Raw genomic sequence first — 144,179 nt, forward strand, 5'->3', positions numbered from 1 at the left:
TAATATTTTATATGAAAAAATTAAAAAAAACTATCTATGTGGATATAGGTTAAAAGATTATTTTAAAAGGTTTTTTTATCTCATATTGAAAAGATACTATCTTATCCTTTTAAGCAGTATTTAAACAAAAAAGTTTTTTATCCCACATTAAAAAAACACAACTTTTTTCTTGTGAACATAGAGTATATATATTAATGAACTTCAAATTCCACATTGAAAAAATAAAATATTTTTCTAGTATTTATATTGTGAACTTTGATATGAGTTAGTAATCAACTGAAAAAGATAAAAAAAAAAAAGAGATCTCTGACTACGAGGAAAAACACATTTAAAAAAAATGATCTCTATCCGGTTCTGCCGGGTCACCCGAGTTCCGGGTTGACCCGACAAGTCAAACGGTTTTCTCCAAGCCAATTGCTGGTCCAAGTTTTGAATGAAATAGACCCGGTCAAGACCCCGAGTTCCAGGTAGACCCGTCAGGCCGGGTCTAATAACTATAGTTCTGATATCATGTTAAAAAACTAATTCAATTCAATAACTTAAATTATTATATGAACCTCAAAATATAATTTATATTAATCTCTAAAATTTCATAATGTAAAATCTGCATCTTTGTCTCTCTTTTTTTCGATGTTCCATTCCACTCCTCATCTCCGGTTTTGTTACAATGGGAACATTGTAAGAATGAGGTAAATGGAAATAGGGAGGCATTAGTAAGATTTGGGTTTTTTGCATGATAATGGATCGATGTGGGCTTTCTTCAGGACTGTTCGGCTTGGGATGTAGGTTGCGTTTGATAGGCTATGGGTTGTGCTTAGAGTAGTGGGTTGTGGGTTAGTATTCTTGAGACTTCGATGTACACTAGGCTGGGCTTAAGTTTTCTTTGATGGTTTGATAATTTAGGCTAGTTTTCATAGGGTTGATGGGTTTGGGTTAGTATAAATACGTGTTAAATCTATATGCTTGATTTGAATCTAAATGTAATTAAGCAATTTATTTAATTTTGCATGTATTAATCCATGTTATTCTTTTTGTTTTTTTATGGACCGAAGCTTCACTCTAGATGTACAAATGATAGACTTGGACTAGCATACGGCTCAAGTCATGCAAGGATGGACATTTAGATTGCTTTTAAAGCTCATAACATCACATAAACCTCCTCACAACTTGACTTTTCATTTTCTTAAATTCCTAGAATACTTAACGAACATCTAATATTTCTATTATTGATTGATTATAGATTTGGAATCAAATAACTTTCCTACTCTTATGCAACTCTTCTTGCACATTGGATGCACCAATCCAAAATTCATAAAATCTCTAGTATTTTAATACTAATAACACCATCAATTATCAATTCTTATTCTAATAAGCACCATCATTAATATTTCTAAACAAATGAATCTACATAACAAACTTAGGCGGATCAATTGCAAACTACTTGTACTTCATTTTCATTATATACTCCATTTTCATTATATGTATACATTCAAAAAATCTTGAAAAATTATACTATATACTAAAAACAAATGGGGGTATGACTCGCATCCTTCGTTGTTCATGGATAGTGAATGAGGTGGCTTTTTTTTTTTTGTTTTTTTTTTCTAATTTCATCATTGAACATTGAGTTTGTACTCGATATTTTATTGACTTTTTTTCTAATTCATTATTCAATATTTGATTAATTTAAAATTGATCTTCATAATTTATTTTGGCTTACTTTCTATTAGGTTATTATAATCTTAAACAAACATTATAATATTTAGTTTGTATTAGATCTTACAAACACCTATTTTTTTATCGTATAACTAAGTAAAAATATTTTTTGAAAAATAAAGCTATTAAACCCAGTGGAATCTATGACTTGAGTAGCGAGTTTGATGGGTTAAGACGTAAAACACTAGTCAATCCAATATATTATCGTCTTAATATTAAAAAAATATCATCTTGAATTTTCTTAAAGCCAAACCATGCTTTTTATTTATTTTATGGGTTGTTTTTTAATCTATCAAGTTGACTAGGTCACATCGAGACAACTCTTACACAATTTAATTTTAAATTTAGGTTAGGTACGGAGGTGGGTTGGAAGGTTTCAAGGTTGACTTATTGGGCCGGGTTGAATAACAATGCCAAATAACTCTACTACATAAACATTTTTTTTACATTCATTTTTTTTTATCTAATCTATAGAGTAACACAACCTAATAAACTAATTACCTCTATTTGATTTCAACTCTATTGAACTAATAGAATTTGAACTCTAGAGCTAATTACCTAAAACATCTAAAAGAAATGAGAAATATAATGGTGCTTCACTATTCATATGAGTAGTGAAGCACTTAACTTTTTTTTTTTTAATTTTTAAATTTTTCCTTTTAATTACATCTTTCTATAGCTTAATTAGATGAATTAGGTTTGGAATTTTGGTAAATGTACCAATTTAAAAGATAAAAGACTAAAAAGTAAAACACACAGAGAATATATGGTTAACTCCAAATTCACAATAATTTTTATTTTAATACATAATTTCATTTTTTAGTCCTTGAGTTAGATAAAAAGGAGAGAAACTTGCTGGAAAATAGCAGAAGAGAGAGAAAGTTACCACTTGTCATCTAGAAACCAAAAAGACAAAGTTTGGAGTCAAAGGGTTCCATTCGACGAGAGGAGTTCAATATTGGTGGATTTTGGCCTTTACCTTGCTTGAAAAAGTAAAATGAGCTTGAGAGAGAATTTTTTTTTTTCTAGTTTGATTTTGTGTTTTTAGAGTAAGTTGTAGGTGTTTTAAGTTGAGAAATTAGTTTATTAATGTTTCTAGGGTGTTTATTAGGTTTTTTGTGTCAAAATAGGTTAAAAATGAAATCTTTAATAAAAAACACCCCAACTTGATTTTCTAGCCACCCTTGGTGACTGGAATCTTGGATGACAGACGATGCATTATATGCATATTTTTTTTTCAAAAAAGAAGCGGACGACAAATCGTTTATGTATTAAAAAAAAAAACAAGGCAAGACACGTGGGCTTGACCTTTTCTTGTTTAGGTTAGGTGGTGGGCCCGACCTCCTATTTTTTCACAATCTAAAAAAAGCTTTAAACATGTTAATTCACCTACCCTTCAATTTTGTTATTGCTCTGAAATAATATCGTAGGTTTTGATTAGGATGTTAACAATTGTTTTTTCAATTATTATGTATATAATATGCAAAATATTAATAGTAATAATAAACTTCTCATGAATATTTTTTTAAAATCAAACTTTTATTTTAAAAATTTTAAAATATATTTTGACATGATTTTATCATATTATTTTTTTTATCCTTCAATCACTTACAAAATATAAACACATTATTTTGATATATATTTTTTAACTTGCTTTAACAATCATGAAATATTTTTTTTAATAGTGATTCCAGTTAAAAAAATGCTTTCACTAAAATATTCAATAGATATGTGAATAAGAGAAATGAATTTAAATTTGAGAAATATATATTTATGTTTATTTTAAACAAACCTTTATGTTAATGATAGCTTCTTTTTATTAGAAAAGTATGATATAATAAAAACCAACGCCATTGTTTATTTTGACATGGAACCCATAAAGTGTGTTGGTCGACTAAGATAGCAGGACAATGGTCATGAAAGTTGGAATCCGCTAAACAGTCTGTAACAACTCACCTGCCAAATCAACTAGCCCCGAAAATAGATGGTGCTAAAGACCGCGACCTATACCCGACCATCAAGGCAAGCACCAGGCCCCAATGAGTAGGAGGGCGTGACGGTCGCTGCAAAACCCGGGGTGCGAGTCCGGACGAAGAGTCTGTCGGTGCAGATCTTGGTAGTGGTAATAAATATTCAAATGAGAACTTTGAATGCCAAAGAGGAAAAATGGTTCATGTGAACGACACTTCCACATGAGTTAGTCAATCCTAAGAGACAGGGGAAGCCCGTCCGACAACGCGTTTGTTTGCGAGTTTCAAAAGGGACTCAGGTTAAAATTCCTGAGTGGGGACGTGGCGGCTGATGATAACGTTAAGGAGTTCGGAGACATCAACGGGTGCCTTAGGAAGATTTATATTTTCTATTTAACAACTCGCTCATCCTGGAATTGACTTAATCGAAGATACGGTCCAACGGCTAGAAGAGCACCGCGCATCGCGTGGTGTTCGGTGCGCCCCTAACAGCCCTAAAAATCCAGAGGCTTGTTTAATGATTGGTTTGTTTAAAAGTGGATTTAGTATATATATATAAAAAAAAATGGTTCCTTGTGAGATTTGTTTTAGGTACAGGTTGCTTGTTTAATTAATTGGTCACTAACATGAAGAAGTTGTTCTAATGGTTAATTGGATGTGCCTTTTTCTTAACCACCGAGGTTTAGATATCAAACTGGATTGTGAAAGAAATTTATCATTCTGTTTTGACTATGGATTACAATGTGTTTGAGAGTATGATAGCAGTTGTTTTTTTAAGTATTTTTTTGTTTAGAAATGCATTAAAATAATATATTTTTTATTTTTTAAAAATTATTTTTGACATTAGTACATTAAAATGATATGAGAACACCAAAAAATATTATTTTAAAATAAAAAAATAAAATAATATTAATTTTTTAAAAAAATATTTTTGAAATGTAAAAATAAAAATACCTCAATATTATAGGTGAAACTATACCATCCTGGGGGGGGGGGGGGGCATTAGGTATACGCTATCAGAAAAAAGTCTGTTAAACATAAGCTCTGTATGCTCGTTCTGTGCTGGTGAAACAAATTGAGGCTCCAATATACGAGTAATGTCATTGATTGGAGATGATCATATTTGATCAAATACTCCAATCATGGTGGCTGGATAGCACTAAGATATCGATGAACTCCAATCATGGTGTAATTTGCATGAAAGTGACAAGGCGCAGCTCATTTCAATAATGCAAGCACGCCGCCACACTCTTCAATTCCCAGCTTCCCTTTCTTGTATTTATTTTAGGTCGTTTTCTTAATTTGCCTTTTGTCTTGTATGATCCATGCGCTGGTTCCAAGCTCATTTCATGGTTGTTGAAAACTCTCAATTAAACTTGATTTTCTTTCAAACTCTTAATGTGAATGGGCCATGCACAGAGAGAGATCGAGGGAGATCGATCCAACACCTCATCTTCTTTATCATTTCAAATTCGACTGATATTTTGATGTATTAATTAAAAAATAATTGTTATCACATTTTCTTCTAAAAAGTTTCTAAAAGGCTACGCGGTGAAGAAGTATTCTTGAATTATATGCAAGCAACTGACTTGCCCCAATTGTCTAGAGCAATGTTTTTAATGTCCCAGGCAATTCAGAAGGCTAGTCTTTATAACGTTTCAACCACACAGATAATATTTTTGGTCAAGCTAATAAACAACTGAAGTTCTAACAATTTACTTATAGATTGGTGCTCAACTGCTCATGATCTTGCTTAATCAGTCCAGCTTTGTGGATTAGTCCCTAAACGTTGATATCAATTTCAATTTCATACTTTGATTATAACTATCAATTTACCCTCCAACTTTGGTATAATACCCTTAATATTTTACCCTAATACGTGATTAATTAGTAGATAAAAATGAGAATGATCCATGAATTATATGTTTTGACCGGATTATATTCAATAAATTATAAAATCTTACAAGGGTTTCGTTTCATTTCATTTCAATCTTGTGGTAGATCACATTGAGGACACACGACTTTGATCCATGAATTTCTTGTGATTCCAATAAATTACAACTACAATATCTATGGCGATGGGGATTGAGACGTCATTTCATTGAATAACTTGATTGTTACCGTGTCACGCTTATTTAAGGGATTTCAAGCCAGAATTAAGCTGTTGGAATTTTGATAGTTACAATTGTTGCTTTTATTGGACAAATTTTAGGATGGGATTACTTGAAAATTAATGGAGACTAGCCCGCCATTGGATAATTCTAGGAACTTGCAATAATTTTTAGGACCTCCACGCTACGTGGAAAAATAATAGCTCGGCTGCAGTGATGATTATAGAGACGGCAAAGGATTTTTATCAGCAAAACTCACTGTCAGCAAGCCCATTATTGCTTGGACTTCTCGTTTTGTGTGGCCTTTGGTCGTTCTAATTGAGCCCCACAACAAAGACGTGGTTTTGAGTTGATAATCATTTTGTTTTTGTGCCTCGACAGTTCCTCTACCTTTGTCTGAATTATGAAATTAAAGTTGGTGCTGAGTTGTCACAGGTGACTTCGGGAAATTTCACGATTGTTTACGGCAAAAAATAATAATTTCAATGATGATTATCAAATTTCAAATCAAGTCAGTTTTAGCTAATTAGAAAATAATTATAATTATAAAATACATTAGATGACAACGGGTTTCATTGTATCCCAAGACTCAGCGACACTATTCATGTTACTATAGTGCTTCAATAGCGTGGAAAAGTTAACTCCATTCCTTTATTTTTTCATTTTCTCACTTTTTGGTCCCTACAATTCTCTATTTCTATGCTTTTGTTCTCAAACTTCTTTTATATATATATATATTTTAATCTCTAGATTTAGAATTATGAGAAAACAACGAGGAGTGAGAAAAAATTTGGTTGGCTATAAAAAAGTCACTCTTAAATGTTAATAGACTCGTCCTAGAAAGGGGAGTTCAATAATAATGGTTTTGTCCATCAACCATGCTCATAAAAATGGTATTTGGCTCATACCTAAAATCCTTTTATCATATTTGTTCTAAGACAAAATAAGATATAAAGAGGATTAATCAAATGAAGTTTCCATGTAATCAACACTTTTCTGGTGATAAAAATCCTTAACAATTAAGCGAGCTTTGTACTAACCAATAGTGCCATCAAATTACCTTTTAATATGTAAGTCTATAGATAACCAACCAAATTCATAATGGAACGAGAAGGGATAAAGTATCATGTATAATTGTTATGCAAATCTGAAATTTCATTTTCATCTTGTATGACCTAATGTTAAACCTAAATTTCATTTTCATCTTGTATAACCTAATGTCAAACCTGAAACAATTTAGCTTCCTTAAAGAAAATTGGTTATGTATCAAGAGTAATTTTTCACGAGTTGGAGAAGAAGAAGCTAATTGAGTGGTAACTGTAGATAAATGAGATTACTTTAGATGAGGTCGAAGAGTCATATAAAGTCAGGACACAATTAAAGCAACTATACTCGATTTGAGAGAAGTAAATGGCACATCATTAAGATTATAATGACGTGGGACACTTTATTAATTTTTCTTGGCATAATTATATTTATTGTATTAGTTTCTCATTAAGATTTTATAGGTTTTGATAAATTCTATAAGAGTATAACATGTAGTCTAACAAAAACAAGAATAACTTTTGATTTAACTATTAAACAAAGTTGAAAATTTATCAAATCATTCTAAAAGCATAATTATATATGGCAATTGTTAAATTTTTTTTACGCTCAAATTAGACTTAGTTTTCTTATGAGAGAATTTATGAAATAAAAACTTTTCTGAATATATCAAAGTTTTCACTATAATCTTCTTTATAGTTAAGGATTGTAACCTTAAGTTTAAGAACCCTGATTTCCCCCCCTTACAGTTTAGGGCTATAAAACTTTAGGTATTGAGGAACTTTATTCATACTATACATGCATCAATTGATATTAGAGTAAATTGACCTTTATGATCGATGAAGATGGTAGAAACAGCCCCCCTCATGATACAGAAGCTAGGACATTATAAATGCTCAAGAGGAAACACAAATAACCTAATTGCATAAATTAGAATGAGTGAAGCCTTCATCAGCAAAAATTGCAAAACTCTTAAACCATATTACACTACAAAGGGAAGACATAAACATGAATCTTAATGAGGAGAGTGATATGCTTAGAGACTTACCTAAAGGCAAGACAAACCCTAGATCTATTCTTGTAAACTCATGTATATATGGAGAGTGATGTATACAACAAGCGATGTACTGAAAACTTGGTTAGCATTCAATCTTTTCATAGACACGTTTCAAGATTCAAAGAATATTTGTATAAGTATGATAATGATGATGATGAGGAATAGACCCATATGATTAGAAAGATGACACTAACATAGAAGGTTATTAAAGATTTATAATGAAACAGTAACTAACACCAATTAAGTAAGTATTTTAAAAGTATATAGTCCAGTATATATTGAGTATTTTACTTTCTAACATTTTTATAATTTTTTTAATGTTAGAAAAACAAAAATTAGCTCTTAACAAGGATAAAAAAAAACTAGTAAAACCTAAAATGCCTAGCAATGTAAATTTCGTTAATAGATAAATCTTAACAACATAACAAATAATACAGTAAACGGAGAGTTAAGAAAGCTACTTGGAGAATGAATATACACATGAAGAAAGGCTACACATTATGCAAAGCACAAACAAGCAAGAAAAGGGGAAGGAAAGAAAAGAGGGACAAAAGCTCATCCCACATATACAATCAGCAAATTAGGCTGCATCTTTCATGACTTCTCTTTGTAATCAACAGAGAATTCATGGCATTGATCACCCTAACACCTGAAATAAGCCCGAAACTAGACATCACTGACAAGTGGCCCTACATGTGCCATGTCATCCATACTAAACTGCTGCTCGATCATGAGCAGCCATCCGCTTCTGCAACCTCAACTCCTTGTAAAACATCTCGATGAACTTCTCGGCTTCTGTGTCCACGTGACAATCCTCGTCAGCATCCCTCATGGTGAACGGCGAGTCGGTTATTCTCACTTGTCTAACCAATGGGCTCCACGTCCCGAACCACCTTGCTGAACCCACCGAAGGTGATGCCTCAACTGCCACATCGCCGCCGCCGTTACTTGATACCACATCATCAACATCGTGTGAAGGCGCCTGAAATCGCGTGTGCTTGTAATGAGCGTGGAGACTTCGCCTCCTGGCTTGGTAATAAGGCTGCTTGTAGCTGTAGAATTTATAAGCAGGGCTGCCGCTGCAGCTGAACTCATACTCTCTGGGAGATATGAACGACATGTGAACATCATGTGAAATACAACTTAGAGTGTTGTGTTGTTGGACCATGATGTCGTTCAAGGCCTTGCCTAGGATCTTGCCTCGTCTCATCAAGAAATGGAGATCAAGCATGACCTTGCTCTTTAACATACCCTTTTGTATCATCAAGAAAATTAAACGTAACATGTTGCATGCTTTCTTGGCTATCAATGGTGGACTTTGTTCCATTTTTGTGCCCAGAGAGGGAGAGAGAGAGAGAGGGGGAGGGAGGGAGGGAGAGAGAGAGGGAGAGAAGGAGAGGCTTGTGTGGTGGGGGAGAGGGAAGAAAGAGGTATTTATAGGCGGTAGAGTGGAGCCATGAAAATAAGATTTTTATTGCTTACTGTTTTAAGAATTAACAGACTCTCTTTAATCATTTCTTTTGTTTCTGTGTTGTCTGCACTCTTGTCATAGAAGATGTCATACAAATTTCTTTTAATCTGTTAATTATGTTTCTTGTCAAGAACAATATATATTTTCAGCTATAAGTTGTTCAAGTTTATTTTTTCTTGAAAGGGCAATGATTTTGATTGAAATGACAAATTTCTCATTAGTTTTAATTGCTATTGTCATTGTCGCAAGTGATAGTGAACTTGATAATGCAATTTCGGCCCATTTCCATCATGAGAGGTGTTATTATTTGATATTTTTGTAATGGTTATTTTTTATAATATTTTTTTTATTTTAAAATAATATTTTTTTATTTTTTAAATTATTTTTAATATCAATACATTAAAATAATCTAAAACACTAAAAATAAATTAATTTAAAACAAATTTATTTTTTAATTTTTGACAAAACAACAAGTTAAAACTCAATTTCAAACATTCTATTAAAAATTAGTACAAGTTAGATTGTTTCTACAACAAATTAATGAATCCACATGAAATCTTAAAACTTATTAGAACCTAATTTTAATGAGGAGGTTTGTAGACTAATTATATAAAGAGATATTTATTTTATTTATTTTTTTCAATTATAGTTTGAGAAATGTTTTTCCTGTTCTATATTTTTTTGTGTTGTACTAGAATTATGACATAATTATAGATATACACTTAGAAACATATAAATCTAATACAAAAATTCATGACAAATAAAAAAAAATTTCTATAAAATACTCCAATACTCCAATCCTCCTCCTCCTCCTCCTTCGAAAAAGTGAAAGGGTGATTTCTTTTCGTATCTTTCTAATTGTGTTTTCAGAAGTGTTTTTGAAAAAATTTAAATTTTTAATTTTTTTTTAAATTAATATTTTTTTATGTTTTTAAATAATTTTAATGCGTTAATGTTAAAAATAATTTAAAAAAAAATAAAAAATATATTATTTTAATATATTTTTAAATAAAAAAACTTTAAAAAAACACTATTGTACGGTGATAAAAGTTAGTTCCCTCTGGTGAGAGAATTGAAATGGATGCAAATTGAAAGTGATTTGCCATTAGGCCAGCTTGATAAGGTTGGCAGGGATGAATTAAACCACCTACCTTGCCACGTGGCTGCCTCTCCAACATTAGGCTTTATGGTAGATCCATGACCGTGCATTTCTAGACCAATCCTTTGTCTTGTCATCATAGCCATCCACTTAGTTTCATTGATGTTGTACTTTATTTATCTTAAGGTACCGTGCATTTTATTTTTTATTTTAAAAATTATGTCTTATATTATTTCGGTGCACTAATATTAAAAATAATTTTAAAAAATAAAAAATAATACATTATTTTAATTTATTTATAAATAAAAAACATTTTAAAAAATGATATTCATTGCAATTCCAATCCCGTCCGTATTCAAAGGGAATGAGAGGATATGCATGAACTCAAAAGAGAGCACGCTAAAGCTACAATTATTAATTCATAATGCAGGCACCAAGAAAAGAAATGAAAAGAAATACCACTTAATTTTCTGGAGCTCACTTTAGGTATGATCCTTCCTTTAACCCTACAAAACCCTAAACTTTCTCGCAAAAAAGAAATTGTATTTTATACGTCTAATGGGCTTCTCATCATTATGCAAACAGGAATCCCATGTTGTTTAGAGCAATTAATCAGTAATTTAATGGCGGATAAGTGAAGAAAATGGCTGCAAAAGCACTTTACGAGGGGCATTTCAAAGGTATAGAGGTGACTACGGACTTGCTCATTGTATTCTTTGCAATAACATTTCAACCACTTGTTTACCCGATTTAGCTGTGGTTTTTAATATTGTAGGGAGCTTGAATAATTTCTAACCTAATAATGCGTTTTAACGGTGTCGTTCCATCTCGTGTCAAGGCAAGACCACTGCTATTTTGATCATTGAAGGGTTGATTGTGAAGGTGGGACCATCACAATGAATGAGCCATTATTGAATCATGTTGTCAATGATAGTGGTTCTCGCTGCCCTTTCATCATTTACAAAGCTTTGTTTTTACGTTTGAAAAATTATTTAAAAAAAAATTAATTTATTTTTACTTTAATTTATTTTTTTAGTATTTTCAGATCGATGTGTTAATGTTAAAAATAATTTTTTAAAATTAAAAAATAAATATTATTTTGATATATTTATAAGTAAAAAATACTTTGAAAAACAACCACTACTACACTTTCAATCACCCCGAAACAGCATATCTGCATCTGGTTTTGGTAGAATGGATTCAACCTCCAACCAAAAATACATGTAGTATTTACTTTAAATGCAGAATGATTTACATTATGGCGGTAGAACTCCGCCTTTTTTCTTCCCATTCTAGTTATCATCTATCCATACATCAGATTCTGAGCTCTCGGAAGAGAGAGGAGGGGTGCCCGAATCACCGGATACTATTTTTAAAGCTAAACAACACTCTACTCCTCCAACTTTAAATGTTGCTAATTTAGTCCTTATAATTTGATAGTTGCGATTTTGGCTTTTAATTAAGTTTAATCGAACTACATTGATTCTGAATTGTCGTGGGAGAATGGACATCAAGGTTCCCCTCGTGTCAATGTCCATGTTAACTAGATTTTAGTACTCTGTAAATACATTAGCTCGTTGGATTTCGACAATAAAATTTACAAAACACTTTTATGCACCACCTACAAAGCATTATTTATTTTAATAGTATTTCGTATTCTTTCTTTAATTTTTTTAATCAATATAAATTTTTTTAAAAAAATTGATTTCATCCTTAATATTTGATTAATTTATTTTTTATAATATTATCTCAGTCTCATTACTCGAGTCATAAATTTAACGAGTTAAATTGATTGATTTATTTTTTCTATTTTTTATTGACTTTTTTAAAAGAAAAAATTTCATCTTTTAACATTTTATTAATTAAAAATTAGGCTTTATGATTTATTTTGATTTCTTTCCTATGATGTTATCCTAGTCTCATGACCCAAGTTACAAGTTTGACGCGTTAACTTGGGTTCACTTAGATAATTGTTTTTAATCATTTTTTTTAATATATATTTTTTTATTTTATCCTTTAACATTGGGCTGATTTGTAATTGCACTTTATAATCTTTTTTTATTTGATTTATATGAGGTTATTCTGGTCTCATAGCTCGAGTCTTTTTTATGTTCTTTTTTAATTGATTTTTTTTTAAATCTCATCCTTCAACATAGAGTTAAATGAGAATTGTGTCATAATTTTTTTTTTTTGCTTTTTATAAGGTTATCCCGATCTTATGACCTGAGTTGCAGGTTAACCCAAGTTGACTTGGGTTATTTTTTTAATTTTTATTATTTCATTATTCAATACTTGATTAATTAGGAATTAGACTTCATAATTTGAATCAATTTGATTTTTGAGAGGTTATCATGATCTTATGATCATGGTTACAAATTTAGCAGAGTAACTCGAATTAATCCGAGTCAATTCAATATGTCATCATCTAAATATTAAAAAAAAATCATCTTGAATTTTTTTAATCAGACTATATTTTTACTAGTTATTGAGGTCGTCTTTGTATTTGCTAAGTTGACCAGGTCAATCGCTAAACAGTTTGATTTTTTCTCAACTAGAATAAATGTTAGTTGATAAACATACTACATTCTAGTATATTATCTCGAAATATAGTCATTTTAGTATTTCTAATTTCATAATTGCCATTATACTTTATAATTAAGTTCCATCAAACCATATTAATTTTTGAGTCGTCGTGGTAAAAGGAGCATCAAATTGCAACATTTCAATGTTAATACGAAGCTAGCTATGTTGACACAACCAAATCTAAGTTGATAGAAAGAAAAACACAAAGAAGACAAAAGTCTTTTAAAAATATCTCAATAACAAGAACTCTAATTGTATTTTAGTACTGAATTTTTTTCTCTATAATAGTCTCCTTTTTAAAAAAATTACAACATTTTATATTGGTTTGAGATCGACCTTTACAATGAAGAAAAAATATAATTCCTAAAAAAATAGGATAAATAAAAATAAATTCCAAAATTAAGGCTGAAAATCCAAAATCAAACAGGAAAATATTAAAAGTGATAAAAATAACATCATTTAGCCTAATTTAAAGGTCTTTCCAACCTCAACTGATTATAGCGAGTTGACTTATTATAGAATTAGGCTTGTAGAATCACTTAGAAAAATCTGAGCCTGGTCCAACTATCATATCAGAAGCTATATCCATTTTAATCAAATAGGTCGTTTGGCATGACCGAACCTATTCTTAGACTTTAACCTATTCATCTAGTCTAAAATGTATTCGCCAAGCTTTCCATGCATTCCAAATATAATAGATATGCATCCAATTAATCATGATGTTATGCATTAGTCTTCTCGTGTTTGAGAGAACTCGTCCTTGAGTTGTGGTCATCCAATAGGCAAGAAGATATATGATGAATTGAACATTAAAACATCACAAGTCTTTAAATGGCTAGGAATATGAAGTCAATAGGCATTATCGTTTATAGCACCTTACAAAAACCAATCTTCCTCTCTCAATGCTTATTATACTCTCCCATGTGATACCCATCATAAGTAAGCCTTGCCCATACCAAGTCACTAAACTTAATAGTGATTCTTTTTTGTTGGCTATCTTTTCAGGTTTTATATTTGACATTATTATAAAAAATTATTTCTTGATTTGATCATGCACCCCATTAAGTTATTTTTCTATATCTTCGTCTTGAACACTCTTAAGTCCAACATTAGGAACATGTGTCAACTCAAGCATATATGATGGATTATATAAATAAACAATTTTGAAAGGACTCGACTACGTATTCTGGTTCCTTAACCCATTAAAGGCAAACACATTTTAGTGCAAGGCCAAATTCCATTTATTCGACTTATTTCTTGTTAAGCTTCATAATAAATTCGATAACCTATGATTCATTGTTTTTATTTGTCCATTGATTTGAGAATGACAAGCACACTATTAAAGTTTAACTGAGTTCCTAACTTACCCCACAGGCTCTTCCAAATGTTATTCATGAACTTGGTATCATGGTAAGAGGTAACAAATCTAGGGATCTTATATAAATGAACCACTTTCTTGAAGTAAAGATGAACAATCTAAGAATCATTCATGGTCTTCCTATAAGCAATAAAGTGGGCCATCTTAGAGAACATTTCAACCACCACAAGAATTGTGTTCATAGCCCGTTAGGTGTAAGGTAAGTCTAAACCAAAATCCATATTAACATCTAACCAAGAACCATATGGTATAAGAAAAGAAGCGTATAAACCAGTATTGGTTAAAGATCCCTTTGCACACTGGTAGGTGACATACATTTTCATAAATCCTAATATTAAACTGATAGTTTAGGCTAATAAATATCTAGTGAAACCATCAAACCAACACTAGTGTCTTTTCAAGCTTGAAATAACCCTCAAAATGCAGCTAATGAATAATATTTTCTTGTAGGGAACAATCAGGAATACACAACTATATACCATGAAATAAATACCTATTAACAAATATATAATCACCTCTCTTACCACTATTAGCTAGCTTATAATAAATATGTCTAAAGGATGGGTCTCTTGTGTAAAACTCCTAAAAGTGTCTACATAACTTACCACCTTAGTGCATATAGTTTTGAGAAGAACAATATGTTTACTGAATATATTAGTTATCTTATTGAGAATACCAATTAGTGCCTTAAAGAGAAGGTGATCTCCTAGAGGAAGGAAAATCATTTGGCATACCAATGACTCAACTTCTATTGTCTATTGATGTACTTTAATGCATTATGATTAGTGATGAGTATAAAATTTTACTGTTTGAATGATGACATAGGTCATATATGGAATAGTTCTTCCTAGATCTTATTAGCTTCTCACTAAAAATACAATGAGGTACCCATCTTGACTAAGAAGCCTTTGGTCCCTTAACATGAGGCATCACAATTCACCTCAAATAGCTTGTTAAAGTCAAGTGAGCGAGACATAAACTTTTGTCATCTTTTGCTTCACCAATAAGAAGTTGGCTTATGCTTTTTCTATCCACTAAAAAATAAGTCTTTCAAAGCACTCTATAATGAGTGTAACCAGTGTAGTGAAAATTACGGATAAATCACCTATAAAAAAATGCTAGCCCATGGAAGCTCCTAACATTATGAATGCTTTTAGGAGTGGACCACTCCATAATTGATGCTATCTTGGACTACACACCATTAATATATATAAAAAATCCTAGAAAAGTAATAATATTAGTAGAGCATGCACTTTTTATGATTTACAAATAAATGCACATACCTTGATGTATCAAGATAACCCGTAATCACTCCAAGTACGACTCTATAAATGGGTTATAAATCAGGATATTATTATAGTAGACCACTACAAACATGCTCATTAATGGCTTGAAAACCTGGTGTATGAACCTCATGAAGGTACTAGATATATTAGAAAGTCCAAGTGACATCATCATCCACTCATATAATCTATGTTGTGTCTTAAATTTCATCTTAATTTAATGGTAGATCTTTTAAGATTGATTTTGGAGAAAACCTTATAATTGATTATTTAATTCAATATATCATCCAACCATGATATAGGGTACCTATAGTTTATAATAATCTAGTTGATGGCTTTGTTATCCATTTAAATGCACCATGTGCCATCCTTTTTCAGGATCATAGGGCATTGAGTTATACATGGACTCATATTCTCTAAAATATACCCCTTCTTTAATAACTCTATTACTTATCATTGCAACAAATTCTTACCTTTTTATGGTTCAGTTTTAGCCACTACTTTCTCTCTTTTGGACGTTAATACCACACGTTTCCTTTTTATACCAAGGGTGTACGTGTTGCATTACTTGTCATGCATTATATTCATATCATATTTCCAAGATATGTCTAATAATATATAACACATGTCTATATATACTATATTGTATAAAACACCATCATAATATTTATTTTCCCTATAAAAACTGAATAAGACAGTTTATCCACGATTACCTTATTGTCTTACTTTAACCAAGTCAATTTATAAGGCTTAAGGTGGTTGTTGATTTTAAGCTATAACTTCTTTACCACCTATATCAATACTACTTTCTCAAAACTACCATCATCGATGATTAGGATGCACACTTTATCTTTAATGGAGTACGTCAAATAGAAAAGGCTAGTACATGGCTAATTTTCATATAAACCACCATTTGAAGTCAACAAACTATTTTGGATGACTAAGATAACACCATCATTCCATCTTCACACAAAATCTCTTTATTATTATTTGAATAATCATAAGTAAGATCTTTTATAACTTCATTCTTCTTCATAAACCTTTTTATCAATATATTCTTGCCTAGATAACTTTTTAGCTTATGACACTAAAATAATCAATATCCCTTCTAACCACACCTGTAACATCAAATTTTATAACTATAACTAGAACCTCGACCTATGGTTTATTGACGAGCGAGTTTAAGCTGAGTGGTCATTCTTTGATTACTGGTAAATACCTCCTAGTATATTGGTAAGTTTAAATGCCTCTTTTAGCTCTCCTAACCTGCTATTTCTCCATAGTTAGATCCATCTAATAGGTTTATAAGACCATCCACAAAGATTGTAAGCAAAGTAAGTCTTGAATGGGTTGTCTTAATCCACTCGGGTACTTGGCCACTAGCTATTCCTCTATTTTTTCCAGATAATTCCTAACCGCTAGTTGACAAAAGTCATCAGTATATTCATCAACAGACCTTGACTTTGTCTTAATGACTAGAGTTGCTGGCACAATGTTTGAGTATATCTAAAAAGTATGAAGTGATCCTTCATCTTTTTCTTATCACAATTTAAACCATTTAATTAGTGCATTTTGTTTTATAGTACGTTTAATTTTGCTCATTCCAATCTGTAATTATTAGAGCTTCATAATTAGTGATTTAGTTGCCATATGATAGTTTTAACACAAAGACGAGTCGAGCTTTTTCATTTTTAGGTTTATATCACACTTTATTTCTTGACCTTTAGATACCGGTGATATGGCGCGAGTTAGTGGTTTGTTAATTGGGGTAATGTACAAGTGGAATTATTGAAAAAGATATGTTCCACATTTTCTTACACCTATTATACATTAATCTTAATTAAATTCTAGATGTTCTCTTATACTTTTCAATCAAAACATGCATACAAGTATTTAAACTGAAAAGTAGGATATCCAATGATTATCTATAATGTTATCTAATAAACACAGTTCAATTCTTTTAAGTGAATGTTTTTTACTATAATGTCATTAAAATAATATGTTTGATTGGAGATTGAACTTTATGATTTGTTGTAGTTTGTTTTCTATGTGGTTATCTCGGTCTCATAACCCATATAGCGGGTTTACATGGTTGACTCAAATTTTTTCTTTTAATTTTTAATTTTTAATTTTTTTCTTAATTTCATCATTCAACATTGGATTGATTAAGAATTAAACTTTCTGATTTGTTTTGGTTTGTTTTCTATAAGGTTATTTGATTCTCATGACAATGGTCATGAGTTTTATGGGTTAACCCGAGTAAGATCAAGTTATTTTATTGTGTCTGTTTTTAGATTGATTTGTTTTCCAATTTCATTATTCAATAATGGATTTACTAGGACTTGTGCTTCATAATTTGTTTTGATTTTCATTCTATGGAGTTATTCCAATCTCATGACCTGGGTCACAGGTTTGACAGGTTAACCCAGGTTTATTCGGGGACCTTTTTTTGTTATTTTTTTTAATTTCATCCTTCAACATTAGGTTGATTGAGAATTAGGCTTCATAATTTATTTACATTTGCCTTATATGGGGTTGTCATAGTCTCATGACCCGAGTCGTGGATTTGATATAATTGTTTTGGGTTTTTTTTGTAAACGAAACACAGAATCAAACACCATTTAACCCTTTCTAGACAACTAAAAGCAACACACACTAACACAATCAAATAATAAACAAAGTAAAAAGGTAAGAGAAGAGAGATGCACAATAAATTTTATAATGGCTCGGCACTAACCATCTACTCCACTCTTTAAACAGTAAACTTGGGCTTTTACTATCATTCACAATCTTCTTCACGTGTGAGGCCTCACCTTTTACAACCAAATCTTTTTCTAAAACTTAAGATTTAAACCTTCACTCTAAAGCTTTTTATAAATCTCTCACCAAATTCCAAGTTGTTTCAAATTCCACTTACACTAACAATTGATTTCAAGTTCTACTATTTAAGTTTCATTTACACTTTTTTCTCCCCCCCCCCTCTCTCTCTCTATATATATATATAGACACACACACACACTACGAACGAGAGGGAGCTAAGAATTGTCCTTGGAAAATTACTATAGCTCCAGACCCAGTGGCATTGTTCACTAGAACAATCTCTACTCAAATAACTTTGCATTAGCTTCCAAAAGTATTAAAGTTTTTCACATGGCCCATTTGTCATTCCCAAATTGACCAAGGGATAAATAATTATTTTTTTTCATTTTGATTGCATAGTGAAATGACTAGAATATCATTGGAAGAAAAAAAGTCAAGGGGTGTTTTTGTATTTTTACAATGGTTTTTTTGTTATTATGATTTATATTGAGGGACAATTTGAACAGTGCGTGTGGTGCCTCCCGACATCCAAAATTGCCCTTATATCGTGTTATTAGAAATGTTGTCGTATCCTCTTTCTGTTGGTGCAACTCTCCAGTGGTTTTCTAGTTTGTCGTTAATGGGCTGTTTTTTCTTTTTTCCTTCTTCTCTCTCTCCTCCCTCGAAAATTATAGCATGACCCTCTTGGTTATTGGTATTTCAAATTTAGTCCCTATTCTTTTGATTTCTCATTTTTAGTCTTAGTCTTTTTTTAGATGTTTTATTTGTTTTTAATGTTATCCTTAAATCCCATTTTACCAAATATTATATTTTTCAATTTGGTCCTCATTCTTTGGATTTCTAATTTTTTGCCTTAGCTTTTTGTAAAAGATTTATTGGTTTTTAATGTCATCCTTCAATTCAAATTAATGGTATTATGTTTTACAATTTGGTCCTTATTGTTTTGATTTCTATTTTTTTTTGTTCTTTTGCTATTTTTTTTTCAATTTACCATTTAATTAAATATAGAATTTATCTTGTATTTTAATTTTGATTCTTATTTTTTTAATTACTATTTTTAAAACTCTTTTGTATAATTGAAAGTCTTTTTTCAATTTTATCCTTCAATATATGATTAAGAATTGAATTTCATGGTTTTTCTAGATTGAAAGCTTTGGATCTGATGACTTGGGTCACGGATATGAAAAGTTAACACGATTGTTTTTAGAAAAAGGCTTTATAATTCTCTTTATTTTTTTTATTGCGTTATCCCAATCACATGATCTAAGCTACAATTTTGACTTGATATCTCGGGTTGGCTAATTTGCGTGGTTACAAGTTTGTCATAACCAGTTAATTTTGTATGTCTTTTTTTTTTATCTCATTTCAGAACCTGAACATTATTTTTGCACAAAAAATAATCCATCCTCGCAGCAAAGTGCGAGTACCGAGGCTATTAGAAAATAAATTCTGCTTTGATTAATAGAAAATTGATGCATATTATTAATATATAAGAAAATAAATTATTTTCTTTCAGTGATCACAATCAATTTGAAATAAGCTATTGCATTAATTTGTTGAATATTTGGGTGATTGCCAACAATGTTATATACTTTATATACTATTAGTCCACGTCTTAAATTCAAGTTTCCCCTTTGAGCATGCCAAGAATTTCTAGGTGTTTTTTGTTCAAGGGGAAAAAAAGAAAAAGATAGTGCAAGGCTCCTTAAATAGTAGTAATAGTAGATTTTTTTGTATGAGCTACGCCGCGGGGCGAGTCAATTTTTTTCTAACAAAAAAAAGATATGCAAATGGTGATAACTTGGGTGAACTTGGAAATGGTGATAACCCACGATCCGAGATAACCCCAGAGAAAAGAAATGGAAAAAGAAAATAAAAAGTTTAAGGTCCAATAGTCTAAAGTCAAATGACGAAATAAAAAAACAAAAAAAAAACTGAAGTTAAATTGGGTTAACCTTCCAAACCAACAACTTTGGTCATGAAACCAAGATGACCATACAGAAAATCAAAAACAAATCTTGAACAAAATTCTTAACAATCAAAAAATAAAACAGATAGCAATCAAAATAATGAGGACCAAATCTGGTATAAAAACTAATGAAAAAAAATAATGAGGGACTTAATCGAAAAATAAAATTATTAAAAAAAGGATAAAAAAGTAATTAAAAGAATGATAACCAAAATTAGATAAACAATGAAATAAAATGTCGAGGGACAAAATTGAAAGAAAAAACAAATTAAGAAAATGATAAAAAATAAGAACTAAATCTGGACAAAAAAGAAATGAAACAAAAAAAAACCAAGAAAAGGATAAAAAAATCAAGAGAATGAGTTTTTTTTCTCTATTATTTTTTTATCAAAATAATACCATTTTTATTTTTAACTGAATAAAAAATCAAATGATTAGCTAGGAGAAAATCATGTCAACACCCATTGAATTGTTTTTGCCATTGTTTTTTTTTTATCAAAATAATGTTATTTTTACTTCCTGCACAATAAAAAATTTGATTAACCTCGATAACCCTAGTTATTCAACCCAACTTGTGACCCAGAACATGACAATTGTCGACTCTCGGTCCGAGTTTTAAAAATATGATAAAAAAAGTAAGCACCAAGTATGATATGAAAAATCAATGAAATTAAACAGTGATAGATAAAATTGCCACAAAACAATTAATAAAGAAGAGAACTCAAAATAAAAGGAATTGCAGTCATAAGAATGATAATCAAATTCAACAAATGAAAGAATTAAAATCAAATGATTAGGGATTAAATCGAAAAATAAAATCCAATTAGAAAAAGATTAAAAGCAAAATAAATAGGAATTAAAAGAATGAGGATCCAATTTGATTAAAAAAACATAAAAAATAAAACACTGAAGGATGAAATTGAAAAACAAATAAATCAAATGCGATACAATTAAAAGATTGAGGATCACTTTGCAATGTTACAAGTCTAACTCACCTTTTGAGGTGGAAGAGAGAGAAAAGAGATGGGAGGAGAAAAATTATTATCAGAGCTCCTTCATGCCATACATGTCAACACGCACCGCCCCACCGTGTAGAGGGTGGCATGCTGCTTCAGACACCACCTTGAAAAGCTACTAACAGCCACTAGGAGGCATTGCACGTGTCGCCTAAAAGGCACGGACGCCTCTCACTTGCTGGCTAATTTAATATGATTTGGTTTGAATATGTGGTGTAAAGGCATAATTAGGAGATAAAAAAAAAAACCAAATTGAAAAATAGAAAAAAACTGCGTAGCCAATCCCAAATATGCATGAAAAAGTACTTATTGATTCACCTATTTTAATTTTTCCTTTTACAATCCCTTAGTTTTAGGAATTTTAATTTTAGTCCAAAACTTTATTTGTTCATTTTTCGATCTATTGATTTAAGAGACGATTGAGAAAGTCATCGAAAAATTGTGAATGAGAGAGAAAGTTATTAGTTAACCACATTTCAGAGATAAAACAAATATCAATTTTGGTATCAACAAGTTTTATTTGAGAATAAAAGTTTCGTTGAGGTTTTTTTTAGCCTTTATCTTGCTGAAAAAAAGTAAATCAGGGTTGAGAGAAAAAAAATTCTGGTTTAATTTTGTGTTTTGGACCGATATAGGTTTTTTTATTTTCAGTAGATAGATTGGTTTATTAATATTCTAAGGGTGCTTATAAAGTATTTTTAGTGAAAATATGTTAAAAAATGACTTTTTCTATCCATAAAGCCAACCTAATTTTCTAACCACCTCTTTAGTGGTTGGAATTCGTACAGTAAATGATGCTTTATATGTTTTTTTTAAAATAAATAATTATATTGATCTTTTTATAATTTAATTATTTTTTAATTTACCTATGTGTTTTAAAAAATTACACTTTCCATTCTTAATAGATAAAATAATAAATTTACTCCCATATATAATAAAACAACACAAATACCCAAACTATATGTCAATCCAACGTACACAGATTTGGATTCTCCCTTTGTACGATTTCTTCTCTCCTTCTCCACAAACACAAAATTGAATTTTTTTGGCTCCTCGACATTTGGTTGCTCTATATTTGATTTTCTTTGTCTTGATTTTGATCCCGGACACTTCAAGGTGTTCATTAATATCTCTTTCACAATCATTGTGTAATTCCTCTAGAACTTTGAAATTTTCAATTGGAACTTGGTTTTTCAAAGAAGGGTGGAGCTGAAATCTTGATTGGAACCTCGAAATTTTCAAACTTATTTTTTTTTGTATTAATTATGCAAGGTGGATTTTGGTAGGCATTGATTCAATTGCCGATTTTGCGTATTTTGATCGTGCATCTCTTGTGCTTGATTTTCAAGGCATGGCTAGGAGATGCGAACTTTCCTAGCAAGCATTCTTGCCTTCTCTTCACAAACTTCTCGTCACTTGAATTCCAAAGAACTATTGGATGATGCTTGTTCTTAGGGACAAAGCTTTTTGTGCAATTGAAAAGAAAAGGGAAGAAAAAAAAATTAAAACAATAATGGCGTCACTTCTTTCTTGTGAGCTTGCTGAAGATTGAAATTGAAAAACAAAAAGAAAAGAAATAAGTTAGCCATGGTGAGTAGGGTTTTTTTAGTTTAATAGTAAAATTGTAATATTAATATTGTAAGGGTTTTTTAGTTATTAAATGAAATATAATAACAATATTATAAATAATCTAGCATTTTTTGTTGATTTTTTTTAGAAAGTAAAGCATTATAAAGTTATTAAAATATAGGATGTAAAATGTAATTTTTCAAAACACGAAGGTAATGTAAAAAACAAAAAACAATCAAACTATAAAAGGTTTGATGTAATTTTCCACACAAAAAAACAAAAGAGGACCACATGTAAACTGTAATTTTTTTTTTGAAAAAATCTCAATAATTAAAATTAAATATCATAATATGTATATATTTCATAATTTTTAACTTAGTCATTAGTTAATATTAATATTTTTTAATATTTATGGGTAAATCTCATTGTTAATTTATTTAATTAAATATATATATATATAAACCTTTTAATTCATAAATAAAACAAAATATACTTCAAAATATTGACAACACATTTTTTTTGTGTTACAAATATTTTGGATCCAGCTGTCCTGGCAGAGTGCGGGCAAACTGACGGAAAGGTTGGAACTAGAAACCTAATGCCATATAATAAACCTAAGTGGACAGTTTCATCATTGGATCATAATGAGAAGGCCCAAGTTATGATGGGCTCAACTTGGCATTCAAAGGGCTTCCGCCATGAACTCAAGACAAGTTTGAAAATATCATTTTTTTTATTTAGGTTTCGTTTGTTTGTTGGAAAGTAATTTTTTTTTTTAAAATAATTTTCGGGAAAGTAAATTATTTTCCGTAGTGTCATGATGAAAAATAAATTGGAAAACACTTTCCAGTGTTTGGTTATGTCATCAAAATAAACTGGAAAATAACTTATTAATATTTTATTTTATTTTCAATTTTATTAAAATAACGAGGAACAAATCTTAGAAATTAAAAATTTGAATAAGAATGAAATTGAAAAAAAATATAATTTCATAAATTATCTCAAATAAAATAAATAATAATCAAAATAATAGAGATCAAATCTAACAAATAAAAAAATTAAAATATGATGAAATTAAAATAATAATAATTACAATTTCATAAATTATTTCAAATAAAATAAGTAACAATCAAAAGAATGAGGACCAAATTTGATAGATAAAAAATTTTAATTAAAAAACGATAAGAGAAAAGCAAATAACAATTATAAAAATAAAAACTAAAGTTAATATAAAAATCAAATTCTAAAGGATAAAATTGAAAAAAAATATTCAAAAAAATATATATATAGCAATCAAAAGTTTGATGACCAAATTTGATATAATCAGCAAATAATATAACATCTCTAAACACTTTTCTGAAAACCAAGCTAAATTTTTCTTTGATTGGAAAATGTTTTCTGTTGACCAACATTTCTAAAGGCAAATAAACATAGAAAAGTATGGAAAGTGGTTTCCGTCAAACAAACGAGGTCTTACCTTCTTTGATTTGACCACTTTTAGAAAAAAAAAAAAGGAAAACAAGAAATGTTCTCAGAGATGATAATGACAACTGAGAAATACAATTATTACAGATAAAAAAAATATTAGATAATTGGAATTACGAGCTAATTAATATTAATTATTTTTATTAAAATAATATTATTTTTTAAAATATTATTTATAATATTTAGATAGGTTAATCGAGTTATTAAACACACCGAATCAAGCTTATTTTAGTAACTATAAATTTAACTCATGTTTTAGATACCTAGTAACCCAAATATCAACACACATTTGGGTTGCCAAGCAACTAATATATATATATATATAAACTCGTTTTTATTTATATATAAAAAAATAATTAAAAAAAAAGAGTCCTACGGTTCAACAAACATAGGTATTCTCACGACAAATGTGGTAATATGATTTAGATATTATATACTTATTTATTTATTTATTGTGTAGACTAATTTGTGCTTTTGACCTCTTCGGTCAATTGAGCTTGTGGGAAATTCAAGATTTATTAATAGTCTAAAATGAAAGGAGGGATCTTACATGGATGAAAGTCAATTTCAAATAAGTAATGGCAACCTCTTGTTGAATTGACAATAGTAACATACACATTGTGCATTATATTAATTTTCAGTGATTATAACTTTTTTTATTTGATTTCAACGTAAATATAATTATTTTTTGTCTTTCGAGATAAGATTTAATATTTTATATACCTATGTCTTTGTTAAAAAAAAAATATATTCAAGTTTGACTTGAAAAATAATACTACTTTTTTATTGTAGTCTATAGAGAACAACGCCATAGAAACTGGTGCTTGACTCACCAATGCCAACAAAAAGCCTCTGTTCAAGTCGAATGTTTTGTTTTTATATATATATATATATATATATATATAAAATAGTATTTTACTTTTTTTTTAATTAACTAACTATAAATTAAAAGAAGACAGTAAAATATTATTCATTGGAATATCTTTTTTTTCGGATCGTTGTTTTTTTTAAAAAAATTATTTTTTAATATTAAATTTGTTTTTTAATGAGTTATCATACTTTCATAACACGGATCGTTAGTTTAGCAACTTGACTTGGGTTTTTGTTTTAATTAATTTTTTTTCAATTTCATCATTTAATATTAAGTTGATTGAGAATTAGATTTCATGATTTATTTTGTTTATTTACTATTATGTTATTTTGGTCTCATGACTCGAGAATAATGCTTAAAGGGTTAATTCAAGTGGACTCGGTTATTTTTGTGTTTTATTTTTAATTGATCTTTTCTTCAATTTAATTATTAAACATTGGGTCAGTTGAAAATTGAGTTTCATAATTTATTTTGATTTGCTTTCTATAGAGATATCTTGGTCTCATGATGAATATCGTCGGTTTTGGTATTTTAACCATCGTTAAATTAGGTTGTTTTATTATTTATTTTTAAGAGGTTTTCTCTAGTTCATAAGTCCTTCAACATTGGATTTTATTTTTATTGGGTCATCCCCATCAACATTGTAAGCCCATGAATAATGGTTAACAAGTTAACCCGAATTCACTTGGCTTATTTTTTATGTCATTTTTTCAATTAAAATTTTTACAAATTTCATCATTCAACATTGGATCCAACATGAGCAATTGAAAATTGAGCATCATAACGTGTTTTGATTTTCTCTTTGTAGGGTTATCTTAATTTCATGACCAAAATCCCGGATTTAGTAGATTAACCCGGGTTAAATCAGGTCATTTTTTTATATTTTTTTCTATGAGGTTATCTTGGTTTGATGACTCGAGTCATGAGTTTTATGAATTGATTCTGATAATTTTTTATGTTCTTTTTTTAATTGATTTATTTTTAATTGATTTGTTTTCCATGAAGTTATCTCGGTCTTATGACCTAAGTCACGAGTTTGACTGATTAACTCGGGTCACTTTTTTTAGTTCTTTTTTAATTAATTTTTTTTTTCAATTTCATCCTTTAACATTGGTTTGATTGAGAATTACGCTTCATAATTTATTTTGATTTGCTTTCTAGGAGGTTATCATAATCTCATAACCCGGATCGCAAATTTAACATGTTAACCTAGATAAACCCAAGTCAATTCAATATGCTGTTATTTTAATATTAAAAACAATATGTCATCTTAAATATTCTTGGTCAAAATATACGCTTACAAGTAATATGAAATTACTTTTGGATCCGTATCGAGTCAACTCTCACACAATTTAAATTTTTTTTTCTGTTAGAAAAAAAAATATTAGCAATATCTAAACATTTCATTTATATTAAAAAAAATTAACCCGACTCACAACATAGCACAAATCAATAATCTAATAAAAACTATAGTGGATTCATATTGAATTCAAAGAGGTTCGGCCTCGCCAAGTCATGTAATCGCTCGAACACAATTTTTATCTTTTTCTTGAAGGACCCTCAAGAAAAATTTGAAAATCTGGTTTTTCATTGACCTACTCAGGCATTAAAGATTGAAAACCAGTAGGTACCTTTTTCAATAATAATAAGTAGGAAACTAGAAAATGAATTCAAGCCTCAAGGGCATGACAATGACATTAGAATTCCCAAAATGACTTTTTATCTATTAATTTTATAAGTGCATCTTGGAGGAAGATCTATATGGAAAGCAAAAAAAAAAAAGACTACCAAAATGACTTTTTATCTATTAATTTTAAGTTTTTAAGGGAACTATAAGTGCATCTGCATTTTTGTGTGAATAATATGTCTTTTACCGTATGAAAAAGATAGCTTGCTCTTAGCCTATGAAAATCGGAAAATCGGGTTGAGAATACCACTAGAGTATAGAATTAGTACAAAAACTAGATTATGCTGTCAACTAGGTTAATTTTTCTCAATTGTAAAAAAAAATATTCATATAATATCAATGTTTTAAAAAAAATAATAAAAATTTAAAAATTTAAAAACTAAAAGAAGTTATACATACTGTCAGAGCACTAACCCAAGAAGCAAAAAAAGATCATTAAACAAATATCTCATGCAATTAATTTAATTAAAAAATAAAATTCTTTTTAAAAAAGTTAAATTTGATAAAGGTTGAAAAAAATCTAAGTTGATCCTTGTTACTTTCAAAACGAAAGCAATTAAAAAAAAAGAAAAAAGTCAAGCAATCCCAAGTGAACCTCGTAAATTTGGGTATATCTCTCAAATCTATAACCTGTTTAATTATAGATCTAAGCTAAACTAAGAAAATCAACATCCGACTAATTAAACGTTGAATGATGAAATTAAAAAAATTAACTTAATTAAAAAAACAAGATTACTTTTAAAAAAACTAAATTTAACAAAGACAGAAAAAAAAACTCAAGGCAACCCTTGTTATTTTATAAAGAAAGATAAATCTCATAGAAAACGAATAAAAACAATGTTAGATTATGAAATTGCAAAAAAAAAAAAAAGCTTAAAAAAGGAAAAAAAAACTAAACAAACCCGAGTGAACCTTGTAAATTCAGGTTAAACTCTCAAACCCGCAATTCGTTGAATTATCAACTCTGGCTCAACCTAGAAACTCAACACCTGAAGAATTAAATGTTGAATGATGAAATCAATTAATTTAGTTTAATTTTAAAACAAAGTTTTTTTTTTTAAAAAAAACTAAATTTAAAAAAGACAAAAAAAAAACCCGAGACAATCCATGTTATTTTCAAAAAAAAAAAAATCTCATAGAGAGTGTATGAAAAAATAACCACATTATGGAGGATGTAAACAAAAGGCTTGAAAAAAGGAAAAAGTCCTAGTTAAATTCATAAATCGAGATTAATCTTTTAAACTTGTAATTTGTTAAATTATAAATTCGGACATAACTAAAAAGCTAAACACCCGGTCAGTTAAATATTGTAGGATGAGATAATAATAAAAAATCAATCTAAAACAATCTTGGATGATAAAAAAAATAGAAATAAAAAAAAAAAGGATTAGATTTGATAGAAACAAACTCAAGAAGGATGAGATTGTAAAAATCATTAATAAAAAACCATCTTAAATAAAAACAAATGGTAATAAAAAAAATAAAAACTAAATTTGACAGATGAAAAAAATCTACTAGGGATGAAATTGATAAAAAAAAAAAACCCCTCAATTTTATAAATTATTCTAAATAAAAAATTTGTGATAAAAAGAATAAGGATGAAATATTAAGATAACAAATCTTTGGAGTTGATTTGATTTTTTTAAAGGCTAGCACGAAAATCAAGTAAGAGAAATGAAAAAACAAAAAGCCGCACGCACTAAATCAGTAACAATTATGCCACACACTCCGCTTATATATGGAAGAGACACCAAGATACTTCGAATGCTGTTATGGAAGCAAGGTTTTGGCTACTGGACATCGCTGCATGCGTCATCCAAACCCCGTGGACACTGTTCACGCGCTTACAGCTCTTTTTTTATTTTGCTTATTTATATAATTATCTTGTTGCCTTCTAATGACACCCAATAACTATCAAATAACCAAATGTAAAAGATAAAAAAACCCTTAAATCAAAGGCAAAGCTTTTTAAATTCCAAAGGCAATAAGATAACTTAAACGTTTTAAAAATAAATCAAAGACTAAAAAGCCCCTTAACTAAAGCTTAATGTTTTTTTTTTTCTTTTAAGAATAACAAAGTAATTATACTGTGTAATAAAAAAAACTACTTGGCCCGTTTACTACTTTTGTAATAACTAATAGGTCTACTAAAAAAGACCTATTTGTCCGCTAAATGATTTTGCCATCAAAACGCAAAATAGTAATACGAAAATCTAAAGTTATATGTGAGTGGGCGAAATAGTAATCTCCTTTATAGTAAAATGAGTTGGCGTGTAATAACCTCATGACACAGCACAAAAGCAAATATACATTGAATGTTATCGATCCATAGGTTAGAGCCCACCGCAATTTACACCTGCTTTTCGGGAGTGGTTGGTTTGGAGGTGATTTTAGATTTCTTTTAGTGGGTTTATATAAAAAGCATGAATTTTTAATTTTTAAAGGAATAGTTTGTGATTTAAAAAAAGTTATATTTAAAAAAAAAACCGCTACACCCCGGGGCGAAGCAAGAAAAAATAGTTAGGGGGGGCCAAATTATAAATTAGAAGGGGTAAAGAAAAAAATTCGATTATTTTTATTAAAATTATAAATATTTATAAGGGAGGGGTATTTTCTTGCAAGAGCCCCAGCCCCTCTCCCTCCGCCACTGGCTACACCTTCAAGCTAAACACACACTTTATTGGTATTACAAAGAAAGAATTGTAACGAAGAAAAGTAGTAAATTGCAAATAAAAAGTTTTATTATTAAGTGTTGGGTGATGTTTATATAAAAGTGTGTTAGGATTAAAAATAATATCAAAATCATTCTTAGCTTAAAGGAATTGTATAAACCACTTTTAAATGTAATCCAAACGTCACCAAAAACAGCACCCAGCTTTTTATTAAAGAAAAACCATCCAACTTAGATTCTTTCACCAAACATAATAATAATAATAATAATAATAATAGCGTTCTCTTTGTTTGATTCAGCAATAGTCCAATACCATGCTTTCTTTCAAAAACTTGAAACTTTGATCATACTAGAGTTTTATGCTGAATTGAGAGCATGGATTATGAAATACTGTTTGGTTTGGCACATAGAATGGAAGGGATATATACATAGTTTTCAGACCCGGTTCAGTCCAAGGCCCGGGTTCCGGGTTTTGACCGGGTCGCTCAGGTCAATTCTTTTTTTTTAAAATTATAACGACGTCGTTTTAGTAAAAAAAAAAACATAAGTCAACGGGTTGCAACTGAGTTTTTGACCGGGTCACACCGGGTTTTTCCTTCCTCTATTTTTTCTTCAATCCGGTCCGGTTCCAACCCTAAGTCCCGGGTCGACCTGTCGGGTCGAGTCGGGTTTCAAAACTATGGACAGACACAGATAAAATCAAAATACAAAATTATCCTTTGTTTTAGGAAGATTGATTGAAGTTTTTATATATATTTAAAAAAAAAAAAAAACAAATATGATAGAGGACAAGATGAAAAATTTAATAATATTTTTCCCCCAACTTTGCCCTTGTAATAAACTATTTAAAATTTCAAAGATATCATTCATTTAATAATCTTGGCGATTCATTTTGTATGAATATTTTTCACCATTAAATTTATTTAAGAAAAATCAAGATTAAAAATATAAATTTAAAAATCATAAACAATAAATGACAATCAAATTTATCTCTAGCATCTGGTTTCTTAACCAAAGTCACGTTACCGCGTAATCATTACCCAAGAAGACACACACACACACACACACTCTCTCTCTCTCTCTACCATAAAAACGCGGCCACCATAGAGTTTCTGTCCCTGTCACTGTCTATCTGTTCGTTTCACGTTCCTACAATATGATTTCAGCACTGAAGGACACGCTTTTCTGGTACACCATGCAATATTATAAGAATATTGTTTCTCCAAAACCATTACCACTACAGTTTTTTTTTTTTTTTTGTTAATTTTTTTGTTAATTTAATTTCTATATAATGTATTTATAAAGGTTTAGAGTAAATAATTTATTTTAATTTAGATTACTAAGTATAAAAAACATTCTAATATTGAGTTGATATTAAAAAATTATTTTAGTACTGTGATACGATCTATTTTTTTAAAAAAATTAGTTAAATAAAAAATAATTAAAAAAAAACTAGGTTATTAAACTTGGTGAAGTTAATAACCTAGTTTACGAGTTTGACAAGATAACCCTAATTGTTCATGTTTGCGGGTTTAGCAGAGTACTTTTTTTTAATTAAACTCGATTATGTGATCGTTTATTTTTATTTTTATCTTATAGTTAAAAAAAATAGTTTCAGAAAAAAACATGTTATTAAATTTTAGAAAGTCCATAGGCCTGTTGACATGTATGAATTTTTTCTTCTTTTTTTATAAATTTATTTTTGTTCAATTTCATCTATTGATATTAGACTGATTGAGAATTGAGTTTCATAATTTGTTTTGTTTTGTTTTCTATGAGGTCGTAGTTTTTTTTAAAAGTTTTAGTATTGATTTGACGCTTGGTTTTGCGATCGTCTATTTTTGTTATCATATAGTTAAATAAACAATAGTCTTTTTTTTTTAAAAAAAAAACAAGTTATTAATCTCAATGGAATCCATTACCCAATTTGAGGGTTTAACGTGTTGGCCTGAGTTACCCAATTCACGAGTTTCATGGGTTTACCCATCAAACCTGATATTGTTTTTTAGTTTCTGGTCCTTTAATTTTTTTAATTGTTTTTTTTTATTTCATTTTTATTCAATATTGGATTGGTTGAGAAATAGATTTCATGATTTATTTTTTTCTACTTTCTATAGGATTATCACGATCTCCAAAAAAAAAATATCTTTTTTAGAGTTGATACTCGATTTTGAAAACATCTAATGTTATCATAAAATTAAATAAAAATAATTTACAACAATACATAGTTATTAAATCCATTAAAATTCATAACTCAGGTTGCAGGGTGACCGGGGTTAATTTAATTTGACATCGTCTCAATATAAAAAACTGGTTGCCTTAGAGTTTTTTAAAAGTTATGCCATGTTTTTATCGGTTATTTTCAAGTTTTTTTTTAACCCATTAAATTAAATAATTTATTTTAGATTAGCTCCCATGTGGTTTAATTTGAAACTCGAGTTAGGTAAAAAACTGAAGTGATAAGTTTTAAAATTGAACTATTTGATAATACTATTAAAAAAATTATATTTACTATTTTTTTAAGGTTTTTTTTAAATATTCTGATTTGCGGTGGAGCTTGAACGAATTTACTAGTATATAGTAATTAGTATTAGGCAAAGAATCCCACAAACCCACCACGACAGTCAACGACCATAGCCACTGCTCATTATGTTCACATTTTCTATGACTTTTCAACTAAGACTGCTCTGATAAAACATTAAATCATACAGATTTCTTTTGATCGAATTATCCACGTGTCTAGTCCACGCTCTTCTTTTTGACATTGAAACTAACCTTGGTTATTTTCAACTTTCCATTTTCTTAAAACAATTTTGGAAAGCGTAGAAATCTATGGGCTTTATGCCTATAAAAGTGGCCTTTGTTTCTTGCTATACAAAATAAGAAAGGGTTGTGTTTTTGTAGTGGGATTTTCTTCTTGTTATTTGCAGAGAGTGGTTCTTGGTAGAGGAGGAGGAGGAAGAAAGGTTTGGACTTTACTAGAGAGAAGAACAATGATGAACGGAGTGGAGAAAACGAATGGTGAAGATATTGCCATGGAGGAACAGCTTATAACTCCATGGACTTCCTCTGTTTCTAGGTGAGCGGAACGATCATTTCAGTTTTTGATTGTTTGTTTTATTCTTGTCTCGTTCTATTTATAACTGCCCCACGTTATTTTTAGATACTACATTATGGAGTTTTCGTTCTGAAGTTATGATTTTCTAAGTCCTCATTGTTTCTAATTTTGCTCAAGTTGGTTTTCCAATGTTGCTCAGGTTGTGGTCTACTTTACTAAATCATGTATCAAGCAAAATTTGGTTCTGTGTTTTTCCAAGGATTTATAGCTTTTGGTCGAAGACAAGAAAATTATCCTTTTCTGAAGCACCTGAAATAGTTTGACTTGAGAAACCATTTGCTGCTGGCTTTGCTGATCAGTTCATGCTTCTAAGATTTGCAGAAATTGAGTTTTTGTTTTGTCACGTTGAGTATTGTTTTTTTGTTATGTTACAGTGGATATACTTTGTTGAGGGATCCACGCCACAACAAAGGGCTTGCCTTCACTGAGGATGAAAGGGATGCACATTACTTGCGTGGCCTTTTGCCCCCAGCACTCCTGACTCAGAAACTCCAGGTTATCTTGACTTGAGTGACATTCCTCGTAGTGGTAATTCCAAATGTTTAAATTTCTGTCTCCCAAGCTTAATTAGTCTATGCAACCTTGATTATTAGGAGAAAAAGCTGATGCACAACCTGCGTCAGTATGAAGTTCCTCTGCAACGATACATGGCCATGATGGATCTTCAGGAAAGGAATGAAAGGTTGTTTTACAAGCTTTTGATCGATAATGTGGAGGAACTATTGCCAGTTGTATACACTCCCACTGTTGGCGAGGCTTGTCAGAAATACGGGAGCATTTTCAGACGCCCTCAGGGTCTTTACATCAGTTTGAAAGAGAAGTAGGACCATCCGATTACCTTTATTTTCATGTCTAGCTTGCAAGTATTTACTGAAAACTGAATTCTTCAGGGGAAAGATTCTTGAAGTATTGAAGAATTGGCCGGAGAGAAATATCCAAGTAATTGTTGTTACTGATGGTGAGCGTATCTTGGGGCTCGGGGATCTTGGCTGCCAGGTATTGATGCTCACAAATTCATTTGAAAATTGGACGTGCAGGCCACTCCTCATCTCTCAACGAGTGGATCGTTGTTAATTTTGTTCATGCAATTGTTTAACATTTGTTAGGGAATGGGGATTCCGGTGGGAAAACTCTCTCTGTATACTGCACTAGGAGGATTACGTCCCTCTGCGGTAAGCTTTGACATAATCTAACCACCTGTGTAATTGATTTTGAAGCTATAAATTGTCCCTCGCTATTTTAGTTACTAAACCCTTCCACCGGTATTCAATACACGCAGTGCTTGCCAGTAACAATTGATGTTGGCACAAACAATGGCAAGTTGTTGAATGATGAGTTCTACATTGGGCTTAGACAGAGGAGGGCAACTGGACAGGTGGAGTAAATTTACTTTCTTCCATTTCCATTCGACTGATCTTTCCTCTTTGCTTTCCTTTTTCTTTTCTAGATTTTTAAATCATTCCGAGTCTGAAGATCCGTGTTTTGCTATCTGCTGTGGTTTAGGAATATGCAGAGCTTCTTGATGAGTTCATGACTGCAGTTAAGAAGAACTATGGGGAAAAGGTCATTGTACAGGTAAAAACCACAAACAGTTGCTTAATGTCAGATTTTTCAGCACTTAACTCTGTCCTTCGAATGATACGAACTTCCTTTTTCAGTTTGAAGATTTTGCAAATCACAACGCGTTCGAGCTATTGGCAAAATACAGCCCAACTCATCTTGTCTTCAACGATGACATACAGGTAACATGTCAAAGAAGTTTGCTTGCTAGCAATCTGTTTTCTCCTCAATGGAATTTCTCTAATTGCAAATGGTTTCATTTATTGCAGGGCACTGCATCTGTGGTGTTAGCAGGGCTTCTTGCAGCTTTGAAATTGGTTGGTGGAACCTTGGCGGATCATACATTCTTATTCCTGGGTGCTGGAGAGGTCAGGCTCTGAAACCATGTGTTCAAAGCTTTCTTTTTGTTTGTACTTATCAGTCTATTGCATAATGGCTGTGCTTGTTTATTAAGCCATTTCTTCATCTACGCTCTCTCTTTTTTTTTCCTCTTTTTTTTCACTGGATTCTTACTTCTTTTCTCTTGGGTGTTGCAGGCTGGAACTGGTATAGCTGAGCTTATCGCTCTTGAGATATCGAAACAGGTATCGATATACTGTTTATCTGGTTCAACGTTTTTGTTATCTGCTTCCATTTGCTAACCTTTATGGTTAATCCCATGCTGTTTCCTTCAGACTAATGCTCCACTTGAAGAGACCCGCAAAAAGATTTGGCTTGTAGACTCAAAGGTAGTGAGAAAGTGCTCAAAGTCCTCAGCTGCTGCTGACATTTCGCCTTGGATCCTTTTCCTTGTACTAACATTTGGTCTTGCTATGTTACAGGGACTGATAGTTAGCTCCCGTAAAGGGTCACTTCAACACTTCAAGAAACCATGGGCTCATGACCATGAGCCTATCAAAGGGCTCTTAGATGCTGTTAAGGTGTTAAAACTTTAATGTTGTGGATTCAAATTAAGTGCGCCACGCCATTCAAATCATTTTCCTGAAATCTTACCTTACTTTCTGATCTTCTTAGGCAATCAAGCCAACAGTTTTGATAGGATCATCAGGAGTTGGGAAAACATTTACGAAGGAGGTGGTTGAGGCCATGGCATCAATTAACGAGGTTCTCTCTCTCACGCCCACACACACAGACACGCTCACATGCACGCTCACGCATGCACGTCCATCAACATTGTTATCTGACCCTAGTTTCAATTATTGGTATGCAGAAACCGCTAATTCTTGCTCTCTCCAATCCTACCTCGCAATCTGAATGCACAGCTGAAGAAGCTTATACATGGAGCGAGGTAGAATACCATTTCTGCTTTCCCCCCATATTGTTTCATCTGTTTTGCTTCATTTCTTGATTGTTATATGTTTTCCAACTTGCAGGGTCGTGCAATCTTTGCCAGCGGAAGCCCATTTGATCCTGTTGAATATAACAGCAGAGTTTTTGTGCCTGGCCAGGTTTTAACCTTTTTACCTGTTGTTACTAGAAATCGTTCTCTTTACTAGCAATTTACTACAACTGGTGGCTTACTTCTTCAAATTATCCAGGCAAACAATGCTTATATATTCCCTGGATTTGGATTGGGTTTGGTCATCTCCGGTGCAATTCGTGTGCATGATGACATGCTTCTGGCAGCTTGTAAGTATCATGGACTGGAGTTAAATCTAATGTGCACAAAGTACAAGTTCTGTGTAGGATCAGTGCATATCATTTGGGCACTAAAGTCTAAAACTCTGCACAAAAAAATCTGTAAGAACTAAGAAACAAGGCTAGGTCCATCATGGTTTAACACTTACTAATTCTTTTTGCAACAGCTGAAGCTTTGGCTGAACAAGTTAAACAAGAAAATCTTGACAAGGTGCTAATTTACCCACCATTTTCCAACATTCGGAAGATATCAGCCAACATCGCTGCTAAGGTTGCTGCTAAAGCATATGAACTCGGTAAGCTTCTTTCTGGTCGTGAAGCTCTTTCATACTTGCAATGTCCTGCATTACTAATTAGGCTTACATAACTGCTTTACAGGTCTGGCATCTCGTCTCCCTCGTCCCAAAGATCTTGTCAAATATGCAGAGAGCTGCATGTACAGCCCGCTCTACCGAAGCTATCGTTAAACCTATAAAGGAGTTATGCATCTTGCAACCAGCAATTTGCTCGGAGCCGTCTTCTACTTTCTATCTGATCTTTCATGTTTCTATTATATAAAATCTCAAGCACAGAGAGTTCCAATTCTCCCGTATTTTTATTTTTTTTTGAGATAGGCCTAATTTTCTAGGCTAGTTTGAGCTATTTATTGCAATGGTGCTGAATAAAAACATCATTATTATTTTTTGGATTTTAATATCATTACTTTCCATTTTTTAAGCATTTTTGGAGTTCAGGAGAGGCGAAGGTCGTTTATTACTTCTGGTTCTATTTTCTTTAAAGATTTCAATTTCATCCTCTGATCTTCACCCACAACCACCCAGCCAATTGCCTCCATCATTTTTTTCACTCTCTTTAAACCCAACCACCACCACCATTGCTGTCATTTCTCCTTATGAACCTCTCAATTTCTTCTATGCTCACACCCTTCTCTCTCTAAACCCTAAAATCTTGAGCCCCACATGCTTCCATCTACAACTTCAAGAGGAAATCCATCTTGGTTTGCTGTCATTGCAGCTTATCTTAAGTTGGGTTTTGTTGTTTTTGCTTGACAAATTCTAAAACTTCAAGAGAATACCCACCTAATTTATTTTATTTAATTTTAATATCAACATATTAAAATAATAAAAATAAAATATAATTAATTTAAAATTAATTATTTTTATTTTTAAAAAAATACAATTAAACTGCAATGACGAACACTTTATTAATATCATCCACATATAGACTGATAAGTCTTTTGTATTCTTATAAAATGTAAAATGTTAACGTGTTTAAATTAATTTTTCCCTGTGTTAATGTTGAGGGGGGACCTTCAAATAGACTTGAAGGGAAATAAAATAAATATATAAAGGATTCTTGACGATATGAAATAATAAATATACAAAAATATTTATCTGAAATAAAATAAATATTTATTTTTCATTAGTAAAAAGTTATCAAGATTATAAAAGTATATTTTAATAAAAAATAGTGTTTTGATTATCATGTTGCTAATATATTAAAAAAAAATACACCAAAACTTCTTAAGGTTTTTTTTTATTTAACCATTCGACAATAAAAGAGATAATAAATAAAACTTAAAAAAAAAAAAAACAAAGACAGACCATGAAGGGTTAAAAAAAAAACTCGGTAACTTTATAGGAAAAAATCTAAAATGATATTCAAAATCCAAATAAAACTGGAATATTATTTAAAAAATGAGAATTTTTAATATATTTTGAAGTTATTTATTTTAATGAAGTTTAATAAGAAAAAAAAAGGTGCTAAAAAACACAAGCTAGGGTGCTGGGCCTAGGTGGCTAATATGTGCTTGGTCCATAGAATAAAAAAGCCCATATGCATGGAACTGTAAGGCCAGCCTCGCACATCTTAGTTTTGTTTTTAGGCCGAATTGCTTGCTTTTTTTATATATATAAAAAATAATAATAAACGATACATCATCTGCTATGATTGCTAGACGAAGAAATAGCTTGTGGAAGCTCAAGCAAACGACGGAGATCAATCCCCAGGAACGCCAAAAACTGAAATTGGTCTGATTTTCATATTTTTTTCCGCCTTGATTTCTAGGCGACATTTTTTCATTATATTTTTTAATTGCAGATGGCATTGAAATGGCGTTGGATTGTGAAGGGGATGGTGGAGTCACTCCAAGCAAACCAGATAAGGCAACCCAAAAATGGCTGAGCGGAAATCATCCCTGCAGTCACAAGAACGTTTCTTTTGTTCACAAAAGCATTCTACGTGAGATCCTGTGCTGTGATTCAGCTATCAATGTTTTTTTACAAGTCTATTTATTTTATGTTTTAAAAATATTTTAAAAAAAATTAATTTTTTTTTAAATTAATATTTTTTTGTTGTTTTCAGATTATTTTAACATGGTTATATCAAAAATAATTTTAAAAAATATATTATTTTAAAATCAACAATTATCGTATTCCCACCCCTAAAATGAATTAGTAAGAAGTCTTAGAAAGAAAATGGTGTGTTCCATCAACCCAGCAGCTACAAAACAATACTCCTGAATTCACATTCATGCTAGTTGAATTCAGATTGGTAATGTCTAGGATTAACATAAATAAACTTTATGAAAGAATAACATAACATCTCAGAGTCCAAACAGACCCTTGCGATTGTAAATTCCAATCCATCAAACAAGTTTTCAGTCAGGATTTTCCAACGAGTCCTGGCATCAATATGTGGAGTATAAAGCCTGCTACATCTACAAACACTGAAATCCAGCTTGATTGAAGAACAAAGCCGGTTATCGCTTGGCACGCGCTAGCCAGGCTATATGGCTACTCTGTTATCAATGGAAAGAATGGTGAAATACACTTTGAAGAAAGGGACTCATCCTACTTACAGGTAAAGCTCATTACATGCCTATGAACAGATACAAAAGACAACAGTTGAAAATCTTGTCCTAGCATGTATCACCAGCAACCTGGGAACTCCGTATCCCCCAAAAAGATTGAGGCTTCAACTTCTTCTTCGTGGCAGTAAAAAGCCAACCCATTTGGATCTCACAGGAGGCACATTCCGCAACTGTCCAGGCATACCTGCAATATTTGGCATATCAACCAATCAGTCCTTAGATGATCACAATCAGTTCCTTTTATCATTCTATTAGCACCAAGTTGCATCGTAATTAGCAGAAACAGCAGCCTGACACACGAGATTTAGGAAACCATGTAACTGTGCGCCAGATGCAGCAAACTAACTCAGGGTTGTCTTTGCTCATCTATTCTTACCAATGCACTACTCTTCTCACCACCAATGGTTTACTCTCAGAAACAACATAAACCGTTGAAACTAAAATAAGTTATTACGATGCTGTTATGAAGGAGCTTTGTAATAAAGGCATGGAATGTTTATCACCTCCATTCAAAATTAAAAGCCAGGACCTTTTTTTTTTGTACAGGCCCCATTTAGTGCCCCTACTGCCTCAGACACCACTATCTACTCCTAGCGATATATAAAAGAAAGCAAACAAAGAACCCTTAAATAGTGGAGTAAATCAGCTCAGGACCTAGCTCATCAGCCCATAACAAAGAAACTGGTTTAAATGACTCCTGGCCAAATTATTATCCATACATGCAGATATTAAGTATCATCAAAGTGTAATGGAGTTTTTTGAAATATATGAAGAACATGATCCATAAAATAAACTTCACCGAGTTGATTTCTTACACTAACTAAAAACTGGAGGCTTCCTAGGACACAAGTGTGTTATTCATAGGATAAAAGGTCACCAGATCAATGAGAAAAAAATCGTGCAATAGATTATTTAAGAAAATTAAAAGGTCATGGATAGAAGCTGAGTCCATACCCAGGAAACCAGCTGTACTCTGCAGTGGCTCGCCCTATAAGTGCTAGCCCATTTGCTTTCTGGAGTGTCATTATCTCATGTACATAACCAAGTGGATTCACGTAAGCACCAAGAGGACCTTCACTCGACATCACCAACATATCACTCCGCCGAGAAATGACAATCTGGATGGAAAAAAAGAAAGAAGAAAAGGTGTATTTGAGCAAGAAAAGAACAGCATGCTTTAGCTTATGTTCGCAGGACAAAGCTGGGTTTTGTCTTAGATTCATAGCTAACCAATAATTTTCAAGGAAAAAAAAAAAAAACCCATGCTGGTGTCATCATGTGCTCATAAGCAGCAGGCGAGACAAGATGCATGTGAACATAGCACATGTATGCCCACAGCAAGAACTTTGAAGATTCAATACCATTTATTACCTTACAGGTTTTACATCGAACAAGGTCAAAAGTTTCAAGTAAATCAATTTCCCGACGCAGTCTATATGAAATGCCATCAATCTCCAGAAGCTCCTGCCTGGTCTCTTCAGACACGGGAATTTTACTTGCAATGTAAAATGATAAGAGATCAGGCTTTCTCACAAGACCATCCATGCTTGGCGCCCCAACAATCTGTTTCCACATATCTGCAAAATGTTTAACACATGGCTATTAATGATTTTTGAGGTGGAATGACAAACATCAAGGTAGTCCACAAATTTGTAAATTCACCATTCCAAAAATGGTAGAGATGGAAACAACATCCACCATCCATTCTTCATTTCCTTTCTACCCTTTTCAATTGACACATAACTACAATTCTAAAAAATGTGGATGTGCTTCAAAAGTAAATTTTCATTCTTTTCTCAGTATAAAATCTCCATATCTAAACTTTTTTTTCTGGATTCTCTTTAAATGATCTCAATTGTGTCTCCATTCAAAATTCATGCGACATAAGTCAAAGCATTTCTCACGAGGCCTTGCAACTTACATTCATTAATTGGACCAAATTCCAGATAAATGTAGAATTTGAGAACACAATTAGTTATGAATTGACAGCTTTCACATTTATTTCTAACTTTTGGTTGGTAAAGCTAAATGATGAAGATGATAACCACTAAAATAGTGGAACCACAGACTAAGCTGTATGTGCGTGTAAGCTTGTGCAGATCTTAGAATGCAAGCTCACAGCCAAATTACCTGCCGCTTTTTCAGCAAGACAATAGGAGTCATACATACTGTATACCCAGTAGGGCCAGAAAGTTCTTGGAACCCTTCGAAACTGGTTTAAATCAGTATTTTTCCAACATCTCTTTGATCCTTCCCCTTTCTTTACTAAACCAGAACTATTCCCAATCTCCAAGGTAGTATTGCCCAGATTTTTCCCAGTGTCCAAATACAATGACCCTTCTGTCTCACTTAGGTGAGATCTTCTCGATCTCATTTCTTCTGACCGACTCATGAACTTGTCATCATCACTGCTCATTGATTCATCCATCATGTCATAGCCATAACAGGAATTCAATGCAGATTGATGAATTCTCCTTTCTGCCAGGGAGAGCTCAGTCTCAAAGCTTTCCTCTGAATTTGCCTCTGAATCATTGTCGCTATGCCCATATCCAACTGATGAAAAAGTTGAAGGAAGCACAGATGAGAATTTATGACTACGCAGATTACTTAATGGTGCCAATTTTCCAAAAGCATCCTTGGGTGTCCTTAATGGCATGTCTTCCTGAATGATTTGAACCTCTCCACAGGGCTAAACAGGAGAAAATTACAAATCAAATCAACATTCAATTATAGAGGTACTTAAAGAAGAGGGATTAATGCTGTAACATAAATTTGTTCTCACCACTCCTTCCACATCAATCCAACGTCGTTTTAGACGAAACCGCTGCTGGCCACGAGTGACAACATTCAGTGAGCCATCCTCTAACCGCCGATATTGCCGAATCTGTAAGGTTATATGTACCAAGTTACATAATCCAATCAATTCATAATAGCAAACAACAGATCAAATATGTGTTTGTATATCCCTTCTCACATCAAACCATCATCCCTAATTTGCAGTGTTACTTGAAAATGTATAACAAGGTACAATTACACTGATGCCTCTAACTATAGATATGCTATGAAAGACAGTAAACTTTCACATGGATTCAAGGAACGCTACATAATAGGCACAAACATATACAACTACACACAGATGAACTTTACATCCTCCTCCAGTTAGAAAGAAAAAGAAAACGTGACTGATATCATACAGTAATCATACCTCTGCAGTTGTTCCAACAGTTGCAAACCTTAATCGTCTGTTGTCAGAATCCCTGTATGCACGAACCTGAGCATAGTTTTGAATGTTTTCTAAGAAAAGATTTAGAGAAAGACGTCCCACAAACAGAGCAAGCAAATGAAAAGTTTCCAGATAATGTTCACTTACCACACCTACAGTATAAGGAGCATCAACTTGAACCAATGCCCTCTCAACAGCAGAAATAAAATTGGGTTGAATAACTCTCAAAGGAAGTGTAGCCTCTGGGAAAAGAACAACTCCTGACAAAAATTGAAGCAGCAAGATTTGTAAACACGCACAAAACATCAATTTTCCAAGTCTTTTGATAATGTCATTAGGCCTCAAAACTTGCAAATCTGTAGGCTACTCAGTTGGAATGATTTTGAAGCTTATTTTTGTCTCTTTGGAAAATTTTAAACCTAGTATTAAATAAATGTTAACTATTTGTTCAAGCATACAGCATGATGAATATGAAAAGAACTGTAACCCAGGAACTTTCAGTATAACCGATCACCAATTTTTTCTTCAAACACATACTCGCAAACAAGCAGTGACGAGGATATAGGATGTAACATGTACCTTCAAGATAGAACAATGGAAGGTTTAAAATGGCACCTCCATCCAAGAAAGCAAGTCTATGGTGAGTGTCTTCAACCTCTGCCACACACAAAGCAATATAGTAACTCCCAAGTTTGAATAAAATCAAAATAGTAACAACAAAATGCCTCGAGATGCCAGTGCCTACCGCCAAGATAAGTATGCAATGAAGCCAAACAAGTGTTGAAGGTGAAATCATCAGATGAACCAGCACCACTATATTCAAAACAAAAACAACATTCAATCTCATTATTACAAAAACCAAACCCTAATTTGCCATCCAAATTAACCATCAAATTCATATTTCTTTCCTTCTCTACCTAGATTTTTTTTATCAGTAATAGCATAATACATGATTATCATTAACTAGGTCACAAAAAACAATTATTTTAATTATAAAAAAAATCCATATTTAACCATCCAGAAACCCTAATCCCCAAATTACAACAGAAAGCGAAATGATTTACATAAACGGTTCTGCTAATAAAATATATGGTCGCTACTGATTACAAGAAATTAACCAGCAAAATAAAGATGGGTGGTGATGGAGATGATTACGAGGCATCACGATCATCGAGGGAGGAGTCGGAGTCGTCATCGTCGACTTCTTCGACTTGTAATTCTTCGAAATCAAGCTGTCGAATCTGCTCGATCTGGTGCCTCTCAGCCTCTAAAATTCTATCATCCCCCTCCATTTGTATTTTTGTTAGTGATTTCTGTTTCTCTTTTAGAGTGAGAAAAGCGAGCGAGTGTATTTTGTTTTAATTTTTATGTACCCGCCATTACAAATTGCAATCGCCAAGTCCAAAAATAAAAAGACGAGTGCAGTGCAGTGCTGCTGCTGCTCTCTCTCTCTCCCAGCACACGCAATTTGCCATGTCGTTAGCTTGTTTAACTTCTGGGCCAGGAGCATCAATTTGGGCCCATTTATTGTTAAAGAGTGTTTGGCAGTGTGGTAGTGGTTGCTTTTCAAATAATTTTTTATGCAGAAATACATGTCAATGATGTTTTTTCATTTTTAAAAAATTATTTTTGACATCAGCACATCAAAACGATCCAAAATATATAAATCATATTAAATTTTAGCAAAAAAAATTAATTTTTTTAGAACGCGATTTGCAGCGCGTATCCAAACACTTTCCCTAGCATATATATATATATATATATATATATATATATATATATATATATATATATATATATATATATATATATAAAACAAGTAATTGAGGTTGTCGATTAATGTGGTTAACTTACATATGTTTTTTAATGAGGAAATTTGATATATGTTTTTTAATATAATAAATAGATTAAGACTAATTTTTTTCATGTGATGAATATTAATTAAATTAATTAATTAAGAATATTTATAAAGACTCTGGATAGAAATGGGATAATAATTTTAATAATTGTTTAATAACTTTTATATTGACTAAATAAACGACTTAGAATATCTGTATAATTTAAAAAGAAAATAATGGTTTTATAACTCTTTTAATAAATGCTGGATTGTTCCAATGAAGTCAACTTATTTTTAATTTGGTTGCTCAATTTTCAACTAAATTAATATTTAAAAAAAATCATTAAAAAAAATTAATTAAAAAAAACAGTAAAAATAAATAATTTTAGTTAATCTGTTAAACCCGTAACCTAACTCATGAGATCAGAATAAATTCATAAAAATAAATAAATAAATAAAACAAAACTTCAATTCCTATAAATCTAATATTAAAGGTTGAAGTTGAGAATAAAAATCTAAATTTATGATACTGGTATATAATCCAACAAAATAAATTTTAAAAAATTATAAAATATAATTTTTAAAATAATTTAATATTAAAAAATAAAATTAAGTCGGTGTAGAATGAAGTTAAAAGGAAAAAAATAATTACTATTTCAAGTAATATGTTTTGCGGGTACAAAGTCCTCCAAAAGTTAGAGTCCTTTGCATCTAATGTTTGCTTTTTTTTTTGTTCTTGTGATCAGAATTGAACACACAAGGAAACTCATAATATCTTAGCTATAATGGGGGGGTTATATGAGATATATCACTAATTTCAGCCAGAACAGAACAATACAAAATTGATAACTTGAGTAGCATTTTGAGTTGCTTAATGACAAATATGTTATTTTCATCTTTCATATATATATATATATATATATATAAAAGGAGAGGAGACAAAAATATCACGATCAGGCAAGTAAAGGTTTTTTTTTTATTAATTTGGTTTGATTTTCATGTTTGAGTAATTAAAAGGGGGTTGGGTTAAAATGGGGTTTTTGAGATTCCCATTTTGTTTTTAGGATATTTTCAAGAGAAATCAAGAAAGTTGAGTATTAAGGGTTTAAAAACTAGGTTGTCAACCTATCAGCAATTAAAAATAATCAAAATTGCACTAGAAAATGACACGTTGCTTTTCTAGAACAACGACACATCAGACATATTCAAACATGTCTAGTACGAACAACTTGTTGTTCACCCATTAAAATTTTTTTTGAGAGTGTGATAGCGGTTGTTTTTCAAAATGTTTTTCATTTCAAAACACATTAAAATAATGTTTTTTTATTTTAAAAAAGTTATTTTTGACATCAGCACATCAAAATGATCTGAAAATATTTAAACTATAGTAATTTAAAGCAAAAAATTGTTATTTTTAGTGTAATTTTTCTATATAATTTTCTTAAATTTATAATACTAAAGCGTAAAAATAATTGATTCATGATTTTTTTATTTTTATTATCTTTCATTCAATAACCCATGTTGCTAATAGAAAAAAAAAACATCTTATTGTAAAAAAAATAAATGAAAAAAAAAAGACAATTTTCACTACAAAAACATATCTTTCTTGTAATTTTTAACCATTAATTTTTTAAAACAAATATCTATTTTGATTGTCATAATTAAACAATAATAGATTTTGAAAAGTGAGCGACGACTAAAGTTTTTATATCTGATGAAGTAAAAAAATAATAATTCAAATCAGACATGGATCTTTCTATAAGTGGTTGATGGGTTGACAGAATGACTAGATGTAAACCCCTAAACAAAAAATATTTAAAAAAATTATGTTGAAAATACTAAACTAAATATAAATAAATTTTAAATCAGATAAAATGATTGCAGACTCATTGATCTAAATTTAGTAAATTAGTGTAATTGGGTGGAAATTCTTAATAAAAGAAAAATAAAATACTAGAAATAAACAAATATGCTATAAAAATTGAGGTGAAGTGTTTCAGAAAGTGTAATTATGAAATATGGATAAATTTAGTTATTAAGTAGTGTAAAATAATACCAGTGGATGAGTAACTACTTAAATATTACATTAAAGCTTAGAGGAGTGGTATATTTATAAGTTTTGACAAAAAAAAATACCCCCTCTCCTTTTTACTAGGGCTAATTGGTGGAATGAAGAAAAAGATAGAGAAGTTAATCTTTTTCTTTAATTTATTCTTCTTTTCTTTAAAACTAGGGGTGAGATTTGATTTAAGAGTGATTGAGTGTAGATTAGTGAGGGAAAACTATATATATATATAAACCTTGCTTAGGGTTATGGGAAATTAAGAGATCAATTTTTTAGAGAGAGAGAAACAATCATTTTGAAGACAAAGGATGAAAGAAGAAGAAAGTTGTAAGAAATTCCTTATTTTTATTCCAAATCAATTGTTAAAGTGTTTTTATAACCCAATTTCTTGTTAATTTGTGCTACCAAGCTTAAAGGAGGAAATCCTCAATTTATCAATGTTAAAGTTTTTGAGTAATTTTGGGAAAATAAGTATTTTGGTGATAAATGCTTAAATAAAAAATTATTAAATTACTAGATAGAGTAAGATAGTGAAGAAAAATTGAAGGAAAGTCATGGATTATCCTAAATCTAGGGTTGACCATGAGAGGGGGTTTGCAGAAAGGAAGAATTAAGATAAAGTTAAATGAAATTGTTTGTTATTATAATGTATATGTTAGTGTACATACCTTGTAGCATAATTATGAGATTCTTGTTGCATCAAAGTATTGTTCCGAAATATTCCTATTCAATGTTCTATTAAGACTGTATATTAATTAGAGTTGTTGATACTGATACATATTATGCTTTTTTATATGAAATAAAGCAATTGTTCTTATAAGCTAAGGTATGAAGGATACTTAAAATTAATATGTAGGTGCTTGTCAGATGACATGCACACTAAACTTACCCGCATAAAAATTCTATATGGAGAGATCACTTGTGTTTATGGAAAAGCTCACATGATAGTTGTGTAAGTGATCCTTAGACTTAAGATCACTAAGTTAACTTATATAGAGAATGATATGTTTTGATCCTGCTACACATTATCCTAATAAAAAATAACAAACGAGCATATATTAGTTATAATAAGAACTATATTAAGGTAAGTAGTAATCAATAGAGGATTCATCAACCTAGATGAATTAGAGAAAATGTTCCATAAATCAGAATATTTTTGAGATAATAATTACACTAAAAAACTAGTCGCTAAAAGGTTAAGTCAAACCATTTATGACTTTTTTAATATTTGAGGGATCATGATACATTGCTAGACATTATACTCATTATACTTGATCTTCAAGTATAAATTAATTAGTTGTTAAATTAATAATAAATTAATTTATTTAATATATTTAATTCTATTTTATTTAGGATTGTGGTTTATTTTTGAGCCACCTTGTTAGAGAACCTAGTGGGTCATACACATAAGAACCATTGGTCAGAAACTAAAATGGAATGACTAATCAGAAATTAAAATGGAATAATTAATCAAGTGTAATTTAATTGTAAATAAGTTTTAGAAATTGAGAACTAAAATATATTTTATATAAGAAATTGCAATTTTAGACCTTGAAAAATCAAATAGGTACTTGATTGAATAAATTTATAAAATTATCTTAAAATAATAAATGTGATATTATTCATAGGACAAATTGATATTTTTCTATTGATAGGGTTTTCAGGTTCCCTTTAAATGGAATGTATTACCTCTTATTTTCTATAGAGAAACTACATAAGTTACAAAAAAAAACCTTAAAAATAAGAGAAAAAAGAGAGTTAGCACTAAAAAATATAGCAACCCCTCTCTCTTAAAAGAGTTGAAGAGATTTCTAACTAGTGGCTTGTGTGGACTACTTTTAGAGTCTAGATACTTAAACGACTTATAGTTTGTGACAACTTAGCATCAAAGTAATTATCTAAAGTAAAAAAGAACATGTGATATTGAGGTAATCTTTGTATAAACCCTAAAAAAATATTATATCTATCTAATGAGATCCTTGAGACTCTTGAAAAATTTTAAATTTACCATTTTCGCTGTGTATATGTGTTTTGAGAAACCTTGCAATGATAGTGGAGCCATCATTAAACAATTAAGGTTGTTGATTGCATGTTTTAATTATTATTTTTCTACAAAGTTATTTTCCAAATAATTTAAAAAAAAGGATTTTAGTTGTTGTTTTAGTCAGATCTAGGTGAAACCCACCATTGAAAAAAAAATTTCATTTTTTAATTTTTTTTTCAGATTTGGCTGGATCTTTCAACACTGTCGGCGTGCCTGACCATGACAAGTAGCAGTAGCATGCCATGGTTGTGCCATTAGCCATGACGTTGTAAAAGCAGCAACACTGCATGTGGTGGTGTAGTGTAAGGGTTGCTACCCCATGCTGCATTTGGAACAACAACAACAATAACAACAACATCTATCAACCCGATGCTGGTAGAAGAAAGAGCATATAAGAGATAGAATTATGATTCTTCCTTTTCATGTATAAAATGTTGATTTTATATTTTAAAATTAAAACCTAAATTAAATTAATTATAGAATTAATTCTCCTAATTGGATTAGGATTGAATTAAAATATTTAATTCATGATTTTGACTTTTGTGTTATTCTAATTGGATTAGGATTTAATTAGGTTTTTTTTAATTAAAATATTTTTTAAGAAGAAAAATTTTATTTAGTTATTCCAAATATAGTTTAGGATGTTAATAAGAATTTTAATATGATAAACTTTCTTATTAAATTTTGAAAAATAGTTTTTCAATAAATTTGTATTAAATAGAATTTATTGTGCTTGAGAAATTATCAAATTGGATTTGATTTTATATTTCTAAGTGTTATAAATATTATCTTAAAATTACATATAGAGCCAATAATTAAATTGAAGCATGCAATATATTTATTTATACATATTAATATAAATCATTTGGATCTATTTCAGGGTTGTTATAAGCAAGATTTTCTTTTTGAGGTTTGTTGAGGGTGAAAAATATAATCTTAAAATTCAAAAAGAAGAGATAAGTTGAACTCTACATTTTAAGGTTTATCTGGATAAGAGGTTCAAAAAAATATTGTACAAGTTTTCTTCAACCAGTAATGACATATGAGCCCACACGCCAACAACAATGATGGCACGTGGGACCCACGTGCCATCACTATTTCCACATCTTCAAAAGCTTTAGTAGCTCTTCCATCATATTTCAACTATATAGGTTTTTATCCAGCCTTTTCTGAAAGGTCTACATCAAAATTTAGATGATTTGATGTGTTTAATAATATTGTGTAAATATTTATAATTTTTATGGATGTGTGGGTTAATTTGTATAGAAGAGCTACTACCAGCGAGTGTTGCTAGTCCTGTACCATCGCTTGGAAGTGAGGAGCAGGTGGAGAGGAGATAACGGTTGTCTTAGAGGTCCTCCTAGGTTTTACTAGAAGAGAAGAGGTTGGACAGTGGGGTTGAAGATGGGTTGTTCATGGGTGAAGGTTGAAATGCTAGGTTGATTAGTTAGTCGTGGGTGATGGGGATTCTTGCATAGTAAAGGGTGTGTTTTTTTTTTCTTTGGTTATAAGGGGAGAGTCTGCTGGTGAGTAGGAAAATATTGGGACAATTGTTTTAGTAAAAAAAGGATAGTCTTTTTTTGTTTTGTTTTTTTCTTCTTCTTTCAAGTCCTTTTATCTATGGCTCAGGATAATATTTATAATACAAGAGTCTCAAAGTCCTAAACAAACACAAACTCATCCTTTTTCAAATTTAAATTTTATTCAGATTTAAAAATCAAATTTGAAAAATAGATTTTTCTATAGTTTGTTTTAAAAAAAACATATTATAGTTCTTAGTTTTCTCACAATTGAAAAATCACACCCCTGAATAAATATTGGCACATGATATTTTAATTCTTAAATTTACCCTCCTTAAAAAATAAATTAAAGCAAATAAGGTCAATTTAGCTTATGACAATAATCATAACATCTCAAAAGCTTGTAATGACTCGACTTCTTATAAAGTTGTTTTTGCTTAATTTTTGTAGGAGTTTATCAACTTTGACAATAGGATGCAACTACTTTGGATTAGGTAGTCGTCATTAAAATCTTTTATTCCATCGATTCCTTTCTATTTTTTTGGACTCTTGTTAGAACTGCTCTCGAGTATATATTATTTTATCTTGATGGTCTTGAAATATCATGCACATCATGCTTGTCTAATGGCATTACAATGACAAATCTTAGGGGAAGGTTCTAGCCATTATATATAAAGGCAGGTTGGCTAACCTATTGGTCATAAAAGGATCTCTTGTCGCCTAGGTAATTAAACCTTAAAATGTCGACCTAAGGCCTATAAGGTATAAGGAGTATATAACGAGGAAGATTTCATTGGCTACTAATTGTGACCATGTAGACTTTCAATAAAAGTCTGTGGTTTCATAAGTTCTAATATGAGACGTAACCCATCGAGGCACCACTAATTCTTCACACTAACTTAAAAAAAAAAGTATGTGTAGAATACCATGTCGTGTAATGTGTGTGGTAATTACTCTATATACAAGGATTAGAATGCACCTAAATGAATCATCAGAGTCGGCTGGAATGGGAAGAAAATTACTAGAAAAGACAATAAAATAGTCTTTGCATATGGACTACATGCGTAGATTGATAGGTCTGACTGTCAGGTTTCTTTGCACGCGCTGCTAGGGTAAGGTGGTGCATGGACCACTCTGTATTGTGAATAAATCTCTATCTTTTTTGTTGGTGTGGATGGTGTCGACCACATCCTTTTGTGGTGGGAGATCAATAAGCGAGAAGTTACTATTGTGTTGTATCTTTCTAGGTTGTCTCTTTACAACTTTAAGGAGGTGAAGTTTTTTTTGTTGTTCTTTTGTCTTATTTTGTTGATTTTTTTAGGTTTTTCTTTGCGAGAGTCTTTTATTTAATCTCAATGTGTATGTCCTTCTCTTTGTGTCTCTTCCTTTATTTATATTATCTAGGACTCCTTGCAAAACAAGAAAAACTAAACTAGAAAAATAATGTTAGGCAATATTTTTTTTCTTGACCAAGAATTTCTAATTAATTAAATTTCATCTTTTTAAACAGTAGAATCTCTTTCAATAATTTTCCAATTCTACATGATCCTCCCATTTATATTTCTTTTCCTTTTATGTATAATCTTCCCCAATTATTTTTTAGTTCATACTCTTTTTAGTCCTTTGTTATCTCTTTCTCTTTATTTCACTCTTTAAACTTTGTTTTCTTTTTTTCTTCTTCTTGTTTTTAAATGCCAAAAAAAGAATTGGACTAAAAATATAATTTTTTAAAAACACTCTTGACATGTCTCTTTATTAATATATATATTTTTATTTTCTTGAAACACACTTAAATTATTGTTTATTCATGCATGATACATATTTATGTTGTATCATTAAACTTTTTTTTTCATTATTCCAAAAGTAATTAGAAGACATATCCAAAGAAATATGAATGATTTAAAATAAGGATAAAAATATATATCTTAATTAAAATCTCTTTGTCTCATTAATGTGCTAAATGTTTTTTGAAAACTTTTTACCATAATATTTGTTTCTTAGACAATATTCTGTTATTATTTCAAAAGCAAGTTTTAATTAAAAAAAAACAATATCCTAATAATTTTGATGCAATTATATTTGAAAAATATAAGAATAATACAACACTTGCACATTGTTGTAGTGAACTTTTTGGCGATATCATTAAACTTGGCCCTGCAGGTCAAATTTATAACCTCCCAACTTGATTTCTTACCTAACTTGAATTTTAAATTAAATTGTACGGGGGTTGACTTGATGTGACATGATCAACTTAATAGATTTAAAGGTAGTCCGAACGATTGGTAAAAATCCAATTTGACTTATAAAAGTTTCAAGATGAAATAGTTTTTTTTTTTTTAATATTAAGACGAAGACATCTTGAATCAATCCAACGACTCGAGTCATGTATTCAGCTAGGCTTAATAACTTTATTTTTTGAACTATTTTTTATTTAACAATGTAATAAAAAAATACACTTGCAGAAAAAGCAACATAATAAAATGTTTTAAAAAATAATTATGACGGGTTGTAAAAAAAAAAAGAATGCTTGATAACATTATTAAAAGACTTATATAATCTTATTAAAAAAAAAGCAAAAATCAAATGGTATTTAATAAAATAATATCTAAAATCTACTCTTGATTAATTTAAGAATATATATAAAAAATATATGTAATATATTTTAAATTTATTCATTTTAAAGAAATTAAATTTTAAATTATGGGAAAAAAAACCTTAAAACAAACTAGGTGTGTGGGTCTGAGTGACCTAACTAATCTAGCCTATTAAAACTATGGTCAGGCGAATGGGCTTCAAAGCCCATGTTTGCACACCAATGTATTTCTTTTTAAAAAATAGGTGGACTAGACATCATCAGCCCAATATTTAAAAATAATACAGATGATATAATCTAGTTACATAGTTTTTGGTTATTAAAGATGTGGTCAAAAAATAAAGCTCGGTTTTTTTTGCCTAAAAAACTAAAATTTAATCCATTTTTATGGAAAAACATCTAAAAACACCCTTATAACCTTATTAAACTAATATCTCAACTCAAGAAACCTACAAAATAATTTAAAACACATAAAATTAAATTGAAAAAACTCTCTCAATCTTCATCTACCTTTTCCAGCAACATAAAAAGCCATCTTAAAGCAATTTTAGATTAAAACACATAATTATCAAACTAAAACGACAAAAAAAAAACTTTTTATCTTTTCATCACTCAAACTTTAATTTTTATCTTTCTAAATCAAACATGAATTTAACACCATAACATCTTTTTGACACCCTGAGAATCTTATAGATTCAAATCTAAATTCTGTCTATATACATTCAGAATAAAGATCTTTTAAAAAAGATGAAAAAACAAAACTATTGAAATATTGAAAATTGAGCTGTAATTATGGTAAATCGAGATGTATACGGGCTCCCGAGCTCGGGTTCAGGTATTGTTCAACAAGGTGAGGGAATTGTTTTGGACTGGTCCATAAGTTACGTTTGGGCTGCTCTCGTTGAGGTTTCAGGCTAGCAAGTTTAGCGTAGACATCAACCAAAATTTCTCCTCTGCCTTTTCGAAATAACCCTTTCCCAACAAATTTCTGAAAAGTATCTCAATATCAAAATAATTTAAAAAAGTAAGAACAGTTTAATGGTTCAAATTATTCTTTTAAATTTATAATTGTTGAAGTTGCACTACTATCAACAATGCAATTTTTTTTAAAAAAGAAAAGAAATTCAAAGCTACTTGAAAAAATTATTAAACCGATCTTGTAGTTGAGATGTTTGTGATCAAGGGAATTTATTTTTATGTTTTAACTCGTTTGTAAAATTAATATTATTTGTTTGAAAAGTATTAAATTGATATTTTTCAGGTGTTTTTAAATGATTTTGATGTGTCGATATAAAAAATAAAATAAAACTTGATAAAACATAATTTTAACATATTTTTAATTAAAAAAATATATTTTTTTAAAATCATATACTATAATATCAAACACCCAGTTGCAATATACTTTGATATGCTTTAAACATTTTTTAACCTCGACAGGCTTTGCCAATGCCTTTTGTTTTTATGTTGTGTGTTTTAAATTCAGAATCCTTGATAAAATTAATTTATACCAGCAATAAAAAAATATTAATTATTCTATTTTTAATAATGCAATTTATATATTTTTTAGATAAAATAAATTGCTTTGTTTTAAGATATATCAACCCATCGAACTGTATTATTTTTTAAAATATTTTTGAAATTAATTTATTTTTTAAAATATTTTTGAGAAAATAGCTATTTTTCAAAAGCACTCCATGACGTTGAGAAAAAGGAGACAAGGAAATTCAAATGATTGGGCAAGTCATTAATCCAGGTTAATTAGTAGAAAATGTTCACAATTTTTTCTCGGTAGTAGATCAGTGTTACAGATTCCAGTAAATCATGGCCTTAATTTCTCTCTCCAATTAAATTTCATAATTGCTTATCAATATTTGTTTTCTTCGTTAGATAGGTTAGAATTTAGAGGATATTTATTGCTGTGATATTTATTGTTTTTTAAAATGTTTTTTTATTAAAAAATATATTAAAATAATATATTTTTTAAAAAATTATTTTTAATATCAGCATATTAAAATAATTTAAATATATATAAAAAATTAATATAAAATAAAAACAAATAAAAACAAATATTTTTTTTTAAAATACTTTTAAAACACAAAATCAAACAAATCAAGATCTTATAAGAGATGAGGAACATGAATATCAGAAAATATATATGTGTGTGTTCCAATTGCTTTAGGCATCCAACAATAATATATCCAATATGCGTGAACAACACTGGCTAATTTGTTTTTTATTATTTTGAGCTGGTTTGAAAACGCGGTTGGTTGTGTGTTTTTAAAATTTTTTATTTATATTTTTGAATTGTTTTGATATTTTAATATCAAAAATAAATTTTAATAAATAAAAAAATTATCTAAATGTATTTTCGAGTAAAAAATATTTTAAAAAACAACCAGTACCACGGTATAAAAGACGCTAAATATAAGCCACTACTTACGATAAGCTCAATATAGTAAAAGGTGCATCTCCATCACCAATTCCGTTTTCAAGGTTTATTTTCTTATGATATTCAGCTCAATGATAGAGTTTCTGGGGGAAGCTTGCTATTACTAAAAGTAGCACAGGCAGGTTGCATAATCCCATACAAATGATATTCTAGCAGAGACCGGCAGAATCGATGCTTCGACAAGAATTTATGTGGAAATATATATCTGTAAGACAGCAACCTTTGAGTTAACTTTGGAGAATTCAACTTTCCCACAATTATTGATCGTTGGAAAAGAGAATATATTTTCGGTTTTATATTCCAATATGTTGAAATATGTCCACATGCATGTTGCAAGAAAAAATAATAATAATATGATGGCTCAGTGGTAAGAGTTTGGGACCAAGATATTTGTTCTCTCTGTGGTCTCAGGTTCGAGCCCTGTGGTTGCTCATATGATGGCCACTGGAGGCTTATATGGTCGTTAATTTCATCAGGACCCGTGGGATTAGTTGAGGTGCGCGCAAGCTGGCTCGGACACTCACGTTAAACTAAAAAAAAAAATTTAATAATAATATCATATTTTTTGATAGCAATGAACTTTGTATACAAAGAATGAATATATAATTCGAAATACATTTTACACAATGAAAATTAAATCTTATCCTTGAGTCATGATTTAAAAATTATTCTTGATAAAACTTAAAATAATACATGTATCTTTTTATAATTAAAGGTGATATATACGAGTTAGAATTTAAAAGTAAAAAAATTAATCTTTATGATTTTTGTTGAATAAAACCTTAATATTCTAAGCTTTTAAACTAAAACACAATGTTCCCATTTGACCCAAATGGCTTATCGTAAAGAATCAATTTAACCTAATAGCTTAAACTGTCAGGTGATGTTCAATATATGATTTATATTATTTTTTAACACACATCCTCAAGTAAAAGCCTTTTGGGTTTGAAACTTGTACAATCTCACATTACTTTATGTTTAATTTTTATCAAATAAATAAGGATGGTGAGATTCGAATTCATGACCGTTTAATTATCAAGGCTCTGATATCATGTCAAAAAACTAATATAATCTAATAACTTAATTAGACTATTAGATGAGTCTCACATTACTTTGTGTTTATTTTTTATCAAATAAATAGGGATGATGCGATTCGAACTCGTGACCGCTTGGTCATTAAAACTGTGATACCATATCATAGAACTATCACAACCCAAAAACTTAAACTCTTAAATAAAATCTCAGGATATAATTTATATTATTCTGTATCATCTACGATATCCAGGCAGGAACATTTTTCATACTTGGTGATAACCTTAAATTCATCATGTAAACATGCCACTATTTCTTCTCATTGGCTATTAGGGCAACAAGAATGATGGGGAACAGGGCCACGAGACTAAACTCCAATGGTTCAAAATTTACTCACAAGAGAACGAACCTTTTGGAGTATTCTTTCTTGAAAGATGATGCATCTTTAGTAGACGGCAAGCCTGATATTTGATGCAGGATGGGTTCATTATCACCATGGGAATCCTTATCACCATGGGAAGAGAGTGAGAGAATATTATTTGCAGCTTCCCAATCAAAACTCGAAACGCGTCTGCTCGAATTCTCATTCCATTGTGTCCCTCTTACAAAAAGGAGGAGACGTGACAACCAGCCGAGAGAGACACTGACAGTTGACGGCGTTGCCAATCCTCCTTTAAGGGGCAAAGGAATAAAGGGTATGCTCTCTCTCTCTCTCTCTCTCTCTCTCTCTCTCTTTTCTTGATCTTTAAAGGAAATAACGTTCTTGATACAAGGTACTTGGATTGCTTTTGTTTCTCTATATACAGAAAACTAATTCCTGTGTGCGGTTCGTTTTCTGCAGAGGAGCCCGATCAGCTCAGAAAATATTCATCAATTGCGTGTAACTTAATTATGGCTCTCTATGTATTACAAGAAGTAAATCAATAATTCAGCACTTGTTCCAAAGAACTAAAGATTTCACTGTACTTGTAACTTTAGTGTTAGAAGAAAAGGAAATTATGTTAGTGTATGTTTGGAATTGTGTTGTATGTTTTTTTTTTAAAAGTGTTTTTTATTTGAAAATATATTATAATAAATATTTTTTAGATTATTTTTTTGTTTTTGACATCAACGTATTAAAAACATTAGAAACACTAAAAAAAATATCATATTGAATTTTTTTAAGTCAAATATAGTTTTAAAATGTAGCCAAATACAGTTTTAAATGCAAAAAACAAACAACCTCGGGTAAATTCTTTTTTATAGATTGCTATTTTTTTAGTTTTTACAAATAAAATCAAGTGATCCTACTATTGTAAATAATTTCACTCGACATTTATATCTTGTTAGTGCAATGATGTCAATAATTAAATGGGAGATAATAAGAGAGAAAAGGGAGCCACGTCGAGAATATGGAAGATATCTATAGTTATTCGTGAGCGAGTGACTGAGATTTCTACACGATTTTTGTAAGAGTTTCTTGTTTGAAGTGGAAGTGGCTGTTTTTATTTAAATATCTAAAAGATCTTTGGTAATTTCATGATATATTCAGCTTGTGATATTGAGAAATTAAAAGAAAGATAAAGAAAATTTACATATTTTCCCCGTAGAGAAGGGGTTAAAAGCCCACAAATACATAATTACATGAGAATGACAACCTACAATCCATCGAGCAGTAAAGCAATAACACAGTCTAGAGGTGAATCCAACAGCTTGTTTAGCAGTGATCTGCTTTTGTAATTTTGTTTAGGTGTGTTTTAAAAATATACTTGTTTTGAAAATATATTGAATTAATTTTTTTTAGTAATTTTCAATGAGTTTATTGTGTTGATATAAAAGAATAAAAAAATTCAAAAAACATTACTTTGATATATTTTTAAGTAAATATTACTTTTTTTATTAAAAAAAAAACAAAAGTTACCGCACTCCCAAACAAGTCTTAAAATCCGTCAAACTATCAAGTACTCCTAGATTAATAAGATGTTTAACTTATTTTTTTACTCCAAGTTACTTTAAATATTATATTGAGTTTATTTCTTATATTTGTTCCTTATGAAGATTAGAGATCTATATATTTTCTAGACAAAATAACATTAAAAAAAATATGATAAAAAAATACACCTATCATTGGATTATGATCTTAAAGTTACACTTGTAGACCTCACTCATCCAATAATTTATATGTATTTTCTGGGAAAAAATTTTCTTATCATATTGCCATTTTTTTTTAGTTTTTACAAATAAAATCAAGTGATCCTACTATTTGTAAATAATTTCACTCGACATTTATATCTTGTTAGTGCAATGATCTCGATAATTAAATGGGAGATAATAAGGGAGAAAAGGTAGCCATGTAGAGAATATGGAAGATATCCACCATAGTTATTCGTGAGTGAGTGACTTAGATTTCTAGATGATTTTTTTTAAGAGTTCTTTTTTTTTTTTAACGTGGTTATCTGAGCTAGCTTGCGCGCACCTCGACTAATCTCATGGGCTCTAAAGTTAACGACCATGTAAGTCTCCAGTGGCTCTAAGGAGATTCGAACTCGTGACTATTGGGAAGCAAACCCAAGACCTAACCAGTTGAGCTACCTCTCAGTTGAAGTGCAAGTGGCTGTTTTTATTTAAATACCTAAAAGATCTTTGGTAATTTCATGATATATTCACCTTGTGCTGTGGAGAAATTAAAAGAAAGACAAAGAAATTTTACTTATTTTCCCCGTAAAGAAAGGGGTTAAAAGCCCACAAAATACATAATTACATAAGAATGACAACCTCCAATCCATCGAGCAGTAAAACAATAACAGAGCCTAGAGGTGAATCCAACAGCCTATTTAACAGTGCTTTTGTAACTGTGTTTAGGTGTATTTTAGAAATGTATTTGCCCTAGAAATATATTGAATTATTTTTTTTAGTATTTTCAATGAGTTTAATATGTTGATATAAAAAATAAAAAAATTTATTTTAATATATTTTTAAAAAACATAAAAAAACAGAAGCTGCCGTATAGAAAATAAACTAAAAAGATGAAAAGAATATATTTCTGAATAAATATATCATTCAATGTTACAACAATTATTTATACATGTATATGCCTGAGAAGTCGTACATTAAAGGGTTAATATTTTGCGCCAATAAAGGTGGGATTACAAGAGATTGAGATCAACTCAAAATATCTTATCAAAATTGATTCCATAAATTATGGCAAATCAAATCTCAAGACTCCCCTTCAAGTTAGAATATGAATATCGAGAATGTTCAACTTGTATATTAATTTCTTAAAAATGTTTCTTCCTAAGGCCTTAGTGAAGATATCAGCCAGTTGAAGATAGAAGGGAACAAATTTTGTAACAATTTGACCTGCTTGGATATTTTCTCTCACAACATGGCAATCAATTTTGATATGCTTTGTATGTTCATGATATACAGGATTTGCAGCAATATGAAGTGTTACTTGATTATCGCAGAATAATGTAATTGATTTCAAACAAACCTGTAGATCTTTAAACAAGTATCTAAGCCAGGTAAGTTCACATGTTGCAGCAGCCATAGACCCTGTACTCAGCTTCAGCAGATGACCTGGATATTGTTTTTCATTTTCTTATCTTTCATGAAATTAGAGAGTCTCCAAGAAATACACAGTAACCTGATGTAGTTCTTCTTGTCATAGGACAATTTGCCCAATTTGCATCACAATAAGCCATAGTTGCAGAGAGTTGTTGGAAGAAAATAATAAACCGAGCCCTAGATTGTTCTTTAAATATCTCACAACATGAAAAGCAACATCCCAATGAGGTTTCCTTGGTGCAAGCATAAAATGACTTAAGATGTTCACATAATACATGATATCTGGTCTAGTAATTGTAAGATAGATTAATCGTCACATTAATCTTCTGTAGTGTGAAGCATCATTCAATAATTTACCTTAAACATTTGTAAGCCTTAGATTTTGTTTTATGGGAAAGTCAATAGGTTTAGCTCCAAGAAATCCAACATCATCAAGAATTTTCGGTGAGTTTTTTCGCTGAGATATGACAATCCCATCTTTTGATCTTGCCACTACTAAACTGAGAAAATACTTAAGATTACCAAGGTATGTTATGTGAAATTTTTTTTGAAGAAAAAACTTGATATCTTGAATAACTTTATCATTGTTTCCAATAATGATCATATCATCCATGTAAATAAGAACCATGGTTAGAGTATAGCCTTTTTCTTACACAAAAAGAGAGTGGTCTGAGTGTGATTAAGAGAAACCAACCATTTTAATGGCTTTTGAGAACTTAGAGAACCAGTTTCTATACGCTTGTTGAGTCCATAAAGAGGCTTATTAAGTCGACATACAAACTTCTCCCCCTATTGACAAAGTCTTGGTGGTGGAATCATGTACAATTCTTCATGCAAGTCACCATGAAGGAAAGCATTATTAACATCCATTTGAAAAAAAGACCAATTTCAAATAGCTGCCAAGGCAAGAAGAGAACGAATTGTGGTTAACTTACCAACTAAAGCAAAAGTCTCATAATAGTCCAAACCTTCTTTTTGAGTGAATCCCTTAGCTACCAAACATGCTTTATACCGTTTCACTGAGCCATCTGATTTATACTTGATTTGAAAAACCCATTTGCTGCCTATGGGATGATAGTTGGGTGAAAACAAAACCAGAGACCATGTCTTTTGATTTTCAAGAGTGGTGAGCTCAATTTTCATTGCTTCACACCATTTTGGATCACATAGTGCCTATTTATATGTTGTAGGTTTAAGAGTTCTAGAAATGGTGTCAACAAATAACTGATGGAAAGGAGATAATGAATGATAGGAGATAAAGTTGGATAACTGATATTTGGTACCTGATCGAGAAAAGGATGACTTGCATGGTTGTAGAGGAAGATGACGTATCAACCTGGCCACAATGAAAGTCACAGAGAAGAATAGAGGGTTGTCGAGGTCGATCGTTGTGAAGAAGAATAGGAGCAGATGTGTTTGGTTTTAAAGAAGAAGAAGATAATGAAAAGAGTGTGTGTGTTAGGTTTGATAATGATGGTGATAAATCATGAGAAGAGGGAGATAAAGGAGAGATAGATGTCTCAGGTGATGAGTGAGAGGTAGAGGATGGAATTGGAATTGGAATATCATTAAAGCCAGGAGATACAGTTGGTAGAGAGGTTGAAGTTGAAGAATTGGATGGAGTGGGAGTTGAAAAAGGAAATGTATTTTCATGAAAAACAACATCACGACTAGTGAAGAATTGTCGAGTGGTAAGATTATAAACTCGATATGCTTTTTAGCTAAAAGGATATCCAACAAAAATACATTAACGAGCTCTTGGTGAAAATTTAGTCAAAGGTTGCAAGTTGGTGGCAGAATAGAGATGACCAAACACGTGTAGAAGTGTATATGTGGGTGCTTTGCCATATAAAATTTTATATTGCGATTTGTGGTTCAAAACGAGGGTAAGAAGTCGATTTATGAGATAAGTGGTAGTGAGTAAGCTTTCACCCTAGAATTTCAATGGTAAATTGGCTCGAAATCTCAAGGCACGACCAACATTGAGAATGTGTCTATGTTTTCGTTCAACAACACCATTTTGTTGAGGTATGTGTGGACATGAACTTTGGAACAGAATGCCAAAAGTAGATAGAAATGGCTTTAAAGAGGTGAATTCCAAGCCATTATCACTCTGTATACTTTTAACTTGAACATTAAATTAAATGTGAACAAAAGTGATGAACAATTTTAACAAGCCTTGTGTTCCAGATTTGAATTTCATTAGAGAAATCCTAGTAAAACGGGTGTAGTCATCCACAATACTTAAAAAATAATATGCACCAGAATGTGTTTCAATTTTTTGTGGATCCTAAATATCGTAGTGTATAAGATAAAAAAAAATAAGTACTTTGAATAGATCTTATAGGAAAAGATAATCTTGTTTGTTTTGCCAAAGGACAAACATCACATGAATGTTGAGAATCACAAACAAAAGATGGAAGGCAATTTGGATGGATGTCCTAGTCTTTTATGCCAAATAGCTCCTGAAGCGAAAGAGACTTGATAGGAGGTTGGTAAGGTGGATGTAACTCTGATTGTGGCATAAGATACTATAGTCCCTTACTCTGCTTTCCCAGGCCAATCATCCTCTTTGTAGCCAGGTCCTGCAATATACAGAAAGTGGGGAAGAAGTGAATGGAACAATTAAGGCCAGATGTGAGTTGACTGACAGAAAGAAAATTCACATGAAATAAGGGTGCTCAAAGAACACCATGGACATGCAGTTTTTGAGTAATATGTACAAAACCAACACTTGTGATTTTTGCACAAGAGCCATTTGGTAAGATGACTTGAGAAAACATAGGAATAATGGCTTTATCAATGACTGAATTATCTATATGATTTGTAGCACTACTATCAATGATCCATTAAAGAGACTCAGAATTTTGAGATGTGAATGATGAACAAAATGGAGTAGAGTTACCTGTATAATTGGCCGAGACAACAGATTTTTCATTTTAAAAAAAAGGCTTTGATTTGTAAGAACTCTTTATGAGTGAATTGAAGAAGTTGATCAGAATGTTGGGCAGCCTTGGTGTTTGTATGAGATGATTCAACTCTTGTTCGATTTTGAGGTTAAACATCCTTATCATAAAGGTTGTGGCCAATAGGGAATCTATTCAAATAGAAGCATCTCTCTACTATATTTGTAGTTCCATCACAGTAGGTATAATGATGTCGTTTCTTAGATCCTTGTATCTTTGATGAGCCAGACATCCAAGTTCGAGAGAAATCCTGTCGTTATGAAGCAGAGTCTGATAGTTTGACATTCATGGCATAAACTCGTTTAGTAATCTTGTGCTCAACTAGTCCTCTTTGTTTTTCTTCCTCACGTAAAAGCGAATATGCTTTCTTAATAGTTGGTAAAGGGTGCATAAACATGATTTGCCCTCTAACAACTGAATAGGTCTCATTCAAACATATAAGAAATTGCCCAAGTCTCACCCTTTCTTCGTTGTTCGACACTTGCTTGAGTCCATTATAAGTGCACTGAATAGCTGGACTGCACATTTTCAACTCATCCCATAGTGTTTTTATCTTGGTGTAATATGTGAAGATGAATCCTGATTTTGCTTTAACTCCACAATGGAACGTTGAATTTGATAGTGATGAGAAAAATCACCCTTTAAGAATCGTTCTTATAGATCCAACCAGATTTCAGAGGGAGTTTCCATATAAAAGACATTATTGGCAAGCTCTTGATTTAAAGAGTTAAGAATCCAAGAGAGAACCATGCAATGCCATATCATTGCATCGTTGCCATAATGAATATTTAGGATTAGATTCACCTAGTTTAGGTATAGTCCCATTAATGAATCCTAGTTTGTTTTTGGCACTAAGACTTATCAACATGGAACGTCTCCACATAGCATAGTTGGTTCCATTAAGGACTTTTGGCACAAGAATCATACATGGATGATTTGAGGCATGGATAAAAAAAAGAATCAGATTGATCAATGATAAAAAAAAAAAAAAGACATGTTCTGATGAGTAGTGTTTTGGGTAACACTTGTTGAATCAGTACTATCCTTCATGGAAAAAAAAAATTACGGATGCTTGGTAGAGATGTTAGGATTAACTCTTTGATACCAAGAAAATAAACTAAAAAGATGAAAAGAATATATTTCTAAATAAATATATTATTCAATGTTACAATGATTATATATACATGTATATGCCTGTGAAACTGTACATTAAAGGGTTAATATTTTGTGCCTGTAAAAGTGGGATTACAAGAGATTGAGATCAACTCAAAATATCTTATCAAAACTGGCTCCACAAATTATAGTAAATCAAATCTCAATATGCACTCTCAAACATGTCTTAAAACCTGTCAAACTATCAAGTACTCCCAGATTAGCAAGATGTTTAACCTGTTTTTTTATTTGGAGTTTTGTTTGGATTGAGTTTTCAAAATCATTATGGTACTTTATGAATACTAGAGATCTATACACGAATATTTTCTAGACAAAGTAACATTAAAAAAATACACCTACCGCTGGATTATGATCTTAAAGTTGCACTTGTAGACCTCGCTCATCCAATAATTTCTATGTATTTTTGGAATCTATTTCTTATATTTGTTCTTGAAGAAACTAATTTTAATATATAAAATATAAATAATCTTTCAAAAAGACTAAATATACCTCCCCCTTTTTTTTTTTTTCTGTTAACAAAAAGTTAGTTTGCGGAGGATTATGTCATCTTTTTTTTTTTTCTTTTCATTTCCCTTATTTTGAGAGTCCCCTAGATTATTTTTCTTGGTTATCATTGTATTTTTCTATTCTTTTTCTTATTTTAATATTTACTTTCAGAAATATCATATCTAAGCTTTATAAATTTAGATATGATTTTTTTATTTGAGATATTTAATTTATCTGGGTGTTTTTTTTACCTTTATATTTTTATAGATGTTATTGTTATTTTTTATCTCTCTCTCTTACAAGAGCTCTTTATGGAAGTTTATTCAGTGGATCTTAATAGATTGAATTTTATTTAAGCGGTGTTTGGAAACGTGGTTGAAACTGTGTTGCTAAAAATTTGATTTTTTTTGTTTAAAATTATTTTTTTTTGTTTTCAAATTGTTTTGATGTGCTAATGTCAAAATATTTTTTTTAAAAAAATAAAAATATTATTTTGATACATTTTCGAGCGAAAAACATTTTGAACTATAATTATACTCCCAAACACCCCCTTAGTGGATGACAACACTTAGCAATGAGGGAAAAAAAAAACAAAATAACAGAGCTACTGATTGCTATTTAGATTTAAAGATTAAATTAATGACTAATTTTTATCATATTATTTAGTAGTTAAGATTTTGTTTGCTTCAATCCCCCCCCCCATTAATAAATTATTAACTAACCATTGGTGATTCCATCACCACTATAATTTCACCGATAGAATCACTAATGGATGATAAAATCATTATAGAATTAAAGAGAGTTTGGGGAAGAATTTAGAAATGTCAACCAACAGATGGATTATCCAACCAAAATTAGGTCGTTGGTGATATAGTGCTCCCTGGCAAACTCACTGACAAACAATAATATCGTCGAATAATTACAGAGAGTTTGGGGATGAATTCAAGAATTTTAATTTATCAACAAATTTACCATGAAATCTAAAATCATATAAGAATTATAAAGAAGAATTTAGGAACTTAATTCTCTGATGGATTTACCAATTGAATCTAAAAATATCAAATAATTATAGAGAGTTTGGCCAAGAATTTAGGGGGTTGGATTCACCGACGAATATACCGATATATGAAATTTTTTTGGTGAATTTGATGGTGTTTAAAAGAGTTTTGAATTTTTTGAAATGACCGACGAATTCACCGAAGGGTTTAAAATCTTCTGTCAGTGAGACCATCATTGATGTGCTGACGTGGTTGATGTTTGATGGACTCATCGATGAAAGATTCCATTGGTAATGTTAAAACCTAGATATGTCAAGACAATCCATATCTTTTCAATATTTCCTTTTCAATCTCATCTTTCTCCCTCTCTATCCTCTTTTTCCTTTCTCTTCTACCTTAAACATCATTGGTGATCTCTCTCTTTACTACACTGATGCTCTCTCTGTCCTCTAGGCGGAGCTCTTTCTCTCCTCTAGGTTTGATTTCTTTTCACCTATTGGCCTCTACTATGTATATGTTTCATTTTTGTCCTTTTGTTTTTCATTTTTTTTCCCCTTTTATGTGTTGGTTATCATTTTTTTCTTCTTTGTTCTTTAATTATATCATCATTAAAAAAAACTAAAGACATGAAGTTGGCTCAATTGAAAAAAAAAGAGTGAAATTTTTGGAAAGGAACTCAAAAGGTTTGGTAAGATGGATTGAAACACATTAGTAAGGTGTTTTTATATTATCTAATTGTGTTTTCTCTCTTATTTGTGTTAGAAATTAGAAAATCTGTAATTATGTTTGGAGATTTAGGTTATTTTATGAAATTGGTGGTGAATTGTGATGTTAAAGCATGATATAAAGTTAACTTATGACTATGTAGAAGTTAATTTAAATTAATTTCATAGAAATTAAAAAGTTTCAATTCTTGAAACTTCGAGGATTTATTTTCATTGCACATAATGTGGGAATTTGGATCTTTTGGGGTGAAATTAGGTTATGAAAGTGATATAGAAAGGATTAAATTGGTGGCTAACACTTAAAATGTTGACGAATTATGTTTAATACCTATGAATAATTGGGACCTATCGAACCCTAGGATGCTTTATGCATGACCCTAAACTTCTTTTACTACTGTGAGAACTCACAAGCATACCACATGGATCTAGAATTTTTCTTTGCTTTTAGAGGCAAAACATTGGTATAAATGATTAACAAGATAACATATTTCCATATAACAATACATTTGACTGCTAAACTTTACATCCAGGATAAGAGCATTTGCATTATGGTAACATGGTAGGCTGTTTGTAAAAAATAACATGAAATTGGATAGTGGAACCGTTTTAAGAAATTTTCTTGAGTAAAAAGAATAAACGAAGAGTAGATGAACTACATTGACAAAATATCAAGACTAAAGGTATTAAATATTCCATTAATATTTTTACATATTCTTGCTGTTAACATAACATAAGCTCTTTAAATATAATGTATAAAAGATCATTTTTGTAAAAAAAAAATTTGTGCTTGAAAACAATATACTCTCCTAGTCACTTATGGTTAATGATGTAGTTATTTTCTTATGCCTTTCGGTACATTATTTTGTATCTCATGACTTATGTTCATAATGTATAAAAAGCTGCTCTTAAACCTTGTCCTTGAAAAGATTACATAGTAAATGTGTGTTTCGTTTGTGGGTGATGATTTGGTTAGTTGTACTTGGTTGTTTATATTTTTTTTTAATTTTAGGTGGGGTCGAATATATGGGAGGTGCTGCCAAATTTTACTTTAAATGGATAGATGCACTAAAATAAAAAACCATAAACCATAGATTGAGAATTTAATTGAACATGCTTAACTATTAAGTTATATTGTTTAGATACGGAGGAACAATTCAGGGTCAAAACAGAGTGGTTGTGCATCTTCAAGCAATAATGTTCCTGAGCCTGCGGTGTATTTAGGTGCTGATCATAAAGAGGCACATGATCATAAAGAGGCTTGTCGACTACGGGTCATAGATTTTGCGTCCTATCTGCCAGAGATCCTTTTTTTGGCAAGTTAATAGCAAAATAGAAGTCATATTTAAGCATGTAAGAAAATTTTTTATATTCAAACATTACATTAAATTAATCTTTAATTAATTGATTTTCATGTTCACAAATATAGAAGTTGCATGAATGATAACATTGACGATGAAATCGTCGATGGAAGTGGCCTTGTTTCAATGGAGCTAGCTTAATGAGAATCCTAAATGGATGCATGTGGTTGAGGCTTGGTGAAGAAAGTTTAAGGCTAATACATATAAAAAATGCACTTATAGTTATAAAAAAATATTTTTTTGATTTAGAAACTAATTATTTTAGATAAACGAATATAAAGCAAAATTTAGGTGGGATGAGGCAAACTCTAAAGTGGTAAGACAAGTCTGGTAACATCATAATGTGACTAAGTAAATTTTAACATGTGAAGTATATATTTTTTTGTCAAATTATAATCTTTTTTTGTTATATTATTTTGTTTAATGAATTTATGAACTGGGTTGCGTGATTTCTTGGATGACACACACTTATACTAAGAGATATGCCGAGTCAGATGAATTTGAGAAGTGGAAGATTTGTAGACCTCATTTAAATCACTGTAGATCTCACCATATCATTGAGAGCAACTGGAAGATATATCTAGAGTTCTTCACGTTAGAAGGTTTTAAGAGGCGTTCACGGAGTGGGTCCTCGAACAGAAACAAAGAGACTCACGATTCTATTAGAAAGCATATCGACGGGTCGCTTCCTTTTACTAACCATGCAAGGCACTAGTAAGAGAGCCTGCTTTATTTTTAAATATTTTTCTTAAAATGGTAGTTATTATTTGTGATAACATTTAACTAATCATTTTTTTTTAGGCTACATAGCTTAGACGCGAGCCAACTCGAATGGAGTTATACATGGAAACACATATATGGATGGAGGATAGACAAAAAGAGGTGTAATAGTTTGTGGACAACTGAGCTGAGACATTTATTGTAAGTAAACTTTTAAACATTTTCTATATTATTTGGACTAATGTTTTTGTATCCATATCGTTGACTTGTTTATTTTGTTGTGTAGGAACAATATAACGTTGGTATGCATGCCAAACATAAGAAGGACCCTTCAACCCGTCTGGAATATGATTTGGAATTGTGGTTGCAGGTTGAAGCAACCAGGGGACTCAATAGGATCAATTTTATGGTATCTCTATGACTACAACCCGAGACATAAGGTCAGGCTGTAGCATCTCGACCATAGGCACCCCATAATCTGGTACAAGTCAGCCATCACCTGCCATTGAGGAGTTGGTTGAATAATAAATTGGTGCTATGAGGGTCAAAATGGAGGCAAAGTATGAACAACAAAAAAACTAGCAATGGGAGGAGATGATTGCATACATGTCCAATCATTATCCCCCCCCCTTACGGACCTCCACAAGATTTTACTTCCCCTTCCCCTCCATCTGCAACCTCTTCTTAATGTTTATAAACATTTATAATTGATTTTTACAGTTAAACTAATTACATTAAATGAATTCTTCAAGTTAAATATTTTTTAATGTTGTTTAATGTTAAAATGTTTTGATAGCATTAAAATAAATAAATTAGTACACCATCGATGGAATCACCAACGGACATAAAAACTTTGTCGATACAACATGTCAATTTTCCTCGGAGAACTACAAAAAGTTGTTAACTGTTTTGAAATATACAGACAAAATCACTAATAGAACATGATTGCAAGTGATTCTGTCGGTTATCCGTCACAAAGACGTGATATATTACCGACGATTTATCTGTCGGTGATTCTGTTGGTAATGTTTATTGACCAATAGATTGATAAAAATTAATCGTTGCATATTTTTATAACTAATAATAATATTATGTTAGCCTCTCCGTCGATATTTAAACGAATAACAAAATTATCAATGGATATGAAATCACAAACACGACACTAGTAACAACATGATTTTTTTAGTAAATTCATGGGTAATATTTTTATAGACAGAAACATAGATTTGACATGGACAAAATATTTCATCAGTGTAATTCAATTTTGTGTTGGTGTATTAATTGTAGTTTTGAGGCTCTTCTTGTGAGACCCTCGTAAGCAGACAGGATGAGCATACAAGTAACAAAACTTGTGCGAATGATGCTCTTTTATGGACATTCGAACACCTTCATATGACCGAATTAAAATTTGCTAATGTTGGACTCCGCACCAGGACCTGGTTGCTTTGTCTGATGATGATATATATATATATATATAAAGAAAATGAAAAAAAAATATGAATTAATTGGATTAACCCGTCAAACCAGGTTAACCTGTCAATCTGAGATTCGTGCCATAAAAGTTTGATAACTAAATAGAAAAAAAATTAATATTAACAAACTAAATTAAACAAAAAAATAATTAAAAGCATCAGTTTTTTTATTGTGAATTATATTGTGCAATCTAAGTAAAATACTGATGTCTTTTAATTTTATATATATTCTCATGACTAATTATGTCATTTCTTCACGAATAAATAATAACTTATTATTTTTTTTACATTTTTACTCTCTCAACATTTAAATATTGGTTTCTATTTTTAGTCTTCTTTGCTTTTTTGACCTACTCTAAACTTATTAGCCATTTTCTAGTTTAAAAACATAATGTAATAGTATTATCATGATTGTATATATTAGACCCTATATAGTAAAATGAAAAAGAGATATATAATTTGTCCATGTATAAGAAATTTGTAATTAGCCTAACTTTACTCTGTATGGACATAGAGTGTAAAAAGGATGGCACTTTAATTCAGGAGTATTTAAAAGTAGCGAATATTTTTTACTTGAAAATTCATCATAATAATTTAGTTTTAAAAATTATTTTTAACATTAGCACATCAAAACAATATGAAAATAAAAAAAATTAATTTAAAATAAAATAAAAACTTTTAATTTTTTTTTTACTTTTAATTAAAACTAAAAACAATCGGGTTGTTCTTGGCATAAAATATCTAATTTTTTCTTGAAAGCCCTAAAAAAAACTTATTAACAAGTGGTATCTTTAGATACATTTAATTTGTGTAACTGTGTTAATTAACTCTTACATTTTTTTTAAAAAAAATTGAAGTGAAAGACCTATCGCATCTGCAATTTCCATTTTCCCTTTACGAGATAGTTCGGAATCCAAGCAAATGGATATAGGGGGAACGATAATACAAGTTCCAAAGTACAAAATAACAAAAGGAAAAGGAAAAGGGAAGACAAAAGCACAAGTGGACCAATCATCTTGAGAGATTTGTGACCATTTTGGATCCACTCTTTCCAGCATGACACGTGGATCTGACATTATTCTACCCATTCACCATCATGTGATCTCTCTTTCCTCCATGAACTATATAAATAGCTCCTCTTCCCTTGCCATGGCATTGAGTAGCAGACACAGTCCCTCTCCGCTACTGTTTTGTCATCAAGCCTTCACATTTCTCCACTTGCTGCTTCAAAGATGGACAGGAAACAATTGCAACACCAGGTCGCCTCCATGAGGAAGTCCCTGTTTGATCAGGTTCTGTCGACTTCTTCGTAATACAAACTGTTGTCATTCTTACATGGAGTATTTTGTTTGTATTTTTTTTTTTCTCTCTAAACTATGTATAGCTTGATGTGGAAATCTCGTCTTCCCTTAACTTTTGTTTCAAGGTAGGTTTGCTTTGAAAAAACAAATTTTCTATAGAAAATAGTTTTATAAAAAATAAATTATTCTTCATTAATGATAATAAAATATATAAAATACAATATTTGTAATAAAAATAGTGGTGATGATGATAGCTCTGATGATAATATTTTTAGTAATAATAAAAATCTTACGATAATAGTTATTATGGTAGTGATGATTTTGATGATAACAATAACGAGTAGTGTTGATGTTATGATAGTAGTAAGATGTTAATGACGATGCATGTTAATTAAAGTAGTTATTTGATGATGTTGGTGAAAATTGTAAATTAATAGTGTTTAGAAAAATATTTTTCTCTTCGGTTAACATATTTTTCTCTAATTTATTAAAAAATATATTTGTTCTTGAAATATAATTTTTTGGCAAAATAAATAAAACTCTAGCTACAAATATCATTCTAGGGAAACTATAAACGCCTTATAAAGATCAAAATATACGAAAAATGCACAAACTGACTTTTAAATAGATTTACCGATCATGAATCACGAATGCTTACTTCGTGCTTTGCTATCTTTTAAATACATCTCTCTTTCCTCTATGAACTATTATAATCAATTTTTGGGCTTGTTCTTGTTCGAGCTATGCTTGGTCCAAACCTAGATTGGGCCCCCAGTTTGCAACTACATCAATAAGTAGAGGATTTATAGTTTAAACTTCTGAATTAGGACTAGAAAAGAAAGATAAAGAGAGAAAAGCCATGTTGTTTAAGTAGTAGAACAGACAGGTCTGTGGCGTAAGGTGATTTTAATAATCGATGATTGCAGGGATACCTTGATGATCAATTCAATCAACTCGAGGATTTGCAAGATGAAGCAAACCCAAATTTTGTAGAGGAAGTTGTGACACTGTTCTACAGTGACTCCGCTAGATTCATTCAGAACATTGAGCAGGCAATGTAAGTATACAGTAATCAACGTTACTACAGCATAACGGCGGTGATAAAAGCTGTAAGAGCAACTCTTTTGCTTTTTTATTGCTTGCAGGATCAAGAAGCCTAATATTGATTTTGGCAAGCTGGATGATTATATGCATCAGTTCAAGGGTAGTAGCTCAAGGTAATTAGCTGTTGTAAACTATACAGAAATATCTTGATTTACAAATAAGGGAATTAAAATGAAGATGGTCGTTTAGCACTTTGCTTGATTTATGTTTATCTGTTGAAAATTCTTAATAACTTGCAGCTTTGGAGCCAAGAAGGTGAAAAAGGAATGCTCACAGTTCAGGGAATGCTGCTCTGCTGGAAACATCGAAGGGTAACATATTATATATATATCCTATGAATTGCTTCGAATTCTCGGCCCTTTTTAATGGTTTGTCAATTTTGCAGATGCATCAAGACATTTCAACAACTCAAGCAAGAGCATGCCACTTTGAGGAGGAAGCTAGAAACTTACTTTCAGGTCTGAGCGGCAGTGTAAAATGCAAGCAGAAACTAATTCTAATGTCTGTTTTAATCAACCCACCTCGTAACATATGACCCAAACTGTTTCTTCTATGTGTTGTTTGTAAATATTTTCAGTTGGTAAAACAAGCTGGAATAGCTGGGAGAACATGAAGTTCCAATCCATATATAATATACGAGCCCAGTAATCCTAACCAGCATTTGGTGGGTTATTTCTAGACGCAGGAAACAGAGTTATTATCCATGGCTGCCCTGGGAGTAATGTTATAGATATGTAGATCTTACTCCAACACTTTCCCATGGTTTTGATTGCAAGTTGCAGAGACAGAGCGTCCCAAGGCCAGGCTCATATGCTTACCAGAGACTAATGTAATGTCAACTTAAGAGTCAAAATGTATTTTATGCACTTCAATTACAAGTTAATCACAACTTTGAAACAAGAATTCGAATCTTTGGTAGTGTTTTAGGTGAGGAATCTCCCGTGTTGTTCTGGGCAATCCAAGCCCTTACACCTGGATTTGTGGTTATTGCCCTGCACCCACTTCGTCATTCAGAGTGAAGTATTTACCACCTCGACCAGTCATTCAAATGGATGGCCGGATTATCTTTTCGGTTATGTATTTAAATGAACAAAAAATAAACTAATTTAAAAGAAAACGGATCATCTAATCTTTTACGATGTGTGTGGTTAAAAAACAAAAAAAGGAAAATCACGAAAGCAATTTGAAAGAACAAAAACTCTGCTCAGGGCGTGGCACTCTATACATATGCGTGTAGATCATATTAGTTGCTTAATATATTTTAAGCAATAAAAAAGAGGCTCGATCACTGTTTCCTTCTTAACTTTTGACTTGCTGCGTGTTGGTGCACAAAGATTTTGATTCCCAGATATTTGTGGAGCAATCAGTCAGTACTGCTGTTAAACAGGGGTGGCCTCGAGAGTGTGTTAAGCATTGAACCATACAAGGGTGACATGGATTTTCGTTCATTCTTTAATTCTCATAGCAATCAAACTCAATTCTATATTTTTGTACATAACTAGAACAACAAAGCCAATTTCCCATTATCCAAAAATCAAATCTTTACAAGCAAAACAAATAATAAACATTGCCCACTAGTGAGCAATTAGTACTATAATGACTTAGATTGACCGGGATTTATCAATATTTTTAAAACAAATTTTTATTGGTCCAAGCCTATTTTAAGAATAATCCATGCCCCGGAGGATCAAAAAATAGGTTTGGTCTAGGCATCATGTCTGAGTCAAGACTCTAGGTGCACAGCCTGACACCCTTGGGCCCAGGAAGAGTGTTTGGGTCCAATGGCTCTAGGCGCATGTCGTGGTGCCACTTGGGCCCTGTCGCCCAGCCTGAACCTAATGTTTTGAGTCCAGACTTGTGGTCTGGAACTAATGTATGCCCCCCCTGGGATTTTTGATTGACCTAGGCTTTTTAGCCTAGATCCCATTTCATTTACACTTGTAGGTGTACAAGTATTATATAACCTACCATATTTTCATCTCATTAATATAAGTGTTAGATATATTTTTCCCTCATCAATGTTAGTGTCAGAGATATTTGCCTTCTTAATGTTTGTGTAAGGGATATTTATTCCTTATTAATGCACGTGTAAGGGATATTTATCCCTCATTAATATTACCAAGGTGAAATAACTTTTTAGTCACCTCATTCAAGCAAGGGGACAAGGTTTAGGATGTATAAATATCCCCTGAACCACTAAGATAAAAGGGTTCATAATTGGTTCATTCTTAACATATTCATATAGCACCATTTTCTTAGAGAGCATTTATTTCTTACTAAAACAAGAACAAAAAACCTTGAACTCAACCCAGGATTAGATGACCCATTCTCAGCTCCTATCATTAGATATTTACTATTGGGTATTTTTATATGTCTAAGAAGATAGTCGAGCACATGACATCATTCATATGATTCGGTGGATGGCGTCATGGTGCATCCTTCCGATGGTGAAGCTTGAAAGTAGTTTGCAAAATATGCATCCTCAATTTTCGATGGAACCATATAACGTGCACCTTGGTTTATGTATCGATGGGTTTCATCTGTTTAGGTCATATTAGCAATTTACAACTTGCTTCTAACGATGTTTATGAGGTTAGAATTCATGTTTTTATCCATAGTCATACTCGTTCCTTACAGTCCAAGTATGCATATTGATGTTTGTCTTTAATCATTAATTGATGAGTTGAATCAGTTATGTTCATCCAGGGCTTTGGCATATGATGTATTAAGGAAACAAAATTTTTAAATGAAGAAAGCTTTGATGTGGACTATAAATGATTTTCTTGAATGGGATGTCTTTCAAATGGAGCACACATGAAAAATTAGTATGTCCATACTATATGGAAAACAATAAGGCCTTCACCTTAACGAGTGGGGGTAAAGATTTTTTATTTTTTTTTATTGTCATTGAAGGTTCTTACCAAGTCATCATTGATATAGAAATAACATAAAGGAGTTCTTACTTATTAGAAGACTAATTTCATTCATCATGATTTGAATGTCATGCATATCGAAAAGAATGTGTTTGAAATATTTTTAACACAATCATGGATGTCAAAGGAAAAAAAAAGTGACAATATAAAAGCTAGAATGGATATAGCTTTGTTTTGTGACTAATAGAATATGAAGCTACTTAATGATGGGGTATGTGTTGCAAAGCCCAAAGGCACATTCATCTTAGAAAAAAAAACATAATTTCTTGTGTATAAATGATTTAAGAGCCCACGATTTTCTGATGGATATACTTTGAACATAACTAGATTGATGAATTTAGAGGAATGCAAATTATATGGAATGAAGAGTTATGATTTCCATATGTTTATACAAACATTCATTTCAATTGCTTATCATGATTTATCGTCAAAAGAGATATGGGATGCACTCATGAAGATTAGTTATTTTTTAGAGATGTTTGCTTGAACAAGTTGCATTCCCAACATATTAAAGAGCTTGAAATGAACATCATTGAGAAAATTTGCAAGCTTGAAATGATCTTCTTGGTCGGTCGTCGGAACCACCAAAATATAATTATCACAAACAAATTAAATTTATAGTATGATCATGAAAACCACGTCGAACCCAAGGAAAATTTCATTTAATCTTCTTACAGTATACTGAAATGAGAAAGAACGGGGGTTTTGAATGAAAAATTCAAGAAATTGATTAGAGTCCTTCATTAAAGTTGTAGTCTTGTATGTGTAGATGAATTTGGGTTTTTGAATCGCCTGATTTCGATATCAGAAGATTAAGATATTCTCGTTTGAATATCTAGTGTGAAAGTAGAGAATCCTGTTGTGAGAAGGATTCTGACCCGAGTTTGCAGGTTTGATTCGAGGTCCAAATGAGATCAGATTTTTGCCCATAATACCTTCCTAGAAAGCTTGACATGTGTAATTCAACTTAGATTAAGCCCACATTCTCATTCTGGAACTCTAACTTGGCAAAAAAACTGTCACAAGAAGCTAGATCCAAAATATAAAATGCAGAATTTTATCTTTTAGCAATTAATTCACGAAATCTTTTCTGCATGCCAAACTCATAAAAATAACTTCCAATCAACTCAAATAAGTTCAAAATAACTTAAAAGGCATAGTATAAAAGGAATAAAAATATATGCATATTTTTCACTTATCACTTCCCTTCCTCATTCTTTGACTCAATAGAGTCAGACTAGAGGTTATCCAGAATGGATGCCTATGGTTGAGGCTTGGTGGGGAAAGTTTAAGATTAATGTGTGTGTGTGTGTGTGTGTGTGTGTGTGTGTGTGTGTGTGTGTGTGTTTGTGTAATAATAACTTTTAGTTAATGTACATGTTTTTTAAATTTAAAAACTAATTATTTTATTCAAATGATTATAAGAAAAATATGTGGTTAGATGCTGCAAACTATAAGGTTGCTATACAAGTCTAGAAAAATCACAATGCAACTAGGTAAGTTTTAATGTGAAAAGTTTTTTTTATAAAATTGTAATATTTCTTATAATTATTTTTTTTAGTTTAATGAACTTCTGAATTAGGTTGTGTGATTCTTGGTATGACACACACACTTATGCTAAAAAAAGAGCTGAGTTAGATAACTTTGAGGTGTGGAAGAATTTTAGACCTCCCCACATCATTGAGAGTAATTGGGAGAGATATCTAAGTTCTAGATGTTGGAGGGTTTTAGAAGGCGTTCAAAGAGTGGGTCCTCGAATAGAAACAAGAAGACTCAAAGTTCTATTAGCAAGCATATAGGCCGGTCACTTCCTTTTATTAACCATGCAAAATGCATGGTAAGACCATGTTTTATTAAGTATTTTTCTTAAAATGGTAGTGATTATGATTATTTGTGATAATGTTTAACTAATAATTTATTTTGCAAGCTACACAGTTTGAGCACGAGCTAACTTTGATGGAGTTATATTTGGAAACACATAAAGGGAGGGAGGATAGACAGAAAAAGGTGTAACAGTTCATGGACAACCGAGTTGAGGTATTTTTTGAAATAAACTTTAAAACCTTTTGTATAATTTTTGGACTAATGTTTTTTTTCAACATCTTTGACTTGTTTTATTTTTTTGTGTAAGAACAATATAATGCTGACATGCATACCAAACCTGGAGAGGATCCTTCAACCTATCCAAAATATGATTCAGAGTTATGGTTGGAGGTTGGAGCAACCGGTGGACCCAATAAGAATCGGATTTATGATATCTCTATAACTATGACCCAAGATTTAATGTCAGGTTGTAGTGTCTCGACTGTAGGCACTCCACAATCTTGCTCGAGACATCCATCATCAGCTGTCAAGGAGTTGGTTGACGAACAAGTTGGTGCTTTGAAGGTCGAAATAGAGGCAAAGTATGAAGAAGAAAGTAGGAAGCAATGGGAGAAGATGATGGCATACTTGTCCAGTCATTATCGTTCCCCTTATTAACCTCTACGAGATTTTTTTCCTCATTCCCCTCCACCTCCACCTGCAACTCCAGCTACTTTTTAACGTATATAGATATTTGTAATTGATTTGTACAGTTAAATTAATAATATAAAACATGTTCTTCAATTTAATTTAGTTGTTTAATGATATTTATTGTGAAATTGTTTAATAGTGTTTTAAAAAAACAAACTACTAAAATATTGACGGACATAAAAATCATTTTGGTGATTCTGTCAATATAATAGGCTAAATTTCCTCAGATAATTAAAAAAGAACTGTGAATCGTTTTGATATAGACTGATGAATTCACTGATATAGCTTGTTTGTCAGTGACTTTGTAGGTGAATCCGTTTGTGATGCATGATATATTACCGACAATTAGTCCGTTGGTGAGCCATTAATAATATTTATTGATGGATAGGCTTGCAAGTTTCCATCGGGAAATTCATCGATTAGTTTTATACCAATAAAAATACAACTTTTACACGAATATTTATGATTTCTACAATACTAGGAAATCCCAATCCTATATTGAGTAGAACTCAATTAAAGACCCTACAAAAAAAATGTATCCTTGAAGCAAAGATGGCACATTGCTTGTTAACATAGTCCCAACAACAATAAATCAGTTCGACAACAAATATTTTTCCAACCTTGAAGCAAGGCAAGCCTACTCCGAAGCGATGGAGGCTCTACAAGCAAAAAGATCTTTCCCATGTTGGCTGTACGATCTCATCAGTATTCTATCCATTAAAATATCGCAATTGATGCATCAGTTCCAGGAACTCCTGCACCGTTCTGCGCCTTTTTGAATGAAGCGCCTAGTTTCACTGCTTTAGATTGGTATTCAGTCTGCCAAAACGAAACTAAAAAAGGGGTCTTTCTAATTTCGTATATAAATGTAGATGTGGGTTGTCGGGTTTGGATCGAAATAGAATCCCCAAAAACTGGTGCATCCATTTTCTACTTGTTCTGCTTCGATGGAGGGGCTGTAAGTAGAATAAAAATTGTTATTCTTTCCCCCACGCAGACTCTCATTAGCTTCTCTACCTTCCCTCCCTAAACTTTTATTTCCTTCCATCAGCTACAGTAAATGGAAGTGATGGGAAATAGAATCTTCCAGTTTTCAAAGCCCATCGTTGTATAAAAGAAAGTGCTATCGTTGTATAAAAGAAAGTGTCATTGAAAATGACAGGCAGAGAGATCAGCACCATTAATGAGAGTGGTTTGAATTTTGAAATCGAACCAATCAGCTTGCTCTACAAGCAAAAAGATCTTTCCCTTGTTGGCTGTACGATCTCATCAGTATTCTATCCATTAAAATATCGCAATTGATGCATCAGTTCCAGGAACTCCTGCACCGTTCTGCGCCTTTTTGAATGAAGCGCCTAGTTTCACTGCTTTAGATTGGTATTCAGTCTGCCAAAACGAAACTAAAAAAGGGGTCTTTCTAATTTCGTATATAAATGTAGATGTGGGTTGTCGGGTTTGGATCGAAATAGAATCCCCAAAAACTGGTGCATCCGTTTTCTACTTGTTCTGCTTCATCCGTTTTCTACTTTTTTTTTTGTTATGATTCTTTCAAGCCGATATTATAGAGAATTCATATTCATCCATTACTCATATGTTACTTTCTATGCATGTTCATTTCCTTATAATAACATACATACATATATCATGTATATTTTCAGAGTTAATATCTCAATATACAAGTGTTCGTATGACTCAATTCTTTTATATTCTTATTTATAGTATTCACATGAAAGTCTACTGTTACTGTCTAACTTTGAACTGTTACTATCCAATTTCCAACTGTTACTGTCCAATTTTCAACTGTTACTGTCTGACTTTGAACTGTTACTGTTTGACTTTTCCAATTGTTACTGTTTGACTTTTCCAATCATTACTGTCTGACTTTGAACCGTTACTGTTTGACTTTTCCAACCGTTACTGTATGACTTTTCCAACTGTTACTGTTTGACTTTTCCAATTTTTACTGTTTGACTTTGAATTGTTACTGTCCAATTTTCAACTGTTACTGTCTGAACACTCATCAGATTTTTAACTATATCTAAAGTTCTAAAACTCTATTTTAACTGAGATTGATCTCGTTAGAAAGCTAAGACACGAGGCTATTAGTTCTCTGAGGGAGGAGAACCCAGTTTTGCCTCCAAGATAGTCAAAATTGTTCATTTACTAATTAGTCCTACTGCCCTACATAATCAGTCACGACTCAGTCTCAGTTGGTAACCCATAACTGAAGTTCTACATTTCCAAATTGAGCAAGACCAGTTTCCTTGGTTAGCTAACATTCAAATCTACAATTTCTATGGAGAACCCGATCCTAATCCCCTCATCCTCCTACCCGAAATCTCATCGAAAGTTAGGAGACAAGTCTGTCCAGATTCATCTCCCCCTCCCCTTCACACAATACTTTCATAAACTACATACCACACACATGAATTAACTTAATCTCAACAATAAGTACTTTTTCCCCAATTTAAGTCTAAGAACCCTAACCTATGATTCAATATCAAGGCATCAATTCTTCATCGAATTTAAAAATGAATTTTTTTAAGATCTTGTTTAGAATACCTTACCCGGTATAGATTAAGATTTTGATCTTCAACCAGTTGAAGATTTTCAACTCCCTCCTTTCTTTTCTTCTTGTTCAATTTCCCTCATGTCTTTTATTCTTGTGGATTGAAACAGTATAATAATATAATTATTCTTACCAAAAAAACTTGCTAAGCATGCAGCTAAAGTGAAATTATATTTTCTATTGGATATATTTGACATTGAAAGAATAATTAGGGACATAATGTTTTGCCCTAGGTACCAAAAAATGACATGGCTGCCAGATACCAGGTGCCCGGGTTTGGTAATGCAGCCATATCCCAGGCACTCGGATTAGGCATGATTATCAGACTCAAGGCTATTGGGTCTGGCTCGGTAGTCAAACCCAATAGCTTGGCCGCTAGAGGCAGACAGACACAATGTTATTGGGTTGTTTTCAACTCTTACGATGAAGAGGATTTGATGCAGGCGAAAGCTAAAGACAACAACAAACAAAGATCATGGAATTTTTTATGAGCGAAAGGAGCTGCAGATGTGAACCTCAAACTCATAGTTTATTCTCTCTAAAATAATAATAATGAAGTTTGCTTCCTTAAATAGGCTAGGAACCCTACTTCAACCAGGAAAAAAAATCCAAAAATAACATGGAAACAACCATAAAATCCGAAACAATGCATGGAATCCAAAAATACTAAGGAAAATCATAAAACTACCAAAATTGAGGCCTCGAGATGAGATTTTTTATATCTAAATCTCCTAGCGATTCCATATAGTTTGAACGCAATTCAACGGTCGAATAAAAAATTATGCTTTTTTTGAGCCATCATTTTGGTCTGGCGCGACCAGATCTTCCCTTGAGCCTAGACATGTCCTACTGGTCCATGAATATATCTGTTAGGCTATCTATGTAATTTATTTGGGATAGATACTCATCTAATTATGGTAGACCCACATATGACTACGCAATCATCCGTTATTGCAAGCCTGACTACATTAATATTTGGTTAGCCTTTTTAGAGCCAACTAGATAAATTTCTTTGAAAGCTTCCCAACTTAGAATCATATATGTTGTAACAGAGAATGAGGGACAAGTGAGGATTCATTGTGGGAAAAAGAATAATGTTTAAGTTCGAAGTTGATTATACAATGTAATATACTTGGGCTTGTTTCTTATTGTATAATTTGTATTCATTTTCATGACTATTTTGTGCAAGTAAGAAACAACACATTATATTCTTTTAGAACACGCTAACTGTTAGTTTTAAAAAATCCATCTTCATCTTCTATCTTTCGCTCTACACCTCTCGTTAGCATCTGATTCTAAGTTTATAAGCTAAAAATAAAATAAAAAAGCAAAGAAAATCCTTATTTATTGCAACAAGACATTACAGTAAAATTGAGATCTATCATTTTTTCTTTACTTACTAATTATTGTTTTGAGGCCCTTCCTTGGGAGACCCTCATAAGAAGGATGGGAACACAAGTAATTACAAAACTTGTGCTAATTATGCCCTTCTAAGGACATTCGAACACCTTTACAAGATCTAGTTGTTTTGTCTGATGATTAAGTGTTTATCCAATGCTGAGGCAAGGCAGGCCTACTCCAAAGCAACAAGGAATTGTTTTCTACTCCTAGAACGGAGACAGCGGATTTGATCAGCCTGTTTAATGCCAACCAGCCAACTTTCTTTGAAAGCTTCACAGCTTCGATGATCAAGGTGAACCTCATAGGTTTTGTAACAAGACTGGATAATTGATATTCAATATTGCAACAAGTTGTTGACAATGATATTCTAACATAAACATTCCTTAGATTGGTAGAAACAAGACTAGTTTTTCCAAGTAAATGTTTCTGTGAAGGATGGATTACTTTTTAGTTTCTGCCTTTTCCAGATCAACTGTAGCAAACTTGTCAATGAGTGCATCTTCATCTTCAAATGGAGCAGGAAGTTGAAGATTTGCTTCAGTCTTCAAATATATATATATATAGGCATAGAAGGCCAAACTAGCTTTGATATTTCTCTTTGAAACTGAGTGGAGTACTGTCAATATATATTAATTCTTGAAGCAAACCAATATGGCCATTCCATTCTTCTTCTTCTTCTTCTTCTTCTTCCACAAGAGTAGTATTGTCGAGTAGCTTATTACTAGCTTATACAAGAAAACAAGTTCGAACCTTAACCAAATTCTACGATCAGAGCTTGAGAAAATGGTGATAGACGATCATGGAGTTGCGACATCCTTTCTTTGTCTTTACTTTCTGGGCTGTTCTGTACAAGTAAGAAACAACATATTATATTCTTATAGAATAAGTTAAATGATAGTTACTTCTAAAAAAAACCCATCTTCATGATCTTCTCTATCATTTACTCTACCTATCTCGTAAACCTCTGATTCTAAGTTTAGAAGCTATAAAAGAGAGAGAAAAATAATGAAGATCCTAATTCATCATCATAAACATAAAATTTATATCCATCCTTTTTTATTTATTTTTTAATTATAGTCAGGAGACCCTTCTCAGGAGATCCTCATAATATTTGGTTTTTTTTTTCTCAACTTCATACTTTATCTGAATGCATATTCAACATCTTTAATGTCAAGGCATCATCAGAGATTTAATTTTCTTTGTCATCCCAAATCATAAAACCCTTCAGGTAAAAGTCAAAAATTTATTTTTATATTTTTTTTCGAGATAATAGAATTGTCATGATGAATAACGAATCCATCATTTTTTCTTTTCATGGTGAACAATAAATTGTTACATAAAGCTCAAGCAAAAATGAACCAGGATTAACTTGAGAGGATATAATTTAACCGGTCAGGTTCTAGATTTATTTTCTAGAAATTATCAGTTCAAGTCTCACAAAATTCAAGGTAATTGAAGGCTTACATGGTCGTTAACTTCAGAACTCCTGAGATTAGTCGAGATGCACACAACCTGACCCGGACACCCATATTAATAAAAAATAAAAATAAATAAACAAGGGTTACACAAGGGTTACACAAAGGTTATACAAAGGTTAAACATAGATTAAACAAGTTTTAAATAAGATTTAATAATTAGAATTCAATGAACAATAATCCGCAAGCTTTAATTGGGGTTTTTTTTTTTGGTATTGAAAAAAAAAAACAAGAATAATTCATTTACCACTCGCAAAAAGTATTGGGGATTCTGAATGTTTTTGATTAAGCAAAAAATAATAATTTGTTTTTATTTTTTTTATGAAATCAAGGACGACAAGCATTGTATACTATAATAAATCAACAATATTTAACAAAAACAAAACGAACTTGCTGTGAATTTCAAAATCTCAATTTGAAAAAACAATTGTTACATGTTTGTCTTTTGCTCGGTTTGAGATGAGAAGAGGAAGAGAATTCTAGTAGCACAACCTAAGCAAAAATCACTTTTGAGAAGGGCAGATTTGGGTTCAGCTAATTAAACAAATCAATTAAAAAAAAAAGTAGATTAGGTTTTGATTTTGCTTTTAGAATTTGTGTTCGTGGAGAAGAGGGAAAAGTCAATGTATAGATCAAATTGTTGAATTAATATGTTTTTTTGTGTTATATTATATTTGAGGATAAATTTATTTTTTCATCTAAACTTAAATATTGCATTGACCCAATTTAATTTTGCATTGACCCAGTCAGTATATAGACTGTAATTTATAAAATTATAGAAGAAAAGTGTAATTGCGAGTAACCCTTGAATGCCTAAGAGTACTTTTTCATAGATTAAATAAATTATATTGGACACTTCATGCTTAGAAATGAAAATAATAAATCTCCTTCTTGATTTAATATACCAGCCTATAGCTAGGGATTATCAAAATAGAATGTTACAAAATCATTTAGTAGTTGGCTTAATGGTAAGAATTTGGAATTAAGGGGTTTACTTTTCATGTGGTTTCAAGTTCGAACCCTGAGGTTGTTAATATTGATGGCCACTAGAAACTTATCTGATCGTTAATTTTAGGGTACGTGGGGATTAGTCGAAGTGCATGTAAGCTGGAGTTTGGGATTAAAAGGTTTGCTTCTCCTCTAGTTTTAGGTTCGAGCCCTGAGGTTGTTAATATTAATAGTCACTTGAGACTTATCTGATCGTTAATTTTAGAGCCTGTAAAAATTAGTCGAGATGCACACAAACTGATCCAAAAACCCTATATAAATAAATAGAATGTTACAATCTAGAATTCTTATCTGTCTTTTTGTTAGAAGAACGGAAATACTTCATTAAAACATATTAATGTAAAATGCAACTACAAGAGAACGTAATATTTGAAAGGCGTACGTAGACCGTAAAGTACATATATACAACTCAAAAAAAAAATATTACAAAATTTGTCCTGCTGCTACTCACACTAATTAATTATTTTCATGAGTTGCCGCTTATTATTGGCTATCACGATTATAGTTTGTTTGGAAGGAAGATAAAAGTTACTTTTTAAATATATTAAAATATATTTTTTATTTTTTAAGATTTATTTTTAATATTAGTATGTTAAACGATTTAAAGATATTGAGAAGATAATTTAAAATTAAAAAAGTTATATATATATATATAAAGAGGAAGTGGCGGCTGAAAAGAGCGCAGCGACAATGAATTGATCACGTAATCAAATCATCCCCGAAGAGGTAGAGAATTCTCTCAACGGCCCAACTAGGCTCAGTCCTGGTCCAAGCCAGACTTCGTGAGGTTGTCGGCAACGGTGCCCTGCACAGTGGGCAGGTATTGTGATTCTCGTCATGATCGTGATCGTGATCGTGATCATGATCATGATCTACCCATCTATCTATGCACTCCTTATGGAACACGTGGCCGCAGTTCCTCAACTCTCTGACCTCATCTTGATCCCTCAACTGGCTCAAGCAGACAGCACATGTGTCACAAACCCCTGGCACCCTCTCTATGACGTCATTGAAAGTGGTCGAAATCAGACCGTCCATAACTTGATGTGGAGAAGGAACAGGATGATATTGCTGTAGAGAATCATTGCTAGAGGAGGATAAATGGGCTCTGTTCTTAAATCTCAGAGCCCAGTCCCAGGCCCATATCAAGACTGCTAAAGCAAGAGCTGCCTTGTAGATAAGATGGGCTACTATTAACCCTGACTCTTCTGCAAAGAAGCCCATTATATATAAATCAATGCAAACAACACAGTAGTTAAGTAAGGAAAAAAAAAAAAAAAAAAAGGAAGAAGAAGGAAACCCTAGAGGAGGGAGGGAGAGGGAAAAAAAAAAAAAAACTACTAAGCAAGAGGGGTAAGAAGAAGAAGAAGGGAGGAAGGGAGAAGTTCCAGTGAGCATCTTGGGTGGTTTATAAAGGCAAAGGTGAGGGGTGATAACGGTGGGAGCCTTTTGCTTTACCTTTTTTTTTTTTTTTTTTCTTGTAATTATTTATTTATTGTTAGGTGTCCATGTCTGCTAGGAATATAGGGTCACTGCCGACTGGTCACTGTCATGTGCATTCGTGTAGGTCACACCACACAAAGACGATGGCTTCTTATCTCTAGTTACTTTTATTTTAATAACTACTATATTTTTCTTATCTCATGATATAATTATTAAATAAAAATAATTTTTTTAAACCATGTAGATTTTATGATTCAGGTTGCGGAATTGACAAGTTAAGTTGTAAACCCGAGTCAATTTAATATATCATCATCTCTATATTTTTTAAAAAATATCAACTTGAAATTTTTTTAAAGTCAAACTATGCTTTTAGTGGGTGGTTTGTTTTATCTTTAGATCTGTCAAATTGATTAGGTCACATTGAGAAAACTCTCATGTGAGTTAGTTTTAAACTTGTGCTAGATAAAAAGTTGGATCAGGAGGTTTCAAGGTTGATCCATTAGGATGAGTTTAATAACAATGTCAAATAATTTCTTTTTAAAATCCCATCTTCCAATTTTGTTTCTTTTGATTGAATTGTTTTGAATTTTTTATTTGACTTCATCATTCAATATTTGATTGATTTTGAATTGATTTTCATAAATTGTTTCAATTTGTTTTATTTGTGGTTATCACAATCTCAAACAAACATCTTGATTTTTTGTTAGAGCTCAATTTTACAAGCGTCTATTTTTATTATCATATCATTAAGTAAAAATAGTTTTTAAAAACAAAATTGTTAAACTTATTAGAGTCCATGATCCTGAGCACGGGTTTGGTGGGTTTAGTCATGAATCTTAGGTCGATCTAATATGTCGTTTTCTCAATATAAAAAAAATATCATCTTTTAAATTCAAACTATGTTTTTTACTGATTATCCGGGTTATTTTTGGCCCTGCTAAGTTGGGTGGTCATATCGAAGCAACTTCCACGTACGTTAATTTTAAACCTAGTTTAGATAATGATTCAGGTTAAGAGAATTCAAAATTGACCCGATATGTGCATTTGATAATATATATATATATATATATATGTTGGCAATAAATATTAGAAAGATTTGTCAACACTAACTAAAAATTAATCTAAAAAATTGAGAAATAAATTTATATTATGATATTTGGTCTCGTGGCATAGGAGCCATTAAAAAAATTATTTAATAATATAGCAATGAATTTAAATTTTTTTTTTGTTAAGAAGAGTAATAATTTAAATTTTATTAAAACAAAATAATTTGCTAATATGACTCCTTCTTTTCTTATTAATATTTTTTCACAAAAACATTTTTTATGTTCTATATTTAAAAAAAATTAAAAGCAATAAGAACAAATATATAAAACAATTTGGACGATTTGAAATAATGATAAAAATATCTCTCAAATTAAAATTTTTTTTATCTTATTAACTCTTTCCTTTTTTCTTTTTTGAGATTTTGTTACCAATTTGCTTTCAATAATCTTTTATCATAATCAAAGTTCTAATTAAAATAACATAAGTAACTTTAACTTGAATGTATTAAATAATATAAAATAATACACTACTCTTGCATTCTCCGAGAAACTTTTTAATTGTGTTATTAAACTTAACCTGGTAGGTCAACTTGACCCTAACTTAACCCTTTGTTTGGCATAGATTTAAAATCAAATTGAGTTGGAGTTGCCTTAATATGACTCAATCGACCTGACAAACCCAAATGCAACTTATTCAAAACTTGATTTTAACTTTAAAAAATCTTATTATGACATCATTTTAACTTTTTAAAAAATATTAAGATAAAAAAATTTTGAATTGGTCTGAGTAAATCTAAGTTAACCTGCGAAATTCATTATTCAGGTTATTGATCCGGGTTAAATAACTTTGTTTTTGTTTTCATGAAAAAGTTTTCATTGAATTATATGAAAACAAAGAAAAATATTCTTTAAAAAAAAACTTACTAATGTTATAAAAAAAATGCCATAATTTTTTAATATATTTTTTTATTAATTAATTTTGATGAAATTTAATTGAAATAGAAGGAATCTTTACTAGGTACGGGTTCGACCATTTTTTTCAAAGAGGACAAATGTGGGCCATTGCACGGGCGACGTAAAATAGGAGGTGATGCCATGGTGTTTGACCATTTTTTTCTTGTTTTAAATGGTAAAATCATGTCGTTCATCCTAGGAAAAAAAAAAAAAACAAGAGACGCAACTTGTTGTCGGCATGTTTACCGGCCGTCTCATACTAAAAGAACTCTTTTTTTTTTTTTTCCTTTAAAAATGCATAGAAAACCCCCCTCCCGTTAAAAAAAAACCTTCAATAGTCTCAAATCAACCTTTCATTGCTCAAAAATTCAAAAATCACTCCAATTTTTTTTTTTTTAATCTAAACATTAATCTACTTTTTTTCATGAAGAATCAAAAACATTATAATAAAACTTATCAAGATCGATTTTATTATTATTAAATATTAATTAACCAATTATTTTCTCTCTCCTCCATTATTTTTAAATGAGTTTCTTTTTTTTTTTATGAACAGAAACATGAACAAAATAAAATTTTAAATAAAAATTAAAATACTAAAACTAAAAGGTTCAAAATAGGAAATGCTTAAAAAAAAAACACTGCTTCAATCAGCAATATTTTTTTTCATAGTGTAGTGTGAAAGCCAGAGTAGTGTTCGTGTTTTTTTTTTCTTGATCTTAATATGAGCAGCGTAGGGCTTCAAGTACGGATAGGGGGCAGAGTCAGCATGTCTTTCAATTTCAACATTGATGTTCCAATCAGAATATTATGTTTTTTGCTAGACAAAGTTCAAACACAGAAAGACAACTTCTTATTACCTTGCAAGAGGAGCTGTATCGGGCAGTCCATGAGTTGATGACTGGTAGCTCATCTGCTAGAATGCACAACATACATTGTATACAGACCAAATACAAAACTTAATCAATACAATTTCTTCGGGAAACAGACAACTTGCACATGCAGATTTAAGGATATAAACAATGTGCAAGCTCTCAAACACTGGCATGTGGCCCCTGTTGTCCACATTCCTCCATTTTCTGTTTCATCTTGTACTGCAAAGTTGCAGGAGCGCAGTCCAATGGCGTTTCCCCTAGAAAAGAAGCAATGCGTTAGCATGAAGTAGAATACTGGGGACCAACATCACTCACAACCAATGACAAGTAAGTTTATCTTGGATGATTTTTAAGAAATTAGAGTCCTTGGTCATCCATGCAACATCATCATTCCCTACAACCACATTTAACCTAACTTGCAAAGTGCAGTTTAACTTTCTTTGTTGCTCAAGATAACTAAAAACATGTACTAGAATATAACTCTTCAATAACAAAATGATTACTCCGTAATTCCCCTTATGACCACTTTGTATGCAACCTGAAAGAGCTATTAAGCACATTTCAAAATTTCAGAACCTTAAAAGTATGTCTGGTTGCTTTCTGCATTCAAATTCATTGAGAATTTCAGTCATTTTAAAACCGTTTCACCATAATGTCTACACATGCCTTGCAAATCTTATGTGATTCCCTTATCTAATCAAACAGTTTAATGAAACTGGGCACCATAGCAAGACATGATGCTGGATATAAGACTAATTACCTTGCGCATTCTTATAGTTCATGCTTGCCCCGGAGTCCATAAGGATGAACGCTATGTCAGTTCGATTAAATAGTGCAGCCTAAGCACAATCATCCTTTCATTAGTGTCATACTTTTTACGGAGATACAAAATATGCAATGCAGATAAAGTAAGAGATTGTTACCAGATGTAGCAAAGACATTCCTTGCTTATCACGATAATTTGCATCCACACCCTGCCAAGACATCAGAGTTTAGTTTCATTTCTCATATCTGTTTTGCATTAAAGATGGTGAATACCTCACTCAAAAGCTTCTTGACTGCAACAGTATCACCATTCTTTATGGCTTCCCTTAAACCCTAAGCAGAACACATAAATGGGCACAGATAACTGATCCATGAAACTCTTATGAAAAAGTAACACCCCTTATGACTATCATAAGTCGATTATACCTCTCCATTGACTTCATAATCCATCTGAGGTTTATCTACACCACCATTTGTAATTTGGCCATGATTGAAAACCGAACTGCAAGGTTTTCACAAGTTAATGAAGGACCTTAGTAGAACACAATTTCCCACTAACTTTAGAAGGCAGAGGCTGAGTATCTAAATGAAACGAGAAAAATGATGCAAAAATTAGATTCTAAACAAAGTAGTCATCCCCTTTCTGTCTGTCTAGTAACTTAACTCTGGTCCTAAAATGTAATTTACATTCCCTGCAACACACAACATGCATCTATTTTAGCTCCCGGTGCCCATGCAGAGGATCATATTTCATCAGATTTATGAGTCTGGAGTTGGAGTGGATGCAGCAGGTTTAGTATATGCAAGTACGAAACCCAATAGTCATTTATGAACTTATATTTCAATGTGGGACACTGTTAGATGACCAAAGGTCAAGGGTTGTAAGAAGATGACAGATGGGAGGGGGAGAGGCTAGAATCTTATTTGAATTCATTTAACAAAAGATAATGCCCAAAAAGAAAGCAAACCTTAACATAGTTAACTTCCATGATCTTGCAACTCCACCTGCCAACTTGAATCTCGCAAACCACATGTCTGCAAGACCAACAGTGGCTGACCAGTAGGCAACTAGTTTCTTTCACCACGAAGTAGTGGTATGGTGACGTATTTTCATCCAAAGTAATTTAATTCTTACTGAGTTCTAGGAAAGTTTCATTACAATTTACAAGATATCTAATACTTGGCTCCTAATTTAACTATATATTGATTCCGCAGTATCATATTATGTGAATCTTGATATTTGAGTTAGATCTTTAAAAATGGCATCATTTGTTGCACTACTAGCATGTTACCAAGATATAAGCTCAATGCTCAATGAAGAGAACAAATCTTTGCCAGGTAATTGCACCTCATTTGGATTTGCATACTAAGTCATTTTTGCTTACAACAAATCATACGTAATGTTCATTCACGTTTGGACTTCAACAGTGAACATACCTAGGCTTGCTGCTTGAAGTGGAGCCTCTGTTCTTCGGAACAGCATCTGTTTTCTTTGGTTTTGAATTCGACTGGGATGTGAAGGTGGAAGAAAGTTTTACCTGTTACGTGATGGATTAAATAAATTACCTCCATTTATGACAGAAGGATCTAAAATAATTATAGAAAAATCATACCTGCTTGGGAACCGGATCTGTTTTTGCTGCTGGTGCTTCGCAGATGCATAAAGGCATCCCACACTTACACTCTATAACACCTGCAGCAGATTGATTCTGTGTTGTTGGTTCTGGTTTTGGATGTTTTTCTGTATCAATGTCTAATCTAGAAACTTTATCTGTTATGGAATCAACTCCATCAACTTTCTCTGATCTGTGTCCAAACAAAATTTATGATAACTGAATAAATATTCCACGTAAAGAAGCAAGATTTTCATAAAGGTGAGAAAGGAAGGACAAGAGAACGAAAAAAACCTTCAGTGGCCCTAATCTACATGGAAGATAATCAATGTCTACAAACCACTGACAACTAAAGAAAAGAAAAAATGAAGTAAAAGAATATTTTAGTGTTTTCTTCTCATTTTAAGCTTTGGTATTCCTTTCAAATCTAGAGTTTAGGTTTATCTTGTTGTAAAATATTTGAATTTCATATTCTTTGGTTCAAATACTTTGTTTAGAAGTGCATATAAACTAAATTGATGGTGTAGGAATCCTGGGAGGCATATTGCAAAAATCCTAGTTGTATAATTGAGAAGCAATAAAACCTTAAAGACAAATGATTCATCATTGACAACAACAAAAATTTCATTACTTTAAAGTGTTTCAACAAGTGAGTATCCTTTTTTGTTTTAATTTAAACATAGATATTTTTTTATTACCAGTATACATGCTAAAATTTTAAATTAATATCAATTACAAGTTTGATCATATGTTTAGTATGCATGCTAGAATTCTATTATTATTTTTGTGTAGAAAGCATGTTTACTATTAACTATGCTTTTACATGCTTATAGTTTTTGTTGGACATTTTTTGTTTAACATGCTTAGTAGTCTAATATATATTTACGAACTTCAACTACATTTTCGCATAAATGGGCATACTCTTCGATAGTTTCTAATGCAATTTATGAATGGCATGACATGCTAGAACAGTTAAATTTAAGAATAAAAATAAGATCAAGTTGAGTGAATTACCGGGTAGAATTGTTAAAACAATCAGCACAAACTCTAGCATTCGAGAGTATCCCAAACTGCGGCAAAGCCTGAATTAATTAATGAACACACAATTCATACATTAAGGAATCCGCAAAAATCGACTGTCAGAAACACACACACGAGAAAAAAAAAAAAGGCAGACCATTTGATTTGACGAGTGTTCATGGCATAATGTCCTTCCGCAACAACGGCAATGATGCTACCAAAAAACATGAAAAATAAGTTAAAACAGAAGATGATAAAAATCGTGAGCAATTCTATATCAATCCATGATCGCAGCAGCAAACTAGCTTTGATCAAATCAATCCGTTCTTTTATTATCATTAGTTTTAGTTGATTCAAAAAATTATGTTATGATGATTCAATTGATGATTATATATATAAAAAAAAAGGAACAAGGAGAGGAGTTTACACGGCGACGGAAAGTGTTGAAGCTGCATTTGCAGACGTCACAGCGAGATGCTTCTTGAAAAGCTGGAGGCTCCGTTGACATCATCTACTCCGTCTCCGATCTCTTTTCTTTTTCTTTTTTTATCGGTCTCCGATTCCGATTTGGTTTCAGTTTCCAATTTCAACTTTCAATTTTCAATCTTCTGTTTGATTTTCTTCTCCTCGGATATTTTCTGTTATCGGGTTGCCCGATGGGATATGACCCGAATGCCCTGTTTCCTCATACGATGTCGTGTAAGGACTCGGAACCGTTTTGTGGTGAGTGGACAATTTTTTTTTTCTAAGCGCTCCAAACCGTCTTTAGTTCAACTTTTTTTTTATCACAAATTATAGTATACTTTCAAACGCGTGGAAAAATTATTATGCTGTTACTGTGTATATAAATTATTTATATTATAAACTATGTTGTAGACATTAAGAGCATCATGGAGAGTCTTGTCTGTTCTATTTTTTATTTTAAAAGTAGTTAGCATATAGAAGACTCAAAGATATTAAATCTAGCTCGACAATCAAACCTAATGTTATTGAATTTAACTCAATAACTAGAGATCCAAGTATATTAGATCTGATATTGCCACTAAATCTAAAAGCCACCTAAAGCTATTTGAGTCTGGCATAATCGCTAGACCCAAGACTATTTGGGTTTGGCATGACCGCCAAACCCATTGCTTTTGGGTCTGGCTGATCTAGCTTGGCCGCCAGATTTAAAACACTTAAAATATTTTCTATATTTTTTATATTTAAAAAAAATTATTATTGATCCGATACAGAGCGCGGACCAATATACTAGTTAAAATATCATTTCTTGTGGGCGACTATAATTGGCTGATCATTGTTGTTTTTTTTTTTTTTTTTTACCATTTTTAATCCCTGTATTTTTCTTAGGACCCTCTACTTTTTTTATATACTAATTGAGTCCCCGTGGTTTATGCAATATCACGAAAATGTCCATAACCTTGTCAATAGTTTGTTTGACAAAATAATCTCAAATTCTCAATGAAGAATTAATAGACATCGCTTCGTATTAAGAACATAATAGATAATTTAAAAATATTTTTATATAAATTATAGTAGAAAATAATTTTTAATGTAATATTCTTGAGTTTAAAAATTTTAATTTTTTTTATTTAAATTTTAAAATTATATTTGCTATAAATTATAAGAAACATTGTTTAGTTTTTTATATTGAAAAATTCTTTATATTGAAAAATATGAAAGGACACTTGTTATTTTCTATTGGATTAGTTTTGTTAGCCACGTTCATAAAGTTGCACGAAGTATAGGGAATTCGATCACTAAAAAAAAACAAGAAAAGCTCCTTATAAATTTTTTTAAATAATTACAAGAGAAAAAAATAGGTAAAATGATGCAAATCTCTTGATCACGTAATCAAACAATCTTTAATGGATTAGATAATAACCCGGAAAATTAAAAATTAAGTTTGATAGAACCTTAACTTAGAGATAACTCTATACTTAAGAACTTTGTTCCAGAGGTAACCCTATAGTTTAAATCTAATTTGATAGATTTGACAAAATTTGTCTAGTAACTTTGATCCTCTAAAATAATATGTTCCTGAACTCCATTTGACCTGAAAATTTACAAAAATATATTTCCATGTGTCTATTATCTCTATGTAAAATTTTAGCTCTTTTTGATGTACGGTTTAAGAGATATGTTCGATCTCGCAAAACTAGTCAGCATACATTTTAAAGCCAAATTCGGATCTGATTTAGTTCGTATCATCCTCCCCTCTTTAAAAAAATTTGACCTTGAATATGTATCATGAGAAACATCTTCTAATTTCAACAAATCAGTACCAAGCCAAAGAATAACATCATCATCAAAACCAAGAAAAACCTTGTTAGCAAAGAAGGTCTCTTTAATATACAAGCTCTCATTTTCAACCATTTTCTCCTTCTTCAATTTCAATTGCTCCTCATTTATTTGCTTAGGTTTTAAAGATACAAGAGTTATAGGTCTTTTATTCATCTTATAGGAATATATATTTGTCACCCCATCATACATAACTCTCCTGTCATGGTCTACCAGGTAACAAGTGATTAGCTTGCATTGGCACAACATCACATAACACCTCATCACAATATTTACCAATAGAAAAAGTAATCAAAACCTGCTTATTCACTTTCACTTGACTACCATTGTCGCACGTGGCAGGAGTTGATCGCCTAGTTGTTTGATTCAGGGTCGCTAGGAGACCTAGGTGGACTAGTCTTATATGAAATTTTAGGGTAAGAGACTAATTGTGGTTAGAAAAAGTATTAGCACCTCAAACACATCTTACCTAAGATAAGGTGCATTGTTTAGTCAAAATGTGGCTTAAAGGTATTGATGGGTTCCTAACCGATGATTCGTTTATGGCTTAAAACAAAGATTTATGCTTATGAATAAATCTATTATTTTGAATTTATTATGGGCTTGTAAACCCAAATAAGTTCTTATGGGAAAAAATTCATGTAGGTGCTCTAACAGAGTTAACCTATCTTGGAAGGCAAAATGATTTTCTGCAATTCATAAATTATAGTGAAAAATACTCCTAATAAAAATTGATGAATATCCAAAATAATTTTAAGAATTTTGTAATCAACTTTTGATATTTAAATATCAGCCTACTTATAAGTCCAATATTTATATAAGAATGTTGACCATTAATTCTCATAAATTTATTTTTAGGGTTTTTGAAATATTAGCCAAATTCTAATTGATTCAATAAATTGATTATTAAATCCCAAAAATGCATGTAAAGATATTTTTTGAATTTTTGTGTATATAAAAAAAATACAAAATCATACCATGTATTTTTTTTAAGCCAAAATATGATTTTTATTTTTTGAGAGACTTGCTCGTATGCACACCAAATAAAACACTTTTTTATTATTTTTTTAATGAGAAATGTTTTTAGAAATTTTGAATTTCTTAAGATTTCAATGAAAAATAGGTGTTTTAATAACAAGTCAGTATCTTATAATATAAATTTATAGTCTTGATATTAAATAAAATTGTTGAAAAACATGCAAAGGACCTACAAATTTTTAAATTGATCATTGAGATTTTTTAGATTTGTTTTGGAATTTATATAAACAAGCCCATTTTTATTCAAAACGAACTATTAAAACAGGCTTAAGGACGTGTTTGTCAAACATGTTCTTAAGCCTAATTTCCTTTTATTAAAACAATAACAAACCAGAAAAAGTCTTAGCCCATTAACCCAACTAGGTTGACCCGAAATTTTTTATTTGACCATAAACCGAACTAAAAATCCTGATTTGACCCGAAAAACAACCCAAAACAAAACCAAAGCCAAAAAATAGATTAAACACAAAAAAAAACTAAATAATTCTTGAGCAAAATGGATCAAACACAAAATAAATAACGAACGTGAACATTCATAACAAACCTAGTCGCATGACTCTCAAATCAGACCATATATGGACAAACCAAGGACACAGACATGTTGGAAATCAAGCAAAGATCATTAATCTAGCATTCATTCACTCCGATTATCATTCAAAAATCACGATTTTGTCAAAATGGATTTCAGTTCAAAACTAAAACCCTAGGATTAAAACCCCTACAAAAACATGTTATTCATGCAAAAAAAAACCCTAGATTATTAATTAATTAAGTATAAATAAAGGTTTGGTGCAAAGGTATTGACCAAAATTGGTCCAAGTCCGGGGCTAAGCCAATGTTCTTCTTAAGAACATGAAGAACATTGCCCAGAAACCCAGCAAAAACCTAGTCATTGCCCAACATTGCCAAGCCTTAGAAATGAGCATTTTATGACTTTAAACACACTGCTCTTAATCCTCACAACCCACATTGTCAATACCAAGTATAGTTGAATAAAAAAAACTAACAAAAGACATCAAATCAGCACAAATATGCATTAAATTCCAACTTCATAACTATAGCCTCAATAACAGTCAACAAAAATATCAAATTTCGATTCAAAACTGATTCTTTGAACACTTGGAACCCAACCCATGCTCAGGAACCAAGAACATCCATTAACAAAATAGAAAAGACATCAAACATTCACTACCACCTTTTGGCAAAATCCAAAACTACCTTATTTTATCAAAATCAGTCACAAATATATTGTCTTGACACTTAGTAATATCAACAACAACTTCAAATAATATTTAAATAATAAAAACAATATTTTTATATATTAATAAAAAAAACTAGAAAGCATCATAACACTAAAACAAGTTCAAAAAACATCAAAAGATGTTTAAACATTAAAAAAGCATGAATGGGCAGACCACATGGACTTCACCTTTAAGTTTTTACATTGTTATACCTTCTCCAAGCTTGCTACCTATAGATTGCTGGTTTTTTCTTCTTTTTTCCTTTCATTCTTTCCCTTTCACTCTCTTTCTTTCCAAAGCTTGTTAGACCTTCTATGTTAGGCTCTTGAACCTTTACAATAGGGTCTATTAACAAAGTATTTCCCCATATTCCCCCCTTTTCTCCTCTTTTTTAGTTCTGATTTTCAAGGGTATTTATAGGATTTTTTGGTTTTTTTTGTGGATTCCCTAAAAAAATTGATCAAAGCTTAGCCTTTTAATCAAAGTGAGAGGGTTCTGGACAAAAGCTAATAGATGGAAGCTTTTGTACTAAACTGGTTTTGCAATGGTTGTTTTGGTTTAAGGGTACTTGGTGATTTTGTTAGACTTAGAGGGCAATGAGCTATTTATGACCTTTTGATATTGATAGGGAAGTGTTAAAGTCATTGATAAGAACTCTTTGAGAAGCTTTAAGTGTGAACACATGAAAAAAAATGGATGGTTTTTGAAAAATAGATGTCATAGTCAAGGCTGACTAGGTTGACCACTTTCGAGGCTTTGCCAGAGCAACTCTAATGTAAATGTCATCGTAAACCACCTGAAATTGGTAGATGAGGTGCACACCTTTTGTTTGGATCCAACCTTACTCAATTTGGAGGTCTGTACCTTAACATTCATTCGTTCAAAGGTGTCAACTCGATCAACATAAAATTTAAAAATGCAAGGAAAGCTGATCGGGGACAAGATGCGTGGAGACTTTTATGGAAGAATTGGAGTGTGAATGTCCAATTTCATAGGCATTGAGTTGTAGAAGGGGTGTTTCTGAGTTGAATGATGGTGGTTACAACTCTTGAGATGATGAGAAACACCACATTCATTCGTTTAAACATGCTCACTTAATCATCCAAAATTGTCAATGAAGGAGATAAACAGTGGGTGAACGACATTTTGTCTGGGTTAAAACCTAAAAAATTAAAGTTTTTTAATTTTGAATTTGGCCAATTTCAATTTGGTTCCTACTCTTTTAATTGCTTTTAGATGCACCCATAATTATCTCCCAACTTTCAATTATATGCAATTGCACCCCTACTAAATTCAAATATCATCTTTAGAGTTCGACGCCTTTTACAGACGAGTCCTTAATTTTCAATTTATTCAATTTCATCCTTAATTAACCATCAAAATTTCAATTCCTTTCAATCGGACTCCTGATTTGACCAATTTTTACTCCTGAAATTGTACGCCATTTATGGGTTAGTCTTTGGTCTTAGGGATATGCAATTAAGTTCTTAATTGACCTCCAAACTTTATTTTTTTTCACAATCAAGCCCTTAATTTGACCAATTAAACATTTCAAAGTCTAATGTCAATCCCCAAACTTCAATGTCTTTCATTTAACACCCAAATTGACTCCAAAAATTGATTTTCCGTGCAAACAAGTTCTCAATAAAATTAATTAAGCTTACTAAAATTCTCATTGAGTCCTTAATCATCCAAATTTGTATTTCTTTACCCCAAATAAAAATATTTTTACCAATAAAGCTTTTTTTAGTCAAAATTGGGTTGCTAATTTTGTTAATCTTATACATTTTGATCATTCAAATTTTCCACTTGTCGTTTTGGTCCTCTACCACCAACTTGAGAAATCTTTTAGGATTTCTTCTTGTATTTTTAGGTTTTCTTCTTTTTTTGGGTAAAAATAAGTAACAACAACCATCATTCAACTATTATAATTTATAAGGTATGCGATGTTTGGTAGTGTGCAAGTTCGACTTTTTCACCAATTCAATAGTAGCTACATTAGTGCAACTATCATCATCTATAATTAAGATACATACCTTATTATAAACACGGCATGTCATGTGAAATATTTTCTCCCTCTGACTTTTTCAATTATCCACATTGACATGTATATTTAGTGCTCTCCACCACAAGTGTTTCTCTTTCAACTGGATACTCAACACAAACATCATCAGCATCCTTTAATGGTGACATCTTCTCTTATTCATCCATATGAATTGTTTCTTAACCTTTTGATGTGGGATAATTATACTACACTTCATGCCTCATAATTTTTATAGCCTACAACCGCAATGATTATTTCTTAACTTTTTGATATGAGATAACTGTATTACATTTCATGCTTCACATTTCTTTTTTATAGTCTATATTCACATGAATTGTTTCTTATTTTTTTTTTATGTTGGATAACTATATAGCCTACATGGATTATTTTTAACTTTTCGATGTGAGATAACTATAGTACACTTCATATCTACTTTATAGCATACATCCACGTAGATTGTTTCTTAACTTTTCAATGTGGGATAATTATACTACACTTCATGTCACATAATTTTTTATAGCTTACATCCACATGAATTTTTGATGTGGGATAATTATATATAGCCTATATTCATATGAATTATTTTTTAACTTTTCAATATGGGATAACCATATTACACTTCATTTTTTTTATAGCTCACATTCATTATTTTTTAAATTTTCAATGTGAGATAACTATATATATCATACATCAACATGAATTGTTTTTTAAGTTTTTGATGTGGGATAACTATATTATATTTTTTATAATTTACAACCATATGAATTGTTTTATAACTTTTTAATGTAAGATAGCTATACTACATTTCATGCCTGATATTTGTTTTATAACTTTCATTCACATGTATTGTTTTAATTTTTTTTATGAAATATTAAAATTTAAAACTTATTATTTTATTTTTATTTTTTCAGGTTGATTTAAAACTCGTTCTCTTAAGCCCTGTTTGTTTGCTGAAAAATAGTTTCCTTTTGGAAAGTGGTTTTCTTGGGAAGTGAATTCTTGGAAAGTGAATTATTTTCCGATGTTTGGTAGTGTCATGGAAAATAAGTTGGAAAACACTTTCCAGTGTTTGATTATATTATGGAAAATGAGCTGGAAAATAGTTTATTAATGTTTTGTTTTTTAAGTTTATTAAAATAATAAGGAACAAATCCTACAAATTAAAAAGTTGAATGATAATGAAATTGAAAAAATTGTATCTAATTTCATAAATTATCTCAAATAAAATAAATAATAATCAAAATAATAGAGATCAAATCTAACAAATAAACAATTTAAAAGATGATGAAATTAAAATAATAATAATTACAATTTCATAAATTATTTCAAATAAAATAAGTAACAATAAAAAAGAATGAAGACCAAATTTGATAGATAAAAATTTTCAATAGACCAAAAAAATGATAAAAGAAAAGAAAATAACAATTATAAAAATAAGGACCAAAGTTAATATAAAAATCAAATTAAATCAAATTTTAAGAGATGAAATTAAAAAAAAAATTCAAACAAAATATATATCAATCAAAAGTTTGAGGACCAAATTTGATATAATCAGCAAATAATATGATTTTTCTAAATTTTTCACAATTTCTGGAAAGTATTTTCCGTCAAAAATAAAAAAAAAATACTTTCCTAGAAATCAAGTTAATTTTTTTTAACTAAAAAATATTTTTCATTTACTAATTTTTTTGATAACAAATAAATTCATGAAAGTTTAAAAAATAATTTCTACAACATATCTTTCCAAACAAACGAACACCACCTTAGCTGTCTTGGTCCCATACCAATTTTTATAGCTAAGAAAAACACACAAGATGATTAAATTAAATTTGTTCCATGTGCGATGATGAATTTCTCTAGCATTTTTTGTGAAGAAAAATCCTAACAAGTGGTGGTGAGCTGTACATGTGTGTAGGAAGGAGGACAGAACCATTAATGGGCACAAAAAGAAGGCAGAAGAACAGACAAAGGGTGAGAAATTAGAATTGCCACGTTTTAAATTCCTCAAAGCACATAACCACTAAATATGATTGACTGATATTTTATTTAAACTTGGGTCAGGTCAAGGTGGAGGACAAGGAGGCCGGAGCTGGTTTCTTTCTTTCTTTCTTTCCTTCCATTTTCACATGAAATTTCCCTTTACAAATACAACAACAAGAGATTGAATTTCTTTTGTTGTCTCCGATCTGGTTTCAATGGAGGCTCAACAACCTGATTCTCGTAAGGAAATGAAGCCACGAGAAGATATGGAAGTGAAGAAGGAGCAAGAGGTTATGGGATCTTGCAAGGAAGGTGCTGGCTTGTTGGAGAAAAATGGGGTTCATCATCTTTGGGCACCCAGTTACTGGTATGAATCTACTCTTATAAACTAGAAAAAAGTTTCAATTTTTTTTCTGTTTTTGGTTGGAAAAAGTCTTAGTTTTTTTGTTGGCTCATAGAGGAAACAAAGGGGAAATGGAAGATGGGATCTGTTTTTTTTGTGAAAAAAATGTCGGTAGTGGAAATTGAAAGCGAGCTACTGAGTGCCTGAAAAGGCACTTAAATAACTTGAGAGCTTTCTTGTTTATTGTTTCTAGATTTTAAGAAAAAGGAAAGAACTTGTGTTCATGGTGTTCTTGTTTTCAATTTTTGAATTTAATTAATAATTTATTATAATTTTTATATTTTGAATGAAATACTAAATTATATAATTAAATTTAAATATATTATTTGGAATACATTTGGAGTTAAATTGATTTAATAATTTTGAATATTCTTTTTTAATTTAAAATTTTTTGGTATGTTTTTTTAGTGAATAAGTTGTTTATAAACAAAATATTACGTTGAGCTTTCTAATGCTAGCCTTTAACATGGAGCTTTTTTCATATTGGAAAGTTATTTGATTATATTTTGTAATGCAAACGATGTGTTTCTCATTGAACCATAATCATGTTGATTGTCATGCTCTGAGCAACAAGAAGCATCCATCATTTTGTTAGGTTATCAACTATCATACATGCGGCAAAAACAATAAAACAAATTTATTTAAAAGTTTTGGAAACTTATTAGGCAGATATAGAATTGTTTAATAATTTATTACTTGAAAATCTGATCATATTCGACTTTAAATAATTTTTTAAAAACTGAGCTATTGTAAACCACAAGTCGTTCAATTGTTCGGCCTTTAATTGTAATTCATATGAACCACCAGTGAGAAATTTTCTAAATCCATATTTAGAAGAGAGAGATTAGAATGCCTAGAGTGCTAGCTCTTTATTTTATGAATTACGTTGTTTTTCTGTTTAACAGACAACCTTTTAAAAAATAAAAGGCATAACTTTATATTTATAGAATATTCTATAAATATTATAAATGATAAAATATCTATTTGCCTCTTAAATAATATACATATATTATTTAAAGATAATTTTAGAAATTTAATCAATCAAGTTCCTACTTGATTATTTTAAGGCTAAAATTACAATCTCTAAATTAAATACATTCTAGTGTTTAATTTCTAAAATTATTTTCAATCAAATCACACTTAATTAATTATTTTTATTTAATTTTTGACTAATGATTCTTAATTAACTTGAGAGCTTTCTTGTTTATTGTTTCTAGATTTTAAGAAAAAGGAAAGAACTTGTGTTCATGGTGTTCTTGTTTTCAATTTTTGAATTTAATTAATAATTTATTATAATTTTTATATTTTGAATGAAATACTAAATTATATAATTAAATTTAAATATATTATTTGGAATACATTTGGAGTTAAATTGATTTAATAATTTTAACAATTTCTTTTAATTTAGAATTGTTTGGTGTGTCTTTTAAGTGAATAATTTGTTTATAAACAAAATATTATGTTGAGCTCCCTCCTGCTAGCCTTCAGAGCTTTTTTCAAGGCATGCCATTGGCTTATATTTGATTATATTTTGTAATGCAAAGAATGTGTTTTGTTGTCTACTCTCTCACTTTTTCTCTTAATAAAGTTTTCTTCCTTTAGTAGAAAAAAAGAAACATTATAAAATAAACAGATAAAATATAGAAAAATAAAATAAAATGACTCAACTTGCAATTATCCATGTTAATTATCAAACAAAGTAGAGAGCAGTACTTTGAAACCCATTGAACCATGATCATGCCGATTATCATGCTCTGAGCACTAAGAAGCATCCATCATTCTGTTAGGTTCTCAAATATCATATATGCATGCAGTAAAAATAATAAAATAAAATTATTTAAAAGCTTTTAGAAACTTCTTAAATAAATCTGGAGTTGTTTAAGAATTTTTTACCTTAAGATTTTATAATATTCAATTTTAAATAATTCTTTAAAAGTTGAGCCGTTGTAATCCACAAGTTATTTAATGATTGGTCTTCAATGGTAATCTACATGAACCACCAATAATTTTTTTTCTAAATTCATGTTTAGAAGAGAGAGATTAGAATGCCTAGAGTGCCAACTCTTTATTTTATGAATTACATTGTTTTTCTGTCTAACCAACAACCTCTTTAAAATAAAAGACATAATTTTATATTTATAGAATATTCTATAAATAAATGATAAAATATCTACTTGCCTTTTAAATAATATACATATATTATTTAAAAGATAATTTTAGAAATTTAATCAATCAAGTCCCTCCTTGATTATTTTAAGACTAAAATTACAATCTCTGAATTAAATACATTCTGGTACTTAATTTTTAAAATTATTTTCAATTAAATCACATTTAATTAATTATCTCTATTTAATTTCTGACTAATGAATTCTTAATGTATGTGACTCATTAGATTTCTAATATGTTGGCCCGAATATAAATTATAATTCTAAATAAATAGAATTAATAAATCAAACAATTTAATTTATTATCAATTTAATAATTGATTAATTTATATTTTAAGATTAAGTGCACTGTCAAGCAACGTGTCATGATTCCTCAAATATTAGGAAAATTATAAGTAGTTTGACTTAACCTTTTAGTATCTGGTTTCTCAATGTAATTATTATCTATTCATCAATAATGTTCTGATTTAGATATTTTAGCATGAAGTGTGTTTGTTATGTCAAATCATATTTGTTAACAACATTATAGTCATTGATATTTTGAATAAGATTTGAAACTCTTTTCAAATCTTATTTCACTTTGTACAAGGATTTGACAATCAATACTATTTGAGAACATATATAACATTTTTTTCTAATTCATCTAGGGTGATGAATTCTCTCTTGATCACTAAAATACTTTTATATAGTTTATGTTATATTCAATGTCTGTCAATTTGTTATCTTTACTAAGATAACGTGTAACATGATCAAAACATAACATTTTCTATTTAAAATAACTTAATAATTTTAAGTCTAACGATAACTTACACAACCATCACGTGAGCCTTTCTATAGACATATGTGATATCTCTATATATAATTCTCATGCGAGTCAGTTCAATATACATGTCTTATGACAAGCACCTACATATTAGTTATATGTATCTTTTATATCTTAGCTTATGAGAACATCTGCTTCCTTTCATAAAAGAAAGAACATGATATGTATTAGTCTCTATGGATTTAATAAATATATAGTATTTAAGAGAGCATCGATAAGGAACATTAACAAAATCATTATCATTAGCATAAAATTCTTTTACAGATTTAAATCCAACAACTTCGCATTTATAGTAGAAAGAAGAACATACCTCGTAGATAGTGTATCAAACACTATATTTTCTTTACTTGCTTGTATTTGATCAGATATCAATAAATTCTATCCAGTTGGGATGTTGTTGATTCAATTTATTTTATCTTTTCCCGTATTTCAATAACCGAATGAATTACGAATTCTTTCGTTCACAAGTGTTGTTAAGTCTCTAAATTCTTCACCAATGCCAAGGAAAAATTGAAATCGTTACTAACTTTATCTTGTTGCCTCGATCACAAACATGCATTAACTTTTGCACGAAGAATGTGTTTGGATAGCTCAAAGTCTCGACAATTAACTCTTGTCTTCTAGTAAAAAAAACAATATCGGTGAAGATGTGTTACGCACCGTTTCACGTGAGGTTTGTAATTTTCCATGAATTTCTCATTTACAACGACGAAACTTTGTTTTTTAGACAATGATGAAAATTTTAAATTAAATAAAAAGACTAATCTATCCTCTTATAAAATATAACACACCGATAACATATCAGTTACACAAAATTTCTGAATGTATTATGGTTTTATCAAATCCACGAATTAGATTCCTTTCTCTCTCTAGAAAACAAATCCCCATCTCTCCTGATTGAAACAAATTAGGGTTTATCCAAATCCATAAATTTTTGCAGTAGTAACCATGGCTTCCGATTCAATCAACGCCTCAATTCGTTCTGTCCCGAAAGATTTCGGCAAGAAGAAGAGGGTATATGGAGGAAGTAGACGCTTTTCTCATCATTCCAGGGAGGTCAGTTCTTGAATGAGATGACAAGAAATTGGCAACAAGTATCATAGATGTATATTTTCAATTCTTTTTTTTGAGATTGAATCAAAACTATCAATTCTTTTTTTTTTTTTTTAAGTTTTTCATAGATGTATATTTTCAACTAGACATATTATAAAAATAAAATACAACAATTCAATAATATATAAAATATAAATGAGAGATTTTCTACTAAATATTTCTTTCTTTGATAGATATACTTCCGACACTATTAATGAGAGATTTTGCTTATTTAAGTCATTTAAATGGTAAACACATGCCAGACAAGTTCAACATAATGTAATGACTTATCTTTGGTTTCTTCAGGCCCATGACAATGGCGACTTCTAGACCAAATGTCACCATTCCTACTCCAGATCAGCTCACCATCTTCTATGGTGGAAGTGTTGTTGTGTTTGATTCAATTCCTGCAGAAAAGGTCTTCCCTCACTAAAACTTTCAACACTTGAATAAATTTCTACATGTGGGATTCCATTCTAACTCTCTACCATGTCCATTTAGGTTCATGAAATTATGCTTATTGCTGCAGCTGCTGTCAAACCTGGTGACATGAAAAAGAGTGGTTCTCCTACTGGTACACCAGTTCTTACAAGGTCTCCTTCAATGCAAAGCACTGCTGCACCCCAGGGCCAAACATATAGTCGTCAGAATTCCATCTGCAGAATGCAAGCTGGTAATGGTTATAGAACATGACTGAAACACAGCTAATGTTCGAATTCAAATATTTTATTGCTCTTTATCTTCTATGACGAATATTGCTTAATGATTCTCATTTTAATTCCATTTTTTTTTTGGTTTTAGAGTTGCCTATTGCGAGGAGACAATCCCTGCAGCGTTTCTTCAAGAAGCGACGGGACAGGTAACTGTTTGCGTTTTGAATTTCTCTGTCCCTCTGTCTGTCTGGAATCTTATACTTCAAAACAACACGTAACTTCATGATTTTGTATCTGGCATTGCATCCAAGTTGCTGTGCTCTTATGTGTTTAATGGTTCCACGATGCACAAATACATCATCCGGGCTGCTAGACCCTCGTTTTTAACTTTGTTAATTCAGGTTGGTGAGCAAAAGTCCATATCCCACTTCGCCAGCAGGAAAAGAGGCAGACACCACAGAACCTGGTATTAGTGCCGCACCTCCACCAGATGCAGGTTGCTTTGGAAAACCTCTAGCATCAGAAGAACTTCAACCGAAGGTTGCTGCCAACGTTGTTTGACCAATGCTAAGGGCTTCTCATTTATCATGTAAAACTTCTATCGTATTAGGTTCTTAACATTGTCGTATTATTCGTGCAAGATGTCAAGTGCACCGGTGATGATGATGTTTTAGTTGCTTTTGTATGTATTGGACAACATGTACAATTTCTCATTGAAACTGATGGTATTTCGTTCACAAGTCTGCCCCTTACTGCCAAAGGCACTTGGAATATCTTCTGAACCAGCGCCGTGAGGATATGAACTGCCGTAAACAAGTGATATAATTGATGTGTGGTTTGCTTGTTAATGTACCCTCATCAGTGTTGTGCCACCCTATTGGAAGACCTTTTCATGCAAATTACGATCAGTCAATGATTTTTTAGACTGGCCATGCAGATGTGAATGCAGAGAATTGTACCAGATGAGCTCCCTCATGTTGTTCTTGATGAAGATAGGGTCCGTTAACCAATTTCGTGCACATGAAGTCACTTCGCCTTATAATTTGACCTCTGATATCTGTTAAAGCAACGCTATATGGGCTGGACTATAGCCTCAACGAGCTCCAGCAATTCCCCTCTCGAGTGTCCTGGCTTGAACTTCCTTGGACAGGTTGCTGTGCTACTGCCAGGGTCGATCGTAAAATGCATCTATCTGCTCGTTTATCCCTCCGAACTCCAGTTTCTTTAAGAGGTTGATCTGGATATTCCCATCCACAAACCGTTGCTCATATTCATCGTACTCATTTGCATGGTATCGAGCAGCATTACCGAATTCCCCTTCCTCTCCTTCCCCGTCTCTGTTAGTAGAGATGACAATGAATATGTCAGAGGTTTGGGGACTGGAAAGCTAAAGGAGGAAGAAAGCTATAAAGTGGTCGATTCAATCGCTCGAAGTCCTGCACAAGAAGAAAAGAGAGAAGTTAGAAAGGTCAGAAAAAGTGGAAGAGAAAGGGGCAGGTATGAAGGGTCAGGATGTTACCTGGGAATGGGAGAAACAGATGGACAGTTGGATGGAAAGGAAGACTGCATGGAGGACACGTGGATTCCACTCAGGAAACAAACGACATATCAAGCACAGACAGTCCAAGCAACGACAGCGTTTCAAGAGTCAAGCAAAAGACAGCAACAATTAAGGAAAACAGATGATAAAACAATCAGAAGATTGAAATAGCATGGTTTTATGTTTAAGAGTATTTATGATTGTTTTTTAAAGTGTTTTTATTATTATGAAAGGTATTAAAATAATAAATTTTATTAAAAATATAATTTTAAATAAAAATAAATAAATTTTGGTCAATCTTCGTTCGAGCCGCACTGGGTGTTTAAGAGATATATTTTTGCTAAAAGTATAACAATCCATCCAGGACGTTTAAAATTTCAATTTCAATTTTGCATTAATTATATTTCTTTAGTATAAATTACAGAAGATTAGGGGAGGATTAAGTAGGAAATGTTTTTGAACAAATCACATGACACAGAAGGCCCGAGCTACTTCGAATGTGTGAAAAAACTGTTTACTTTATTTATAATTACACCTTTATCTTTGTCTACTCCATTCTTATCCACAAATAAATCTCATAATTCTCCCTAGATTTAATTCTTTCCCTTTTCTATTACAATTCTAGAAACCCTAAATTTCTCAATTTGGGAATTATTTTACAGGTTTGTTTCAAAATTAGTATCAGAGCAGGACTATCCAGGAAGCATGGCAGAAGGAACCAGAGTCTCACAACTCTTGGAGACGGTAGCATCGATGAAGCAACAACAACAAGAGCAGCAATGAAGAGAGGATTGAGGCCCAATAACATCGAGACCCAATATGATGGCCACTACCTGAGTTGATTCCAAAATAGGTTTTGCCTATATAGAAATTGATGCCAGCACAGCTGAAAGAAAAAAACAAGGACAGAGGGCTTTGCTTTAAGTGGAATGTCAAATGGGCCTTGAGGCATAAATATGATTGCTTAAATTATTCTTAATTGATTTTTTTTTTAAATTTTCATAGCTTAAAATCTCATTTGTTTTGAATTGATATATATATATAATTTATTTCGGTTTGATATTTGGTGGATTTATCATGGTTTCAAACAAACACCTTGATGTTTAGATAATACTCAGTTTTACAAACATCTATTTTTAATGGTATAATTAAATAAAAAATAGTTTTGGAAAAAATAAAGTTATTAAACCAAGTTGAATCTAATTTCAAGCTCACATATTATATAATTAAATATAAAATAGTCTTGAAAGAAAAATAAAACGTGAAGGAGTCCATAATCCAGGTAGCAAGTTTATAGAAAGCAACGAAATCCTAATTGATTCAATATATCATTGTTTCAGTGCTTAAAAACTTGTGTCGTTTCTAGATTTTGACTTTTAATTTTAATTTTTTTTTTAAAAAAGCTTGTTGACAAGTCAATCTAATATTGTGAATGTCATCATCCACTGCCATGCCATGAATTCTTGGTGTTGAAAATAGCAATTACTGTAAAATTGTGCTGCAATCAATGAATGCACGCAATTGCTTCAGATCGATAAGCAATTTGAAAGAAAAACTGCTACCTGCAGAACAACTGCAGTATCTCTCTTTCATTAATCAAGGAAACGTGCCAACTTTCAATGATAAACGAAGTTCAATTCTATTATGCACGCATTAGATTTTCTATTTTGTGTTCAAAGGAAAGAAAAAATTATAATTTTAGACGCCCTGACAAAAATTGATCCCTGCAAAACATTTCCCCGGTGCCACTTATGAGATAACCAAGTCAAGGAAATTTCCATAATCTTGACGCCGGGAAGTGATGCTCTTCATTCTGCTGCCTTCACTTTCTCAATGAGATCTGCAGCATCTTGAACAGTTGTAATGTTCTCCTTTCCACCTTCGCCAAATTGTTCTTCCAAAGCCATCATTATCTCCACCTGAAGAAATTTACAGCTCAGTTTATACATGGTTCAGCTCCTGAAGTGATATTTCAAAAGCCGTCACACTATTAAATTATACTCTTCGTCAATCTCACGTTCAATTTTCTCTATCCCTTTCTAGTTATCCGAGGCCTACTCTATTATGGTATAGTAAAGAGATAGAAAACTACCGTGTCAAGGGAGTCAGCACCCAATCAGCAAACTTGATTTCAGGAGTCACTGTGCTCACATCAACAGACAATTGCTTAGCAATGGTGTTTTGGACGGTTTCCAGGGTTTCAGGTAGAGCCTAGTCATTTAAATATTGCACTCTGTAAGCATCACAAAATGGCATAAAACGAAGTTACAAAGAAAACAAATGGCAGGGAACGAGGAACCGAAACTTCTTACGGAGCATGAAATTGCGGTCTTGAAGAATCTAGACCTGGCAGAGGAAATGCTAGCTGCGTTTGAGAATTGGATTTTCTGGACATGTTTTGAACCGAAAAATAGAGAACCTCCCTGCATTATGATTAATATTTGCATCAGTTATTTATTAATAAAAAAAAAATTACCATACCTTTCATAACATAATTAGAAAAGGGAAGTGTCCCTAGCATTAACAGAGAAGCTCTTTTGCTGAATAGCAGTGAAGGTGGCCCTAGTAGTGGTGGGCAGGGCCACCAGTGGACATGTAGGGGTTGCAAGGAAGCTGGCCATATTCGCTGTTCAACAGTTGAAACCCCAAAAAATGCAAACAAAAGTTATTTGAAACAAGAAAGTGACTTGATCAAGTTTGAAGTTAATTCATGTATATATACGGAGCTTCTATGAACTAGCTCCCAGGAGACAGGGGAAGAGGTGATGATTCCAATGTATGTTTTTGTCGTATAGGCCCTGGAGTAGGGCGGTCTCTCCCATGTCGCCCGTCTGCTTATTCAAAGCAGTACTAGCTTACACTTAATGAATAAATTACAGCCAATGCCAAATTTAGTTTCTTACCGTCTGATAAACTACGGGGTTTTAAGTTGGTAGAATCACGTGAAACAATTTAAGGTCGATTCAATAATTTGATATTTTATTATTGTAATTTTAAGGTGTTAATCTAATTTGGGATGACCAAACCTTCTCTTAGATACACCTGTGTTATTGGATCTACACCTTTGCTAAGCCATTCATATTGTCTATGCAAGTCAGATTTCTATCTAATTATCCAATCTAAATACTCAGAACTTTTAGCTTCCACGAGCTAGATTGCATCAACTTTCCAATTGTTTTTGTTCCAAAATTGTGTTTGCAAACCACCTTTATTTGCTTGCAGTTTGGATTCAACACGTTTAGAGAACCAAGATAGTTTGACTCTCATTTTCATACAAGAATCCACCCGTGTCATGCATATGCATCTATTATTAGCTAACCTTCTACCCTCACCTAGCAATGCTTCAAGTGCCCCTGCACCATTGTTTTTTGTTTCCCAACCACTATCCATTTTACTACATGACTAAATCTGATCTATCTGTTTCATACATTGAACATCAACATTGATATGATACTGTTAGAGAATAAAATCTTCATAATTTAGGGAATTGTATATACGGTAATTGTTGCAATCCCATCATATTCGGGTAAATCTTAATTCTAGCATAACAATAACTTATTTCCTAGAATAGCACTTTGGTGTAGCTATATATACATGTGTATCTGTACATTGAAAGACAATCAATTGATTCTCTAATTTCACATGGTATCAGAGCGCCTTGTGGTGGCTCTTCTTTTCCGCTACAACTTTTGTCTTCTTTCTCTTTGATTGAAACAAATTTCTTCTTTATCTTACTTCATCGTGGGCAATGACGATGAGTCTTCTCAAAACCCCATCACTGAGACCTCTATTTTTTTATACACTTTTTAGATCACCCAGGGCTTTTGCTTGTTACCAAGCGCCTTAATGGTGATAACTATCCCATATGGAAACGCTCCATGATCATCGCCCTTATAGCCAAGAACAAGATTGGCTTTGTCAACGGCTCCATCGAAACACCTTCACAGGCAACAAAACCAGCTGACTTCACCCTTTGGGAAAGGTGTGATAAAATGGTGCTTTCTTCGCTACTCAATGCAGTTGAACCCGATTTGGCAGAAGAGGTTGTTTATGTAGACACAACATGTGAAATCCGGAAAGACTTTGAAGATCGATTTTCTCAGGGCAATGCCCCATGGATCTACCAAATCCAAAAGGCAATTGCCTACCACATCCAAGGTTCGATGCCTGTATCCAATTATTATACAAAACTTAAAGGCTATTGGGATGAACTAACCTCTTATAGGGGAACAACATCTTGCTCTTGTAATGGAATGAAAGAATACAACAAGTTTAAGGAACATGACCAAATTATGTAGTTCTTGATGGGGTTAAATGATTCGTACAACGCCGTACGTGGCCAAATCCTACTCATGAAGGAACTCCCAAGTGTTCGGGAGGTATATTCACTAATCATTCAGGAGGAGAAACAACAGGAAATTAGATCACCTGTTATCGAAGGAGTTTCCATCACCGCTGCCGTGAAAACCCAAAAAGGAGCTAGATCTTCTCACCATTGTTTTGAAAGAAATCAGACCAGTTTCAGAGGCACACCAACCTCCAATGAATCCACACAGCACTGTACCTATTACAATCAGGATTATCACATAGTCGATCATTGTTACAAGCTTCATGGCTATCCTCCTGGACATAAACTTTATCGTGGTGGTTCCAACCCACATGAGCATGCTAGCACAAGGAGTGCATCACACAATGGAAGCCGTAACAAGTGGTGCACTTCATCTTCATATGCCCATTAGGTCCAAACAACCCCAGCAACAATTGCGGCCCAAACTGAATAATCCAGTTCTCATGTGGATCAATCCACTCAAAATTTGAAAAACATTTTGGATGGTCTTTATGTAGATCAATGCAAACAATTAGCAGCATCACTAGTACACCTATCTAATCCCACATTAAAAAATACTGATGTTTTTGCCAACGCTGCAGGTTTGCCCAATTCCTCACCTGCTAATTCAATTTTGTCTCACTCTTGGATGCTTGATAGTGGTGCCACAGACCATGTTTCATCTGATTCCTTCTTTTTTGTCCACTTTAATACCTCTCGCATGCCATGTGTTAATCTACTTACAGGTTCATCAGTGCCCATCGATTCCACTGGAACTATTCTCTTTAATAAAAACATTACCCTGGATAATGTTCTTCATGTGCCTTCTTTTAGTCTCAATCTAATGTCTGTTAGTAAACTCACAAAATCTTTACATTGTTGTATAATTCTTTTTCCTGATTTTTGTATCATACAAGACTTGGCTACGAGGAAGGTGATTGGGTGGGGTAAACAAGATGGAGGACTATACTACATGTCATCTGTCTCTCAAGCACCACTTTCCTATCATGTTTCCCCTTTGTCCACTATTTGGCATCAAAGACTTGGGCATCCTTCACTCGCTCGTCTCAAATTGCTTTCTTCCTTTATCCCTTCCATGTCAGTTTCCTTTGATAATAACTGTTATGTTTGTCCAATGGCCAAACAAACAAGAAGTTCTTTTCCATTAAGTAATATTTCTACTAGTGCACCTTTTTCTTTACTTCATTGTGATATTTGGGGACCACACCGGATTTTATCACATTCTGGTGCCCGTTATTTTCTCACTATTATAGACGATTTTACTAGGTGCACTTGGGTTTTTCTCATGAGTAGCAAATCTGACACCCAACCTCTGCTCAAATCTTTCTTTCCTTTTGTCTTTCTTTTTGTCTGAACTCAATTCAATGTTAATATTAAAATCATATGCACTGATAATGGATCTGAATTTTGTTCCATTAAAGATTTTTTCCTTAATAATAGGATTGAGTTTCAACGTTTATGCGTGTACACACCACAATAAAATGGCGTTGTTGAACGCAAGTATCACCACATTCTCAATGCCGCACGTGCTTTGCACTTCCAATCTAATTTACCCTTATCCTTTCGGGGGGAGTGTGTTTTGACCGTAGTCTACTTTATTAATAGATTACCTACCCATTACTAAACCAAAAATCCTCTTTTGAACTACTCTACAATAAACCACCTACTTACTCTCATCTTCGAGTATTTGGTTGCCTCTGCTATGCTACTATAGTTCACCCTCACCATAAATTTGATTCCCGTGAACATCGTTGTGTCTTTCTTGGTTACCCTACGTGTCTAAAAGGTTACAAATTATATGACCTTGATTCTCATCACTTTCTTGTTAGTTGGGATGTCACCTTTCATGAAACCATTTTTCCCTATGCTGCAAAACACTTCCTGCCTTTAACACATCCAGTCCTCCTCATTTGACCTTACGCCTTCATCCCCTTCCTCCCCAGCACCTGCCCCTGTTCCTACACGACAGTCCACCTGACCAAAACATCCTTCATCTTGGCATCAATATTATCATCTTTCTAATGCTGTTGTCTCTTCATGCTCCTCATCCCATCCGGCGCCATTTCCTTCAGGTACTCATCACCCCTTATCTCATTTTTTATCCCTTTCTCGTTTTGCTCCTTCCCATAGAGTTTTCCTAGCTAACATTTCAGGCACAACTGAGCCCACCTCCTATACCTAAACAGTCCAAGATCCTCACTGGCAAGCTGCTATCCAAGATGAACTTGATGCTTTGGAACAACAAGATACTTGGACTTTCATGCTGTTACCTTCTGGCCACAAACCCATTGGTTGTAAATGGGTTTACAAGATTAAATATAAATCTGATGGCACGCTTGACCACTATAAAGCCCGTCTTGTTGCTAAGGGCAATACTCAGATTGAAGGCATTGACTATCAAGAAACCTTTTCTCCAACTGCCAAGCTCACCACTCTTCGTTGCCTCCTTATCGTCGCTTCTGCTCGTGGTTGGTTCATTCACCAACTTGACATCCATAATGCATTCCTTCATGGTGACTTATCTAAAGTCGTGTATATGGACCCTCCTCCTAGTCTTCAACGACAGGGGGAGCATCTTGTATGTTGTCCCAATAAGTCTTTATATGGTCTGAAACAAGCCTTCCATAACTGGTTTTCTAAGTTTTCCACATCCATTCAGGCAGCTGGTTTCCAACAGTCTGAGACATATTATTCACTTTTTACCAGAGTTAATGGTAATTCTCTCACTGCCGTTCTTATATATATTGAAGACATGCTTATTATTGGCAACAGTTTGGATGAAATAAACAGTCTCAAATCATTCTTGCTTCGACACTTCCGCATCAAAGACCTTGGTGATCTAAGATATTTTTTAGGGCTTGAATTTTCTTGATTAAAACAAGGGATTTTTATCTGTCAACGGATGTATGCCTTTGATATTTTACAAGATACAAGCTTACTAGGTGGATGACCAGACTCTTTTCCTATGGAACAACATCTGAAACTTACTCCTACGGATGGTGTTCCACTCGATGATCCAACCCGTTATCGATGATTAGTAGGGAGATTAATCTACCTCACAGTTACTCGACCTGACATCATGTATTTTGTTAAGATATTGAGCCACTTTATGCAACAACCTAGAAAACCACACTTAGATGCAGCACTTCGGGTCTTGAGGTTTATCAAAGGCACACCTAGTCAAGGTTTGTTCTCTCCAGTGGATAACAACCCTGCCTTGATAGCTTACTGTGATTCTGACCACGCAGGATGCCCTACAATAAGAAGGTCAACCACAGGGTATTATATATTTCTTGGTGGTTCTCTTGTTTATTAGAAATCTAAGAAATAATCAAATGTTGCAAAATCAATGGAAGAAGCAGAATATCGCGCCATGACAACCACGTGCCTAGAGATAACATGGCTATGCTATATTTTAAATGATTTAAAAGTCATTCAGGATAAACCCACAATATTAAATTGTGATAATGAAGTTGTTTTGCACATTGCAGCCAATCCTATGTTTCATGAGCATACTAAACATATAGAGATAGACTGCCATATCGTAAGGGAGAAGCTACAAGCAGTAATCATCTCTACTTATGTTCGCTCACATGAACAACTTGCCGACATGTTCACAAAGGCATTGGGACAGGATCGACTAAAATTCTTAAGTGGCAAGTTGAGACTTCAAAACATTCACTCTCTAACTTGAGGGGGAGTGTTAGAGAATAAAATCTCCATAATTTAGGGAATTGTATATAGCGTAATTGTTGCAATCCCATCATATACAAGTCAACCTTAATTCTAGCATAACAACAACTTATTTCCTAGAATAACACTTTGTTGTAGCTATATATACATGTGTATCTGTTATTGAAAGACAATTAATTGATTCTCTAACTTCACAGATACAAGCATGTTGAGCCATATCCATTCAAGTATCAGCTCTGGTTATTTTCCTTTGTTGCTGCTACATTGCCATTGCTTTTTTTTTTTTTTTATCACTCTTCTTTCCGCACTTAATTTAATTTCCTCTTGATGAACAGTTGTAGTTCCTACGATTTTAAATGACATGATCATTTAACAACTAAATTTTGTCTTGCTAAAATGTTTTGTCAAGGTCTTAGCCTCCTATCGAAATGCCATAAAACAAAATTACAGATATCTTTCCTTTTCCAGACACGTTCAGAAGCTTCAAGACTTATTGAACAAGCTTCTGCATAAATGAAATATAAAGCTTCCAGCTCTTCTCCTAAAAAGGTTTGGTTCTCCTTCTCTATTCCATTTACTTGACAACAACTTGGTTTCATGGGTAGTTTGGCTAGCATGTCAATCTTATAAAAGGCCGCGAGTTCGAACTTCACTAAGACTAATATTCATGGTTTTAACTATTATACTTTTAAGAAATCATAATATCAAAACGGTTTGTTTAAAATAAAAGTAGCTAGTGGGTGTGAATGATCAACAAGTTCATGTGGCCTAGTAGTGAAGGAGACAAGTGGGCATTCCTCGGCTTGGACGACGTAGGTTTAACTCTTATTGTTAGCATTTTTTCATTTTGTTTTTCTTCATGGTTCATTCTTTTTTATTTTCGGTAAACTTTATATTTTTCATAAATTTTTTTATGGTTTTGAAGGCCTTTAAGAGAAATATTTGTAAAACACACACCATTATAAAATTTATAATCAATATTTATACTATCATGGTTACTAACATTAACAACCATATAAACAAAACAATTTCATTAATATTTTTTTAAACACAATGCAACTAAATCAGTTTCCATATAATACATTCTCATCAACCACTAATTAACTCTTCTTTTATTATATTATGCATTATTTATTGATATCACTCTCATAACAATTTCTTGATTTACAAATAATTTTTTAGCTCATCTCACTATCAGGTTTGTTTGATACCTCATTTCACCTAACAATTGTAATTAATTAGATCATTATTTCATCTTAAAATCACATTTAATTCATAACACATTTCGTATCACAACTACACTTAGCACATACCATTTTTTTCCGTCTCACAATCACATTTAATTTATATCTTATTTCATCCTTCAACATTCCTTTCATTTTAACTAGACACTCATTTTGATCTATTTTGGCTTCTCAAACATAGGTTTCTTTCCAAACCCAATATCTATTTTACCAATTATGACTCATCCATATATTTTTTAATTTAAAATATTTTTTTGTCCAATTATGGCATATACAAATATTTATCCCTCTAATTATTCCTTATGTCCATTTATGGCATATACAAATATTTATGCAATTATTCATGAGCTTAGTTAATACTTTAAATAAACCTTTTTGGATTCCTTTAAGTCTATTTCTATACTTAGGGTGTCACTTTACATCAATTACATATTCATTAATTTATTCCATATTTATGCTTGTACTATCCATCATTTCTATACACATCAGCTGTGAAGTCCTAGCATTCAATTTCACCCCCATGAGATGAGTGAGAAATATACATTTAAAACACACTAGGAAATAGAAAAACATGATAAGCGTGTTCAAAACCATTCAATTCTAAGAAATTTATTTATAACTCTTGAAGGACATAAATCATCGTTAATCCTTTCAAGATAAACCTTCAAAACATTGCCATCATTTTAATTACATTCATAACCCTTGTCAAGCGTAAACTCTCCTCCCATTCGTTTTACACATAAACTTCCTTCACCTTTCATATAAGGTTATAACCATCATAAATATCTTAAAATTTACGCAACTTTTTATTTAATAATTCACATCAATTAATTATGACTCGTAATTTAAATCAACTAAAAATACCTTTTTCACCCTAATATTTATGGGTTTTTACACTAATCATATTCATTAAACCTTTCCAAAAATCATAACTTATATTTTAATCCAATTTGAATTCATTCTCACATTTCCTTATTCAAGACTTAAATCTTATTACACTCATAATCACTTACCTAACTAATTACCCTTAATTCAGGCTTAATTAATTTTATATAATTCATTGATAAAAAAAAAAGCTCAACATGTACTCTTTTTCAATCGAGAAATTTATTAATTTTAAAGACAAGTCCATATTTAAAGCTCTTATAGGTTCAACTATGTTTATTGATCTAAATCAATACTCGTATTTCATATTCTACCCTATATATATTTCATTTTAACATGATATTGCATTTTCAACCAACAAATATCATTAATTTATTTTGATCCATGTTATGTCATATTGGCACATCAATAACACTTTCCAATATCAATATGCTTTCCACCCATTTATGGTTCATCTATATAATTTTCAACCTTAATGATTTCTTAACTAAATTTTTGTTTCTATCTATTTTCATTCTCAAAATACTTATTTCTCATTCATTCCATTCATTTCAATATTATGTCATCACTGGCTCCTACACATTTCCATCAGTCTAAATATATACTAACTCAAACTCTTTTAAGATTTACAGCCCCGACTTATATGGCTGGTTAAGTACTTTTTCAATCCATAGCCCCCACACATGTAGTCGGCCCATAAACATCTGATTAGTAGCCCTAACTTATGTGGTTGGTTCATAAACATCTTATCAGTAGCAACCACTTATGTGGCTGACTAAAAAACATTTGATAATTAGCCCCCACTGTTGTAGCCAACTCAAATATCTGATCATTAGCCTCCACTCATGTGGTTGATTTAAAACTTGTATTGTAAGGTCCACTATTATGAATGATTACAATTTATGTACACTTATTTTCACTGTTGAGGTCAAACACTATTTATGTAATGGTTACCACCCTTGCGGTCAATTTCCATTAAATACTAGAAACCATTGTTGCGGTTTATTACAATTATATATTAGATACCATCATTATGGTTTATTACAATTATTTATTGGATACCATTGTTGTAGTTTATTATAATTATCTATTGTTTGTCGTCGTTATGGTTTATTACAATTATCTATCGTTGTTGTTTATTACAATTATCTACTGGTTACTATCATTATGGTTTATCACAATTTATCTACCAGTTACTGTCATTACAGTTTATTACAAAACACATATAACTTTCTAATTATATGTAACATAAATAAATATTTCTTGAAAATATAGCTACCAAAGCATTTTAAGTAATTAAAAACAACATGGGAGGGGTAATTCCTTACCTTAAGCTTTTGCTATACAAACTCCTGAGAAGCCGAGTCTTACTTCGAATGCTTCTCCTATAACTTCAAACCACCAATCATCAACGTTCACACTATTAAATTTAATAATTAATCCATAGAAATTTTCATATCATAAATCCCAAAAATTCAAGTAACTATCCATACACATCTCAAACATCAATTTTTTATTATACTCCACAAGTCAATATTTAGGTCATTAAATTAAATTCTCACTCAAAACTTTTACATTATCAAAATTTCCAAATTAATGCTCAACACATCACTAACCAATAATTAATATTCAATATACAATTTTCCACACCTGTATATCCATTTTGCATTCCAACATACACCCTTCCTTATATTTTTCATATTCTAATTCTATCCAATTATACTCAAACATATCAAATTTATATTTTCTTCTTATTAACACATACCAACCAAATTTAATTCCAATAAAACTAATCACTTAGCCCAAAAAAATCAATTTACCTGAACATGTTAATTTTTCAAACTTATTTATTGAAACTTTTTAATTTACATAATAACTCACTCTTATCATATTTACAGTTACCCTCAAACATCCAAAACATTTAAGACAATACAATTTAACTGTGGTTAACTTCTTAAATTTTCCTCAAACTCTCTAAACTAATAATTTGACCATTTTTTTTAATAAAAATTCATTACGTTTTCATAACTCACTCAATCCATTTCACACAACAATCAATCCAATTCACAAATCTCATATACAATTTAAACAATCATTAACTTCTATATTAACAAAGACACATTATCCTATATAATAAATCTTTCCTCTCTAATATATATATATATATATATATATATATATATATTTTCCCAACCATTTAATAGTAAAAGTTCCATGTTCCTTGCTCTTCTCTGAACCTATCCCATTCAATTCATTATCTCCAACACATTTAGTCTAAAACTCATTGGTTTCATTACTTCTTTACACATTCAAGTCCCTAACATTTACATATACTCTTTTCAAGCACATTTAACATCATACCAATATGTATTTATATACATAATAATTACCAATTTTAAAACGTTCATATTAGCCTATCAACATTTAACATCACAAGTATACCAACTCCAAGTTTAATTCTTTTCCAAACACACATATATAGTATAAAGTTCATATTTCTATACAAATTATTTTCTAAAACATAATTATTCATATCAACATATTAAATAAACATGTAATCCATAACCTTAAAATAAATTATACCATTTTCCAAGATTCCCTATATGGCTGACCTAAGAAGCCAAGTTTCTCATTAATCTATTATTAATTCTTTCCATCATTTAATTATAATTGGTTTGTTGTTGCAGGCAACCGTATATAAACCTATACTAATAAAAATACATGTAGTGGTGCAAGTATGGATTGTTCCCACAGAGGGTATCTAGCCTAGTCTTATGCTACGTAAACAAGGATAAGAGGTTTGAGTATAACAAAAACAATTTCAAGAAAAACAACTAAGGACCAATTCTAATTAAAGTATTGAAATCAATCAAAAGAGCAAACTTTTGTCTAAGTCAACATCCACAATCATCGATGTAAGTATATATCAATTCACATTTTGAATATTCATTGTTGGAACTATTTTCCTAAAGGTTTAATCTAGCAGCAACCTTAAGATTAGAGAAATCGATGAAGCTAAACAACACAAGCACAAGCGGTTGTATTTAATTTAGTCGAGCGTTCTTCCTAAAATCTAATAATTTATGACGTAACAAATCATTAAATTTTAGTTGTTTCTCAAATTAAATGGATCAAACAATTACAGATTTGATATCTAACCTAGCAGTAGATTGTAACGAATAATAAACTAATAGGTCTTCTAGTAAATAAACGAGACAATCATGAAAATAAGCACAAAAGAACATTTGATGCTCAAAACATAAATTTAACAATAAAAACAAATTAGATCTCACAATGTTATTGATTCTGAGGTTTCCATTTCCTTTGAAGAAATATAAAATTTTAGCCACGCAAGGCCATGATGAAAACTTTGTTTTTTTTTTGGATAAGTTTAATTGTATTAAAGGAAAAAACAGTACAAAAATATGAAGGACATACCCTCAGATCTACATCATCTTGTAACCCAGATCCAACTGACCTTGGGCAACAAGAAAAAAACAAAAGCTAAATAAAGCCTAAAAATATCTGAAAACAAGCCTGCTTAAACAACAGATGTGAAACTAGTCGACCAGTTCTATAAAAATAGCAGACATGCTAAGTGGAACTTAAAGGACAACAAACTAGTGGTACCTCATGACTTTAGAAGACGCCATATGAACTTCAAAGTAGCTAGAATCTGGTATTTTGGTTTTTTCTCAACCAACCTGGACGAGATAAGCTCAATGATCTCACTAACAACATGATGAGGATGATAAGTTCGGTGAAAAACTTGATTATTCCTCTCATACTGGATGAAGTAAGCCATGGTTGAGAGGACTAATCAAGCAAACAGATACAAGAACTCATTTTTCTGCCTATAACATGTATGTCCACTGAAGCAAAGGTTGCCATGTCATAAAAGGCCAACTCATAAGAGTCCTGCTTGTGGTAGCCTCCTAAACCAAAGCAGACAAAGAACACTGAATGAATAAATGGTTGTGTGTCTCAACATGAAAGCCAAAAAGGAGACATACTAGGGAGTTAATGATCTGATAAGCATAGAGTCTATCCATGATGTTTAGGCGACCCATAGAAGCAAGCCACAGGATAAAAAAAAATATCTCGAGATATGACCTAGAAACAGAGAAGGTGATGCATAGAATGTACGAGTCTTGTGTCTTTAAGAACCTCTCATGCCAAGTCGATAGAAAATCTCCATGATAGATGACCCTTCTAGATATAGTGATTTGGCAGTGCAATCTGGGATGAAAATGAATTGAGTCCTAAAAAGACTGAAGCTCCTGGTTACTCGAGGGAAAATACTAAGTGCCTTCCTCAATGATATCTAAGACTTTGGAAAGAAAGCCCAGTCTACGATAACACCCTAAAAGGCAAAAGGTTGCAAAATCATTGACTATCTGACAACCAATAATCTAACTTTAGGGAAGTAACAGTCCCATCACTAATGCATGAGACAAATTTCCCTTTACACTAATTTCTTTTGAGAAGGATCTTCCTTTAGGACCAAGAGGAAACTGGATGAGGTCTGACATGCCAACAATATCTACCTCTAAGTAAGACACTATGAACCCATCTCAACCAAACTGATGATCTATTTGAAAGAAGTCTCTAAACGTGCTTAAAAATAACTGTTTTATTCCAAGTGTCAACCCTTTTTATCCTTAAACCTTCTTCCTTAAAAGGATAACAAATTGAAGCCCGAGCTACCTTTTCCCCTGAATGGGAGAGAGGACAACCATTTCAAAGAAATGCAGCTACTATTCTCTTAATCCTCCTAATCACAAAGTAGGAAGAATAAACATGAAGCACTAGTATACCTAGATAGAAAAGAGAACATATTTGACAAATTGAAGATGTCTAGCATAAGTAAGAGAAATTGAAGTCCATAAGTTAATCCTGGAGAAAATCTGATCCACCAAAGGCATACAGTCATTTTGTGTAAGTCTAGTAGAGATCAATGAGACTCTTAGATACCTGACGGGCAGACAACCCAGCCTAAGACCCAATAAAGTCTGCAAATAAATAAAAAAAGTTATGCATTTATCTAATTAAACAAATTCATAATTATTCTTGCCAATAAATGTAAAAAAAAAATCGTTAATGAAAACTAAAGACTAAACTGAAAAAAATTGAGAGATGAATATAAATCAAAATATTTGATCTCACAATATGGGTAATGTATCCAGTTATGTTTAATAACTTTATTTCTTTGAATATTTTTTTATTTAATCAAACGATTATCCACACTAATAAAACATAAAAAAAATCATTAACAATAACTAAAAACTAAACTAAAAAAAATAGAGAAATAAATGTAGATTAAAATATTTGATCTTGTAACACGGGTTATGCCCGCAGTTGTGTCTTATAACTTTTTATCTTAGAATAAATTATTTATTTAATTAAACGATAATAGAATTAACTTGCTCTATGCCACAAGTTAGAGCAATTCTTTTAAATAATTTTTTTAACCATGAATTCAAAATCAGTTGCATACTTGACGATATTTTTATATAATATTGAGATGTAAAAATATTGAATTTACTTGGGTCAACCCGGGTTGACTTGCAAAAACTATGGGGATAACCTTGCAAAACATAAATTGGAAAGCTCAATCCTCAATTAACTCAATGTTGAATGATGAAATCGATAAAAAACAACACTTAATTAAAAAAAACTACATGAACTCGAGTCAACTAACCAAACTCATGATGCAGGTTATGCACGTCATCAGATTCAATAATTTTTTTTATCCCAAATATTATTTTCCATTTAATTATATGAAAATAAAATGCATGAGTTTTTTAGTATGAATTTTTTTTTAAAAAAAGAAAAAACCAGGACAAGTACATGAAACTGAGATAGCAAAAGTAAATCATTAGTATCAAATGGTGAAATTGTTTTTTTTTTTAATTTTAAGTTAAAGCATAAATATGATAAATGAGGCAAAATCTAATGAAGTATTATACTATAAAAAATAGTGATATACAACAAATGAGATGGATTCTATCAATATAAATTTTTTTGAAGAAAGTTAGTTATCAAAGTCGAACCGATCCAAGCCTAATTTTTAAGTCATTTAACGTAAAAATATCTTACCGACACTCTTACACCATCTAGAAACCAATTCATCAACCCAAAAAAACCCAAAATCCCAAAATTAATCTAGGTTAGATTTATCTTTCTCAACTTTTATATATATATATATATATATATATATATATATATATATATATATATATATATAGGTTAGGCAACATTAAGGCTCTAAATAACAACTATCAAACTCCTTTCATTGTATAAAACTTATGGATATCAAGAGCAACTATTTTGGAGGTCGAAAATGGCATGAATAATAACTTTATCTCTCTTTAGCTAGGATTCCATGATGTCTCAAACCATGTATTAAAAAAAAATTATACCAAAAGTGAATTTCAAAAAATCTAGAGGGTCCAAATGGGTATTACTGGGAAAGAATGAGGAACAAAGTAAACTTTTTGTGAGAACTTTGAAATCACTACTAATTTTTATTTTTTTAGTTCTTTATCTTTTTATCTTATCCTCCCTTAATAATCTTACTTAAATTAGCCTTTAATTTAGTCCATAAAAGAAAAAAATCTTCTTAAAAAAGTATTACGAAAAAAAAACTTCGAACAGTGAGTTCATAATATTTTCTGAGCGGATTCATGATATAATTTACACAGTATGATTCTCAACCCCATTTAGAGTATTGCTAATTTATTAATCTTTCACATTTATCAGTCCTCCAATTATGTACATATGTTTTGAACCTTTTTTTTATTTTATAATTAGTGATATGATAAGAACAATATTTTTATACAAGTAATGTTATATTTTAAAAAAATAATAAAAAAACATTAAAAATACACATAAATTGTTGGATCATAATTTTAAAATAAAAATTCACAAATTCAATAATTCATATGAAATTCTAAAAAAAATAGCATGTGTTTGGCCATGTATGAAATTGATTTTTCTAGCAGAGGGGACCAACAACCGAAAGGAACAAGCTTTCAACGAGAGTGGGTGCCGAGAGGTTACGAGTCCAAGTTGAGTAGCGCGTAGAGTGCATTCAGGTTCTTCTAGGAATCCCAGCTTGCCTTTCTTACCATATTCAATTCTAGTCAAATTCTACGAGTGTCGATTTCATTTCAGTTACTATTCTTCTAGAAGCCTCCCTCACCCTCTCATTTTCTATAGTCAACGGGTGCCGTATTTTATTCTCCCCCTCATTTCCTATAGTCAACGCGTGGACAAGTAAGATCGACGACAAGCGAATCTTCCAAAGACTCTGATCAGCTCATGATGTAAGAAAGAAATCCCGTTATTTATATATGGTTTTTAAATTTCAATGGGCTTCATGTTAAATGTTAGATTTAGATATTGATCAAAGGCCCATCTGAAATACAAAATAGTTTTTATATTCACTTAATTTTAATAAATTAATAAAGGCTAATTATATTTTATGTATTTTTAATGTAATCTCGACTCTTCTCGAGTTAAGGGTAATATAATATATTATGTTATATAAACCCAAACTATTAATTTTAAAATCAATGCTTTGGATTTTTTATAGAATATAAAAACTATTAAAATACTAATTAGGTGAAATAAAATCATAACCGTTGAAATTTAAATTAATGGTTAGAATAATGTTTCTAACATGATAGGTTATATTATCTTTATTTTTTTTTTAAAAAAATTGATCCCCTATCCATAAAGTTTCTCTACTATTCAACTTTATTAATGACACTTAAAAAATGGAAATTTCTTGTTAAAAAAATGAAAAATATGTTTTTTTTTATTACATAATGATTGTATGAAGTACATAAAATAACAACAAAAAGATCACATATCTTCTCAAACTCTATAGTATGGAGTAGTGGGAAATTGTTTTGTTAAATAACATTAAATTAAATACATTTAAAATACTCATGTGATTACTTAAGTGTGTGTATATCAAGTTAATCTAGTACAATAAATTGAAACAAAAGCCTAGTATAAATTCATATTAAAATTTACTATATGAATCAAGACATAGACAGAGCATAAATACTAAATATATAAAATAATTATTAAACTTGAAAAAATCAATTCAAGTAAAATACTTATTTGTAAAAGCATTTAGAATCAATGTAAGTTAGCAGTATGTTGTTGTTAATGATAAATTATTTATTCTTAAAATTTTATTGCTCCTCCTCTATTTATCATGTTGTAGGTAACACCTCTTTCATCAGAGGAATAGGCAAGAAATTAATTAATTTTCAAGTGTTACAAAGAGTTTTATATGACTTAGTTTTCTCTTTGAACATAAATCTTGGGATCTCTAATTAACTAGGTAGGTCTACCATCATTACTCTTTTTTATTTTTAAAGGTTTTAAGCTCATTTGCTCGATGAATTATAAATAAGCTCTTTCGATAAATTTTTGGCTAACAAGTCTGTAATATTTTCTTTTGACTTTACATAGTTAATGAAAATAATTCTATTTAAAAACACGTATTTAACAGTATTATGTTTACAATGTAATATCTAGACATACCATTATACATACTATTTTATATCATTTCTATTGCATACCGACTAACGCCATGGACACAAATTATTGTGGTGAACATGGAATATTCTTTAAAAACATTTAAAGCCTTTGAACTTTCTCTTTAACTTTTTCAAGAATAATAAACTTTGATTCTATCATGGATCTTGCTATACATGTTTTCTTTGAGGATTTGCATGATATACCTATTTCATTGAGTTTGAAGACATATCAACTAGTGAATTTTGAATCTTTAATATCAAATGTCTAATTTGCATCATTATGCCCTTTTAGTACCATCGAGTAATCGGTATAGTATAACATATAGTGCAATGTGTTCCTTACATATTTTAGTACCTTATTTATTGCTTTCCAATTATCCTTTAAGAACATTTGTTGATAATTTTCTTAAGATAATGAGACTAGGACGATGTCAATCCATTAAATGTCTATGTTATTTTTATTTTTAGTATTACATCTGCAACACCCAAGTATTTCATATTAAACTTATTAGTAAATATTTTCTTATTAAACTTGATTGTGTAATCATTATTGTCCAAAATAAACATGTTGTCCACATAGAGACATAAAATGAGATATTTATCTATATTTTTTACATAAATACATTTATCAACTTCATTGTTTTTAAGCGCAGGTGTGTTTGGTATTATGGTTGCTGTTGTGGTTGTGGTTTGAAAAAAATTGTTTTATAAAAAGTACTTTTAGTTGAGGTTGGTTTGGAAAAATATATGTTTGGTTAAAACTGTGGTTGAAATTGAGATTGAATAAAAAGTAGTTTAATGTGTTTGGTTAAAAAAATGCTTTTCAAATTGAGGTTATAAAATAATATATATATATATATATATATATATATATATATATATATATATATATATATATATATATATATTGATGGTTTTTAATTTAAATATTGTAAATTTAACTACTGTTATTACATCATGAAATAAATAATATTGATATTAAATATTTTTTATTATTCCATTAAACTATGTGCAATTTCATCACGTACGAAATCTATCCAACAAGGACTATATTTTCCATGGTTTCTTAAACGCGCAACAACATCATGTAAAAATATCATCAAGAACAAAATTGGAATTGCAATCAAATTCTGCAAATGCTACGTCATCAAACGATCGCCTTCTAGTTTTTCGAATAAAACACAATTAAAAATAAAAAATATTTTTTTTTATTTTACTGGGTCGGACCCGATTCAATGCATTTAGCTCTGGATCGTAATGTTAAACACTAGTTTTTTGAATAAAACACAATTAAAAATAAAAAATAAATTTTTTTATTTTACTGGGTCGGACCCGGTTCAATGCATTTAGCTCTGGACCGTAATGTTGAACACTAGTTTTTCGAATAAAACACAATTACAAAAATAAAAAGTAGAAGTTTAGTGAATAATATCAACATAACATTCATCATTTATTTTAGTGTTTAGTTTTTACATGTTGCAATGCCATTTTGTTAAGGTGAATAAAAAGTAGTAGTTTAGTGAATAATACCATTTTTAGAACAGAATTCACTAAAAGTCATTTTATATTCTCCATCTTTATCAATTTTTATTACCTTTATTTTCTTACAAAGTTGATTTTAAACTTCATTACTATAATGTTTAAATATTTAAAGAGTCTCATACTTGCTTCGAAGCAAGTAGGTATAGCAATATCTTGTGCAATCATTTATAAAGATAATATAATATTTTTTTCCACCTCTAGTTTACACCATTTTTAAATCACCAATGTCTAAGTGAATTAAACCTAAAGGTTCACTACATTTAATTATTTAAAAGGAAGATTTATGAATCTTAATTTTACACAAACCTCACACTTATGATTTTTGTCAAAAACTATGCTAGGTATTAATTCAAGATTAATTAAGCTTTGTATAAAATTATAATTCTCATGTCTTAACCTGATATGCCATACATCACAAGACTTAAACAAGCAAGAAGAAAATGCATCATCATCATCATTATCATTGTCATCATCGTCACCGTTATCGTCATCATCGTCCTTGTCATCAGCATCCTCATCCTCATCATCATCGTCATCATCACCATCATCGTAGTTGTCGTTGTCATCATCATCATCATCATCATTATCTTAACCTTAGTTATAATGATCATTACATTCATTTTAAAAGGGCCATTACTAACATACCTCTTTTCTACAAATATTTTATTTTTTGGAGAGTACAAATTTGTTATTCTTAAAAACCATCTACCTTGATGAGGGTTATGAATGTAATTAAAATGGTGGTAACATTTTGAATGTTTTTCCTAAAAGGATTAATGATGTTTTGTACTTTAAGAATTTAAAATAAATTCTTAAAAGAAAAGAATTATGGACACATATTGCAATTCAATTACCTCTTTTAACTTTCCATAATAGTCAACGTCAAACTCATTAAAAGTCAATCTCTTAACACAAACTCTACTATTATATGTCTTTCTATTATTTTTATATTCTTCAGTATGAAACACATGTCAATTGATGAAATACTCGTTTAAGCACTTCACTTTTCTTTTAGGATCCGGACTTAGTAAAGACAAAGTAACACTAACATTCCTTCCCAATTGATAAAACTGGTACATGAAGTACAATCATGAACAGTTAACAAGAAATGTGTAATGAAATTAAGTATCCTAAGAGATAAGAATAATTAAATAGCACTTACATGTATTCTGAATCACGTGAAAAATTATTGATCTTGTAATCGAAAGATTTAGGATTCAGTCAACTGTGAGTCTTAGGACAATAAATATTGACGATGTTGCCTATAAGAAATTCTACAATGTATCAATTTATGATAGTACAAGAGATAAATTGTTCGAAAATAATGATATGTTAAGTAGTATACTTACTGAATAAAAGGTCTCAGTTCATCGCAGTTAAATAACACATAATTATATGCTTGTTTGAATTCTATTTCAGACAAATATCTTCTCCTCATAATATTTTTTTGGTACGAGTTGTCTAGGATGGGAGAATATTGACAAGTTTCCACTCAAATGCATTTTCCTACCATCATCATGCCTTGAAACACAATTGATTTTTGTTCTCAATTAAGGCTTGAAATAGTACGAAATAAATATTGAGATCTCTTCAACAATATAGACTTCACATATTGAAGCTTCAACATATGCCTTGTTTTTTACTTTTCTTTTAAGGTTGAACAACTACCTATATGGAATTAAATAAATGTTTTGAATTATACAAAGAAAGATAAAATTTTTTAATTACGATGCATGAGTAATCCTTGACTTCTCGAATGGATACATCCATCTATATTGAATTGGGCCTCCAACAGTAAATGTATGGGTAGATGCTCCATTGAGTTGAAAAATGATGGAAGGAATATCATCTCAAGTTTACATATTGTCTTGACGATATTCATTTCAAACCTCTCCACGTGTTGTGTCTGCAACTTGTTAGAGCATATATCTCTAAAGAAATGACTAATCTCTGTAAGTGCATCTCATATTCCCTTTGGCAATAAATCCTGGTAAGCTAATGGAATAAGTGTTTGCATAAACACGTGACAGTCATGACTCTTCATTCTATACAATTTGCAATCCTTTAAATTTACCAACCTATGTTCAAGGCATGTCCATAATGAAAACACAAACTTTTAAGCCATTGGTCGACAAGCAATTATACATTCTTGTTTAAGGGGAAACTGGTTTTGGGATTTGCGACCCGTGACCCAACATAAACGAACTCCATAGTTTTATTATGACAAAAAAAAGCTATATCAATTCTAGCCTTAATGTTGTCCTTTATCTTCCCCTTCACATCCATAACCATGTTGAAAATGTTCTCAAACACGTTCTTTTCTATACGCATAACATTAAGGTTATGACGGAGGAGATTGATCTTCCAATAAGAAAGCTCACAAAAAATACTTCGCTTAAGCCAATTATGGGCAAACCAAAATAAAAAAACTTCTGCTTACCGGATTGAAAATCAAACACAATGTCACCGTACTCCAACACCATGTCATACAATTCCTCACCCAAAAAAAGCTGTGGTGCAATATCCCTTTCAACTAAACCAACAAAGTCCTTATTCTTTATGTACTTGTGATCCGTTGGCAAGAACCGCCGGTGGCAGTAAAAAAAAGATGTTTTACCGCCATTTGTTAACGTGAATGCCTTGTTATTCTCCTTATAGTATGGACATGATAGTTTTTCATGCGTGTTCCAACCAGAAACATTTTATAAGCAAAAAAATCATTGACAGTCCACATCAAAGCTGCCTTCATCAGAATTGTTTTTCCTCGATACATCATAAGTCAAAGCCCTGGATGACCATAACTACTTCAACTCATCAATCAATAGTTAAAGACAAACATCTATATTCTGACCTGAACTATTAGGACTAAGTATGACCGTAAATAAAAACATGAACTTCGACCTCATACACATCCCCGGTGGCAAGTTGTAAATCATGAGTATCATCGGCCAACAAGAATAAGGAGTAGTAAATAATCCGAATGAATTGAATCCGTCTATACATAACCCAAGACACATATTCTTTGATTCTACTGAAAATTGAGGATGTATATTATTAAAGTATTTCCAGGCTTCACTGTCAGAAGGGTGCACCATCACTCCATCCACCGCATTGTGTGATCTGCATCATGTCATGTGCTCAGTAGTTTATGGTGACATGAATAACCTCTGTAGTTTAGGTGTGATTGGGAAGTATATAAGTTTTTTTATGTGTGAAAAGTGTCATTTCCCTGTCACTTTTGGGTTTATAACAAGAATGCCCATATGTTCTGCATTTGATCGACTCTATATTTTCAAGATAGTACAACATGTAGAAGTTTGGACACGTGTCAATTTTCTGTTATCCTAGACCGAGGGATTTTATAATGGACTTAGCAACATAAAAGTTCTCTTTCAGCCTGTTCCCTTCAGGTAAAATGCTTCTTGCCTATTCGACAATCGTCAGGTCATAAATTAAATATTACCGATGGATTTACCAATGAAATTATTTCATCAAGCATTCCATCAGTCATTCTATCAATAAAAAGTGCCACATCACCATACGATTTGTCTTTTTGAATCCCACTATAATTCCATTGGTATATACTAAGGGATTATTTCTGTTGGTATATTTACGAAAGAACTTTACCATCGAGTTTATTCCATTGGTAAAAGTCACATGTCATTGTACTTTTCTAGATTTTTTATTCTTTCTTTTCCCACTGCAATTCCCTCGGTATATACCAACATAATGTTTTCGTTGGTGTTTACCAACAAATATAGCAATAGAAAGTTATGTCAGTAAAGTTCACTGCAATATACTGATGAAAAAATTTCATCTGTGATTCCGTTTGTATTCACCAAATTACTGGTAGTGTAAAAAGATTAACAAAATGATGTGCATCATGGGGATTATAATCCATCTCGTAAAGTTGAACCTAATCTATAAGAAGATTCAGATAGCCCAATAACAAGAGCGAGAGCGAAACACCTGCAAAGTGCCTTGACGAGTCAAATTGGAATGATTGAAGCTGCTTCGGAGTTAAAAGCTAGCAATCTGTTCGAAATTGGTTCAAAGGTTCTTATTTGCCTACAATTGAAACTTGGGCATGGGAAAAGCCCTTAATGGTTCTTTTGATGTTAGGCTACTTGAGTTTGTATTGATAATGCAAATAAGTGAAGAAATTGATGATGTTTACGGTCAGAATATTAGATGAATTTGAACCTGATTTTGAAGTTATCCATTGCATGTGAAGACAAGACTAATCTACATGGATTTGAAGTTCAGAACGTGGTCTTTCTAGATTGTCCAACCATGATTGCATTGGACTTTTGTGCAAGAAGTTATAGCCGTTTCAAATTTGGCATGTTTATGTTTCAATTAAGGTCAGAAAACGTGTGCTAGTTAAATTTGTCTAGTTACTTTTTCAAAGTCTAATTTTTGGGCTTGACTTTGTCATGTTGAATTTTCCTAACTATGGAGGGATGTTCCAATTATAAATATAGTATTAGAACATGTAATAAACACATTTTGACCAAGATTTGAAACTTAATTCAAAGAATTAAGAGTTGTTCTTCCAAATTGATTTTGGAAAGAATCTTACCTGACTTATCACTCTTCAATCACAAAGAGTGTGGCGTCGAAATCCTAGATTGATCTTTGTGGCGTCCAGATCGACTTATCAAAGTATCATTCTAGTCTATCCTCCATCTTATTTACCTTAAAATCACTATAATCCAGCCTAAACACCAAAAGAAAGACAACCAATCAGACCCATCCTTCATCCATTTTCGTCAGATTTAGTATTGTCGATTTGTTAAATTATTCACGACACATCACAAAATCATTTTGTTTATATGGTTTTTCAGACTTGTGCACGCAGTGTGGTAGGATGTTGGGATCAAAGAGTCATTACCTAGTTGTTTTGTTTAGGGTTATTAAAAGATTCGGGTGGACTGGTCTTATTTGAAATTCTAGGATAAAGGACTGGTTATGGCTAAGAAAGGTATTAGAACCCTTAGCGCATCTTACATGAGGTAAGCTGCATTGTGTGGTCTAGATGTGGTTTAAAGGTGTTAATGGATTCCTAACTTGTGATCCGTCTATGATTCAGAACAAAGATTTACACTCATGAATAAATTTGGCAATTTGAATTTATTATGGGCTTTTATGCCTAGATAAATTCTTATAGGAAGAATCTATGTGGGTGTCCTGACAGGGTTCACATATCCTGAAAGGTGAAAGAGTTTTCCATAACTCGTATATTATGGTGAAAATACTCCCAATTAAAATTGGTGAATAATCAAAATAATTCTGAGAATTTTCTAGCCAACTTTTGATATTTAAATACCAGCCTACTTGTAGGTCCAACATTTATATCAAAATGTTGACCATTAATTTTAGGGTTATTGAAATATTGGCTAAATACTTAAGAAATTTTACAAACTTATTGTAAATTTCAAAAAAGTTTTTCTAAAAAGGATAAAAAATTTCTAAAACAATGCTAAGAAAAAAATTTTAAGGTTATGTTTTGTTGTAAGGATTGGGCCGTATGCAACAAGTAGAAATCATTTTTTTAAGGTCATGTTTGGCAAAAATAGATTTTTCCCTAAAACCAAAATTATCAAAATAGGTTTTGGGGGTGTTTGTCAAACACATTTTTAAGCCAAAGAAAACCATTAATAAAAACATTGCTAGCCAAACAGGGTCTTAACCTTTGACCCAATTTTGACCCAACTGGATTGACTCAAAACTTTTGGTTCGACCATAAACCGAACCAAAATCCACTGGTTTGACCTAAAAATAAACCAAGACCTACCACAATCCAAAACAAAATCAAACTTAAAAATATGTTATTGATGCAAATAAACCCTATATTATTGTCTAATAAAGTCGACCAAAGGGTTGTGTGCAAAGAATTGGACAAAAATAGGTCCAAATCATGGGGCTAAAACAATATTTTTTCTAAGAACATGAAGAACACTGCCTTAGAACCCAAAAAATGCCTAGATATAAAACCATCCATTACCAAACCTAGAATTGACATTTTAGGCCTCTAAAAATGTTTTCTTAGTTTTAACAAACCACATTACCATGACCAAGCATATTTGAATCAAAAGAACCAACAAACAACATCAAATCATCTAAATTATACAAGATGTTTCAAATTAAAAAACTATTAACTTAAAACAGCCTACATGTTCGGGCAATATGAATTCAAAATTGGTTTTTCTAGACTCATTTTGGTCATGAACAGACTTAGCAAATCTAGGATAAACATCATTATTTCAACATGCATTGCTTAAGTTAAACTAAAATAACATTGTTAGATAAAAAAAAACTTGAATAAAAGACTTTTATTACATCTAAAACATGAAAAAAAAAACTTAAGAAAACAAAATCAAACTATCATAGTAACAAAAAGGGTAGCCACAACACTACTTGCCAAGTATGTTAAATCTCATCTCCATGCTTGTAAATGTCGCACGTGAGCGACGTCGCGGCGATCGTCCACCCACAAAAAATGTAATATGGGGGATATATATCTGGTCAATGTGGGGAGACAAGGAATTCGTTGTCTCTTAGTAGTGAAAAATGGTGTGGGAGTCGCCACCTAGTATTTTGGTCACTAGGAACCCTAACTGGTCTCAGAGATCGGGCACGGGGACTGGTTGCGTAAAGGGAAGGTATTAGCACCCCAAATACGCCCTACCTAAGGTAAGCTGCATTGTTTATTTGTCTGATAAAATTCAAGGTCTCGTTGTGTTTCCTAGTTGTTGGTCCGTCTACGGTTCAAGAAAAGTCCTCTTCAATAAGGAGGTCCTTATCTTATCGGGATAAAACCTAACCGTTCTAAAATCTATGTAACAAAACCATATTTTTAATATCAGGAATACGTTTTATGTATAAATTCGTAATCCCAAATCTAAAAGAAGACAAAAAAGATTTTTTAGAATTTTTGAAATATTGGCCTAGTTCTCATGGCTTTAATAAACTGGTTATTAAAGCCGAAATGCATGTTAATACATATATTGTTTTTGAAATTTTCTTTGTTGTGTGAAAATATGATGTTATAATATTTATATATATATATTGGAGAGACTAGGCCGTATTTTAAAACAAAACATTTTTTTTTTAAAATATGTATTTTGTACGCTTTGACGCAAATCGGGTATTTTAATACTGGGTTTGTAAAAATATAACCAAATATTAATTCACTTTGATAAAATAAATGCCTAAAAATCAACAATGTTTTCAAAGATATTTTTAGAAAATTTTCGAAAGCAAAAGACATTTTTTGTTTTGAAAATCTTTGATGTTTTGATGAAAACCGGGTATTTTAATACCGGATTTTATATCTTTACAGTGTAAAATACCAACCAATATTAATCAAAATACAGTAATAATATCACAACAAAATCACATATATTTTTCTATAATTTTTGCAATTTTTTATAATTTTTTTTCATATATATATATATATATAAATAATACAAAATATAATATATATATATATATATATATAATAATATTAAATCGGACTGGGCCGGCCCAAACCACTGGGCCGGACTCAGCCCCAAAATTAGTGGGCCGATTTCGGCCCACAATGTATTGGGCCGATCTCGGCCCAAAAAAGACTCTCCTGGGCCAGACCCAGCCCAAACCACTGGGCCGGGCTCAGCCCAAAATTGTGGGCCGATCTCGGCCCAAACAAACATTTTCTTATGGGCCAGACCCGGCCCAAAAGACAGGGCTGGGCCAGGATCCGCCTGGCCCAAGCCGAAACGGGGCGGGGGGAATTATTTTCCCCCACCCCTGCATGCAGAACGCTACTCGTTCTGCATGCGGGGAAGGAAAAAAAGAAATGAACGCGAGAATGAGAAGAAAAGTTACCTGGCGCGGAGGAGGCTGTGCGTCGCTGGCGGTGCTGCGGCAGAGGCTGGTGGCGGTGGCGTAACTCTCGGACGGCGGCAGTGGCGCTGCTGTTAGCAGCCGAGAGGGAGTTCCTTCCTTCTCCCTTGTCCTTCGTTTCCTTTCCCTTTCGTTTTCTCCCCTTTCTTCTTCTTCCTCGGTTTTCTTTCCTTCTCTCTCCTTCGTTCTATCTCTTCCCTCTCTCTCTTCTGTGTTTTTTTTTTTCGTCCGTTCTCCTCCTCTTCTGTTCTCCTCTCCGTCTGTCTTCCCCCCGTCTGTCTTCTCTCCTTTATTTCTCTCTTTTTTTTTTTTTTTAAATACATGAAACGGCGTCGTTTTGGCGAAAACGCGCCGTTTCATTTAAATGTGGCGCCAAAAATGCGCTAAATCTCAAATCAGCCCTCAATTATCTTTTGTCCCTTCAATTGCATCCCTGCCGAATTCGAACCCCGTCCCTATATTTGGCCGCGTTTTTCACTTTGGTCCTTGACCTCTGAATTATGCAATTGAGCCCTTAATTGATCAAAAACTTCTAATTTCTTCAATTAGGCCCCTGAATCAATTAATTTCAGCCCCTCCATTTACGCGCCTCTTCCAATTTGGTCCCTGGTTTCGAATTTTCTTAATTAAGTCCCCAATTGGCCCTTAAACTTCAATATTTATGCAATTAGGCCCCTGATTTGACCTAATAAATTCCTAAAAAATATATTTTGGCCCCACAACTTAAATTTCTTCTAATAAAAGCCCAAATTGACTTAAAAATCAATTTTTCTTGCAATCAAATCTTCTATAAATTCATTTAAAAATCCAATTAAGTCCATAATCATCTAAATTTGGGCTTTTCTCCTCAAATTTCAAATTTTCCTTGTCAACAGGGCTTTCCTCCTTCAAGAATATATTATCAAAAATTCCATCTTTGTATTTTTAACCTTATTGACCAATTTTCCAACCATTTTCTGAGCGCTTCTGCCTCCTGTTATTTTTCTAACCTCCTTTGGCTATATATTTTTATATATATTTTGTGGGGACCCAAAAATGGGTTACAACAGATGCCCCCTCTTTATAATGCTTACGGAGCAGAGGTTTTGCGCAGTAAGTTTTATAAAGATAAACCAAAACTGAGCTCCCGAAACTGATCTAGTCGGAGCTCGATTGCTCTGAAACCTTGTCCTTACAGCAATCCTCCTTAACCCAAAAACTATGATCAAAATTTGGTCATCTCGAGGTCCCTTCTGGTGATCTCCTTTAACCCCAAAAACTTGGAATCTCATCTGGCGATTCCTTTACCCATAACCAAATACAAAAACGTGTGTGGTCTTATTATGACGGGTGACCTGCCCGAATGGAAAAAGGAAAGAGTGGTCTCATTATTATGGGTGACCTACCCAGGAAAAATAATGGTCTCATTGTATGGGTGACGAACCCAAAAAACATGATGGTCTCATTGTATGGGTGACTAACCCAGGAAAAATGATGGTCTCATTGTATGGGTGACTAACCCAGGAAAAAGATGGTCTCATTGTATGGGTGACGAACCCAGGAAAAAGATGGTCTCATTGTATGGGTGACTAACCCAGGAAAAAGATGGTCTCATTGTATGGGTGACGAACCCAGGAAAAAGATGGTCTCATTGTATGGGTGACGAACCCAGGAAACATGATGGTCTCATTGTATGGGTGACTAACCCAGGAAAAAGATGGTCTCATTGTATGGGTGACGAACCCAGGAAAAAGATGGTCTCATTGTATGGGTGACGAACCCAGGAAAAAGATGGTCTCATTGTATGGGTGACGAACCCAGGAAAAATGATGGTCTCATTGTATGGGTGACTAACCCAGGAAAAATAATGTGGAAAACGGTCTCATTATGATGGGTGACCTACCCAAATGGAAAGAATGTGAAGTGCGGTCTCATTATAATGGGTGACCTACCCAGGGGAAGAATTCTTAGTAAACTCCATGCTTTTCTAAGAAATAGTTTCAATACGAGGTCCCTTCTAGCGACCTTCCTTGATGAATGACGAAGTACGAGATCCTTTCTGGCGATCTCAAATAACTTGGAATCCCATCGGGCAGTTCCTTTTACTAAAGCTAAAACATGAAGTTCCTTCTGGCGACCTTCATCGAAATACAAGATCCCTTCTGGCGATCTCCTTTATCCAAACAACTTGGAATCCCATCTGGCGATTCCTTTTAACCAACATGTAATACGAGGTCCCATCTAGCGACCTCCAAATAGCGAAACACGAGATCCCTTCTGGCGATCTCCTTTAATCAACTTGGAATCCCAATCTGGCGATTCCTTTTAACCAACATGAAATATGAGGTCCCATCTGGCGACCTTCATCAACTTGGAATCCCATCTGGCGATTCCTTTTATTCAAAGCTGAAATACGAGGTCCCTTCTGGCGACCTCCTTTGACCAATATTGAAATACGAGATCCCTTCCGGCAATCTCAAACAACTTGGAATCCCATCTGGCGATTCCTTTTTCCGAAGCTGAAATAATGAGATCCCTTCTGGCGATCTTCTTTAATCAAAAAACCAAAAAATCTATTTTGTAAATCGGTCAACCTGGAATCCCATCTGGCGATTCCCTTTAACCGATTGCTCGATGTCGTTCCTCCTGATGGCAGGGTTTGAAAATTATTATCTTCTCTTCTCGTTGTTCTAGAATCAACTTAATGATTCTTTCTTCATCTCCAATTTTGTTGGAACGCATTAAGGTCTCCTCCTGTAATGATCCAAAAAACATATACGCAATGATTTATGATTAGATGCCATGCATGCATTTGTACCTGGTTTTGAAACATAGGCCCCATCATCTTCTTCTATTTCATGAAACTCTCTCTTGATATGAGCTTGCTTTTGAAGTCGTATGCTGGATTCATTTCTCGTGCTGCCTATCATATCTTTGAGAAGAAGTCTTTGACTTTCTTCAAGTAGTCCTTTTCTCAAAATGTATGACTTGTATTTGCCTCTTTGTCATGCTTTTGTCAAATGCTTTAACTTGGTTTTCAAATCTATGGGCTTCCAACCAATTTTAAACACGTAAAACTTTTCAAAAACAACTCGTTTTGCCCCCAGTGTAGGGGTGTGATCCTAGTCTGGGCTTTTATAGAGAATAAATTCATTCAGCCAATGATAAACTTTTTAGTGCGTGAAGGGATAATGATGATTTTTTTTTTTTCAAAATGCACATTGTTATGGTTGATAAAGACAATTACAGATGATTATAAAGTGACCACTTAATCATTTATCCATTCATTAAGCTATCAGAGATAGGGATGTACTTTTAGGGTTAGCTTTTCTTAAATTTCATATTAAACCATTTTATGACATCCACTCAAACTTGTTCAAAAAGTGCACAAGCTCATCATTTATTGAAAAAAAAAGTAGGTCAAAGACAAACATAAAATATGGCTGAAAACATGAGCCCTGACTACCAAATAGAGAAAATAAAAGCAATGACAAAAGCAAATGACAAAAACATGCTAAGGCAAATAAAGTTGTTTTACATTTTGAAAACTACGAGAAGTTCTTGGGTCAACCCGTTCTGGAAAGTCAACCGAGGCAATGCTTCATCTTCCTTCCCCACTTGCGTTTCCTTGTCTTCTCCTTCGATCTCGCCTTCTTCATTATTGACGATTCTTGACCAAGGTTTTCCAACCCTTTATCCCCTATTACTTTTGTCATTACTGGGCAATAGATTTGAATTGATATTGGGTGTGTCTTCAAACGACACCCATCCTATCTTGATGAGCTTCAACAACATGCTCTTGAAAGCGTAGCACGTTTCAAGACAATGTCCGGGAATACCAGCATGGTACTCGCAAGTCAACTCGGGCTTATACCAGATGGGGAATGGTGGTTGTAGTGGTAATGTAGGGATAGGAGCTATTTGTCCAATGCTCAGTAGTTTGGCATACATTTCCTTCAAAGGCATGGGTAATGGCGGTAGTTGTTCTGAGATGTACCTTGTATTTGGTCTTTGGTAGTTGTTTTGGTTGTTTGACTGGTTACTTACTTGATTAGAGGAAAATGGTTTGTTAAAGTTTATGTGGGCAACATGAGAGGTAGGTATTTGTGGGTTGAGTGAATCCACTATATTGCCCTCGGACCCACCTTCAAAGCCGTAAATATGACCTCCCATTTTTCTTCCCATAAAACCCTTCGCCTCCAATGGCTCAACTATACGTCCAGCTTTAATCCCTTGCTCTATTCTTTCAGCTATGCGTACCGCATCGTAGAAATGCTGAGATGAGCTACCCATTAGGTGCTCATAATATGGTGCTTTAAAGGTATTGGCAAACAAAGTCACCATCTCCGTTTCTATCAAAGGAGGTTGCACATGAGTGGCCTCGTCCCTCCATCTTTGCGCATAAACCTTTACTGACTCTTGGCTTCTCTTTTCCATTGACATAAGGCTTGTTCGATCTGGAGCAATTTCCAAATTGAACTTGTATTGCTTAAGGAAAGCCTCCACTAAATCCTTCCATTTCTTAATCCTGGTATTATCCAGCCTCATGTACCAACTTAGCGCCGACCCCGATAGACTGTCTTGGAAAAAGTAGATCAGTAACTTATCGTCATGAATCACCTCAGCCATCTTATTGCAATAAGATCGAAGGTGAGTGTTTGGGCATTCCAACCCAGTGTACCTTATAAACTCCGGTATCCTAAAATCTTTTGGTACCGTGATGTTTGGCACCAAGCATATTTCAGACGCTCGCATGGGGTCAAACCAGTCATTTCCCTCGACTGCTCTTAACCTTTCTTCCAAGGCTGATATCTTGTCATTGTTCATAAATCCAGTGGACCTATTATCGGAAGGCCCATCTACAGTGATGTGAGCTTGAGGGGGCTGAATGGGAATGGCAGGCGCAAATTGCTGCCCCGTCACTGAATCTGCCCCCAAGTTCTGAGATACCCCCGGGACATGAACTGACGGTGCTCCTATAGGTGGTTGGGTAGACGTTCCTTCCCCGTTCTTGGCTCTTAAGAGTTGCTCAAGCAGATTGGTCAGTCGAGAAACTTCATTTTTCACTGATTCCAACTCGGTCTGGTAGTGCGACTCTAAGTGAGCTCTTTCTTTGTTTTCCATTCTTGATCTGGACCGGGTTTGGTGGACTCTGGATGTGGGACCTATGTTTCACGATCTGGAATGCATATGATAATTTAAAAAATAAATGCGTGATGAAAATATGATGCTCGTGCAAATGTATATCTTAAAGTCGATTCATGACTTTCGTAATCCTTTAGGCAAGATTTCGGCTTAAAAACCTGGATTGATGAATTATTAATCATGATGCAAATGAACGTAAGATAGATATCCTAAGGACAAGTTCTATTTATTAGGTGAGAATGGGTAGGTTTTCTATCTGGTCTTTAAAAGGGTCTCATATCTGCCCAGTGACGTTCTTCGTAAAGACAGTATGGGGGCGTTGCAAGGAACAGTTAAAGTACGTATACCCACCATTACCAAGCAGGCACTCAGATATGAGTTGGGTGTTTCACGCATCTGAACCCTGACCAATAGTCATAGGGCAGATCGCTAATCCCCCTCCTAGCTTAAAGCTTGTGTGTGCTTCTCAAAATCAAAGTATGTGATGCATGCGACATTTATATAAGATGCATGAGACAATTCTATACAAATGCATGAACAATATGTGTAAAAAAAAAACATATAGCAGATAACAAAAGGAAAGGTATATTAAAAACACACGAAAACAAAAAAACAAATCAGACAAAAACAAAGCTTAGTCCACAAGGTCCCCAGTGGAGTCGCCATTCTGTCGCACGTGAGCGACGTCGCGGCGATCGTCCACCCACAAAAAATGTAATATGGGGGATATATATCTGGTCAATGTGGGGAGACAAGGAATTCGTTGTCTCTTAGTAGTGAAAAATGGTGTGGGAGTCGCCACCTAGTATTTTGGTCACTAGGAACCCTAACTGGTCTCAGAGATCGGGCACGGGGACTGGTTGCGTAAAGGGAAGGTATTAGCACCCCAAATACGCCCTACCTAAGGTAAGCTGCATTGTTTATTTGTCTGATAAAATTCAAGGTCTCGTTGTGTTTCCTAGTTGTTGGTCCGTCTACGGTTCAAGAAAAGTCCTCTTCAATAAGGAGGTCCTTATCTTATCGGGATAAAACCTAACCGTTCTAAAATCTATGTAACAAAACCATATTTTTAATATCAGGAATACGTTTTATGTATAAATTCGTAATCCCAAATCTAAAAGAAGACAAAAAAGATTTTTTAGAATTTTTGAAATATTGGCCTAGTTCTCATGGCTTTAATAAACTGGTTATTAAAGCCGAAATGCATGTTAATACATATATTGTTTTTGAAATTTTCTTTGTTGTGTGAAAATATGATGTTATAATATTTATATATATATATTGGAGAGACTAGGCCGTATTTTAAAACAAAACATTTTTTTTTTAAAATATGTATTTTGTACGCTTTGACGCAAATCGGGTATTTTAATACTGGGTTTGTAAAAATATAACCAAATATTAATTCACTTTGATAAAATAAATGCCTAAAAATCAACAATGTTTTCAAAGATATTTTTAGAAAATTTTCGAAAGCAAAAGACATTTTTTGTTTTGAAAATCTTTGATGTTTTGATGAAAACCGGGTATTTTAATACCGGATTTTATATCTTTACAGTGTAAAATACCAACCAATATTAATCAAAATACAGTAATAATATTACAACAAAATCACATATATTTTCTATAATTTTTGCAATTTTTTATAATTTTTTTTCATATATATATATATATATAAATAATACAAAATATAATATATATATATATATATATATAATAATATTAAATCGGACTGGGCCGGCCCAAACCACTGGGCCGGACTCAGCCCCAAAATTAGTGGGCCGATTTCGGCCCACAATGTATTGGGCCGATCTCGGCCCAAAAAAGACTCTCCTGGGCCAGACCCGGCCCAAACCACTGGGCCGGGCTCAGCCCAAAATTGTGGGCCGATCTCGGCCCAAACAAACATTTTCTTATGGGCCAGACCCGGCCCAAAAGACAGGGCTGGGCCAGGATCCGCCTGGCCCAAGCCGAAACGGGGCGGGGGGAATTATTTTCCCCCCACCCCTGCATGCAGAACGCTACTCGTTCTGCATGCGGGGAAGGAAAAAAAGAAATGAACGCGAGAATGAGAAGAAAAGTTACCTGGCGCGGAGGAGGCTGTGCGTCGCTGGCGGTGCTGCGGCAGAGGCTGGTGGCGGTGGCGTAACTCTCGGACGGCGGCAGTGGCGCTGCTGTTAGCAGCCGAGAGGGAGTTCCTTCCTTCTCCCTTGTCCTTCGTTTCCTTTCCCTTTCGTTTTCTCCTTTTTCTTCTTCTTCCTCGGTTTTCTTTCCTTCTCTCTCCTTCGTTCTATCTCTTCCCTCTCTCTCTTCTGTGTTTTTTTTTTTTCGTCCGTTCTCCTCCTCTTCTGTTCTCCTCTCCGTCTGTCTTCCCCCCGTCTGTCTTCTCTCCTTTATTTCTCTCTTTTTTTTTTTTTTTTAAAATACATGAAACGGCGTCGTTTTGGCGAAAACGCGCCGTTTCATTTAAATGTGGCGCCAAAAATGCGCTAAATCTCAAATCAGCCCTCAATTATCTTTTGTCCCTTCAATTGCATCCCTGCCGAATTCGAACCCCGTCCCTATATTTGGCCGCGTTTTTCACTTTGGTCCTTGACCTCTGAATTATGCAATTGAGCCCTTAATTGATCAAAAACTTCTAATTTCTTCAATTAGGCCCCTGAATCAATTAATTTCAGCCCCTCCATTTACGCGCCTCTTCCAATTTGGTCCCTGGTTTCGAATTTTCTTAATTAAGTCCCCAATTGGCCCTTAAACTTCAATATTTATGCAATTAGGCCCCTGATTTGACCTAATAAATTCCTAAAAAATATATTTTGGCCCCACAACTTAAATTTCTTCTAATAAAAGCCCAAATTGACTTAAAAATCAATTTTTCTTGCAATCAAATCTTCTATAAATTCATTTAAAAATCCAATTAAGTCCATAATCATCTAAATTTGGGCTTTTCTCCTCAAATTTCAAATTTTCCTTGTCAACAGGGCTTTCCTCCTTCAAGAATATATTATCAAAAATTCCATCTTTGTATTTTTAACCTTATTGACCAATTTTCCAACCATTTTCTGAGCGCTTCTGCCTCCTGTTATTTTTCTAACCTCCTTTGGCTATATATTTTTATATATATTTTGTGGGGACCCAAAAATGGGTTACAACAGTAAACATAAATATAGACCAAATAACAATAAGAAAACCACTCAAGGAGTTCACATGGACTCCAGTTTTAGGCTAGAAAAATATACGTTCAAGTTCCTAGAGTAGCTACTGCCCTCTTTACTTTCCTTGTAAAGTATTGCATCCACAAGCTTGCTGCCTTTTCAAAGCTTAAGAAATCCTTATGCTAGGATCTTAAACCTTCACACTTAGAGTTCCTTTATCAACCCTTTATTCCTTTTTTTCTCCTCTCTGCTATGATTTTCCAAAGGTATTTATAGGGTTTTGCTAGAGTTTTTTATGGGTTCAAACATAGATTGATCAAAGCTTAGCTCTTTGATCAAAATAAAAGGGTTATGGAGTACATTTTATAGTTGTGAGCTCTATACCTATACTAGTTTTTCAATGGTGGTTTTGTAACAAACTTATTTTTTAGAGGTTTTGGTGGTTTTGCCAAACTTGGAGATGAGGGAGCTTGTTTTTGGCCTTTTGATATTAAGAGAAATGTGACCAAACTTTGATAAGAACCCATTAAGAAAACTAGAAGTGTGAACATAAAAAAAATAATGATTTTGTGAAATGGGTATCACAACAATCAATGAAAAATTGAAGACCACCTGATCTTGGTAGAGGGGGTGGACACCTTTCATATTGATCAAACCTTGCTCAATTTAGAGTTTTGTTGCTGCTTATTCATTCATTTGAAAGTGTTAACCTGATCAACCTAGAATCTGAAAATACAGTTGTCACACCTGGACATCGCGACAACCAATTAAAAATTTTCAATGGAAAAGGAATATAAATCTGACATCTTGTGCTTTGGGGAAAAAGATCTATGTTTAAGGAGTTGCCACCTAGTATCATGGTCACTAAGAACCATAACTAGCCAACAGAGATTCTATGGTACGTGACTGGTTACGCGAAAGGAAAGTTATTATCACCCCTAAAGCATCCTACCTGAGACAGACTACATTGCTGATTTTGTTTTAAATTGCTACGAGTTTATCTTTGTTCCATTTTTTGTAGCCTTCTATAATATCCCTGACTCTAGCATCGATGAATATTCACCTATGAGTATTTCTAATTCTAGCGATGATAAATATTACGTAATCTAAAAAATGCAATATTCCTGATTTTAGCGCCAATAAATAAATCCTTAAAGAAAAGGAAACTATTTTTATTTTATGTTTTTTTGTTATTTATGTAGTCCGATCTCAATTTTTTTTGAAAAAAAAACCATTGTTGCATGCATGCG

General features: G+C 31.9%; 7 protein-coding genes and 2 long non-coding RNA genes across 10 annotated transcripts; 4 read left to right on the forward strand and 5 right to left on the reverse strand.

Moving 5' to 3' along the window:
- Nucleotides 1-8,276: 8,276 nt before the first annotated feature.
- On the reverse strand, nt 8,277-9,303 carry LOC7463780 (uncharacterized). Its single transcript, XM_002324174.4, has one exon. The coding sequence runs from the start codon at nt 9,223-9,225 to the stop codon at nt 8,611-8,613; it is 615 nt and encodes a 204-aa protein (XP_002324210.2). The 5' UTR covers nt 9,226-9,303; the 3' UTR covers nt 8,277-8,610.
- A 23,358-nt stretch (nt 9,304-32,661) lies between these two features.
- LOC7476690 (NADP-dependent malic enzyme) lies at nt 32,662-36,836 on the forward strand. Its single transcript, XM_024589944.2, has 18 exons — nt 32,662-32,879; nt 33,293-33,413; nt 33,512-33,738; nt 33,809-33,914; nt 34,025-34,090; nt 34,198-34,293; nt 34,422-34,493; nt 34,577-34,660; nt 34,748-34,846; nt 35,015-35,062; nt 35,153-35,206; nt 35,300-35,398; nt 35,493-35,582; nt 35,689-35,766; nt 35,852-35,926; nt 36,017-36,107; nt 36,284-36,412; nt 36,495-36,836. Exons 1-18 carry the CDS (start codon nt 32,794-32,796, stop codon nt 36,581-36,583), a joined length of 1,710 nt encoding a protein of 569 aa, XP_024445712.1. The 5' UTR covers nt 32,662-32,793; the 3' UTR covers nt 36,584-36,836.
- A 1,216-nt stretch (nt 36,837-38,052) lies between these two features.
- On the forward strand, nt 38,053-38,462 carry LOC112324951 (uncharacterized). Its single transcript, XR_002978941.2, has 2 exons — nt 38,053-38,146; nt 38,217-38,462. It is a non-coding gene; the product is annotated as an uncharacterized LOC112324951 (long non-coding RNA).
- Nucleotides 38,463-38,660: 198 nt separating this feature from the next.
- On the reverse strand, nt 38,661-43,672 carry LOC7463779 (uncharacterized). Its single transcript, XM_002324173.4, has 10 exons — nt 43,367-43,672; nt 42,957-43,024; nt 42,791-42,868; nt 42,359-42,471; nt 42,194-42,259; nt 41,771-41,872; nt 41,119-41,677; nt 40,360-40,565; nt 39,943-40,106; nt 38,661-39,172 (listed from the first exon to the last, which is right to left on the reverse strand). Exons 1-10 carry the CDS (start codon nt 43,501-43,503, stop codon nt 39,037-39,039), a joined length of 1,629 nt encoding a protein of 542 aa, XP_002324209.1. The 5' UTR covers nt 43,504-43,672; the 3' UTR covers nt 38,661-39,036.
- Nucleotides 43,673-70,362: 26,690 nt separating this feature from the next.
- LOC7476689 (histidine-containing phosphotransfer protein 4) lies at nt 70,363-72,511 on the forward strand. Its single transcript, XM_002324752.3, has 6 exons — nt 70,363-70,487; nt 71,423-71,553; nt 71,642-71,713; nt 71,840-71,911; nt 71,986-72,058; nt 72,178-72,511. The coding sequence occupies exons 1-6, from the start codon at nt 70,428-70,430 to the stop codon at nt 72,211-72,213; spliced, it is 444 nt and encodes a 147-aa protein (XP_002324788.2). The 5' UTR covers nt 70,363-70,427; the 3' UTR covers nt 72,214-72,511.
- An 11,236-nt stretch (nt 72,512-83,747) lies between these two features.
- Nucleotides 83,748-84,851, reverse strand: LOC18107730 (RING-H2 finger protein ATL39). The gene has a single exon (XM_024590121.2). The coding sequence runs from the start codon at nt 84,722-84,724 to the stop codon at nt 84,200-84,202; it is 525 nt and encodes a 174-aa protein (XP_024445889.1). The 5' UTR covers nt 84,725-84,851; the 3' UTR covers nt 83,748-84,199.
- A 2,861-nt stretch (nt 84,852-87,712) lies between these two features.
- On the reverse strand, nt 87,713-91,973 carry LOC7463778 (vacuolar protein sorting-associated protein 27). Its single transcript, XM_002324171.3, has 10 exons — nt 91,641-91,973; nt 91,371-91,427; nt 91,208-91,275; nt 90,194-90,386; nt 90,018-90,118; nt 89,007-89,082; nt 88,854-88,913; nt 88,739-88,789; nt 88,576-88,654; nt 87,713-88,072 (listed from the first exon to the last, which is right to left on the reverse strand). The coding sequence occupies exons 1-10, from the start codon at nt 91,722-91,724 to the stop codon at nt 87,975-87,977; spliced, it is 867 nt and encodes a 288-aa protein (XP_002324207.1). The 5' UTR covers nt 91,725-91,973; the 3' UTR covers nt 87,713-87,974.
- Nucleotides 91,974-99,789: 7,816 nt separating this feature from the next.
- On the forward strand, nt 99,790-105,693 carry LOC7476687 (protein TIFY 3). 2 transcript variants are annotated; one of them, XM_002324750.4, is made up of 6 exons: nt 99,790-99,808; nt 99,899-100,184; nt 104,607-104,718; nt 104,802-104,973; nt 105,102-105,159; nt 105,355-105,693. In XM_002324750.4, exons 2-6 carry the CDS (start codon nt 100,033-100,035, stop codon nt 105,512-105,514), a joined length of 654 nt encoding a protein of 217 aa, XP_002324786.1. In that variant the 5' UTR covers nt 99,790-99,808; nt 99,899-100,032; the 3' UTR covers nt 105,515-105,693. The 2 variants fall into 2 exon arrangements, with proteins under 2 accessions (XP_002324786.1, XP_024445267.1); XM_024589499.2 differs by lacking the exon at nt 99,790-99,808 and adding an exon at nt 104,149-104,264 and having other exon boundaries at nt 100,037-100,184.
- A 2,414-nt stretch (nt 105,694-108,107) lies between these two features.
- On the reverse strand, nt 108,108-109,205 carry LOC7463777 (uncharacterized). Its single transcript, XR_002978937.2, has 3 exons — nt 108,806-109,205; nt 108,586-108,704; nt 108,108-108,412 (listed from the first exon to the last, which is right to left on the reverse strand). It is a non-coding gene; the product is annotated as an uncharacterized LOC7463777 (long non-coding RNA).
- Nucleotides 109,206-144,179: the final 34,974 nt, after the last annotated feature.

The sequence above is a fragment of the Populus trichocarpa genome, chromosome 18 (genome assembly GCF_000002775.5).
Source record: "Populus trichocarpa isolate Nisqually-1 chromosome 18, P.trichocarpa_v4.1, whole genome shotgun sequence".
Classification (NCBI taxonomy): domain Eukaryota; kingdom Viridiplantae; phylum Streptophyta; class Magnoliopsida; order Malpighiales; family Salicaceae; genus Populus; species Populus trichocarpa.

What these genes read in the sequence shown, in the direction of transcription:
- LOC7463780 (XM_002324174.4), bottom strand. Translation starts at nt 9,225, where the DNA reads ATGGAACAAAGTCCACCATTGATAGCCAAGAAAGCATGCAACATGTTA.
- LOC7476690 (XM_024589944.2), top strand. Translation starts at nt 32,794, where the DNA reads ATGATGAACGGAGTGGAGAAAACGAATGGTGAAGATATTGCCATGGAG. An exon ending in GAGGATTACGTCCCTCTGCG is followed by an intron (nt 34,091 to 34,197) that starts GTAAGCTTTGAC and finishes CAATACACGCAG; the next exon opens with TGCTTGCCAGTAACAATTGA. An exon ending in TGCTAAAGCATATGAACTCG is followed by an intron (nt 36,413 to 36,494) that starts GTAAGCTTCTTT and finishes ACTGCTTTACAG; the next exon opens with GTCTGGCATCTCGTCTCCCT.
- LOC7463779 (XM_002324173.4), bottom strand. Translation starts at nt 43,503, where the DNA reads ATGGAGGGGGATGATAGAATTTTAGAGGCTGAGAGGCACCAGATCGAG. An exon ending in CTGTTGGAACAACTGCAGAG is followed by an intron (nt 41,873 to 42,193) that starts GTATGATTACTG and finishes ATAACCTTACAG; the next exon opens with ATTCGGCAATATCGGCGGTT. An exon ending in GAGTACAGCTGGTTTCCTGG is followed by an intron (nt 39,173 to 39,942) that starts GTATGGACTCAG and finishes CAAATATTGCAG; the next exon opens with GTATGCCTGGACAGTTGCGG.
- LOC7476689 (XM_002324752.3), top strand. Translation starts at nt 70,428, where the DNA reads ATGGACAGGAAACAATTGCAACACCAGGTCGCCTCCATGAGGAAGTCC. An exon ending in TTCAAGGGTAGTAGCTCAAG is followed by an intron (nt 71,714 to 71,839) that starts GTAATTAGCTGT and finishes AATAACTTGCAG; the next exon opens with CTTTGGAGCCAAGAAGGTGA. An exon ending in TCTGCTGGAAACATCGAAGG is followed by an intron (nt 71,912 to 71,985) that starts GTAACATATTAT and finishes TCAATTTTGCAG; the next exon opens with ATGCATCAAGACATTTCAAC.
- LOC18107730 (XM_024590121.2), bottom strand. Translation starts at nt 84,724, where the DNA reads ATGGGCTTCTTTGCAGAAGAGTCAGGGTTAATAGTAGCCCATCTTATC.
- LOC7463778 (XM_002324171.3), bottom strand. Translation starts at nt 91,724, where the DNA reads ATGATGTCAACGGAGCCTCCAGCTTTTCAAGAAGCATCTCGCTGTGAC. An exon ending in AACACTCGTCAAATCAAATG is followed by an intron (nt 91,276 to 91,370) that starts GTCTGCCTTTTT and finishes TAATTAATTCAG; the next exon opens with GCTTTGCCGCAGTTTGGGAT. An exon ending in ATTATGAAGTCAATGGAGAG is followed by an intron (nt 88,914 to 89,006) that starts GTATAATCGACT and finishes TGTTCTGCTTAG; the next exon opens with GGTTTAAGGGAAGCCATAAA.
- LOC7476687 (XM_002324750.4), top strand. Translation starts at nt 100,033, where the DNA reads ATGGAGGCTCAACAACCTGATTCTCGTAAGGAAATGAAGCCACGAGAA. An exon ending in CATCTGCAGAATGCAAGCTG is followed by an intron (nt 104,974 to 105,101) that starts GTAATGGTTATA and finishes TTTTGGTTTTAG; the next exon opens with AGTTGCCTATTGCGAGGAGA. An exon ending in TTCAAGAAGCGACGGGACAG is followed by an intron (nt 105,160 to 105,354) that starts GTAACTGTTTGC and finishes TTGTTAATTCAG; the next exon opens with GTTGGTGAGCAAAAGTCCAT.